This window comes from Amblyomma maculatum, chromosome 3 (genome assembly GCF_055883805.1).
Source record: "Amblyomma maculatum isolate TAMU_Amacu chromosome 3, ASM5588380v1, whole genome shotgun sequence".
NCBI classification, from domain to species: Eukaryota; Metazoa; Arthropoda; class Arachnida; order Ixodida; family Ixodidae; genus Amblyomma; species Amblyomma maculatum.
Window position 1 is genome coordinate 191,266,588 of NC_139346.1, and position 144,179 is coordinate 191,410,766.

At 45.6% G+C, this 144,179-nt stretch overlaps 4 protein-coding genes across 5 annotated transcripts in view; 3 read left to right on the plus strand and 1 right to left on the minus strand.

The window, feature by feature from the left end:
• Positions 1-28,753: 28,753 nt before the first annotated feature.
• On the minus strand, positions 28,754-63,473 carry spt4 (Transcription elongation factor subunit spt4). The gene is made up of 4 exons (XM_084599085.1): positions 63,315-63,473; positions 62,848-62,954; positions 55,795-55,850; positions 28,754-28,971 (listed from the first exon to the last, which is right to left on the minus strand). Exons 1-4 carry the CDS (start codon positions 63,387-63,389, stop codon positions 28,853-28,855), a joined length of 357 nt encoding a protein of 118 aa, XP_084455211.1. The 5' UTR covers positions 63,390-63,473; the 3' UTR covers positions 28,754-28,852.
• Positions 63,474-63,533: 60 nt separating this feature from the next.
• LOC146197279 (ATP-binding cassette sub-family C member 9-like) lies at positions 63,534-96,907 on the plus strand. Of its 2 annotated transcripts, none has more exons than XM_084599083.1 (32): positions 63,534-64,535; positions 64,879-65,076; positions 65,936-65,992; positions 66,217-66,405; positions 66,757-66,912; positions 72,665-72,802; positions 73,774-73,908; positions 76,224-76,386; positions 76,673-76,713; positions 77,321-77,458; positions 78,269-78,394; positions 78,969-79,158; positions 79,325-79,430; positions 80,187-80,282; positions 80,751-80,916; positions 81,981-82,118; positions 83,130-83,336; positions 83,705-84,086; positions 85,101-85,369; positions 86,571-86,731; positions 87,384-87,453; positions 88,023-88,180; positions 89,355-89,447; positions 89,561-89,663; positions 90,033-90,146; positions 90,883-91,006; positions 91,648-91,766; positions 92,166-92,353; positions 94,581-94,681; positions 94,764-94,813; positions 95,368-95,514; positions 96,136-96,907. In XM_084599083.1, exons 1-32 carry the CDS (start codon positions 63,990-63,992, stop codon positions 96,274-96,276), a joined length of 5,010 nt encoding a protein of 1,669 aa, XP_084455209.1. In that variant the 5' UTR covers positions 63,534-63,989; the 3' UTR covers positions 96,277-96,907. The 2 variants fall into 2 exon arrangements, with proteins under 2 accessions (XP_084455209.1, XP_084455210.1); XM_084599084.1 differs by having other exon boundaries at positions 64,894-65,076.
• A 2,467-nt stretch (positions 96,908-99,374) lies between these two features.
• On the plus strand, positions 99,375-104,905 carry RpLP2 (ribosomal protein LP2). The gene is made up of 4 exons (XM_084599086.1): positions 99,375-99,518; positions 101,197-101,368; positions 103,169-103,273; positions 104,771-104,905. The coding sequence occupies exons 2-4, from the start codon at positions 101,197-101,199 to the stop codon at positions 104,842-104,844; spliced, it is 351 nt and encodes a 116-aa protein (XP_084455212.1). The 5' UTR covers positions 99,375-99,518; the 3' UTR covers positions 104,845-104,905.
• Positions 104,906-134,822: 29,917 nt separating this feature from the next.
• The window catches only part of LOC146197281 (beta-hexosaminidase subunit alpha-like), a 21,311-nt gene continuing 11,954 nt past the window's right edge, over positions 134,823-144,179 (plus strand). The window contains exons 1-6 of the mRNA XM_084599087.1: positions 134,823-135,311; positions 138,311-138,629; positions 142,413-142,481; positions 142,575-142,624; positions 143,341-143,451; positions 144,177-144,179. The exon at positions 144,177-144,179 is cut by the window's right edge and continues 96 nt beyond it. Coding sequence (XP_084455213.1) covers positions 135,213-135,311; positions 138,311-138,629; positions 142,413-142,481; positions 142,575-142,624; positions 143,341-143,451; positions 144,177-144,179 — 651 coding nt within the window. The 5' untranslated portion in view covers positions 134,823-135,212. The remainder of the gene's footprint in view (positions 135,312-138,310; positions 138,630-142,412; positions 142,482-142,574; positions 142,625-143,340; positions 143,452-144,176) is intronic.

The window sequence follows — 144,179 nt, forward strand, 5'->3', positions numbered from 1 at the left end:
TGTAAATAGCACTGGGGATCGAGGTTCTGTCTGCTTGCCTAATACCTTGCTTAATTGAAATTTTATTACCTTCTTTAGGCAGAACTATGGTTGCTGTGCAGCCACTATATATATCATCCAGTACTCTCAAATATGGTTCACCTACACCGTGATCTCCCACCGTGAATACTCTATAAGCCGACCCGACGGGCACAAGTCTCGTGGGCCCAGGAAGTCAACCCCAACTGGGGGTAACGCGGGGCCACGGCTCCGTTACGCGTAGTCCACTTGCCCTAGCCACCTACGATTAATGCAATAGAGCTCTCTCTCTCTCTCTCTCTCTCTCTCTCTCTCTCTCTCTCTCTCTCTCTCTCTCTCTCTCTCTATCTATCTATCTAGCTATCTATCTATCTATCTCTCTCTCTCTCTCTCTCTATCTATCTATCTATCTCTCTCTCTATCTATCTATCTCTCTCTCTCTCTCTTTCTCTCTCCTCTCCCTCTTTCCTTCTTTCTTTCTTTCTCAGATAATCCCATACGTGTTGGTGGCCAATATTTGCTCACCACTGGCCGACCTTCATGTGGCACCAGTTGTACCAAATCTGTAATGCAATTGTCACATCATACAGCATTCTAGGTGCTGCCATAACATCTCTCGTAGCAAGTACATAAATGTGCCAGTGAAATTAGGGGCTAGATCGCGACATCGACTCGAGCCAACGACATATGCGCATATAAGTGTATCGGAAAGCCGGGAAGAGAGATGAAGTGCGCCGGCGCCGAGAAAGCACGCCGCAGCGCGAAAGGCGCAAGGACTGTCACAGAAAAGAAAAGGAGATCTACAAAACGTCACTCGATGCTTTCATGTACATGGGCAGTCTTAAATGCGCATGTCAACATTTTCCGCTATTTGGGGTTCCTTAGGCGAGCATTAATCCGTCACGCCGCACACAGGCGTTTTTTTTTTTTTTTTTAATTTCGCCTTTATGTTGGTGTACTTCAATAGAAGAATTTTGTGCATAGATGTCCAGGCTAATCTGAGGACAAAGGTAAGATGAGTGCGACAACGCACCTCGTGTCCGCTCTGTGTCTGCATCATTGGAATACATGGATGCAGTAGGCTTGCCTGTTAGCTGGCCGGTTTCTCAGGGATTGCCCATGTTTTAAGACTAACAAGTCATTAGTTTTAAACCAGACCACACTCGTGCAAACATTTTGCAATTACGTCGCGTTGCATGCCACTATCTCTAGCTGTTTGTACTAGCCAAGTGTGTTAAAGAGAGCGGTTTACTTTGAACACGGTCACTTACCTTTCTTGGAAATCCTCTTCTCGACGTCTGAGAATCAAACTTGCTTGCGTAATCAGTTCGTAGTTCTTTCTTTATTCGTGCGCGCTAAGCATGCAGTGTTCGCGTGTCTCGGGTATCCATGTGCCATCCGCGTTCCACGTACGACGTATACGCGCGGGATATTCGGCCAAGGGCGCGCTTTGCTCGCCCCACGGAGTGTGTGGCGTGTGACAGGACACGGCGCTGCAGGGGACGCGCAGTGCTTGGCACTGCTAACCCACATAAGCAGGTACACACTTGCGAATGAGGCCCCGCTCGCTTTCCCGCCAGCTTGATTTTGCGCTTGTTTCCACTGCGGCGTTACGTAGACGCCGGCACGTAGCATCACGTACGGGGAATGCCCATGACTCCGGCGTGGAAAAGTTTCTGCAACACCTGCAAAGCTTGAAGCAGGCCTCTTCGGCTGCACAGCCGAAGAGGCCAGCTCAATGTGACCGTGACAGCGCCGTCGGCGTTTATGACGACGGCCGGCGTGCACACTGCAAACAGGATGCACACGATTGCCGTTGTGATATTCAACGCCCCTACACGAACACTGCGGTTCTATGCACGCTGCAGGATTGTCTTTTGAACGTTGTATTTAAACAGAAAATAAACTAGGAGAAATCAGGGGTTGAAGTACAGGTGATTACAATGTGAAATTTTATTCTAAATCTTTAAATTTGATTTTCAGAAAATCATCTGCTACCTCGTGCGGACAGAAGAGAAAATAGAGAAGAAAGAAAAAATAAGAGTGGACACCTGACCCACGCCACAAGGAAAGGGGTAGAGAGAGAATAAACATTTATTTCATCTATAGAGTTTGTGGTGGTTAGATGTCTACCATCTTCCGTAGCGGTGGTCGTCCGCCCTTATTCCAGGGCCCCGCATGCAGCCGCCAGCTGGGCCCGTCGGATCAGACCCATAGTTAGATGTGAAAAGATAGAAAGACAAGCCACAGTGGAGAGGTGCGGAGCAATTTCCACTGCCTGCGCATCTCTAACGCGCACTGACATGAAGGAGGCAGAGATGGTGGTGGCAATCGATAGAGGGGGACATAATGTTGTTGCCGAAAAAATAACTAGGCCAATAAGTCATTTAGGTAAACAACGAGAATAACTGGTTCTCTAACCAAGCGTATATATGCTCAAACGCTACAGTTTAGCACATTAATAGGCCTTATGGAGCTTTTCTCCCAAAGACGCTCATGGATTTTGTCTATCTTCACGTTCCCAAATTTCATAATTGGAAACTTTAACGTGCGCTGACATAACTTTAATTTTAACGTACGCTGGCCACTTCCTCTCGCCTCCATCGAAACGCAGCCGTCGAACCCGACCACGGCCCCTTAACTCGAGAACAAAATTGACTCGCTGTTCTCACGCCTGGTTCATGAGCTCGACATAAGAACGACCAACATAGACCCCCGCATTCAAACCTTAGAGCACACACAAACCGTTATCCTGAAGCACATCAATCTCCAACTACCTCCTAAACAGATAATACAAAGCGTGTAATACGATTCAAATGAATAGTTTCATTTAGAAAAGAAAAAAATTGCTGACGATTATGTTACTTGCTAATGCGAAATTTCAGCGAGCTCATCAGCTGTTTTAGCTTTTTGGTAGATTGAACAAATAATTAGAGCAAGCCAGACATGTATGTACAATTACAGAGATATTCCATAACCAACTTGTTCCTCTTCCTCGCGTGACAGATACTGGGCCTTCCTTTTCCTGTCAACGACATAACTGGCTCTAATTAAGTTCCGATGGAGGTGAAACGAAAAGACGTCCGTTTGCTGTGTGATACGAGTGCATGCACGTTAAAGATTCCCAGGTAGTCGAAATTACTACGGAGCTCTCCACTACGGCACTCCTTTCACTCCCAGCTTTTCCCATTCCTTTTACGGCGCGGTAAGGGTGTCCACAGAACAGGTGTGACAAACATTAAGCATTTCCTTTTCTGTGAACCAATTATTATTGTTATTGGCTCTTTACATACATTTTATGTATCGGTATTAGGTATCGTGTGATGAAAATGAAAGTATCCGAGTATCGGTATTGAAAAAACATTTTCAAAGTATCGTGTATTTTGAAGATCCTCGATACTAAAGAAAACTTCAAATATTGAAACCGACGTGAGACTGGGTTGACGGCGCTCGCTCAGACGGTAATACAGGCCCTGAGACAGCTCGGTTTATAGTACCGCCTGAGTTCCCTACAAATGCCCGGCCCCTCAGCGTCAACCACATTTTCATATTCCCTTTTTTTAAAACTGAAGGAGGCAATTGTAAGTAGGTGCCAACGAGGCGCTTCCCTTTCGAGCACCGAGTGCGTACCACGAAGCTGCTCAGGCTTTAACAGACACACAGAGAGATATGAACAAATCGGAAACGCACTGCGAGCACGCAGTAGGGATCACGCACACTGCTGTACGCCTAGCCGCTCTTTCCACCCTTTGCCATCCGCACGCAGGTTGAACCTTTGTATTTGTATGTATAGCCAAGTGCTCACAGGTCGGTTCGCATGAAGAGCATTAGTTAAAGAATTCGCTAGACTCCTTGCGGAAGCAATTAATCGCTTAACTGTAACCATGGCTTCAATTCAATGTGACGTTCTGACAAGGACAGCCGCTCAAACAATAACTCCGCGTGCTGGCGCATTCATTTAAGCCCTTTCAGAAAAGCTACGTTATAGGAATGCTCTGGAGATTCCAGAAAGCACGGTAAAATTTCCTAACGCCGCTAATCGTATTAACACCTTTATTATGTTAGGATTTCAGTAATGTATTGAAGTATCGACGATATCGACGATCTGTATCGAAACTCGATTTCGATCCTGTATTTTGTATCGGCATGGGAAATTCTTTTTTCCGATATACCGACTAATTCCTCTTTTACAGCACCGACAAAATCATGCCCACACGAAACCCGCTTAGACTGCGAAGCTGGTTACGTGGGACAACGGCGACGCCGCGAAGCTCAGGAACAGGCACCAAACAGCTGCGCTCTAAAATTCCGAAAGCACTGTGGAATCTATACAATGCAGAAATGCGAAAGCTTAAGCTTTGCGCCGTGCATCACGTTTGCTCTCATTATTATTGTCTGCTAAATTCACCGTCATTATCATTGCTAATGTCATCATTGTCATTATCACTAACTGCAGCGTGACAGTCATCGCTAAAAAAAAACTGATTTATTTATAGGAAGGGAAAGGCGCGGTAAATGTCTCACTTGATTTCTGTGGACACCGCAACCGCGCCGTAAGAGAAGGGACGAAGAAGGGAGTGAAAGTGGAAAGAGAGAAAGAGGAGCCGTAGTGGAGGACTACGGAGTAATTTCGACCCCCTGGGGATCTTTAACGTGAGCTGACATCGCACAGCACACGACGCCTCTTCGTTTCGCCTCCATCGAAACGCAGCCGCCGAGGTCGGGTTCGAACCCGGGTACTCCGGCACAATAGTCGGGCGTCTTACCAGTGCACCACCCCGGCGGGGCACAGTCATCGCTACTATCTCTCTCACGGTAGACAAGAGAGAGAGACCCTTTAATGAAGAACAGAGATTTTAGCTGGCGTTTAAATTTCGCTGACATGCTACTCTGTGTAGGAAGGGGAATCGGGGGGGGGGGGGGGGGAAGATGGAAAAAGAATCGTGAGGAGATTAAAAGAAATAAAGGAGGAGATAAAATGCGGCCATTAAATAATTAAATTATGATGTGCGTCTTACGATCCCGAGCGCGACGCATGTTGGTTAAAGCGCTCGGCTGGGGATCTAGGGGATGGAGGTTCGATTCCCGGTGCCGACAGCATTTATTTGTTCGTTTATCTATATATTTATTTATTGAGCTGGTTACGAGGGACAACGGCGACGGCGAAGCCGTGAAATGTATAGGAACTGGCGCCAAAGAGTTGTGCTCTATAAGAGAGAAACACGTTCATCAATTGCTGCGCGAAGGGGTACAGATCGAGGAGGAAATCGGAGAGCTAACTGCAGCAAATTGCACACGATACGCAACGTGATGCTCCATTTCCGATATTTGTACTTAACGTAACGAGACCCAACCTACGGTAAAATATCATAACTTGCACAGTCATTTCAACGCGATAGCATTTAAGGCATCGTTCACCGTGAGATTCTAGCTTCAGCGTTGTGCGCGTTATGAGCAGCGAAAAATTACGTGCATGGCGCTGGCAGGTGGTAGCTGGCATGCTGACATGACCAGGCACCGAGCAAATTAGTTGTGGTTTAGCTCTGGTTAACCCTAGTTGAATTGCGATAGCAACGGCGAAAGCTTCTTTTGCCTGCTACATTATTCCCCTATCACGCCCTATCGGTGTAAGGTGCTACATTATTGGGGACACTTAAGCTCGTCCTTTAAGAGTATGACGCGAGAGCGTAAGCTACCAGCCCACATATAAATGAAAAGGGTTCAATGCTGCTGAACCGAATGTGGAGCGAAAGCATTAGCTGCCGGTGATGATGATGATGATGATGATGATGACCTCAGACAAAATGGCACATACCCACGGCGGGGGATTGGCCAGGGTGCATTGTAGATTTTAAATATTTATGTTCAAGGATGGTTGGTTGGTCCATAGGAAGGGAAAGGCGCAGTATCTGTCACACTTGCTCTGTGGACACCTGAACCGCGCCGTAAGGGAAGGGATGAAGGTGGGAGTGAAAGTGGATAGAGAGAAAGGGGGGTCGTAGTGGAGGGCTACGGAGTAATTTCGACCACCTGGGGATCTTTAACGTGCGCTGACATCGCACAGCACACGGACGCCACTTCGTTTCGCCTCCATCGAAACGCAGCCGCCGAGGCCGGGATTCGATCCCGGGAACTCCGGCACAGTAGTCGGGCGTCTTACCACTGCACCACCCCGGCGGGGCACTTCTTCGAATTTTTGGAAAAAGGGAGGCGCAGTATACTTCGGGTGGACACCACGGAATCGTGGACACCCACACTTTATTTGTCAAGGTCACTTGAAGGTCAACCGTGGCGACCGGCCGTGAGCAGCACAACGGCTCGAAACCTAGCGCAGTATTGCAAGTATTGGAGTCGCACCTTCTTCGCTGACTCAGTATGGGCGAAAAGAGGACCGCGCACTCCACCGCTGTAAAAGAGCTGAAATGTGATTGTTCCATTCGTTTCGTGCCTCTCGCACGATTTCGAGCTACCAACTTGCTTAATCGCCTGCCCAATGCTGTGGAACACCATGGCGGTTAATTACGGAATGAAACGATTAATGAAAAAAAAAAATGTTGCTGTAGCAGCTCTAGATTTCGTTTTTTATGATTGAGGTGAAAAGATAAAATATCATGAAGTGGTGCTATGCCAATTTAAGCGTTACGCAGCCTTGCCAGTTGTGACCGTACGAACTTTCGACCAGCATGAACCTGTTCATTTTAATTCTCGTCTATTTCAAGAAAATAGTTTATATTCTACGTGAATTTCAATTCTTGCTTAAGCGGCAATGCTGACGCACAAATGGGTTCAAAGGAAGGAGCGTCGTTCAGTTCCTTTCCACTATAAACACAATTCTATTGAGCTATGTCTTGACACCCCCCCACACACACACAAAAGCAAAGATGTGCAACGCCATTAAAATTCGCATCCTGGGGCGCTGGTGGCTCCACGTACAGGACGTGACCAGAGTATGCATGACTGGCGAGATGTATGCACGCGTGCGCATAGTCTAAAAATCCGGCCAGTGAATACCCGGTATTGAAGTATTGCATGAGCTCACTCATGCAAGAAACCGGTTTCAAGCTAACAACGGCTTCCTGGTCGTTGTAGTATATTTCTCAGAAGAAAAGAGGTGCGTGGTTCTTTTTTTGGCTCGCTTGTTGACGTGAAGGACGCAGAACGTGTAAGTATGCCTGATAGATCACCGTTATATGTATAGTATATTCATGTATACCTATATACGCATACATTTTATGTGAAGCTTATCAAGGCGTACAAAATTTATCGAAAATCGTCTGCATCTATGTTGCAGAAAATTCGAAGACCAGTGTACAAAAGTCATTTCCGTAAATGAGTTCCGCGGCCAGGTGGGTGCAAACTGAGGAACCTGTCATCGCAAACTCACAGATAAGTAAAATTCACTAGTTCACTTTTATTCATTCTAGTTAGCATGTCTGTTAATATCGCAAACTTTGAGGCATCATAGCATTCTAAGAGTGTTATATTCAATACAGTTTTAGTAACGCTCCTGTGCGCCTGTATCCTTGTGTACTCGCCCGAGCAACAACTTTCCGGACGCTATCGAAAGTAGAGGAAGAGGAGGTAGAAACACAGGGTGCCTGCGCGGCTTTGTACTCTTACACCTACATCACGCAAAATTGCTGTGCACAAAGAACACTTCACCCAACGCTCACCAAGGCCGAAGCTGTGGCACGGCTTCAGCTACAAACTCATACGTGTTCTTACTTAATCACAAACATTTGTTCTTTCCCACCATCTACCCAGCGAAATGTCCCCTCTGCCAACGATACAGAGCTGCACTATATTATTCAGTTTGGGCCTGTACAACACCCCCGGCAACGTTCCACCTATAAATCTCCCCACTTCTTCCTCCTGGGAACAAGCCTTAGCTAACACTGAGCCAACCAATCAGCGCCGATTGATCGGGCGGGCCGAGAAAATAGCGGTGGCTAACGGGACTCTGGATTGAGAACTCTTATATCTGTTCCCGAGACCGCTCTCACCAGCAGCAATCCGCAAAACCAGCGACAGCTGCTCTAGTGGGACTGCAGGACAGCGGCGGCAGACGGGGCCCTAAATGTTTTCCTCCTCCTCCTCCTCCTCGTAGCTGCGCAGTACGGTTAGGAAACACAGTTAGCTAACTTTGGATACTGAACAAAAACCAACATACGGGGTGGTGGTTGGCAGGCCGAGGGAAAGCCCTGCCCGCTGCCTAGGGAACGGTGGCGTAGCTGCGGAGTACGGTTAGGAAACGCAGCTAGCTGACTCTGTATGTTGGATCGAAAATTCCCCTCGTGCCTAAAGGCATTACCCAGCCGCAAATGCGATGGTTTCCGTTGCCGAAGAGAACGGGGCCTCGACGGAAGCCTGGAGGCTGGGGCGAACCTAGCTCAGGTTCTGGGGAACTCACCTTTGGCTTGAAAGAGTGGAAATGATGTTAAGAGTAGCTAAAAGCTAGTAGTACCGAAACTTGGGAAAAGACTGGTGGAAAACAGGTGGAAGCGCCTAGTACGGAAAGGCCTAGAGGCTGAGTACACACCCCGAAAGAGGTGGTCGTGAGTGATTAGGGGCACAGAACAGTGTTAAAGCACTTAGTAAGACCCTGAAAGCGACCGGAACAGGTATGGGGTGCTGGAACGGCGTGAAAGCCGACCTCGGAAACGGTTAGTATACATGTGAACAATCCGCCCAGTGCTCACGCGGGAAGTATCCTCTGTAGGATGCAAGGCCCTCCAGCACGAGGCGGACATAAACATGATGCAATGGATGGGATTAAAGCGTTACCCTCGCCCCCAGGGACGCCGATCAAATGTACCTTCCAGCATGCACTGCCGAGCGAAAACCAGGGAAGAGTATCCATCAGGGTGCGCCAGATTAAAGTCTGGTCACTTGCCGATCGAGTACCTTCAAGTAAGTATGAACGTTGCGAAATCTACCTCTCAGTACTTCAACTAGAGTCGGGGTGGGGGAACCGGGCTTGGGGGACGGGGAACCTCAAAAGCGGCTTCATGTAGGGAAACTGTCTCAGACGCCGGAGACCCGGCAAACAGATTGCGGTGATGGAATGATCCAAGGGCCGAGGGCCGCATATTCCGCTAAGAGCGAGTGCTCGCCCTCTACGGAGGCCCACATGGGAGCTCGACTCGAATTGTCTGTCAGTCAAAATCCTACGCTTCCCACATTCCCCTCCAACTTCCCATAACTCTATCCTTATTCCTATACTTCCCTTTACCTTACAACCCATCCCTCCCGCGACTTCGCGGGGGAGATACGTGGGGTCTCCCCGGGCCCGCTTCCTCGGCTGTGGGTCGCTTTAGTAACTCCCCCCTTTTATTTAATAACTTCCAATCAAAAAATTTTGTCCGGATGGACCTGTTCATTTATATCTCCAATTGCGGAACTTTCTCTACCCGCGATACATTAGTGGTGCGTGCGGAGTCTGTCTTTGGACTCCATTTTACATTCTGTATCCTGAGATATGCACGTCTAAAACTAGCTAAGACTAAAGGTCTGTAAGGCAAAATTACAATAGTACGCTGTTGTCTGTATACACATTAGCTGTAATTACACCTTCTTGCGCCTAATTAAGTTTGAATGAGCCTAACTAACCATATTTAGTGTAAAAGCTATTCTAGCTTTCCACGTAAAACTCGCGCTTTGCTATGGCTTAATCACTGTAATATTTTATTCAGTGCAGTTAGCGTGCATGTCTATATCGAAAACGTGAGAGTGGCATTAAAAGACTATTCCATTTTGAACAATTTTGGTGACGCTCATGTTCCGTGAGATATACAAGTCTCAATTTTCAGGCCAGTCTATCATTTAATTCGGTACGCGAGACCGCTGCACTCGATATGAAGCTTCACCGTGGCGTAATACAACTTGAGGATAACAGATGTACTTGGGTGTGAAGGAAGGAAGTGTATAGTTCCGTTGACAGTGTGCGTCTGTGTTGTGTTGTCTTTGCACTGTCTTCACTGCGACGCTGTACAACATAAACTACCGCACTGTGGGCCTAACAGTTCATTATCACGGTTGTATTTCCCACGCCACCAGATAGCCCAACAATCTCTCCTTCTCGTAATTTGGTTTTCAAGTTAAGCTTTTCCGACTAGCGTTGCTTAGTCGGTGTGGAATGCGAATTAAGGAGTTTAAGATCGCGAAGCTACACATGGGCTATTACGAAGGACGCCGCAGTTGGAGATTTCGGATTTATTAATATCACCTGGGGTTCCTTAACGAGGGCTGACATCGCACAGCACACGGGCGTTTTTGCATTTTGCCTCCATCGATATGAGGCTGAAGCGACGAGATTTTATCATTCGAGCTTGGTATTACAACGTTGGATGCCAAATCCACCAAGCCGTCACTGCAAGGGTTACCGGGGCTTAACGTCGGATCAACGACAGTATGACATTGAACAGAAATGTCAAAACACGCTACGGGCTTCACGGGAGCAATTACTATTCTCAGGGATGTCCAGCCAAATTTTGGTGGCCCTAGTTCAGCTCTCCAGAACAGCAGGGAGAAAATGCTGAGCGATAATAAGCCGACTGATTTACGCCGACCAAGAACACAGGAAACGGCGTCGTCACTTCGCGACCGAATTATGGAACAAGACGCCCGCTTGCCACATGGTTCCATTATAATTTACGTCGACGCAAGCATCAAAGCCTGTGAAGTGATAACAGCAGTTTACTGCCCTAGCAAATCTTCATTGAACAAGACGTCAACATTTCAATTACCGGAACCTCCATCTTCTTTTTGTGCGGAACTGCTTGCAGTGCAAGAGGCGCTTCGCTCTGTGACCGCCATTCCCATGCTTCCCACGGCCCGTATTATCATACGTACAGATGCCCTCCAGGTGACAAAGCTACTTAGACGAGTTAGTAGTAGCCCGGAAATCTGCCAGAACATACACAGTCTAGCGGCTCGCATACCAAATCCAATTCGTATTGAATGGACCCCGCGTGACCTTTTAAGTGCTCAAAGCCAAGTGGATGCTGCAACCCGCTATTCAAATTCGACATCGACATCGCCAAACCTCATAAAATTAGACAATGCCACCCTGCTTTTAACAAGAAAGGAGCACCTCCGGCGCCGTACACGTGCTCTTATACCTCCGTGTACGGTAAGCCTCCCCCGCGGTCTAACCCGTGCAGAGGAGGTGGCGCTTCGGAGGATTAGAGTTGGGGTGGCCCTAACACCAGCAGTGATCCGAAAGTGGCCACAATTTCGGTATTTATATCCACACCCTGGGTGCCCCATCTGCAAGTCTAAAAATATAGAAGCAGACATCCATCACCTACTGTGGGATTGCCCAGCGTTGAAGCCAACGCGGATCCGGCACCTGGTGGCAGCTGGCCTCTCCCCCCATAATCCGGAGTCATATGCTGTTTGGACACTGGGACCGCATCATCGTTCACTCCTCGATTTCATTGCATCAGCCAACCTTTTTTCATTTATTTGACCACACCCCTCATCCATCATGACATTCCTCTTATGCCCTGAGGCAATAAACTTCGCAACAAAAAAAATGCACGTCGGAAGGTACAGCGTTTGAGAATGCGCGCGTGCTTGAACAGGAAAGAAAACGATGGCATCAGAGGTATGACACTCGCACAAACGAGGTCAAAATGCTATATAACGATTCTTTGTTTACTGCTCGCACAGCTGCATTTCCACAGTAGTGCGGTATAAGAGTAAAAGAGGGTGGCGATGTCAAGCCTTATCATAAATGCTGTTACAAGGCAGGCCACTGTGGCGACGGTCACTGTCGGACTGGCACTGCCGCGCGGACCCCCTTCGAGTGACTGGGTCATGGCTGGCAGTTCCGGGAGGAGCCAGTCGGCTTGTCCGTCGACATCGGTTCTCACGGGACGTTCAACTCCACATGCTACCACGTCGCCGTGGTCGTCGTCCAGGAAGCAGCGCGCGCTCGCCGCCTTATCGTCGCGGCCGGCGCACTTTCTCCTCTTGGCCCCAGCGCGGAGTTAACGGAACGGGAAAGTGGCTGAGCCCCGAGGCAGAACGAGGGCCAATCGTGGACGCTGATGAGGGCGGCCAGATTCCGTCGCCGGCCGGTCGGTTCAATGCCACGGAACAGAATCTCCCTCCGGGAACCAACCGGTTGCGGCGGTGGCAGCGTCTTCTCTTCTTCCACGGCTATGCTCCATTGCCGACCCATGACTGTTTTCCGCACTCTCCTGGCTCCTTCTGCTGCTGCCTCCGCTGCTGCCAAGACCACCAACGTCAGCGCACGCAGAAAGAAGAGCAAGAAGGGATGGAAGTAAAGCGAAACAGAAAATTCAAAATAAAGAAGAAAAGAAGAAAAAAAAAAGCCACCGAATTACGTCTTGCCTCGTGCTTGGTGTAACCAAGGGATGTATATCGCCGGCGCTCGCTTCTTCATTATTAGCTTCTTATGGCGCCGTGGCTTCGGGCGAACGACGATAAAGAGCGGAGAGAAAGTTTCTGCGTTCGCCTCTGGGCTGCGCCGGTTGTTCCTCGGGCTTCTTTCGGGTTTCCGGGGTTATTTCAGAGAATGGCCTCGGCCAAGCTGTCGGGCAGGCTTCTTCATGCGTGCCGCCGAACGCGTGCTTCTGCAATGTACGCCTGGACAAGCGGCCTTGTGCAAGCGTCGGAAATGAGCCACGTACACACGAACACCGACGGCTCTGATGCTAGCACAGGGCGATGCTCCCATACGAGTACATCTGGCAGGAACCGTATCAAGTTGTCGCTAAATTCACTCCCTTTTTCAAAATATGTGCTGGGTAAGTGAGGTTCGTGATGGTTTTGAAAGCAAACCTCAAGTCATACTCCGGACCAAGTAAAGAGACATCCATCCGCTTTCTCGAATGTCCGAAGCGGTGGCCTTGTGGTAGAACATCCGCCTCGCATTCAAGGGGTACCAGGTTCGATCCCTGGTGCCGCAGGGTAGCCACCAGTTTTGTGGCGAGAGCAACACTCCGACAGCCCAAGCGAGACCTCGGGTTGCCGCAGCTACGCCGTGAAGAGGCGTAGCTATGGTCTCATCATAAAAAAAAAAAAAAATCTGCCTGCCATGATACTTGAATTCACGTTATCCTTATGACACGGACAGGAGCTGCCAACCCGGGTCGCTCATTCATATGGGAGGGTGATATCAGAATTAGCCTGCCAGAACCGTTTGCATTCTCGTTACCCCTACGACAAGCAGCCACGTCCACACGGCTTGGTTGAAGCGTGACCTTATATGTGGCCTGGTAGCTTACGCTCTCGCGTCAATACCCTTAAAGGATCAGCTTAAGTGTCCCAAATAATGTAGCACCTTACACTGATAGGGCGTAATAGGGGAATAATGTAGCAGGCAAAAGAAGCTTCCGCCGTTGCTTTTGCAATTCAACTAGGGTTAACCAGAGCTAAACCACAACTAGTTTTTTTTCTTTTTTTTTTTTCCATGGGTACAAGATTTCCCACGGCCTGGTGCTCGGCTCTTCTGGGGTGCCGGCGCTCTCTTCTTCGTAGCTTCTTATGGAGCGCCTACCAGCAGCTCTGTCGGCTACACAGGGTGATGCAGGGTAGATGCTCCCACGCGGGTACTCCTGGCAAGAACCATATCAAGTTGTCGCTAAATTTACCTCCTTTTTTAGATGTGTGCTGGGTAAGTGAGATTAGTGATAGTTTGAAAAGCAAAACTCAAGCCATAATTGGACCACGTGAACAGACATCCGTTTTCACGGCGAGTGTATTTGAAACGTTCGTGATAACAGTAAATTTTAACTGTAGCACCGTCAAGTGAGGATGCGAAGAAGGCTAAAGTGCATACTTTCACGCGGCGTACACTAACGTGGCCGCAAGGAACCTCTTCCTGATACTTCTCTCCTAGTCAGTGCTCAGCGCTCTACTTCATAAAGTTTGCACGAAAATATTTACAGCGACAACTTGGTATAAAGAATCACTGCCAAGACACTGCGCATGCACATGCCATGCAAACCTCCATTCTACCGACTTAGCTAATTTCTTTTTCCCTTATCCGCTTGGCCCCGCCGGGGTGGCGCAATGGTTAGGGCACTCGACTACTGTGCGCAAGAATGCGGGATCGAATCCCCGCCTCAGCGACCGCTTTTCGATGGAGGTGAAAAGCAAGGCGTCCGTGTGCTGTGCGATGTCAGTGCATGTTAAGGAACCCCAGGTGGTCAAAAGTTCCGTAGTCCTCCACTAGGGCGTTTCTCATAAACTGAGTTGCTTTGGTACGTTAAACCCCACAAAACAAGCAAAACTTTATGTGCTCGCGACCTTTTTGTTGAAGCTCCTCCATTAAGCTTCTCCATCCTCCTTCCTCTCTCTCAGTGCAACAGTCCTTTCGTCAACAACCTGTGCATGTTATACCTTAGGGCAGTTCTGCGACGATGCCGATTGGCATCGGGCTGGTTTCATGCACATGACATTCTTTTTCGTTCCGACGGTGGCCACTTGGCGTTCTCGTGGAGTCTAGCTCTATGCAGCTCATATGCAGTCGTTTATTCGTTGCCAGTGGAAAATTTTGGGAACAGAGCCTAAATGCATACCCTGCTCATGAAGGAGTCTGAAAGAAAGCGGATTTCCTCTCCCGGTCCTATTACGGGGCAAACTATACGCGTTCGTCATCTCGTCACCGCGCACTTATAAGCGGTTACTGTTACTTTTCTGTCTGCCAAAATTAGGCAATCAGGCCCAGAAAACGACCTGTGGGCATCACAATATTTGGCGCCAGCAGAGGGGAGAGAGAGAGAAAACGACGGCAAAATTTATCAGTACGCCCGAAAATTGGTGTCATTACTTGTGCCGCAGCTAATAAGCTGAGCTGTCGCAACTTGGCGCGGAAGAAGCAGGGCAAACGACGCCTTTTTCGGTTTGAGATCATGCCTTTCTTGTGGCGTAATTACACGCCATTAATTATGCATCTGGAGCACAGGAGCGATTAGTCATCCAGAATGGGTGCCATCATTTGAACAAGTGGTCCCTTCTTTTTTCTTTTTTTTTTCTTCTTGTCGGGCGACACAATTTCGCCTAAGGTGAGTTGATGCTGCTGCTGCCGTTCTTCCAAATCGGTCCAATGTCGGCGCTGCTGTAGAAGAGCCGCTTCGCTAGCCGTAAGTGAAGCCCCAGGGGGCCTGCTAGAAAAAAAAGCCACCGCCAGCAAGAAAAATTAGAGGGTAAGGGGAACTACCACTTTTGCTGGCCTTTGAAAGCCCTAATAAGGCACTATTTGGAGAAGAATATAAAAATAATGCTGATCAGTGCTGTTGCTAAGAGCTCCCTGACACGCTTTCTCTGGATCATATTGGTGAACAGAAGCTCAAGATGGCCCCAGTCACCTAAAGTGGCCCCAAGACCCGGCTTGCGATCACAATATGACTCCAGGTATGACAGCACATAGGCGTGTGATCGCAGACGCGAGAGTTCGAATACGCATCTGTACTTACCGTACACGTTTCCAAGCAGGTCGATCTAGAACTGTCTTAATTCTCCTTTGCCACCGCCGTCCAGGAGATGTTCATTTGTGATGAAGAATTCCGTGCCCGTTATCGTGGAAATGATCATGAATACACTCGAATACAGCGGATCTTGTTAGCTATGAAAAACCGAAAATTTAGTGAGCACAAGGGATAAAATAGAAGAAAACTTCACAGACGATGAAAGGGATTCATGTCGCATACACGCGTGATCTTTAATTTCCTACATGTCACATAATTTTGTGATCTCCTATGTAAAAAATTGCGGATATAATAAAGCTCGTTTGTGAGTCATGTATTGTATACGTGTTGTATCAATTTACTTTTAGATAAAACCATAAGAGATAAGTAGCTGACTTTTCTTTCAGGTAAACATTACGAGTTAAATGAAACCGTCATGAAGTCGTGATTTGATGGTTTGGTTTGTGGAGTTTAACGTCCCAAAGCAACTTAGGCTATGAGAGACGCCGTAGTGGAGGACTCCGGAAATTTAGACCACCTGGGGTTCTTTACCGTGCACTGACATCGCACAGCACACGGGCTCCTTGCTTTTCCCCTCCATCGAAAAGCGACCGCCGAGGCCGAGATTCGATCCCGCGTCCTTGGGAACAGTAGTCGAGCGCCGTAACCACTGCGCCACCCCGGCAGAAGTGGATACTGCCCTGCCACCTGCCAGATATAAGCTTGCGATTTTTCGAGACTGCGATACTTAGAACGAGGGTGCAAGGGTCCCGGTTTGTTCGACTCCTAGCTTACCCTTTCATATGGAAGGAGTTGGAAGGAACTGCTCATTTTGGCGGCTCCTTCCTACTCCTTCCATCCCGACAGCGCCATCTGGCCTCGTGACGTCATGCAACCTGCCAACCAATAAACGTCCGGAGACTTCCATGAGTGAAAGAGAAATGATGGCCGTCGCGCCGTTGCGCCTCCGTACATCAGCACCGGCCATGTCACATATGATAACTACCACAGGCCAGGTGCATGTTATTTTTCAAGGCCAAGGGGCTTCAAACGGGGAGTGTAAGGGTCCCGGTGTTTGTCACCTGCCATCTAACATCTGCCAGGGGCATATGCTCCTGATTTTGCGAGGCTTCACACGGTCGACTCCAAGCGCGCCGGACAGTATTTCGCAACATGAGGGTACCATACCGATGCTCAACCCGCCGGTGTGGTGCAGTGGCCGGCGCTCGACTACTTTGCCCAAGGATGCGGGATCGAATCCCAGCATCGGCGGTCGCTTTTTCGCTGGAGGCGAAAAGCTAGCGACCGTGTGCTGTACGATGTCAGTGCACGTTAAAGAACACCAGGAGGTCGAAATTTCGGAGCCCTCCACTACGGTGTTTCTCACAGCCTTAGTCACTTTGGGACGTTGAACCCGCAAACCAAACCAAATCAAACCAAACCGAAGCTCTGAAGTTGAAAGCTCAATCTGCGTAGTTGCCAGACCTCGAGAATACTCGTAATGCGCTTCTGATAAGCCCGTGGTATGTTAAGTCTACGACGATGTTTTTATGACATCGGACATTACTATTGGCTTGCTCCTTTTGCGGGTAGATGATTTCGCTGCACATGGAGTATAATCGCATATCCGGTTTTATTGGCTTGCTCCTGACAGAGTATCATCGCATATCTGGTTTTATTGGCTCGCTTTTGATTCGGTTGGTGGCTTCGTGATAAGTGCATCATCATCGCGTATCACTTTTCGAAAAAGTGAACCCGTTAATTCAGGCGCATAATAATTCCATCAAGTATCCATCATGCTGATAACTAACTGTAAAGACCATGGAATGTCGATCACCCCTGACAAAGTTTTGACTCGCACTTTGTAAGAAGAATGAGGAATAAATCTAAGATTGCATCTTATTTTCCCAACCATGTTTAACGGTGAAACCTTTGTGACACTCAATGTATGTACGTGATGGTAACGTGCAGAAAGATACTCTTATAGGGAACCATGCACTGCCTAGGCGGCGCTGCAATTGTTTCACAGCGTGCCTAAAAACTGCTGCTGTTAGCCGCTTGGTTCGCGATAAACGACCGACCATATTCTGCAGCATTATAGATACGCGTGTGGCAGATAACGTCCTTGCCCAGACGCTCTCCACGTAGCCCAGTTATCTTAGGCACGCCATGCAGGAGTTCGGCAGTACGTGCAACCTGATCCCTGTAAGCGTATGCAGGTGGCGTGAAAACGCCCTACGGGATCGCCTTAAAAGTATTTGCTCTTCTCGCTAGGCTATGCATTACGGCGCGGAAATCGATACAGCAAACTTCATTGAAGGTTCCCTATACACTGCATCTGACGTTGGCTGCTTCTGGTTTCCCACGCGCTATGTGGCAAAGCTTGCCGATGCAGTGCTCCTTGGGTGAAGCTTAAAAGGCGTCGATTATTTAAACTGGTGACAATGGTGAATAGGACAGCAATCAGGAGCCATCGATCCTCCCAGAGGCAGCGCTACGCAGCGCAGCTGGTTATCTAAGAACTAGTTGATAGTGTGCGCGTACTGATATGAGTGGAGCTTCGTTGTAACTATCATATACACAAGGACGATGGTTGGGCATTGATTTTCGGTGGCTTATCAACATTAATTGCACATTGAGCAAAGGAACTCGTACTTTCAGATTCTGCTGTGACATGTGGTGTTGAGCTGCGCTATTATTGGGGTGACATACTCTCGTTCGAGTCTAACACAACAGTGGCCCCAGCGTGCATCTCTCACATATCGCAGGCATCAATGAGAAAAACTGTTTCGAGATTGGCAAATAATAATAATAATAATAAACATATGACTTGTCCTACCCTTATAACGACCTATAACGCGCTTCCCAGTTTGACAGATAGTGTCGTACCCGTAAGAAGAGTAGAGGTAGTAAAAGCACGTCTAACTGAGGCAGAGGTGCTCGCATAGTACACCTGATTCATATCACACACACAACTTAGCTCGCATTTGGATGCCTTCTTTCGTCCTTATGCAGTGAAGGGGGCGACTTGTCCCACCCTTATAACGACCTATAACGCGCTTCCCAGTGTGACAGATAGTGTCGTACCCGTAAGGAGAGTAGAGGTAGTAAAAGCACGTCTAACTGAGGCAGAGGTGCTCGCATAGTAAACCTGATTCATATCACACACACAACTTAGCTCGCACTTGGATGCCTTCTTTCGTCCTTATACAGTGAAGGGGGGCGACCCTCTCCACGCATCACCGGGGAATACCACCTGTCAGCGCCTTCGTCCACCCTGTTCGGAAGGTGATGCCTGGCCGCGTCCCGTTCGCACCGTTTCTCGCTGACCTCTTGCTGGGCCGACGTCGTACCCCAAACTGGCGGGGTGCGCGCCCGTTCGCGTGGGTTGCACGGGGACGGCGGCACGTCGCACGCGTGGGGGGCCCGGTGGTGCAGCGGCGAAAGTGGTCCTGATGCCGCCGCGGCGATCAGTGGGGCGCGAGCGCTATTACGTAGGTGCGAGAAGGGCCCGCCCGTTTCCAGCTGGAAACCCATCTGCCGCAGCGCGCGTCCAGGGCGTTTCGGTCAGCGTGTGGAGACACACACACACACTCGGGGGTGGCCGAAACCAGTTCCCCAAAAAGAAAGAAAGCCCAAAGGGGGGGTCAACGACATAATAAATGCGGCCTTGGGACCAATGTGGGCCCGACACATCCCCAGACTCGCATTGGACGGCGCGCAGAAGGGGTGCCCCCCCGCTCGCAGTGAACACGATGGATGGACGCGCCAGCTGAGCGCACTGCGCGATGCACTGCTGCTGGTAGCACGCGTAATTACGCGACTCTACTGCTGCTGCTGCTGCCTGCCGCTGCACAGGTCCTCCTTCTCGCTCTCTTTGATTGTCCCGATGAGGCGCACGCATTCTTTCCGCGCGAGCACGCGCGACCACGCGCTTGCTTCATACATTTGTGTGCAGCGTGCCCAGACCACAGGCGAGCTCGCAGATGCATTACGTAGGCATGCCGGTTGCACGTGGCTAACAATGGTCAGCAGTTGTTACCCGAACGTGCAAGTCGTGCATCGTTCGCCGGTAAGCAAAAAGCGCCTTGTCTGAGCTCTCTGAGCACTGGCACTAACCTAACTAGTACGTGCTCAGACCGCCAGCGAGTCGGGCGTCTAGAGTCGACGGGAAGAACGAAGTGCCTTTGAAATATGGTCCATCTGGATGGAGGAGAGTAGGTTTGCGCAGGCCCAGCCGTGCGTGTTGCCTGAAGCAGTCTTCGCAGGTCCGTAACACAAAAACACCCTGCTGTTTACTAAACGAGTGCTTACAGATGGCTAGGCAAGATGGGAGTAAATAGCTAGCTCTGTGTACATCGGCTTATCAGCCAGCTACACGGTGCAATTTCTAAGCCCGATTTACGCCCGAAACTCCAGGAGCGTGCCGCGTGTATCTTTAACTGGCATCGGTACGTTTCGTCAAAATGTTCACATTGCCGCTGCCGGATTTGATAAACCGTCGATCGACGACGTAGGAGCGGAGGAGGACCATCTCGAACCGCACACTGCAGCTTCTGAGCGGCTGCACCCAACTGCCCCGAAGACGATCCGGCGGGGCCGAGCTGGCGGCGTGCACGCACCGCGGAGATCATTCCGGCGGATGCCCCTGAGCGTCCATTTATCTTTCGCGGCGCAAAAGAGTGAGGATGAGAAAGAGAAAGCCATGCGCGGCGCACCTTTTCGTCGCCCGGCAATTTGGCCAGCGGCGCTCTATAGGTCACCACACCGGCCGTTCGCTGCTCACGCTTGGGTGCGGCGCGAATCTCCGCCGACGTTTGGGTCAAGGACACGGCCACATGCTGATCTCTGAGTGACCCACAGCGGCGCGCCATGCATTGTCTCCCAAGCGCTGCCCTCGAGCACTCATTCGCTAGGGCGCCAGATACCCCCATCTTCTGAGGGCCGCAGAGAACCGGGTTGATTAGATGAAACTGTAGACACCGCTGCGCGCCAGGGAAGGCCTCGCTTCTTGAGCCAACTTCTGGACGGCCACTTGCAGCACTTCACCGTCAATTGAATGGTTCATGTGTAGCATGCGGGGTAATGTAGATATTTGAGCGTCACTCTAACATGGTGTCTATAAAGATCGGTATTAGTGCCCACACTACCTTTCCCTCTCCCGCGTATTTCCATATATTCTCCCATGCTACAACAGACCGTCTCAAATAGCATTTCGTCCACATCTAAGCAAAAACGCTATGACATTGTATTTGCATGAAGTCATAGGTAATTCGATCAAAAATCTATCTACTCTGGAAAGCTTCTATAGGTTCTTCAGCTTTCGATGTTTCGGGTCTATCCATCTCTACAGGGTTAAATGGATATTCGATCCACTGGAACCTAGCTTTAGAACAGGAACTGAACCATTAATATTACGGCAGTAGCGCTGCGTACCTGCAGTGGTAATCCCCATGCGAACCCGACAATTATGCGGCCGCTTATTACGGATCACCCCGCTGAGGTGGTGCAGTGATTAGAGCGCTCGACTACTGTTCCCAAGGATGCGGGATCGAATCCCGGTCTCGGCGGCCGCTTTTTCATGGTGGCCTTACAGCAAGACGCCGATATGCTGTGCGATGTCAGTGCGCGTTAAAGAACTCCTGATCGTAGAAATTTCCGGAGTCCTCCACTACGGCGTCTCTCATAACCCGAGTCGCTTTGGGACGTTAAACCCCACAAATCAAACCAACCAACCACATATTACGGATAGAGCCGTTCATATAGCTTTGCTGTTCTGTTCTCTCATTAAACATTGATGCTCACATCATCATCTCCTCATAGTCTTGCATGATCGCAACATACAATACTAAACATGGCAGTCTGAGAGAATGGGGCAGTCTGTCACAGATGCGAATCAAGCCGGTTTCTCCCAGCCTCATTTGTCATCTGGACCAGGTGACCGCGAAAATGAAATTCTGTGCGCCCTGTCGCCTTTGTAGCCGAAGAGTTGCTGCAGAAAAGGAGTTCAGACAAGCAGAGCTGAAGAGGAGCATTAACAAGCAAAGCTCTGCGACGCTGCCCGCGGAAGAAAGTACTAAGAGCAAAGAGGGAAGAAAAAAGTGAAGCAAGAAGAAAAGACGCTGAGATCCGGTGAAAACGTGCCGGAAAGTGAAAGGTCGCCCCAAATATCGCCGCCGGAGCAGCAGCGCGCCCACTGAAATCTGTGCACGAGACGCAGGAGGCAACTCTTTGCAGATACATCTTGCGACGGCGATCGAGATGGAAGGTGGCGGGATGGGGAGGAGGAGCGGGGTGCGGGGGAAGACAGCGGATATCGCGCCCTGAATCGGGCGCATAGTAGCCGTGCCGGACTATTCGGCTAAAGGAAAGAACAAGTAAATGGAATAAAAAAAAAAAATTATTTACGGCTTCTTATCTCAGTGTCCACGCGCCCACCAGTCTACCTACCGGATGTGGGACAAAAGCGGCGAGGGCCTTCCCGAAAAAGCCCGGGGAAAGTATGCTAGCGCACCAAAAACCGATTCAGAAACAGCCCGGGGGTACTACCCCGTTCAGGACCCTTCCAACACTCTCTACGCTGCTTCCAGCCGCCATTGGAGACGTGCGGTGAGCGTCAGCGCTAGAAAGTCTGGGTCGAAGACCCAGACGATGACCCTTCCTTCCTGCCTGCCTGCCTGCCTGCCTGCCCAGAAAGAGAGAAAGAGAAGAGGAAAGCTCGTGCTCTGGAAATAGAAAACTGCCCCACTGTTTGTGCGTGTAATATTTTATGCGGGCGCAACCTTTTGCTTTTCTTTTGCCAAGGAGTCGGCCCCCCATGGCATCTCCCCCCTACCTCTTTTCCTTGGTTTTCCATTCTCAAAGCGGCCGACGGGAGAAGAGGGAAGACGGCGTCTGCTGCTTTCGTCCGGTCTAGAAAAAGGATTGGAGGACCCCTGTGCTTACCTTCCCCGCCCCCCTCTTTTTTTTTCTCTTTCCCACCATTGTCCACCTTGTCTATGTGCATCGCTGTCCTGGATACGGATGGCGGAGGCCTACGGGTGCTGGCGACGGGGTGCCCCTCTTTGGCCACAAACAGGGGGAGAAAGGGGAGCACTGGCCGTGTAACCCTGCACGTGCGCTCCCTTCATATGGCCGCGAAACAAACAAGCAAGGCCGGTCAGAATGGTAAACACGGTGCAGAGTGAGACAGGGAGGAAAATAATAATAAAAAAAGAAAACTGCGAGCCGTCGCGATGTCTTCAACTCTGTTTGCTTGCAGACGAAGACCACCTCTGATGCCGTCTGCAAGACGACGACGTTCCCCGAAAGCAAGCGCGAAGGGGTACGATGGGGGAATACGAAGACGACAGTCCGAGCCGTCTGGCGGGGAAGGGATTTTCCTTTTTCTCTTGATCAAAATTTGCGTACGGTGCAGCTTGCGCGTGGAGGCCGTCAATGGAAACAGGACGCACGGATCGGAAGTGGTAGCGTGGCCGCGCCGCCTGGCGGAGCGAGTGGGTTTGTGGAGAAGGCCGATGTACGCGCGCGCCGCAAGGGAAAGGTGCAGACAAAAGGGGAGCGCGCGTTTCCCTTTCGTTCTGCATTGGGCGCCCGGGTGTCCCCATTGTCTTGCCTTGACCAGGTGCTGCGGTTGTCAAGGGGGACACCCGATGCCCACACGGCGTGCGCTCTTGAAAGTAGAGCGCTGCGCACGTGCCGCTTACGTGCGACCTCGCAGATGGCTCGCCGTGCCACCAGGCCAATGGCCATGACTCCCATGAGTAGGTCCCTGACGAAAACGTTTGCTTCGTAGCGTCGCAGTGGTTGACGCCCGTGGGGCTTGGACATCTTGAGATGGTTATTACCAATTGCTTGTCCTAAGCGGTTAAGTGCTCCCTGTGCCCTTCCTATATGCATGGTGCCGCTGCAAAGAGAATGCGAGGTCTATTTGAGTAGTGTTGGCAAGAAAAAATAATACAGCTGAATTCTGCAGTGACCACCACGTTGAATTCCTCCGTGACAAAGTTTAGCTAACTGTTAACGCTTGTCTCATTGCATAAACATGAAGCAATTCAACAGACGAAACTAAGACAGGTAATGAAGAGTGCCGCGGTTCGTATCTCATTACCAACATCTCTTTTTTTTTTTTTAATCTGTACCGTATACTATAGCCGCCTTTCCACCTCCAAGGGGGTTCTCTTGTCGGTTCACTCCATTGAAGAACGCTTCTTCCGGTAGCGATCTATATTAAAAGAAAAATGGCGGTTATGAGTACAAATGATGAAGCCTCATGCCGATAGTTCTAATTAGCCAGGAGATATGGCTAGGAGTGACTTTGAAGCCTAGTTCGAGTTATCGACAGTGATGCTTAGTAGAGTAGTGGAGTAGTGGCGCTTCCAGGGCTTTTCTGCCAAGAGCCTTTCCTTCCCCGTTCAGTCGAGAAACGTTCCATGATATTCTTTACTGGGTGGTACTTACTGGCTATGGAATATGAACGAAGCCAACCATCAGCACTGTCGAGAAAAGCGTAGGAGTTTTTCTCTTTTTTTTTTTTTCTTGTTGCGGCTACGGTATACGGCTGGCTAGCTACGCCAGCCAGCCGTATACCGTAGCCGCAAATGGCAGGAGCTACCAACTTCAGTCTCTCGTTTCACATTGGACGGTTATGTCAGAATCAGGCTGCCAGGGCCCTGGTATTCACGGTATGTAACCGGGGTGTATATATCTCCCCAAGTCAACGTTGAAACTGCGTTGGACGTTCTGGCTACCGGAATACCTAGTCGAACTGAAAAGGAGGTTGTCGTGACGGGGGACTTCTTTTAGTAAAGACAAGAACTCCGCCTTCGTTCAATTAAGCGGCAAAGGAGCTGTTTCTACTCGAGTTGAGCCAGCACCAACCTCAAAGCACCACAGATTGGGGAAGCAGTTTAGTCTTGGTTTTACACAGAGCCTCGGCAGATACAGAGCACGTTGTCCGCAGAGCGGAAACCAAGTCCTACTACTTCATTGATCACCGCAGCGTCATCATTGGTACAAAGAGTAAAAGCCTAGTCATTACCTGGACAATTTGTCTCGTCTATACAATAGAGATAAACCAAACGCTTAACCAGAAGCGTAGCCATGCAGCCGTTGCTTTCGCAATTCGGCTATATGGGTTGAACCAGAACTTAACTACAGTCATTGATCGAATATTTTAGGGGAAATCCCCAAGGTGGAGTAAATTTGTAATAAGGGAGTAATTACTCATTGGCATTGGAGGAAGCTGTGCCAATGAGTAATTACTGCCTTATTATAAAGTACAATCAACTTTTTTTTTTTTTTTTTTAAGGCGACAGCTGTCTTGGCTCATGGTGCAAATCTCGCATGTGCGAGATCTGTTTGCGAGATCTTTCCGCTACATGTGTTCTCCATGTCTAGCGTTCCCGCCGTCTCCATGTCAAGTTATCAACGTAGGGGGCGCGCGGCAACGAGCGACGCCGTTTCGCCAATCCCACACTTGCAGGAGCACTGCAACGAACGCGTGCCAAGGCACGACCGGTCTCGAGGGAGAGGCAATGGCCAAGGAAAGGAAATCTTCGTTGTGTGGCCACGAGCCCTGGCCTTGATATAGAAAAAAGCTATCGAGGGGCGCGCGATGTACCGTGTGCAGTAGCAACGGTCAGGCTTTCGAATTTCTCTATAGTGAAGATTCTGCAGTCAGATGATTTTTTGTTTCCTTGTCCTCGCTGACTGTCGGTTTTTCTGACATGCATATAATAACGAGTCCTTTATTTTCTCCCGTTTGTCTACTTGTGGAAGAAATTTGTAAGACAACAGGTCTTCAGAACATACGAAAAAAAATCAGAGAAAATTTATACGAGCCTATTGGGAAGCGCTTAATATATCCCCCAATCCACTGCGATAACAAATTATCATTTCCACTTCGTATTCATGAAGCTGATTTTGTGTCTAAATTCCAATGTTTGTCCTAAAATTTTAATCGCAATTTGGAAACTCTGGACTCAGTCACAGTCGTGCCGGCTTTCCAGTATGTAACAATCTGCCATTGCACAAGTTTTCACGCAGTGCAACGACTACTAAAATGACTACCAGAGTGTAGTTTAAATTTTCTTATCTGCTTCATAACTGTAACGCTACGGGAGCGGCGATTCATCCCGACACTTCTCTTAAAATTGTAACGAGCCTTTGATGCTGCTGGTCGAACGACCTCCCAACCGTAACCTCGTCAGGAGACTAATTACCTCATTTTGTCCTGCCCCACGGGCAGTACCATGTATTGCCCACACAATCACTGAATAAATAAAAATAAAAATATACACTGGCAAATGAATGTGCCGCTGACAACCCATGTTAAGTGTCCAGTATACGTGGATTTATACGGAAGCTCCCCTAAGAGCAGAGGAAAGCAGCAACTCTCATGAGAAACCTCTCCTGGCTGCATCTGGCGCTGAGAAGAGGCAGAGGAGGTTACGAGGAGAGGATGTGCGCATGCATTCTAGGTTCCGACGGGACCGGCCACCTTTCTTGCATCACCTTAATTCCCCACAAATAGCTTGATGTAGTAAGAGTGCGGATTTCCTCGAGATCAATTATGCACTGCAGTCCTCGATGTTCTCTTACCGCGGGGAAAATGCAGTTTATAGGTGTAGTGTGCGCAAAAAATTGTTCACTTTAAATTTAATCTTTTGTTTCTTCATATCAATCATAGTTCAACAGGGCTCTATTTTTAATGACCTATAGAAAAAAGCTGATTGCCAATCTCCAAGAAGAGTACAAATTTTGTCAGGCAACGAACAATTAAAAAATCCACAATAAAAGTGTTTACTATGTTAGGAACGAGTATTCAAAGTTGCAGAAGATACTTTGTTGGGCGATTTGGGTACTTATTCATTATTAATTTAAACAGCGCGAACACGAAGACAAAGGACAAGATAAAAGAAAGCCACAGTACAAGCGCTTGTACTGTGGCTTTCTTTTATCTTGTCCTTTGTCTTCGTGTTCGCGCTGTTTAAATTAGTAATTCAAAGTTGCAGAGTTGCAAAGTTGCAGAGTTGCAAAGTTGCAGAATACGCTTTGGTCTGTGCAGAGCTCTGCCAAGGTTGACCCTGGGCCGCAATGGGGAGAAAACTCGATCCGGTAAACTGCCGGCGACAAAACATAGTTCAGGAAATGCCCGGTGCATTCGCAGAGTGAGAGCGAATCTTCTCAGTAATCGATTAAAACAATACTTATAGGCTGATACCCGTCGGCAATACGGGCTCACAAGTCACCTCTGCCCGAACTAAAATCGGACATAAACGAACGTTTACTTTATCTTAAAAGCTGGCAGACTTCAAACGGCCAAAATCGTGACCACTTTCTCTTTCTCCATTATAACTCTCGATAAAACTTCTCCCCACTGTCACTTGTGTCTTAGCTCCAGAGCTGACTTTAGTCACATCTTTTTGAATTGACCCAACCCAAGCCCCCGTGGAAAGAATCACAACATAGGGAGTGGCGAGAGGCTGATCTGCGCAGCTCGCAGCTGGAGACAGCTTTTGGACGGTGGGCCGAGCCCGAAGGGTCGCCGAAATACAAATTTGCCCGGCTATCTAAGCGGCCTGGGGGTCCACCGTCGTCCTGCTCCATGAAATTTTTAAAATTATTTTAAGGGCCAATAAATAAGCAGCAGTTGCACCTTGAATTTAAGATAAAAACGTTGGGAGACGATTAGGCGACTGCTGGCGCGGTGCCAGGTGCAAAGGCGGCGTTTTGTGGAACGAGATACATTACCGCGTGAAGTTAGCCGGGGTTTAACTATACTTAAACTGACAAAACGTGCGAAAGCACTGTTTAGCATGATTTCGCCTCGTGGTCTTTAGCTGCTTTAGTTTTCGGGCAAAGGGAAGGCGCGTTGTCAGTCTTACTTTTCGGTGGACACCTATACTTATCATTCATCAGCCGGACTATACCCACTGCAGGGCGATGACCTCTCCCATCTTCTTCCACTTAACCCGGTCCTTTGCTAGCTGCGTTCCCCTTGACCCCCGCGAACTTAACCTCATCCGCCCACCTGACTTTCTACCGTCCCCTGCTACGTTTTCCTTCCATTGGAATCCAGTTTACCCTTAGCGACCACTGGTTACATTCGCTTCGAACTACATGTTCTGCTCATGCCCATTTATTTTTTTTTTATTTCGGCTAGAACTTCATTAACTAGTTATTTCTCTGACCTACTCTGCACGTTTCCTATCTCTTAATGTTAAACCTACCATTTTCGTTACATAACCCTCAGCGTTAGCCTCCATGTTTCAAGCCCAATAGGCGTGTACAAATAAGATAAAATTAGTATATATTTTCCTCTGGAGCGATACTGTTAAGTTACCATTCATAATCTCACGAGTTAGTTCCAAATGCGCTCCATCCCTATCTTATTCTCAAAGTTCCTTTTCGCGGTCCAGATCTGTGGTTACTACCTAAGTAGACATATTCGCCTATCACGTGTACACCTACAATTAGTGACATTCAATTGCCGATGCCAATGCCGTCGATAGGAATTTCTATCGCAAACTAGCGTCCAACTTAACTAGCACAGGGACGCTAAATGGCAAGACGCCAACCAGAACGCTGCATTTATAAAGAACAACGGCGTATCATTTCTGATAAAAATCACGTCCGTATTTTTTCCAGCACGCTTTTCTCAACTCTTGGATACGGCCCTCGCTCCAAGTGTTAGCGCTCTAACTGGCCAAATCAGCCTAGTGTACCAAAACAGATATTTTCCAGCCACGCTGATAACAGTACCACTCACACATGCATCACCGCACGGGTAGTTCAACATGAAGCATGATGGAGGCTAACGGTGATCACTGAAAAGCCCTTCAACTAACCACCCATAACCGAACACGTTATTCTAATCTCTCTCGAGTGCAAATATATATTATAATTGGTTCACGGGAAAGGAAAGGTGCAGTATCTACCACACTTGTTCCGTGAACACCTGACCGCGCCGTGAGGGAAGGCCGCCGGAGGCGAAACGAAGTGGCGTCCGTGTGCGTGTGCTGTGCGTTATCAGTGCACGTTAAAGATCCCCAAGTGGTCAAAATTACTCCGGAGCCCTCTACTACGGCTCCTCCTTCCTCTCTTTGCGCTTTCATTCGAGTGCAAATAGGGTTTACAATTGTATATAGAGGTGCCGTTTGATTGGAAGCAAAATCGGGAGGAATCACAGGCACCTCGTCCCAACCATTTTGGTCCATATGTCGCCCCCAACTCTCCGCTCGAGCCAACAAAGGAGCGGCGGAGTGCACGGAAGCAAAGAGAGAGAGAGAGAGTTAGAAAACCAAGACGAAAACTGATATGCACACTTTATTTACAGTAATTCGAGAGAAAGAAGAGAACAGCGGCATGGATAGATGGCGCCAGCTGCCGCTTCAGACTGTGCTGGTGTCCCGAGACTTGTAGGTGATACCCCTGCTCTTGAGCTCGCGCACCGTGGCCATTGGCAGCCGTCCGGACACCGAGATGGCGTAGATGCCCTTGGCCTTGCGACCTGCGTGACAAAAATGGGGAGCGAAAGAGGCTTTACATTTTTCCGCAGCACGTGCAGGACAAGCACAGACACTTCTGATATGCGACTTACTTTTCGCGGGCTGGATGGCTCGCGATTTCGAGCGAAACCACAGCACTGGAATATTTTGCGAAGCAGTAGCTATAGCCCCCTTAGCGTTCCCGCCACCCATTATTCAGGAACCAAGAAACGCAAGGTTATCGCTAAAAATATGTCGTTTAGAGCAAAGTTCGAAGACTTTGGTTGATGAAATATTGAAAAAGAAATTTTACTGAGAAGAAAGACCATTCTTCCAAACATTTCACGATATTTTTGGCCGCTAATGTCAAGACGTTTCGTCATGTGACATATTTCCTTCCCGTGACACGCTTCGAAATCCCATTTTTTTTTTTCAAAGTTTCACAATTCACTCTTCTATAGGCGGCTATGCATTACGCGACGTGAGCTTGGTAATGTCACAAGGCAAAATACGCGAGAAATAATCATGTGACTTCGGCAAATGGTTGCCATAGGATTCGTGTCGGATGATGAGGAGAGTATGTCGTCGTGTATTGTTTCGCAAGACGAAAGAGTTTCTCAAGCTGGATGCCTAAGTCTGACGTTTTTGGAATGTCGAAATTGTAGCCGCGAGCTTCTTATTTTTTTTTCTTTTTACTCTTTAGCGCTTCAGTCGAAATTTTCTCAAAGGCCGCGACGTTTGCCTCGCTGCCCATTTGTGCTTCAACGCAGAGACAGACAGAGTGAAGCAAATATACCTTCACAACGACCGATAAATAATATCCCTTTAAATCTTGAAAAAGGCTAGAAACTCGTGCCTAACAAATTTTACAGCCGAAGTCTGCGAACTCTTGGAATCTACTTCCCCCAGATACACACATAAAGCTTCCCTCTTCCGAATGTACAGTTAAACCGCGTGACGCGCGAGCGAACTGGAACAGCAGAGAACAGCAGAGAAAAATCAGCCAAGCTAACAACAGCGCGCCCATCACCCTTGAAGCAGATTTCGTTCGGTCACATGCGCAAAGATTAAATGGAGTATAGACACCAAACTTTTGGATTCGTGGTTTATAATTTGTAATGATCCGTGTGACATTACTGCACATGAATCCCACGCGTATACGCCTACGACCACCGAATAATTTATAACTGAATTTCTTTCCTCGCCTGCTCAGCTTCAACGGCCAAGCGATGGCTGTGACGTCAAAGTAAAGTCTAGGTCACGTGAGGAATGAGAAAAAGCGCGATATAATCGTTCCTCTGTCGTTCGAATTCACTACAACGCTAAAGCCAGCCAGCATAAAGAACAGGAATCACAACAAATGAAGAGTCAACTGCGAGTGACCTAAACTCGATTGTGACCTCACAAGCCATCGCTCGACTGCCGAAACTGTGAGAAAATTAAATTTTAAATTATTTAGCGGTCGTAGGCGAAAACCACGTAGTGACCCACATACAGCTATGGCGTATAGGCAACGATTATACTAGGGCCATTGGTTTAACCTACACCAGCTACACCAGTGTAGGAAATCTCCTATACCTACATTAGAGTTTTGCTGCACAGGTGTAGCTGGTGTAGATTAAACAAATGGCCCTACTGTCGCTCACCGAGGACGACTCCAGCTATGTCATGAGCTCTCTTTTTCTGCGATATACAAGTTTGACAAGATTTGGTAGTTCGGAACCTGCTCTCACTAGACAGAAAAATATTAAGCCCCTGCCTGCACCCCTTAGGCACAAGAACATGCGCAAGACCACAGTCCGACCGCTGGTGCGTTATGGATTAACTGTTGCAAGCGGCGGTACGTCTGCATTTGTAACAACTGTTTTCTACAATCTCGACGCCCAGCAGTCCACCGATCATACCGGAAAACAGACAGAACCTAAAGCTACTGTAGCAACCCTAGCTCTGAATTCTTACTTTAACTCTGCGCCTCTGCGTTTCCCTTAATGAAGACATTACTGTTTCTTTTCAGCATGTATCAGTGAAACCGAGCAAGACAGCCCTCAATGCGGCACCGGGCAAGCCCAGCCGCGGCGAACCAGTCATCATGAGCACACCAAACATTCTGCAGGGTTACACTGTTGGCACAGGCAGGCAACATGGCGTAATTGAATGCACGTTCGTCATCTGGCAGTGCGAATGATACACAATGCAGAGCGCTATAGAGAGGTGCAAATTGCGCTCGCGTGCTCCAATTCGGCTGTGAACACCTGAACAAACGTTTACTTGGCAAACATATTCCCTTCGGTCCACAGACGAACAGAATGGAGCTGCTTATCCCGGATGGATTCTGCGCTACCGCTGCAGAGCCATGCTTCGTCTTCGCGGGTTGTTGCCTTTCGTGTTGCTCGCACATATACCTGCGCGAGCGCGTTTCCAGAAGCAACCATGCCGCCGCCATCCACTTCCTGCAGAGCGCCAAACGTCGACACGCCGCAGCTTCCTCTTACGTAACACGCCCCCTGTTACGCTCCCACCCGTGCATCTCAATGTCGGATGTGCATCACGGAGGAGGGAGGGAGGGAGGGGGGGGGGGCGCGTCTGGCGGTACATAGAAGCGATGCAGCAACAGCGAGGGTGAGGAGGTGTGCGGGAGAAGGCATTAGGTAAGCGTGTGTGTGGGGGGGGGGGGGGAGGGGGGGGAAGGCATGACATGCACGGGACCAGGCTCGAGACGAGTCGTCTTTATGCGCGCGCACTTTCGAACGCTGCAAGTGCGAAGCAGAGTACAGATTATCAGGATCTTCCCCGCCCCAACCAGACTTCCCTCACCCTACCTGTGGCGGTTACGGCGTCTCCCGCGAACACGATCGACTTCCTCAAGGACGGCCGACCACCGGAGGGATCTCTACAGTGCTGTGCGGATACCGCCAGTGCAAAGCAGTACCACATGGCAACAACGCCTGCGATGAGAGCCGAGGAATGGTGCGTTACACGGAGGGGAAGCAAACGCGTTTTCACAGAGACGACATGTGGAACGCATGGAAGACAGCGTTAACGACGGCTGTTAAACGCGATGCCACTCGGCAGCGCTCGTCGAGTCGCAAAGAAACGTTTTCGTGTCTGGTTTTGGTTTAGTTTTGTGTGGTTTAACTTCCCAAAGCGACTCAGGCTATGAGACACGCCGTAGTGGAGGACTCCGGAAATTTCGACCACCTGGGGTACTTTAACGTGCACCGACATCGCACAGCACACGGGCGCCTTGCTTTTCGCCTCCATCGAAAAGCTGCCGCCGAGGCCGGGATTCGATCCCGCATCCTTGGGAACAGTAGTCGAACGCCATAACCACTGCGCCACCCCGCGTCATCACACAGGTTAATAAAAACATGCACAATTTACCCCCAAGAGTATCAAGTGAAAAAAAAAAAAGGGGGGACATTATTTAAATCTCCTTCGCGTCCACGCTCATCGAGGGAGTGTTCGGACAATATCCGCAACATACGGTGTACACCTACACTTACCATTTATCCTCATCATCCTCATCCCCACTATGCCCACTGCAGGGAGATGACCGCTTTCATATTCTTCAAATTAGCCCAGTCCTGTGCTAGCTGCGTCCATTTGACCTCCGCAAACTTCTTAAACCTCATCCGCCTACCTAAGGTTCTGCCGGCCCCTGCTATAAATGAATTCTCGACACACGATCCCGAGCTCAGGGAAAAGGGATACTTCCAGCCCACCGCCGCAACCGGAAAGCTCTCCTCCAGACGACGCCTACCGTCGTTTTTATTACTTCTTCGGGCTGGCGCAAGTTAAGAGGCGGAGGAAGGTCACGCAAAGCGGAAGGTAGCTTCCTTGTGACCCACTGGCCCCCTCTGCTCACAGCGAAACTGACCTTGGCAGTCGCCGCTCCCACTCACAACACGCATACACGCACACCTAGCTGGTGGAAGAAAGGAGCACAAGGAAGCCATTCCCTGACCACCGACAAAGGCAAAAAGGCGAAGGGGAGGGGGGGGGGGGGATGAAGAGCGCTGTGGGGGCGTCTTGGACACGGCATATAACAAGCAAGGAGGCGGAGGAGGCCGCAGCATGGCTTCTCAAGGTTCCGAAGAAGCAAAGCTACGGAAGGATCTACTCAGCAAACGCAGTGAGAGGAATCGGAACCATCCTTCGAGGAAAAAAAAATAAATTTCATATTTGCGAAGGAGCACATTCACAAGGCTTCCGTTGCGCGGTTACCGCGAAAAAGAAAAAAAAAAAAAGGGGGGGGGGGGGGGGCGGCGGCGAATCTGCTAAGACGATGCAAGCGGACCTGTCACCGTGCCAACGTAACCTTCGGGGAAAGTGAGGCCACATACTCGAAAGCTAAGCAACCTTGGGGTAGAACAGGGAGCGGTGTAGATGGCGCCGACCGGCGGCGGGAGCGCACAATGCAATCGTTTAGAGCAGCTCTGCTCTGCTGCATGTGCGCCCCACCCCGCTTCAAGCGTCTTCAGCGCAGCCTTCGATGGCCACTTTCACGGCCACGACGAGGTCCGGGTATAGTCAGGGATCTGTATGTGATCTGCGACGCACGCGCTGTCCGCACAGAGCTTGGCCAACGCAGTACACGGTAGCCTGTGCAATCTCGATCGATTATTCGGCCCATGTGTGCGGTCAGGCAGGTTGCGAAAGGGCGGATGCGGCCGGCAACACAAACCACAGCCATCGAACTGCAAAGGCTGAACGCATTGCGAGGTTAACCGAAAAATGTAATCGCCATATTATGCATATCGTGCTGGCGTGATAGCTCGTATACAACGCAGTTGCACCTGAACAGCTATCGCGCACGTAGGTTCTGGTTCATCGTTTCTACAATAACATCGAAAAGAGCGGTGCACTAACTCAACGCTATAGGGAACAAGCACACATATATTACAAATAAGACATCAAAACTGACAAAACTTATCCATTACTCTGCAACTCATGATGACGTGAAACACCTCGCTGTCCAAATTAACTGTACGCCACAAAGCTAACACAGCCATTATCTTGTCTTCTTTGACCCACAATCCCGCTTCATCCTGGAGTGACTGCCTTCTTCCAGACTAGGGAACGCCAACGGCATACAACGGAGAAGGTTCTCCTTATGACTACGCCATCCGCTCGGGGCCTGCAGTGAAGTTAATTGCCTATCTTCTCCTGCTTCTATTCTTCTCCTATTCTTCCGATATCTGACAGAGTGCGGCAAACTGCAGTGGCAAAAGCCCAGTGCTTGCGAATAATTTGCGGTCAGCACGACGAAGCCGAGCATCTATAGCTAAAGTGTTCTTATGAGAACAGTTCAAGTTCGTATATACTTCTCTTTCCTGGACGAAACCGAGGCTCAGATCCAACGTGCAATCCGCGCCTGAACAAAATAGATAAGCCTAGTGGGTTATTAGCAAGCTTAGCCTCGTGGGTTCTTTTTCGCACCAAGTGATACGGAATTGAAACACGATATTTTCAAACAAAAGTTTGAAATACCTTCTTTCTAATAAGCGCACAGCTTTCAAGGAAAAATGAAGGCGGCTATCGAAAGCAACTGTTCACATGCACAACGGCGTACACAAATCGCGCCGAAGTGCCTCGCAGCTCATCCACGCATGAAAACAGAGACGTGGTTACGGAAAAAAGTACACACACATTTTAAGGCGAAAACCTTTTATGGTTCACGACTCGCCGGCGTCTCCGTGCGTGCGTCCGCGGCAGCTGTCAATCATCTTTAGGAGGATTAGGACGGTTTCAGTACTGACAGTTAAACAATCAATGACGATGTAGTAGGTGTATGAACATTAGTTAGCGATAACTAGTCAATGATAACTAGTTATTCAGTCAAGGCTAATTAGATAGTTATATAATAATTAGTTAATTATTGCAAGGTAAATTTGTTAATTAGTAGGGTTTGAGACATCTTGAATGCACGCACAGCGCATGCGCAGTGTCCTCGTGCGCGAACCTCACAACACACCTAGTAGCCACCACAACTGCGCACGGGCAACGAAGTCACAATTGCGCAATGGGCATTTTCGGCTATGCGCATTTTAGATCGTCAAAGTGCCTCCTGAATTTTCCGTTGAATGTATTCAAGTTAGAGCGGTCTATACTCGGAGGCACTTTTTCTTGGCAATGGAGCCAAAGCTACAGAGCCGAAACGCATCATCTTCCTACGCAGCTGAATATAGTCCCTAGCTGCATGAGCCGTTTCTGCAAAAACAAATTGAAATTATAGCGCTAGTTATTTACGGTATATTTCTTATAACAGAACCGATTTTTCGAAATGAAGCTGTTATGCCTAAAACATTTGTCTTGGTTCCACCGGGTTTTCTCGTGTGATGTCTGTCGCGGGTTTTCGAGACGGGCCCGACTTTGCAAACAAGATGGCGACAGTCGCCTGTTCGAGTCGTTTCGGTTCTGGTTCGTCCACTCCGCAACGGTTGGAAGCGTTTTCACCAAACAAGATTCGATTCAAGTTCAAGAGACGCTGGCTGTCGAAGCAACCTAAGGAAATGATCTTGAACGTCTATGCAGGCCGAAAGCCGCGCGGTCGGACTACATGGCGGAGTGACACGTTTAAATACGCGCCGCCTCCCTACCTTTGCGCCCATTGCCAAGAAAACGTGTCCCCGAGTATAGCTACAGTCCAGCTACCGCACCGGCTCACTAAGCCGTTGGTATAGAGGACGAGGCCTTGCTGTGTGGCGCGCTCGCTGAAGACGAGGGCAGCAACGCCGGTCGTCACGAAAGGTCCAGCGGCGACCAGGGACAGCGGGAGAGCTTTCCGAAATTCGGGAGTCACGCAAACTTTAACTGAGCAGAGAACAAGGAGGAGGAGTGATCGCGATAGGAGAGTTGTGTTTAGGTAACGTAACAGCGCAAACGCATGCAACCGCAAGACACAAGAGAATTCACAACGTGACGCAAGCGGACAGTTGTGTCGTTTTGAGATTCGTGGCTCATCCGGAAGCGAAGAGGAACGCTGCCAAAGGGAGCGAACTCATTTCAAAGATTCTTTAATCGAGACCTTTTTAATCTAGAGCGGAAGAAACGACAGCGAGATGACAAAGTAATCAGCTATAGTGTAAAACCCTTCTCAGCCAGTCCTAGCGAATATTCAAGGCGCCGAGTAGGCACGGACCGAAAGACCATCGTTCCCTCCAGTTTAAGCACGGTAGCTGAAGGCGAAAAAAAAAAAAAAAAAAAAAAAAAAAAAAAAAAAAAAAAAAAAAAAAAACAAGAGCGGTTTTTAAAGAGCACCTTCTCAAAAGGACATCGCATTTAGTGCAAGCCCGGCGGTTATGGCGAGGAACCGAGGAACGTTCTTGAAGAGCATCGAGTCAGAAGACAGCCATTCCTCGCACACGGGCACGACGAGTATATGCCGATTAACCGTATCCATACTGCTAACTCTTCGGATAAAAAAGAAAAAAAAAATCTTATGCGAAGCGAAAAGGAAACGAGAAAAAAGAAAAAAAAAAAGCAAGTAAACGTGCGCACGCAACTTGACACAAGTAGTAAGGCAAAGCGTGGCAGAGATTGTAGATGAATCTCAGAGGGGAGGGACTACCAGCACCGTGCAGGTAGCGCGGGAAAGTAAGACGTCAACCCCTGAAGTTAAAATTTTAGGGCATTCGGAAGGTGGCAAGAGCCTTGCTTCGTACACACACTCTACCGCCAACTGTACGCGCAGACACAACAGCCAAGCTTGACCGGGTTCTGACTCGCATAAAAAAAAGAAAAGAAGAGCGGTAAACTTTTACTTTCCGGCCGCACGAAGACGCCCGACACGCTCCGGCAGCCAGCGTTTGTAAACGCCGGGGCTAAATTACGTAAGCACTAACGCGCCGCAAAGGCAGGAAACGGGCGCACACCGACGGCACCGCAGCTGTCGCGACTGTCACAAAAGGAGTTTCCCGATGTAGGCTATATACGCTCTCACACACATACACTGACGTATGCATGTCGCCAGTTCGGACGTTGCCACGTTACCGCGGCAGAACTCTCTGCGGTGTCGCACTCATGCGAACGGCTGGATCAAACTAAACGAATAAAGCGCAATCTGTCGCCGGCAAGGAGAAAGCGCTGCTTTGATTTATAAAGACAGGACCTGCGGACAAGACCAACAGGGACGACAAGAGTACCGGCCTATTCTCTGGAAGCCCCGGCACTGTCCGCTCGGACAGGGTGTCGCATAAACAACCGCTCAATGCACGAAGCGCCTTCCTTTTTCCCTGTTCTTGTCCAAGTGCTACGTATTTATGTAACACGAACACTGCCCGCTCAAAGCAACCCCGTAACAGCTACGCGTCAAATGCGACACGTCTCAGCACGCACGCACGAACACGTACACGCACATCGAAACTTGGCGTGTATTCGTGATTTTGCCAGCGCACGTCGACAATGTGCGATAACTAGGGAAGACTTGCGATCGGACGACTGCTGTACAAGGCAACGCCACGAAATCTTGAGCGAGCATCCGCACCGCGGTGCCGAAACAAAAAACAAGTAGCGCTGAAACCTACAGGTGGACATCAGGGGTGCGTAGTATGAAGGCTATACCATAACGGCCATGGGGAAGAAACGAAAGAATCAACTCCACGACGGATACAAGCCATGCATCAGACGCACACTGACCCGGGCGATGTCCCGTTCTAACACTTCCTTTCTTTTATCGCTTTTATCCGGAGCCCCCGAAATCCCCTCCTTCGAGGCCCAGTCGATATAAACCGCGCAGCGTGTGACACCGTGACCGTTTTGTTGCGCATCTTGTCCGCTGAAAGGAACGTCGTAAATTCCGACCCTGCCCTCTTCATACGAGCTTTCCTCCAGATGAATGCTGATAGACGCTCTATGAACGAGAGAAAAGCAGGAAGAAAGAAAGGTTGCTTTTTTTCTTTTTTATTTTCTGTTTCATAATGGCCTCTGTGAGAGAGGAAACGTAAAGAGCACCGTCGCGCCCAAGTCCCGGCGCTAAACTATCTCCGACCGCCGGACAGAACTGGCACGCCTCGCCTATATACCGAACTCTCGCCAAACTGCGCGCCGTTAAGGAACGGAAAAAAGAGCCAGGAAAAGCAAAGGAAGAATAAAAGACAAGCGAAACAGAAGCGGGTCTCATGCACGGGCCAGATCGCCGAAGGACTGGTGTCTGTGGCCGGTCTGCGGAAAGCACTGCGATGACCTTCGCGAATGTCGAACCGCGGGCGCGCACAAAACCCTGCGGGGAAAAGTTACGATTCCTGGAAGCGAGAGGGCTCGGGACCGGGGCGCTGGCCGACCGGCGAACGATGCCCGTTGGGTCGCGCGTAATTCTTCCTCCGAAACGAGGCAATGCTCACCGGGAACGCAGCGATACAGGGGTCGGGAGACGAGTGCGAAAGACACGACCCCCCCCCCCCCCCTCTCTACACACACAAATGCTATAGTATCATACAATTTAAAACAATAGCAGTTGCTAACCACGGACAATGATACGAGGCATTTATTATACCTCGCTGAGCACTTCCACCTTCAGCCCTTAAAGGTATGGCGCAATACAGTTACTTAAATAACTTGTTCCTTTATTTACAAATACTGGTAATCCCATTTGGGATAGTTATGACATAATACGGTCCACAGGATAACGGTATAAAATTAACAAAAACTTAACACAGAATAACAGTTAAGAATTAACAAGTACTACACTGAAACATATCAACATGTTAGCATACAGCAAAATATAGTAAAACGCGAATATAAGAAATAGAAGGTGAAGACCGTGATAAGAAGGGAATTCAAAATAAGGACCGCAAGGCCACCAATAGGATACCGAAATGTTGTACGCAGTAAAGATCATCAATGAACACAGAACAGATTTGAGAATTGTATTGATGGTTGATTATGTAACATGGCATAGGCGTAATAAAACTTTGGACATGCGTGATAATATACCCAAGAGAATAATAATAGCAAAACAGAATCACAGAAAATCAGGAAACGGCTGGTACGAAGGGTCACTATCAGCTGCAGCAACAGATTTCAAGTAAAGGATGAACTTGGGCTATCGGTAATGGTAAAAACGTAAATGTGTTTAAAGCAATCAGTATGAAAACGGTATTCACTTAGCGTATGCGAGTGTTTATAAAGAGTTATAGCATATCGCTACCGTGTCTACGCTACAGTTTACCGGGCTGCAGACATCTGCGCGTGCACGGCCGTTACCATGCTGCGAGCGCTTTAGAGGATCTGCTTTAAGTTGCGGAGAGAGTTAGCGGACCAAAATGGCGGTACGCTGCTCGCTCAAGTCGGGCTAAACACCGCATCGCCGCCGCATTATTCTGCGCGATATATAATTCTAAACGGCTGCATTCGCTTTAATTTCCCATGTTCTAGCTTATATCTCCAAATAAAGCGACCACTGACCAATTTTTCGAGATGATCGGCGATTTTCAAGCTGTTCAGCCTCACAGTACACCGTGAACATTCTCACGCCTATGACAAAGTTCAGGGTTTTGTCGGCTTCAACACTGGCCTCCAGCTTCATAACTTTAGTTACTCTAAAAAGGAAAGCTGGTAATGCATTCACCATTGGTAACAGCGAAAAATAGAAGGGTTTCTAAAGCCACAGTAGGAAAGCTTTGACTTGCTGTCAATAGATAGCGCCACTGCCCGCGATTGCGACTCTGTTTTGTTATGCACTCAGTGTTTTGCTCGCAAGCTTACTTCGTTCTACGTACTAAAAGGGTCTACTGGTCACAGTACCAGCAAGGTAGGTATGCAGCATGCAGCATCTTTCTGCGCAGATATTTTTTATGTATTTGCATACTTACGTTCTTACTACATGCGGAACCAGCTTCCATCATCGTCACTCTTTTTTCGTAACAATAACTGCGAAACTGCCAACGGTAACTATATATACAGGGAAAGCGGTATGATAAAACGTGTTTTGCCTTTTGCGGCGCTTAGTGGAAAGTTCACCGTTCGACAACACAGCAAGCGGTGATGTAAAGACGGTGGCGATATGCTATACCTAATGACACTCCCGACAGTCTTGTTCCAGGAAAGGCAATACATTTAGTTATAAGTACCCGGCCACAGCACCCGAAACCACTTTGCAAATCGCTGGAGCATGCTCCTGCATTTTTTTTTTTTTTCAATTTCGCGAATGTAAAACACGTGTGGCAAACATTTATTTCCAACATACCACTGGAAGTCCACAGACAGAAAAGTTGTTGAGAAACAAGAAGGCAGGTGCAGGTGGCGCCTCTAACGCTAAGAATACTCTCGCGTAGTAACCTCCGAGTCGGCATAGGAGCAATAATTCTTAACTCCACGTGAGAAGACAAAGCCTGCAACTAATTACCGAGCCGTAGAACGGTCAAGTTGACGCAACAGTTGCCCATCCTGTGACAGTCTGCGGCGATTCGTTGAGAGGAAGCGAACGGCAAGTAATGTATGTGCAGTTCGAGTAGAATTGACAGAGCAGGCTCAAATCTCGCAACTCTTCGCTTTGCGCTCAAAGACAATGATTGGGTTCTTCCAAGCTGTCCTCCCGCATGCTCACGCGGTCGGGCACGTAAATAAGATGCGAACGGTCAACAATCAAACCGAAATACGAAAGGCACAACAAAAGCGATGCATACGTGACACTTTTACCGTGTCAGAACACGCAGGCGCAGTCCGGGGACGAATAACGCATCGCGTCGACTTCGAGTTTCGCGCGCTCCCCAATCACTTATTTGCAACGAGCGATGCGGTGGCGCCATCTATCGCTAACGTCCGGAGTCAGTTCGAGCGTCTGGGGATGTACGGAAGTCGGATGAAAGGCGTCTCTGCGGCTCTCTCAAAGGGTCGTCGTCATCGATCCTGTGGGGATCGTGACGTCACCGCAACTGTATACGGCGACGACGACAACCACCCCGAGAACAATTGGCACGGAGTCAAACGATACCCCGTGTCTATCTCACAACCTCTTGTGTAGACAGCCAGAGGCGGGAAAAACCACGAAGCGTATCGCGCGTCGATTTTTCCCGTCACTTGACGCAATCGGCGTAATGGCTCAGGATCGAACGTCTTATTGTTTCTTCGAAGTAGGTCCCCCTCGGATTCAAGTCGCGCGCGCTCGGTGGCTACGGCAGGCCACGGAAAAACTTTTTCCGGAACTTACGAGCAACCCATGGCAGCGTAAGACGTAAGAGGTTGCAACGCCCTCGAGAGTGCAAGGTGACCGCGTCGCACATCTTTCACGATGAAAAGTGTGCGTTTTCTCTCACCTCGATTATCCTAACTCGAGGCTGGCCGGAAATTTGCTCCAATTATGAAGAGTATCGCTCCCTTTAACGTTCGGTGTTGAGGGGACTAAAGCGGCACTTCGAATACTAAACAAAAAGTCTGCGAATCAATGAATTCGAAAACCCGGCATTGCATTCACAAGTAGGTTTCAACGCCATCGGATAAATTATTTCGCGCAACAAGCTATTGATTGGGCTTCGAAATCGCCTGTAGATTTCGTCGGCCTTTTGCGAGGGGAACCGTACATTTCAGCAGGCTGACGTATTTGAACAAAATTTTACTCTGACGGATTCTGTCGCAGCATATCCAGGAAAAAGCGTAACGACGAGCTCAAGACCGTAAAATAGGCGGGTCTCGATGCGCCTCAGGAGACAGCAGGTATCCTAAGACTTGCAATAAACTATAATAAGTTCGTTCCGCTTACATTGTTTAGACATATTTCATGCTCACGAAGGTTAGACACCGCCGGGAGTGACCAATATACACACACATCTAAACAAGAAAGTGTTATATAGTAAATAATTCGTACCTTGCTGTTGCGATAAATGCACATGCATTTATCTGCTGCTTAATGGAACAAACTGCTCACTCCTTCGATATGATCTGCATGCAGAAAACAGCGAGCGCTTCACGAGAACAAAGTTTCCGATTCGGATTTCGAATGATAATGGGCCCCCGGTAACGCAGTCGGCAAGATGGCTAACAGCGACGGAAGCGAAGTCGAAATGCCGCGGAAGCAAGCTATTTTCTTGACGCCCGTGTATCGTTTTCATAGTTGACAACACCCTTTCAAAAAAAGAATAAAGAAAAAAAAACCGTTGTCAGTGTGCTTAAATGCCATGCGGGAACTAATTGACCAAGGAAGGCTCTGATAGCGTAACGAAAGTGCTCTGAGAGCGGAAGACGTTACGACGAAGTGGGAAGAGGCAGAGCAGCCTCTGGGTCTAGGGGAACTTTTGCCTGCGGCACGGAATACTAGTGAGCCTTGCAGAACACCCACCATTCAAGCTAAACGCCTGCAAGAGAGCAGAGAAGTGTGTCTCCTTCTCCTGGTTCAGTGACAGCTACAGAGCCAAAAGCCCCTCGAGGCGTGAATATAATCACCGGCTGAGCAAACGGGTTGAGGATAAACTGGAACTAAATAGGGGAGGAAAAAGCGGCTCTCACCAGCGCAACAGTCGTATGAAACTTTCTGGAACCTACAAATGACAGCAGATAATTTATTGCAGGAATAGCACACATGACATGAAGACCGCGCAACAACGATAAGAGCAACAATTCCAAGCCTTCGTAAATATAATGTAATTTTTTTTCTTCCTTTTATCCAAGCACGAGTATTAAACATAAAGCACTGAACAGAGCCGTTATCTGAAATGACTTAATAATTATATTCAGGACCAGATTTGCATAATGAGCGCAATTAGAATGCGCACACAGTCATCAGTCCGTAAGAAGGAACCCGGTGGGAGTCAGGCACACACAGGATTAGATGTCCAATAGAAGAACCCGGAACACCACTTTAGATAGGCACTGGAAAACCTAGGGTGAAATACATTGCAGCATAAGCACAAACCTGATAACGTAAGGATAGAGAGATAAAGCCCCACTATGCCGCTTAAAAAGGTACGCGGAACCTACAAACTGCCTGCGACGGCAACAAGGTAGAACGAAATCCAAGAAACAGGAACAACTCCGCAGTGCAGATCGAGCCTACACGCGCGTGACCAGCTCTGCGTGCCGCAAAATTCCACGAACGCATTTCTTCGCGCGAAGGTTGCTTGTTCGTCGGGTACAGATTCCACAACAGGAACTGCTGCAGTGCACATCCCTCTTGCCACAGGTGACCGCTCCGTGTCTCGCGCTCTGGGCCATATATAAGTGGACCAAGGCGTTCTATACAGCAAGGAAGCGCTACGCAGAAGGGGAAAAAATAAAATACCAAAGCTCGCTTCATAGTTCGTGAATGCTTTTATGAAAGAAAAGGTCATATGCTCAGTAGAGAAGAAAAAAAAAAAAAAAAAAAAGCTTATAGCCTGGCTATATACTCGCACACAACTAAGCATCACATATCTCTTCTGATCGTACAGGATGTGTTTTCGGTGCCCAGCGACACTACCAAAAATACTAAAAACACGAAAGAAACCCAAAAACTTAGCTTTATATTTATAGTTTTAGTGACAAAAACCAAGGTTAGACATTGCACAAATCCGGTCACAGGGTGCGGTGTGCGGCCATAAAACGCTTACAATGAAATCAATTAACGGAGTAATTGTTCATCATCATCCACCATATATTATGGCCGATCTACCAAGAAAAGCCTACGAAACCTCGTTATGCATCCAGGTCCGGAGATCGAACCCGGGGCCGCCGCCCGTTCGGGGCAGTCTCTATACCAACCAAGATATGCAGGACTATCACCGTCGTTTATCAATTCGGTCTCTCCGTGCGCTTCGTTTACTGCAATAAAGGTGTTGTTCTCTCTCTCTCTCTCTCTCTCTCTCTCTCTCTCTCTCTCTCTCTCTCTCTCTCTCTCTCTCTCTCTCTCTCTCTCTCTCTCTCTCTCTCTCTCTCTCTCTCTCTCTCCCCACGCTAGAGCGACTACCCCGAACATATACGGCGTCATGGTGGTTCCGGGTTTGATCCTCGGACAAACTTAAATGTTCTTCAAATTTACAGACTTCGTTTGTAGTCGTATACGGCTGCGTTGGGGTGGACGCAACAGGGAGTAATAACTCTCTTATATCACATTTACTCCACCTTGGGGGGATCTCCAAAACATCAATAGATTAACACGAATGCACACGACGGGCCTCTCGCAGGTGATTACAACGTCGACACGTACAAACCGGAAACACACTGGGCGGGCTGCTGCTGTCCCCTCCTGGGGATGCCATCGATTAAAGTGCACCGAAAACTGAGGACACAATGGCCCGCATTTTTCAAGCGTTCGCTATTATTCGCTTCTTCTCAGTTTCAAGCGTGTTCGGCGTCCGCAAGCCCGCCGGCAGGCAACCTCAGGTAAAAAATGCGCCTGCAATCTACGTGCCCAGCACCTCCGGATAACGGCGCGGATGCCCTAACCATGCTAATGCCAGATCACTGCAGCGGTCACCCATACTCTATTAGCGCATCCCTCTAATACATCAGCTCTCATAGGTCTCCATCCCTTTGCGATCACAAGCCGGTTAACACTGTAGCATTGGAGTTACAAACTCGTTACCGCCGGGCTTTTTTCTTTTTCTTTTTTTTTTTTTTTTTTTTTTTTGCATTTGGTCTCCTCATGCAAATCCAGCAATCGTGGTCGGGACCTAACCCACGAACTGACAACTGCCAAAAATGAGCAGGCCACCGTGTTTGCCACACCGGCCACCAAGTAGTGTGGAGTGATGCCACCGGTTCCCCTTGAAATCGAAATTCTAAGCGGTGCCCAGAACACCACATGATTGTTTGTAGACTGAAAATATTTCCATAAACGCAAAAAAAAAAAAAAAAAAAAAAAAAACAAGAAAAAGGATACCTGCCATATCACGCAGGCGCCCTTGCATAACTAAACAAATTGAATCGCTTGACTTAATTTCGTCACTACCAGACTGACTGCGGCCACTGCAAAATAAAGGGCCGGTCCATTCCCATATCCCTCCAATTTAACCATGTCATCTCCTTGCAACTTACACGCACGTTCGCCCAAATCATACGTCCACCTTGTTCGGAAGTTAGGTTTTTTTTTCTTTTAACTTCTTTTTTCTGTAGCTTACGTCGTACGCCTTCAAATGACCGACACACACATTAAATTCATTATTTCGTTTTTTTTTTTGTTTTTTTTTTAGCTTTTGAATTAAACCAGCTTGCCGCAAGCGAACCAGTTTTACAAAGACCCGTTGGCCATTCACCGCGCAGATGTCCGGGGGCGCTAATTGCAGCGTCGAGTCCCTCCAGCCCACGAGAAGCAGCGAAACGTTACTCTTTTGTGACCGGCGCCCCAATCCGCGGTTTATTCTTCATCGAACCTGCCCATTATTCGGACAAAAGGCGCTATTTTTGGTCCGGCCGAGGCTCACAGGATGCGAAACGGAGGGTCAGGAAAGAGAACAAGCAAGGAAAAAAGTGAAAAATGAATTTCAAAAAAAAAAAAAAAGAATTCCACGAATAGGTCCGCTGTCGACGCGCAACATCTGTTCCCGCTCCGGGAGGCTGGTATTACGCGGCACACCGAGCAAGCGAGCGTACACACTTACACAGAGGGAGCGGCATGCGCACAGCGGCACTTTTTTGACGTACTGTCGTCATTCTCGGAAAGATATAGAACCGCCGGTCATATAGGTTGCCGACCGGCAGTGTACCGACAGCAGCGGCGGACGGCTGCACAAGCTACTGCGATAGAGGCAAAGAACCCTCCCCTGACGCGCTCAGAAAACACACAGAAAAGAAACTGAAAGAGGAGCGAGCAAGCTGGTCGTATGTGTGCTCTCGGGATGGAAGGAGGCCCATCGGTCCACAGCAGCGTCCAAGAAGCAGCGGACGCAGGACGTCGACGGGACCGCGCGACAACCGTGCCTCAGCCGGGAGCTCGCACCCCGCCCTGGTGGCTTTTCATCTCCCCCCCCCTCCCCTCACCCCTCGACGGCAGTAAAGACAGAAAGGAGGCAGGCGACGGAAGAAGATACGATGACGGCGGAGGTACGTCCACATCCTTGCCCACTCTCCGGTTTGCGCTTACAGCTCTCCACACAATCTCCCCCTCCCTCCCTCCTACTTGTCCTCCTTCACCTTGATGTTCCTGCCCCTCATATCGCCCATCCCTTGATCCTTCAAAAAAAAAAAAAAATTGTAACCTGGCGCAACAAATGTGGACGTGGAGAGCGGTCTCCCATATAAAGCCAAATGAAACTAAGAAGTAAAAGAAGGGGGAAGTTTTTCTCCGTTCCTTTTTTTAGGGAAAGTGAAGGGAAAGAGACCCCACCGATTTTGGGGGATTCATTCCCAATTCTGAAATCTTTACTAACTCATTTATTTTTTCCGCTCAAAACTTTCACCGTGTGACGTAAAACACGGACAGGACGCGCGCGAGGGGGTAGAAAATTTGAAATAAATAAATAGAAGAACTGGAGGAAAGCGAAGGACTTAAAGCCCACTTTCTCCTCTCGTAACTTTCCCTATTTCTGATATAATATATGTCCCCCCTGGTTTTCACGTAACCTGGGAGCAAGGGGAAGGTGAAAGAACCGGAGGGCGGATGCGGTGCAAATGTGTCGTGGTGTCGGTGGTCGACGGTCAAAGCGTCAGTAGGAAAGTGAGGTAAAATTATAACGGTTCTTCGCTTTCATCCACACCCGCCTTCAAAGACCCGCAGCCGCCTCTCCTCCACCCTCCTCCCCTCGAAAAGCCCCATGGCCGCAGCTCTCCTTCTGGCGGTCCCACACCGCCACCACTCTTCCACGAAATTTCCCCTTCGCCACTCCTTGGGGACACCTGCCAGGTACATTAGGGACATCGGTTCCCCATAGTCCAGTTGCGCACCCCAATCGGCCTCACACGCGTGTGACTGTGGCCGCGGATGACCGCATTTTTATGGGACACAAAGGTCGCACACGTGATGGACGCGCATGCACCCTTAAAACGTTCACGGAAAGTAGTTCCAGAAAGAGTGGTCGTATCTTCCCTCGCTGGCGCAGTGCTTAAACAGCGTAGATTAGATGCGGAGCCAATTCTTCTATCATCTTAAGCCGAATAACACAGCTTTGGTCCCGGCCCTATCATTTCAACTGCACACTATACACTTGGTAACGACAACAGCTGTACAACTGAGGCTGCTTGTAGTTTCAGCAACCCTACATAATACCGTCACTGAATACAGACGGGCGCAATACGCCGAAGTTGGTCTAGTTTATTTGTCTCGGACGTACCCAGCATCCCGCGGCTTTCAGTTTCCTGCCCAATGTCGCCTCACGTGGCAACGATTTCTGCCATCGAATTCGATCAAAGAACACTCTGTTCTGTAAATGACCAAGCCGTGTGCAACGAATAGACCCTGACCACGTCAAATTTTGCACGCGACGCAAGACCACGCAAAACGAACGTCAACGTAAGTAGCTCGTTATCCTGGAAGTGAGGGTCACGCATGTAGACCGCACAAGTAATTAAGGAGAACAGACCACCGCGAAGAGGCAGATGCACAAGCGGGGGGAAAAAAATCCAAACACAACTAAAGATCAGGCAAGAAAAAAAAAAAAAGGGGGGGGGGGGGGGGGGGCGAAGCAGAATATCTGCGTAGCGTCAAGAACTTAACTTAAAGGGGTAAAGACCTATTTCTTGCATCGTGTTTTCTTGCTTATAGAATTGTGCTAAAGTTATCACTAAGGCGAAATAGCCTGTTCGCCGTAAGTAACTGCGGACTGAATTTTTACAGCGAAGGCACTCCCACGATCGTCAGAGCCGAGCAAAAATCTTACTTATGCCTCGCTGGTTGCCATTATAGCAACTTTGATGCTAGCCATTGTCGAGCCACCAGAGAGTGGGACGATAGCATGCACACGTGTCGTCGTCCTTTTCTGTTTCTGACCTCTGTCTGCGTGTCTAAGCGCTGTCAAGCTCAATTGATCAGCCCGACAGTATGCCCTATCCATGCACAACAGATACCCTTGCGGCAGGGCGCCTCCCACCTACCACCTCTGTCGAGCCATTTCTTTGTATATGGCATCACTGACGGACCACAACGTGGCGCTAGACTTCCAGTTTCCTATCGAAATTGTGACGCAATTGTTTTTCGCGCATCGTTCATGTGGTGCCCATTTAGCGTCCATCTGCAGTTTGCGATAGGCATTCAAACGGACGACATGTGTACGCCAGCCGTATGTCGTTCAATAGACTTGCACCAGCCTCTCGCTGCTAAAATACCCTAGCAAAACCAAGCCAAACCATGTGAAATAGTGCTTTCGCATGTCTTGATCGGTTTAAGCGGTGTTAAACCCAGGTATAGATGCTATAACGTCAGAGTAAAGTTAAGACAAGGCAAGAATAGAACGACGGCGGCAGCGGCGACCCGTGCTCTGCAGGGCCTGTGCATTCGGGTGTTACCTATTCACCACTGCACGATCGTGGCCCTGTCACCATACCGCTCCTCTACAGGCGGACAGGCCGCTCGCGCGCAGTGCGCTCTTACTGAGCGATCGCTTTTATTTATTTATTTTTGGCGTGGTGCAGGTTAAAATGAAAATACGCAGGGAGGCATGCAGTCCAGCATGAGGTCGAAGACCTGCACATAATCTATATCATTTATTCAGCTGTGATTTTAGTATGATCTGCGGGCAGGAATATGGCGAAGTGAAATTTGTTCTCGCTGACGACATGCACTGAACTAGCGGGACGCACGGATCACCCTGTGGTCATTTCTCCCGCAGTTCAAAGCCGCTCGTAAGAGCCTCACAAAATAATGGGCGCGCCGTAAGGCATCCTAGCAGCGTCGACCGCTGTTATTTTTTGCGAAGCAGCAGAAAAGAGGTCAAGAACTCCCGCGCAAAGTTACGGCCAATTTCCTCGAAAGAACAGTGGGCATGGCGGAATTCAAAACTGTAAAGACTCGAGACCGCAACTTCAGCCCCGAGCCCGTGCAGTGCAGCCTCGTCGTTGCCACTTTCGGTGACCCTAGCTAACAGCCCCCACTGCTAACATCTAATGAAAAAGCCACATGGCAGCAAAAAAAAAAAAAAAAAGACGGTTTTTCCCGCAAATCTGAAGTGGCTCCAGTTGACCCTATAGCAGCAAGCTGCTACCTGACTATGCGTACGATCAGGAAAAAAAAAAATTAGGAAGTGCGATTATTACACTGCAATATAAGTCAGCAGTTAATAATAATAATAATAATAATAATAATAAGAAGAAGAAGAAGAACAAGAAAAAAAATAATAATCAACTGTCCACTGATCGCCGTTTGAGTGCGTTTTACACATGTATAAACAAGATACATCGCTCACTTAATGGAAAACTGTTCAAATGCCTTAAATTGAATATACAGATGAGCTAAAGAAACGCTTTTCACATCTGCTTAAAGAACTGTAGAACCGACACTGCTCGTGGCGTTTAACTGCAATAGTATCTCCAGATAGTAGTGTCAGCGCACCTATCATCATCATCAGCCTGACTATACCCACTGCAGGGCGAAGGCCCCTCCCATATTTCTCCACTTAACCCGGTTCTGTGCTAGCTGCATCCACTTGACCCCTGCGAACTTATTAACCCCATCCGCCCACCTAACTTTCTGCCGCCCCCTGCTACGCTTTCCTTCCCTTGGAATCCAGTTTGTTACCCTAAGCGACCATCGGTTATCCGCTCTTCGCACTACATGTCCTGCCCATGCCCATTTATTCTTCTTAATTTCCACTAGAATGTCGGTAACCTGAGTTATTTCTCTGACCCACTCTGCACGCTTCCTATCTCTTAATATTACCCCTACCATCTTTCGTTCCATAGCCCTCTGGGTTGTCAACTTAAGTAGAACTCTCTTGGTTAGTCTCCACGTTTCAGCCCCACAGGTGAGTACAGGTAAGATGCAACTGTTATATACTTTCCTCTTTAGCGATACCGGTAAGCTGATAGTCATAATCTGTAAGTGCTTGCCAAATGCGCTCCATCCCAATCTTATTCTTCTTGTTATTTCCTTTTCATGGTCCGGATCTGCGGTTACTACCTGTCCTAAGTAGACATATTCGCCTACTAATTCCAGTACTTCGCTACCTAATGTAAACTGCTGTTCCTTTCCGAGGCTGTCGAACGTTACCTTAGTCTTCTGCATATTGATTTGCAAGCCTACCTTTCTACTTTTCCTGTCTAGGTCACCAATCATTATTTGCAGTTCATCCCCCGAGTTGCTTAGAAAGCGTAGCGCACCTATAACCTTCAGCAATTCGATATGAAATTCATCGTTAATATTATTCCTGGCTATCAATACGGCATAGTGTTCACAAAAATTGGGGCCTATATAATAACAAACGAGAGGATTCCATATACATCTTGCACCTGCTATACTTCACTCCTTGCCTCTGCGCGCTTACTTAAGGTCACTCTCAGCGCTTGTTATTCCGGCTTAAGCCATCAATGGCGGTTCGCCTACAATCACTGCTTGATATGAGGGGTCGGCATAGGGAATAATCGTCCCTTCCTAGCAGTTTAAAAACCGTACATGCCTCTTACCCTCATCTTTCAAGAGCATCTTGGACTTTGGGGAAGGCGAAAGTGCTCCCCTACACAACCGAGAAGCAAACCTCGCAGACAGTTTACTTTTTGCAAAGGCGGTATACGGTCCTAAAAAAAAGCTCTGGGTGCGTCACCACAATAACAACAGCCGGACGTGTGCGAGGCCAGAATGAGTCAAGTGGCATCGCGCGCATTCCGCGCGCGTTTCGACCCAAAACATGTAAACAACGGGGCAGTAGAGCACGGGTCCACAAAAGCTACTCCCACGTCAAGGCCCGGGCTATAAACTGCTGCGAAGCCCCCGTGTTTTGTTCCGCATCCGTTTCGGCCGAATAGCGAAGCCGCCCACGCGGCTTCTCTGCGGCCGAAAACATGCGCCCCACTGACGCAAGCCAGTGCGAGCGAGAGGCCGCAGAGCTCGCATCGATGTTCGCGCTGAGACGAGGAAGAGGGAGCAGATGCGCTCCACCTTCGCCTTGCTCCGCACCGTATACGTTCTCTAAGCGAACGCTGCGCCACTGGGAGATGACAGGACCGAATCCTCGCTGCTTCTGTCCAAGACATGCTGATTATTGCTGGGTAATCCCGCCGCGATTGCTTCAGAAGCTAGGGCGAAAACGTGCGGGTGCTGAGCAAGAGGTCCTGGGACAGTTACCCTGGCACGGCGGTCGCATTTCAGTAAAAGCAAGGTGTAAAAGGCGCCCGCGCGCTGTGCGATGCATGTACACGTTTAAAAAAAAAAAAAAAGTGAAGGAGGAGGTCGGCTGGGGGGGGGCACACACACACACTTAAGCACATCGCTAACGGCTCCCTTTAAGGATCCCCGTTCGCGTACACGCACTCTGCTGGTCGCTTAATCACTTAATGAAGCATATAAACACCAAATTTTCGCATTTTTCTTCTTCTAACAATACGTAAGAGATTACGGCACACGAATCATCACGCGCTGTAACTTATAACTGATCTTTTTTCCCCCAGTTTCGGTTTGGGTTTCAACGGTCGAGCAATGGGTATGGCGTCAAAGTTAAGCCTAGGCTACGTGATAGATGAAAAAAAAAAAAAAAGAAAGAAAGAAAACTGCGATATATTCGCAGCTTCTTCACTCGCTGTGATTACTGCTTTTAAAGCAGGCTGGGCTCTTCCACTAAGACCCAGGAAGACTACTCCCGACAATAAAGTTTTCTCTCTCTCTAAACGTTTTCTTTTTTTGCTCACTTGACCTAAAAACTTTGACGTCGAAGCCGTCGCTCGGCTGTTGATGCTGAAAAATAAACACTTGAACAAATCATATTATACATTATTTAGTTGTAAGTAAACAGATTGCAGAGATCAGTGTATAGTAACGCCTTGCGCATCATTACACAGAATGCAGCGCGCAGCCAAAAATTAATGAGCTTTTATTATCCCAAATACTCATTAGCATATAAGCCCATATTGAGCTACCACATTACGTAAAAGAAAACCCGACGTGGACATAAAGCTCCGCTTTAACCAAGCTGTAACATCGTAGCCTAATGAGCAGCCTTACTCGGTATCCCAGGATATATAATTGGTTTACAGGAAGGGAAAGGCGCAGTATCTGTCACACTTGCTTCTGTGGACACCTGAACAGAGTCGTAAGGGAAGGGAGGAAGGTGGGAGTGAAAGTGGATAGAGAGAAAGGGGTGCCGTAACTAATTTCGGCCACCTGGGGATCTTTAAGATGTGCTGACATCACACAGCATACAGACGCCTCTTCGTTTCGCCTCCATCGAAACGCAGCCGCCGCGGTCGGGTTCGAAACCGGGTACTCCGGCACAGTGGTCGGGCGTCTTACCACTGCACCACCCCGGCGGGGGATCCTAGGATCCCGGATTCGATTTCCCATCTCGCTATCCGATCAAAAATGAGCCGCCCGAGATGGTTCATCTGAGAACGAAAACTTAAAAACACGTTCGATTTGCTCAGCTAATCGAATAAGCGACTATTCGATTCGCTACTCGAACATTTCTAATCTTCGCATCACCTTGCTTCTTCCACTCCCTTCCCCCTACGCCGTGTCACGACTGAAGTGTCCACCGCGAGTTAACCAGTTTTAGGGCCTTTTCTTTCCTGAAAAAAACAATTTCCACCCCCCATAACTGTCTTGCCCTCCTTCCCAGCGGGGGTCGAAGTTGGCCCGGAGACCTTTACAGGCGTGCAGTGCTACTGTGCCAAACACACGGGCATATTTTGCACATCGAATCCTCCGTTGAAGTGGCGGCGCTGACTTCGCGCGGCAGCCGGTCGTCTCCGTTCGGAGTCCGTAACACATTCGAGACGAGCAGGGGTGAGGGGCAGCGGGCAGACTTCGGGCAAATCCTCCGGAAGTCCGTCCGACCGGGTCCGCTTTGTCGGACACAACGACATGATGTGATCGCACGCCGTTATCGGGGGTATATATAGCCGGAGGAGCGCCCCCCCCTCCCCCCCCCCCCCCCCCCCTTCCGTGCACACTACGCTTACGGCCAATGTGCCGGCTGTCTTCGCCCACCAAGACGCGCCTTCTTTCCTTCCACTCTTCAAGAGCCGCAGAAAGGAGGGAAACCTAAACTACAGACAACCTCCCAAGATGATAACTTTCTCGTACACAAAAAGGCGCCAGAGAGAGGAAGAAACAAAGTACGGGAATAAAAATATTAGGAGCAAGAGAAAGGCAAGAAAAAGAAGACCACCCATTTTCCGTCGCGTCAACAGTTTTCTTTCTTTCTTTTTTTTCCTTTTTTTTTTTTTTTTTCGTTTAGCGGGCAACACACAGTGCAGAGCTATGCGACGCGTGTGTGTGGTTCCGAACGGCCTGTCGCCCTCTCTGCGGGCACGTTTATTTTCGACCGGCTTTTTATTTCACGGTCAGGGACAGCAGCGGCGACGCCCTCAATTTCGACCGCTCGATCGTTGTGCTCATTCGAGAGGCCCAGGCGTACGGGATGGATGGACCGTTGTTCACGATCACGTAATGGCACGGGGGAAAACAGGGAGAGGCGGAGGACGACGGGAGGGAGGGGAGGCCTCAAAAGGACGGCCAAATAATGGCCGGTTTAAAAAATTCGAGGAAAAAAAAAAAAAGAAGAACAGCGGCGAGCGCGTATAGATTGAAGAGATGGTAGAAAAGCTGTGACAGCTTGGATGCTATTGAAATTGGGAGAAAATTCGTTTGCTGCACCCTGTGCGATATGCATACGCCCGACATCGTATTCGGTTTCCCGCCTTACTCCCCCCTCCTCCTCTTTTCCATTCATTTCTTAACCTTTGGTTTGTTTGGCAACGTTCACGGTCAGTTTGCGTATCTGTAGGCCCATTGTCGCTATCTAAAAAAACTTCAGAGTTCATTATTGCCTCTTCCTCCTCCTCCTCCTCCTCCCCCCCCCCCCCCCCCCCCCCCCCCCCGCCCTAGCGCCGTTCCTTTGCATTCGACAACGGTGCTTGAGCCAGGAAAGCAGTAGGGCATCAGTAGTTTGTATGTATCGCGACATTTTGCTTGTTCGCAGCTTTCTCGGCTGTATCCTTGCCTCGAATGCGGCTTATCTTGTAACGTAAACGGTTTTCAGGTAATTTGCTTTTCAGGAGGACTTTCTAAGCATCGTAACAAAACAAAGAAAAAAGTCATACCACTGCTCACCAAGCTGCAGTAAATTAGTACTTCGGAACGGTGAAGCAGATTATTGAAGTTCATCGGCACCGAATAGAAAAGCAATAGGAACCCAGAGGGAACAGAATACACACTTAAAAATAATCCTGAAAACATGACCACACCCGCAGCTGCGACGTAGTTTGCCACGGCGTTCTGCTACTGATGCACGAATTCGCGTGTTCGACTCCCACCCGTTACAGAACGTTCAGATGGTCGAGATTAATCCGATTTCTTTTAATTGACCAACTACTGCGTTTCCCACGCAGTACAGCACAAAACTGTCACGGCCTTAAGCTGGGAGAAAGAGGACAAAGTGCTGTACTGACGTGTGGTAGGCGAGGAAGGCGAAGTGCGTCGAACGCTGGCCTCGCACTATTTAGGCTCCTTGGCTGTCTCTCCCTGCCTATATCCTTAATCCTCTTTTGTAAATACATTTCTTCCCGTTACATTATTAAGTATGAGCATATCGCATTATCTCAAGTCAAGTTTCACTTTCCAGTAATAAGGCCAGAAAATGCAGCACAATCCGCCTTTTTCACAAAATGTGGCGCCCTCTGGGAGTGGTTGAAAATTCGTCTGCTACTGGCTGAAAACGTCTTTAAGAGATGCAGCCGCCAGCGAAATGACGGTGTGTGTTCTTGACAGCTACAGCCATCTATCGCATACGCCTGTCATTAACTATACATGGCCTCCGAGATCAGCTACAGCTGCGCCGATTGCGGAGGTTAAGAGCTGCGCATGCGCAGAGGGGCCTTGTGAAAAAGGCGGATTAGACCAGAGGCCTAGCATATTGCAACCAGCGCACTGCACGAGAGCGTTCCCAAGAATACGCACGAGAACGTACAAGAGGATGCCACAGAGCCCGAAGACGCGTCGATATGTTACTTCGGCTTTTAGTTAGCCCTTGCCCTCTTTGCGTATTTCTCCTCGTCGGTTAATCAGGCGGCCACTGCAACCTCTTTCAGGAGACAACACAACGTTCGTAAATTGCCAAAAATATTGAAACGGGGAAGAGTGTTTGCCCAGAGCTAACAACGCAAATGAAAAAAAGATACTGTGGGCACTGGGAAGCCCTCTCGAAAATTCGCAGCACGGATGGCCTGAACGAACCAAATATAACAGAGGGTGGAGAAAAAATGCAGAATGCTAAATGGCACCGAACAAAACTAGAGGAAATCCTCAGGAACAGGCAAGTTCGTTTATGGAGATAATTTACACATTCTACACAGTGCAATCACGCATACGCTAATAGATACATGTATATCATCGCAAACGTCCCGGTAGTATGAGCAGCTACTAAACCAGCGAGTTCATTTCTGTACAAAAAAAAAAAAAAAGAATGTTAAGGCCTCTGAAATTACACACGTACCAGTGGTACAAACTGCAATTAGTATATTCTGATTACTTCGGAACATTTGCTGCGAGCTTTGACCTCCATCGCTGTACTCGCACAAAGTGCGAATGCATTCGATGGGAGAGATAATAAAGCAGGAATACTTGTGTGCCAAGAAGGCTGTCCCTGAAGTCAATTTTTGCGAACACCTAGCTGAACCGAGGCTGAGTATCCCCCTGAATGACCAGGAATCCCCAGAGATCAGGCAAAGGTCACGGCTCCGTTCATGTCACGCCTCCGCTACTCAAGACAACACGCTCGGGTGAGGATCCGCAACCGCGATGGGACCCGCCTTCGGCGCACACCGACGGATGGGAGGAACACATGTGATTTGACACTCACTGATTCTCTGCCACTTGGCCACCCAGCTGTCCTCGGGGTTCATCAGGGCGATCATCCTGAAAGACAGGAAAAAAAAGAAAAAAAAAGGAAAACGTCAGTTAGAACAGTTTGCTCACGCAATGCGAAGCCCTGCATTCGCGCTCGGAATTCATTAATCGCCTCACTTCGTAGGTTTCGCTCGCGTCGGTTACCGCGGAATTTGCTTATGTCAGTTATGCTTATGTATGTATTCAGTAAAATTGGAAAGAAAAAAAATCAAGACTTCTGAAACTGTGCCCATTTAATGTACGCCCACTAAGCAGTTAAGACCTCGAACAGCCGGCAGTTTACAGAAGACGTCAGTCGTCTGGCGCGCGCTGTTATAACTCGGTTACAGTGAAAACACTGTGACGAGCACAAGGCGGGCCTATTGCCTTCAACGTCAACGACGTCGCAGCTTGAACGCTCTCAGTCCACAACATTTGCCCCGCCGCTGTGGTTCAGTAGTTAGAGCGAGCGGCGACTGAGCCGGCCGCGCGGCGGCCGCGTTTCAATGGAGGCGAAATGCAAGGCGCCCGTGTGCGATGTCAGTGCACGTCAAAGAACCCCGGATAGCCGAAATTATCCACAGCCCTCATAGCATCTCTCATAGCTTGAGTCGCTTTGGGACATTAAACCAAACCGAGACCCCTACATTTGTCGTTACTCTCCCCACCGCCTTCTGCAGTCTACCCAAAACTGCAGCGAATGAAAATCGGATGGAGGGTGGACTCAGGAGCAGCAGCCACCGTATAAAACTGTTGCCAAATGGTTATAGCTATGTTCGGTTATCGAGGACAAGGCATCGACATCGGACAGCGACGGTCTCGTTTCGATGGGAAGAAATGCAAGAGGCTGAGTGATATGCCAGTGTGCAGGTCATCCGAAGGCAGTCAAAATAAATCCGGTGCCCTACATTATGGCGCCTCTGAGAGGCACGTCCTTCCTCTCCGCACAGACTTTCAATTTACAAAAGTGCGCAGTACGAGGGCAGTCTAAGCCGCGTTCCTCTTTTCTCGCAGAGTGAGGTCTGGAACAAGGCAGCCCCTGCACGCTGAGGCCATTCCCAACATCCGACCAACAGCAGCCAGGTGCCGACCAGCGAGTCATGAATCGTTCTCACGCGCGGACGGTAAAGTGGTTTCGGCATTAGAGATTTATCTTACCGTGATCCGCCACCGTGACCCTCTACCACGCGTGGGCGGGGCGCACAAGCTGATTGATCCCGACGCAGCAGGTCTATGTGCCGACATCTAGTATGTGGCGCCATCTATCGGCGTCAAGGGGATCTGGGCATGCGCAATAAAACGCGCGGTGGCAAATCACGGTAGCGGATCACGGTAAGCTAAATCTCTCTATTGTGGAAGGCTGCGTCTTTCACAATACCGAACTGCTTTTTTGAGACTTAGGTACGAACCTCATGTGGTCGAACAGCCCACTCAGTATCGGTAACCATATGCATAGATCGTTTTTCGTTGTTAAGAGGGAGGATTCTTTTTTTTTTTTTTTGTGCAGACTGCTGGCTTATACTGGAGTCGCGACTAACAGCATTTTCTCGATGACTCAGGACAATCTAGACAAAGGTCTATATATTAAAATACTCAAGAAGTCTAGACGACTACACACTTGATGCTGTGTGCTTGATATTCATAGGCCAGCAGCCTACATAGAAAATTTTCAAATTAATCTAGCCGATAATGCAAGTGAATGATGGAGGGTTGAAACTCGGGCTATAGTCGGTCTAGATTATTAATTGCGATTGTTCTAATGTAGCACACACAAAACAAAACACAGGGGGAAGACAGTATACAAGCGCTGACACTGTCAATGAAAACACAGCTTCTTTTTGCTTCTCCTTCCCAAGTCAATAATCACGGGTTTTATCTTTTTTCTTGTTCTTCTTAACGCGATAAATAGCGGCAAAAACGGAAAAGTTAAGAACTACGAGAATTAAGTCGTCAGTTCTTTCTTTAAGAGCACAAATGAAGCCGAGCTAACACACTTCTGCCCCCTCATACGAATTAAAAATTATGGTGATAATGAAGCGCTTTGCAGGCGGGCGCCGAACAACCTCGCGCATTCAATCGTCGCCGCTCTCGAGATAGCGTAATGAGTAATCTAGTACACCAGCTGTTTTCGCGGACTTGGAGACACTAACTGGTCGGCGCCCAGCTACATAAAGGATGTACGGAGGATGTCTGCCTTGGGATCAATAACAATGCCGACATGATGCGGACTTCTTCACCATTCTAAAGCAGGGGTTCATTTAGCCACATCAATTATTTTGAGCGAAAAAAGCACTTTCGAGTCTAAATAGAGAGGAACAGGCACACAGGTACACCCGTAATGGCTAAATATGCGCAACCGCATTCTTGGCTACACTCGCCGCACTGCTTTCTTGGTATTTCGACAGTACTTGCCCACTGAGGCGGCAAAAAAAAAGTGCTCCACGAGAAATCTCGTAAATACGACATCCATGCCAGAGCGAACGAACGAATCTGAAAGTGGTACCACCACGGGTACTTCGCCTTTAGGCAATTTTCTAGGTCATAAAAGTGCTGTTTTTCGTTAAGAATCCAATGTTTGCTATCACACGGTGCTAACCAACCAGTCCAGCCTGACTTAGTAGTCCTCTTTAGTGTCTGTTTATATTTGAAGTGGAACAGCAGTCCTACAAACTATGTTCTGGTTGTGGCAATGAGAGCACTATATTTGTGCTCTATGCAGTACTGACATCTTCCTGCAACGGAGAGTAGGTCTTCCTGCATTCCTATCTTTTTTTTTTTAACAAAATAATCTGCAATTTCAACTGTGGCCACAAAAGAGCCAACTGACCTATTACTGCCATACAACAGCTTATGGCATGCGACAATGTCCCACTGCGCCCTCTACTTCTTTGTCCAACTCATACCAACTGCCCTGCATGCAAAACAGTGTCATATCCTGCCAACACACCCGCTGCTACGCCCAAAATTTGAGCGACCTAATGCACATAAATAGAACCTATTCTACATTCTAGAGTACTGCTTAGATCAGTGTAGCTTGAATGTAGGAACAATGAAAGGTTCGTTTACAAAAGGAGCAAACAGCCATGGTCAGCAAAGAAAGCACAGGGATATTTTTTTTTATGTTGATGAATGTAAAATAATAATGCGATTGTGGAGATGATCGATTAGAAAAGAGAAGAAAAAACCACCACATGCAGCCAATATGCCACATGGATCCCTTATGGAACCACATGGATTTCACCGGATCCATAGCAAAGGATGTGGAACGCCCTGTGTTACAGCAAGTGTCATGTGGAATGTGACCCAACGCGGAGAGTAGGAGCTGTGTGATAACCCTCATACACTACCTATGACATCAAGGCTGTCAGATTCAACAAGGTCCTTGTTAGGCTAAACAGATGCTTCTGATTGCATCAAGTTGTTTTTTCTTTTCCTCTCTCATCAATTATCTCCATTATTACATAATTATTTAACCCTGATCGACACAAATAATATCACCTATGCTTTCCCTGGCGCCAGTGGATGCTAGCTTCGTTTGTATAACGGTCATGACGAGCACTTAATTTTCAGTGCCAAAGTCAACAATGTTTTTTTTTTAGAACTTTCACACCCCAATCCTTTCGGTCATTTGGGACAGGGCTACCAGTATCCTAGTACCACCTCCTGAGCCGTTTGCAAACTTGTTCAGGCTACTCACGGACAAATGAATTTTACCATCTCACTCCACCCACTATTTCATAACTCCCAGACCTCCTTTAATTGTTAATTATACCGCTGTCACACGGGCACTTCGGATCGCGATCGGTAATAATCGTGATTGAAGTTTCAAGCGCTGTCGGGATGGATCGTGCTAGACGTACCCACTTAATTCCGACCAACAAGTTAGATTGCTACATGAGAGATGGCGCTGCGCGCGATGAACATTGTGATTTGTAACATATATAAAAACACAAGCTTAATTAAAACTTTGCTCTTTTTCTGACCGCAGCTTCCATGGACAAGTAGCAGTTGTCATCCATCGCACACGCAAGCAGAGCACCAAGCGACTAGCACAAGCAGAAACTGGCAAGCAAGGTCGAGCCTGCACGTGTTTTTACCACTGCCAAACCCCGCACGTGGTGTCGACAGTTTGAGCACAGCTTTGCAGTTCAAATCAAATAAATTTGAAGACAAAGTATTAGTTTTTAAACTGTGTTTTATAATAAATATTTTTAATAACCTTTACCTTTACTTGGAATATTTGATAATATCTGCGAACAAGGGTGGCAACGACAGCTCGACCATGGTCGAGACGGAAGAGCAGGCATGTGGGCGATCGTGTTTGAATTCACAGTGTAGCAATGCCGGATCCGCATCAAGTGCAATTTTGATCGCCTTGATCCTGATCAGAAGTGCCCATGTGACATGGGTATTAGTTGTACTCTCTCAAGCAGCCTAAGAAGACTTGGATTTGTGAGCACTCAAGAGTAGATAGATAGACACAGCCTCCTTTTCATCAAGTTTCTTCAGACAGACACATGTAGGTTGGTTAGGAAAAGGTATGAAGAAATGGCTGTAAGACATTAAACAAATGTGCAATTGTACAACCTAGTTCTTTTCACAGAGGCTGTGCTTATGGATGTGAGGTAAATAAGCTCAACAGCAATTGGTGAAGCCAGAATAGCAGCTCAGTTCATCCTTGCTGACTTCACACGATAATTCGTATGCACCTGGAAGATATGATCTGAACAATGCGCTTTTTTCCAGGTCTATATTTAGAGGATGGAATAGGGTACGAATAGAATTTTGGTCATTTTTGCTTAGTGATTTATATCCCCTATGCTTGATTTCAGTAGTGTTGAAATAAAGAAAACTGAATTTACGATGTGCCACATTTAGGAGAATGCTATACTACAGAGGCTATACTGTGCTCTACTAGTATAATTTTGTGGCTGCCTATTCCTGCATACAAACACACTTTTCTTTTCCACCCACTATAACACCCCTTTATGCTGCTGCAGTCACTATAAAGGTAGACAGGTAAATAGAGACAATATAGCAGCCATTTCTTATTTGCACCTCTAGCAAGGATGAGAAAATTAGGTGGCCGCTAAAACAAGCAGGGCATCACCTCATGTGCCATACGGCACCTGTTTAAAAGAGCTAACTGCAAAGTCAGACAGTGCGCTGTACCATCAACTGCCACTTAAAAGTGTCACCTACAATTTCAAAACAGAGTGCAATGCTACAAAAATGATGCATGTGATAAAAAGTATACTAGTCACTTCTGGAGCTAAGCAACAATGCAAGCTATAACAAAAGAGAATTCTTGCTCTTGTCTTTTTCATCTAGATGTTCAAAAAATAACAGGACAATAAAAAAATCAATGGAGCCAACTTGATTCACTGTCACCAAGCATGCATGTATGCAGATGATGCAACTAGGATCCTATCCCCTGCTCCTCACCAACAAAGAAATAAATTGTTCAGCTCATTATCAGAAAAAAAAAAAAAACTGTGCTACAATCAATAGCAATCTTTATGAAATGCAGACATCTATATGCATGGTAAAAACATTATGCAAAAGGAATGACAGCAACAACCCAGAAGCACTACACTAATTTTATTTTTATTTTTTTTGCCCCGCCAGGGTGGTGCAGTGGATAGGGCGCTCGAATACTGTGCCCAAAGATGCGAGATCGAATTCCGGCCTTTATGGCTGCTTTTCGATGTGGAAGCGAAAAGCAAGGCGCCTGTGTGCTGTGCGATGTCAATGCCCATTAAAGAACCCCCGGCGGTTGAAATTTCCGGAGTCCTCCACTACAATGTCTCTCATAGCCTGAGTAGCTATGGGACATTAAACACCACAAAATCAAATCAAAATTAATTTTATCTTTTGAATTGGGAAAAGCACTCCAGTATCTCACCAGGGCTGCAGTAGCATACTATGTGATCAATATGTACAGATACATGGTGAGAAAGGAAATTTAGTGTTTAAAACTGCATGAATAGGTAACATGGGCCAGCTATAAATTGCAGCCATCCAGGTGACAAAACAAAAAGAAAAATCATTGTGTGAAACTGTGAATGCACAGAAGCACAAGCTAGTGCTATGAAAGAGATTTGGTTCTCTGATCTAACCTGATATACATCAGCATTTGATTTACGTGTTCCCATCATATATCTCGTCAAATATCTTTCGCTACATCCTTCAACACTGGTCTGTCTATCTTCCTATAACTAAAATGTCATACAGTTGTGCATTACATATCCAGGCGAATACGTGGTCATAGTAAAAGAGCCATAGCTGCTATGCACTTCCTTTCTAAAAGATAGCAAAATGCTACACTGAACAGCCCGCCGAAAGGGAAAATATAAAAACCGATATGAAAAATAAGCAAATTTTTACCAGTAGTCCCCATGTCTACTTATTTTCTGCCGACTGTCTTTCCAACTTAAATAAGTAAAAATAATATTTCTCCCGCCGGGGTGGCGCAGTGGTTACGGCGCACGACTACTGTTCCCAAGGACGCGGGATCGTATCCCGGCCTCGGCGGCAGCTTTTCGATGGAGGCGAAAAGCAAGGCGCCCGTGTGCTGTGCGATGTCAGTGCACGTTAAAGAACCCCAGGTGGTCGAAATTTTCGGAGTCCTCCATTACGGCGTCTCTCATAGCCTGAGTCGCTTTGGGACGTTAAACCCCACAAACCAACCAACCAAACCAATATTTCTTTTTGGTGGTCCTGCTACAAACGGTACCACTTTCATAATGCACAAATATGTCTTATATTTTACCCCGCGTTTGTATTTTGGTGTGCAGCAAATAATTTCGCACTGTTTTACAACAATCCCTTACCGCATTCAATTTTTCCTTGCGGCATTAAGCACGGCGCACCAATGAAAGAAGGCGAACACGTTGCGCTGTGTAATGACATCGCTTGCACATGCGACGTGAAAGAATATAGCACAGCGCACAAAAGAGGAATATCGCAAGGTTCTTCAAAACAGCATAACACGCAGCGCCAACGAAATGAAATTGCTTCTACTTACCCGTCAAAGTTGGAGCTCGTGCAGTCATACACCATATCCCTGTTGTTCTTCATATGCAGATATTCATCACAGTTGTCGCATCCATCGAACTCAAACTGCTCGAATGTCTAAAGAAGAGAAAATAGATAAGGGAAAAGATTTTTACTGTACGAAATTGGTATGCGTACCCTAAGGCCGCCATTGAAGTTTTAGTGGTTTTATGGCTTCAAATTTTTTACGCAAGCGTACGGCAAGCTGGGCCAGCGTAATTTTGTTTAGAGCTAACGCGCAAGCACCAACAGACAGTAAATAGCCTTAAACAGTCACAGAGATGGCCCAATAACATCGATCATTGCTGCATGATGGCTCGTCCGCCACTAGGAAAATAAAAGATTTCGAATTTAGCACTAAGAGGTCGCCAACACAACGCACGTGAACTTTTTTTGTGATAGCGTTATACTCAATAAACGATAGCAGAACAAGATTACCTTGATCATAGAACACAAAAGACATGCTCTGAGATTTCGCAGATCTTTCGGGATGCTTTCCAAGGAGGCCGCCATATTTACGTTCGACGCTACAGCAGGCTCGCAGTCAGACAGTTGATGAAAGTCGGAAGACAGCCACGAAGCCACGATGAGTGTGAACAAGTGTCGCCATCTGACCCCTAATGCGAAAACTAAAAAGTTTCTCTCGCGCCTCTCGCGCGCCACGACCACTTCAAGTTGTTGGAGCGCTTGGAGCAGCAGTGGCTGAGAATGAGAGAAATGAGTTAATGCGTTTACGTGGGCGTGACGCTGTAGAGGACCGTAATGTTCATTGCGCGTCTCCATGAAACTGAGTCTCGATTGATAGCTGCTGAGGTGCGAGGAGAAATGCCAAGTGTTTTACGTCACCGACGCAAGGGAAACAAAGTTGCGGAGCGGCGCCTGAGTTCAGCAGAATCCCAGCTGTGCCTATCCGCGTGCTTCACTGCTAAGTTTAGCTCCCGATAGAACTTGTCTTTCGGAAAAACGCTGGCCGGGACGCCAAGAAAAAGAACTATGCGACTCTGTTTATGCATCGGTGCTCGTCCGGCCGTCCAGAACGGCACTTGCTCCACTTGATCCATCAGTGCGTGGGTGCGTTTCGCTGTCTCGTGCGTGCACTGACGAAAGTGAGAGATGTCAGTGTCGGATTTTTGCATCACACGTGACGACACCGTCGACAGAGAGTGCATTGCTAACCTGGGAACGTGCATTTTAAACTCTGCTTTAGTGGTGACAGTATGCGTAGCCACGTTCCTTCTCTGCTCCGACCATTCACGCGGTGTGCGAAGAGCTCTCTTCGAAGAGCACAACTCGCGATGGATCCTCACCTTTGTCATAATCGTTGTCCACCTGTTCGAGTTGGCCGATGGCGTTTTAATCCTGCTCAGGCGCGAGCAGATGAAACGAAATGTTCACGCTGTGCTGTCCGCTGTTACATCAGTAGTGGCCGTCGTTCTGGCTATCTACTATTTCCACAAGGTCGAAAAATACAACAAGCTCAGAAGACTGTCTGTTCTGTTGTTCTTCTGGCCCTGTGTTGTTGCCCTGAAGATGTCGAAGCTAGTGATCCTGTACGGAAAAGGACTCTCCATCAAGCATGCCACTTTACAAGGAACTTGGCTTGGGCTCGTCTTTTACCTTACAATGTTCGTCGTTGAGCTGTTAACGTTCACGCATGGGGTAAGTGCTTAAGCTCGTCTAACGTGCAAGAAATTGACCATGAGTAAAATGGCAGTACATGCAATATGAATGTTTGTTGTGTGTCTGTCAGTTGGTGTAATTAGCTTTAACCTTGTATAATGTGAAAAAATATTGCACTCAATCTTTATATATGTAAGATGGTGAATTCATGTGATGGGTACATCTCCCAGTGTTTTTTCTTTAAACACTCTGTCTTCAGTTCCAGAATACTGCTCGACCCTAGTCTTGCTGATCTTAATTGCATAAGTGGACTTCTGCATATATCCTCATGGTGCAGCATTATGTAAAGCAGTGCAGTATTGCTAATGGTGGTGCTTGACAGTTCTGCATTTTACAGGCATACCACTGCAAGTCAGAGTTCAAGGAGGGCCCCAGAGATGTGTCCGACAATGACCAAGTCACGTATAAGTACAGTTCTGCATCACTGCTCTCCAAGTGCACATTCCACTGGCTTGTGCCTCTGCTACGGCTCGGCTACCGCCGTCCATTAGAGCTCGCCGACCTTGGCTCCCTGCCAGAAGTAAAGACGCATTCCCTTTTGTCATATGCTGTTCCTGGTTTGAGGCTATTGTTTACGCTTACTGAAGCGCACCTTGCTAATTTTAGTTTGACCATGGTCTTATTTTGACAGCGTTTAAAATATTTGGTTGCCAGTACTAAAAGGTGTGTTGAGAAACAAGGTGGTGCTGTGCATATGTTAATTTGATTTCGTGATAATTTCCCTTCTCCCAAGATGTCTCAGTCCTGTTAGATTACAGTAACTCGAGCTGAGGGTGTATGTTGTCTCCAGGTGATTGAAATCTTCTTTACCTGTTATCAATCTTTCTACCACATATAGAATTCATGTCATTTGGTTTGCAGTACCACTACCACAATGTCTATGCTAAAAGGTAACTTGTTCATCAGCCAGTGGCTGTCAGATGAACACAATACATTTTCAAAGAAAATATGTCCATTATGGGCATTCATTGACCAGATGAACTTCACTATTTGCCTTCTTCCTTCCTTATAACTTTATCCTTTTCACCAGCGAGAATTGTTGACAGAATAAGTGCATTAGAGAAGATTCATCAGTGTTATAGGTGGGCACCTAGACATAACTGCACTTAAATGATAAAATGTTTAAGGCTGCTTAAGTATAAGGGGAAGCTTTAAAATAATATTGTTATATTTATAGCTAGTCATTCAGGAGCGGTGATTTTGTTTGACACACTATTGAATTAAATTTGAAATAACTTGGCCTTCTGCTAATTGAAGCTCAATTTGTGGCCTTGATAAGCTTGAATGAATGTATATGACCTTGGCATGTACTGGGCTCTCATGCTGCTGTCTAATGCACTTGTGGTTTCTTCACTGAGCAGTATTTCTTTCCTTTTCAGAAACATACAAACGAAAACCAGTATAGACGGTTTAACGAAGTGTACTCAAAGGAAAAGGTAAAATATCATTGACTGGACGTTTTATTCATGCTGGTCACTACCAAGCTTCTTTCAAATCCCTTTAAAATTTATTTTAAGTAAAAACATAACATTGCTTTTAGTTAGCAGCAGGCCAGATGACGTTTTGTTCATTTTAAGTGGCTAATACACCTGTATGTTGTTTTCCAGAATGAGCTAAAAGAATATTTTTTTCATTTTAATCACCCCCACACCCTACTTAGGCCAAGGCTGAAGCAAAGGGCACGAGAGTATCACTGTGGTGCTGTTTCTTGAAAACCTACTGGCGGACCGCACTGGCAGGTGGTTTCATTAAAGTTTTAGGGGACGTAGTTGGCCTAGTGGGCCCAATTTCTATCAGCCTGATTCTTCAGTATGTGGATGATGTGACTACAGGCAGTGGCCCCACTGTGGTGAGTATGCATCTGTATAGAAGTATTTAAAAGGGGATGTGTTTGCCAAATTGCTCATAACAAGCTGTACTTTAAGGTCTTTTAATATAGTTTTATTAAGCTTCCCATTGTTTTTAAGCTGTACTGATGGGTACTCCTTTGTAAAATTTGGAGGATAATCTGCTTGTAACTACAAAGTTTCGATGATGCAATTCTCCCTACATATGTTCAGCTGTTTGTACCTCTGCCTATCAACACTCCCTTTAACTACATAAAATAAATGAAATGTTTGTTGCTAAAACAAGTAAACACAAAAAGCCTCGTGTCATCGTTATGGTTTTGCATTTCATGTGAACGTATGCTTTGTTGCAGAGTGCAGACTCGTATCCAACTACATATGAAGTCCTGGGGAATGGTTACATATTGTCTGTCGTCATCCTCTTAGCCACCTTCTTACAGAGTACATTTTCAAATAATTTCAACCACATGGCTATTATGGAAAGTGTGCACGTACGGTCTGCACTCCAGGCAAGTAAAGACTGGTTTGACCTTTGTCTTTAGAATATACGGCAGTCTAGAATGGTCCTGAGCAGCAAAGAGGTGGCGGAAGTAAGCAAGAAACTTTCTTTGCGTGAGGGAACTCAAAACAAAAGTGACATTAGTGGCAAGTGCTTTGTATCTGGCCACCAATATGACACCAATTCATATGTCGGACATATATCCTTCACCTCATTCCATGCAGCACATGCTGTCCGAAAGAATATCAATTGCCATAGTTAGCACTCTAATGTCTTTTGTAAACTTTCCTGCATGTAAACAATATAGAAAGATAACACGGCTACTGATGCAGTGCATATAAAAAAGCGAAACATAAAAAGTATGTAGACTATGGTTCTGACACTACTTCCATGCTGTCTAAATTGCATTTTACTTGCTTTAGAAATGACTGTGATTTAAAAGCTTCCTGTGAGATGATGTAACCATTGCAAAAAAGAACAGAACTAAACATTTTCCAAAATCAGTTGAAAACACTGTTATTTCTCTATTTTGTTTGCTCAGAAGATTTTTTTGGCTTCCTTGAGGCGTACACTCCAGGAGCCCATACCTGCTCTAATCTCTATGAACTGTTCTAGTGCCATGGTGGGTGAATGTAGAGGAAAATATGCTCTGCTCACAAACTATGCCTGATCAGTGCCCACTTATCTCTGAATAATGCCAGGAGCCACTTGCACAAGGCAGTTATTCTCTTATCACACATTCCATCTGAGCTGCTCTGGCATGTTTTGGCTGCATGGCACTCTTCTTCTGAGGCAGTTATGCTTGGCATCAGAAGTTGTATTTTGCTGCACTTTAGGCAAAATAGCCAGCTTTATGATAGCAGCAGAATAAAAAAAAAGATAGCATTCACTTTTTAGAGCATATGAAACCATGCTGAAATATTGCATGTGAAATAAAGGAGCTAAGAGGGAGTTATCTCTTATAGGCTTTCCTTTCTGTGAATGAAGGTTGCTACCCGCCACGTATATAGAGGGATAAGGTTTATCAGCCTGTAGTGCTGGTTGTCACTGTCACGCGTCTGTGGCTCTTATCTTAAGTGGTGGGCTGGAATCCGTTGCCCACTTCTGGGAGACACCTGTCCTTATTATTCTGCACAGTAGGCTGCAGTTGCTCCTGTTGCTCAATACTGCCCATTACTCTTATGTAGATAGCCTTTCTTCTTCCTTATCTGAAGGGTCAGCTTGCCTTCATGACTCAGATCATTTTGTGTGTAAGACACTGAATTACTCTTAAAAATTTAAAAGCTGTCCCCATATTGTCAAGGGAGTTTTTTTTTTTTTTTTCTCACCGCAGAAAAGCATAATTAATGCAAGTGTTTATTGGTCAAACTGCATGTTTAACATGTATGTGTCTTTCCTAACGAACTTCCTTAGATCACAGCACGGCAACGCATTTTTTTATTATTATTTATTCGAGAAGTTTGCCATCAGGCATAGTGAAAAAGGGAGCTGGAAGTAGAAGAAAGTTTGAAGCAGTTTAAATTGGTCTTTTTTTTAAATATTCGCAGAGATTCCCGATAAATTTATTTTCTGGTGTCCACTTGCGGTAGTCACGTTCAAGGTCCCACCGCAGCCTTACTTGGGTAGCACTGTCTGACGCGCGGATACCGTAGCTACCGTAGCTGGGCAGGTCCACAGCAGGTGTTTAATATCGCACAGTTCCGGCGAAGCACCACAATGCGGGCATTTGTCGGTGACTTGAAGCCGTTTGTCACGCCACCGATGATGACCCACAAAATGGGTCAGAGTGGTCAGAGCCGCTCCTGCCCGAGTGAGATTACGGGTACCCTTCTAGCCACCATATTACGGGGGAGAGGGTGCGCGCCACTCTTGCGCCTGTTCGCGTCTAGCGTGGAGAACTCTATGGCGTGGAGGAAGGAAAGTCTAGCAACGCGCACGGCGAGTGAGTTTCGGATTCGGTGTTTTCGCGATCATCATCGTCCAGTATAGTGTCCGCCAAGGGTCCTTTGCTAAATACACCCTTCCGTAGAAACTCTTCATCGATACCTCTAAATAAATTCGTTATCCCGTATTTCTCGAAAGCGCGACTCCGGGAATGCTAGTCAAGCGTCCGCGATTCGGCTGCAGGTCTTGGCCAGCATGGCTGGAGAGATCCGTGCAAAATGCCTAGTGCTGCTTTCGCCATCCCTACATCGTGCGAGATGCGATCGAACTGCGTCCTGTCGCGTGTGCGTCGCGAGCACCGTGGTCATTCTGTGGCCGCCGGGGGTGCGGGATCAGCTTGGGGAAACCGAAACCATCGCCTCCTCTTGCTGTAAGCCTGATGCTGATAGCGCTCAATAATAACAAGACTAGAACTGCAAATTTAAGCCGAAATTTAATCTGACATGGTAAAATCGCGGAAAGTCCCTCGTATTATACGCGGGTTTTTACGGTACTGCAGTCGGGAATTTTCGGTTATATAAAAGGTTATTATAAAACATTTGCACTGAGCTGGGTTTAATTAATGAATTTGTTTTAAATTTCTTGTGTGTTTTTACTTGCAATGGCACCGGATGAAAAAGAAAATAAAACACATGGTGCCAGAAACATTGAAGTTGATTTAAGTTAAAAACTCACCTCGTAGTTACGACTTCTTGTGTCCTATAGTAATGCTGGTAATGCTAACATGCATTCGAACTCAGTTAATTTGAAATCCCGGATAATTTCTTTGCGTAAATTTGAACAGATAAATCGAAGCGGCGGCCTGGACCTACTCGGTTAATTCGAATGTTTGGGTTGCTATACGGCAGTGCGCCCGGTTCCTATTTCGCCGCAAACCAGTGAATCGACGGCCCCTAGGAGCGCGTGAACCGACGGCGAAAGGCGATGCCGATGCTTGACATGGCGTAGCTTCCCAGCCCCACAATTCCCTGCGCAAACACACTGTAAAGGCCATTATTTCTCCCATGTGCCATATACGCCGAAGCGCGCGCCTGCAGAGACGTGGTTCACTGCAGTGCAGACGCTCTCGGCACGTCAAAGCACCTTCCACCCATAGCAGCGACAGGGCGTGACCCCTGACGCGGCCATTCTTGTTCCTTACCTACGATACAGACGTTCGCCTTTTCTTTCACTGGTGTGCTGCGGCTACATGATTAGTTTACCGGCATCTCGGTTGTTACGTGTTTTGTCCCGTAAAGTTGAGATATCTTCAGAAAAACGACCATCCAAAATTTGGCCGTCCTGGCCATTTCGGAGTGTCTGGTAGCATTTGGACGGGCGGACACGCTCCGACGGCGCCCGTCTCCGGCAATGCGCATATGATGTGTTTCATGCATCAAAATACGTAGTTAGCAGATCAGATGCACTGTGATCTGAAACTATCTGAATCCGAAACTACACGTTCGTGCAGGTATTTGATGCGGTCCATTCGGGCCGCACTCGAGTGTGTAAGGAAAGTGGATGGTCGTTTTGCTTTTGAAGCGAGAACTTCACTGTGCTAGCAGCGGCGAGTTTCGCGTACGCTGGAGTTGGACCTTCAGCCGCGTGCCTAGCTGCTCGCCGCCCGCTTCTCCGCACGTGTGGTACACGGAGCGTGCGGCCATGCGTGCGGCGCTCCATTCTTCTTCTGCTACTGCTTCGCTTCTTTTACTTCTCCCATCTGCTTCTTCTTCTTCACACACCTGGCAAACTTAATTCATTTGTACCACCGGTCTCCCCGGAGCGCCATGCATGACATAGGTATGCGCCTCACTGCTCACGCGCGGTGCTCTTCAGCTGCTGCGCCGTAGGTGGGGGTATAAGCCGAAGATCAGCCGTTCGCTTGCGGTCGCTACGCTCGCCTGTAAAGCCGAATTTACACTTCCTGCCGACATCGTTCCCCATGAAGAAGCTGCACATAAGAAAAATGAAGCTGAGAGAGCTCTACGAGCGATGGAAACTCCCGAAGAGTGAGAAGAGATATACTAACTTGCAAAGTGACGACGCGAGGCGGCGGAGAACAAGGTGCGGCAAGAACAGCAACAGAGAAAGGATTCGGTGTCATCCATGACTACTATACTGATTTCGCGTTGTGTATCCTAGGTTAGCCGAGTTACGCTACTACCAATTTTTGATCTTAGCTGGCATCGTAACGTCCTTATAATTTATTCCCTTAAGTTACGCGAGCGCCGCGATGCCAGCCCGCGAAAACAAAACAAAACAAAAAAAAAACAAAGTTCGACAATAGGACTAAGCTTTCGTTTTTTTTTGTTTTTTTTTGGTGTGGGGGGGGGGGGGGGGGGGGCTGGGTGTATTAATTTTTACTTTTTCTTTTGCCTGTGTCTGATTTTATGCTGCATTTGCTCGATTCAAAACCTGCTTAATTTGAACAATTCTTGTGGTCTCAATGACTTAGAATTGACAAGGTTTTGCTTTTGTATTCTACTTTTATTTAGTCTTACTGATATGCAGGTTCCTACAGGAGAGTGTTGAAGAATAATTTTATAGAGTTTTTAAATCAACCTTTGTGTTTTGTAGTTTATAGTAGCATGTTCCTCGTGTTCAATCCTCCATTTTAATTTGTCTTTGAGATCAATTAAGTGATATTCTCTATAACATGGTGCTTGTCTACTTTCTTCACATTATGCTGCTTATATTTTTGCCATGCTAGCTCCTACCGGTAGCTCCTCCTAAAATAATGTGCATAATTACCTGCATGAATTTAGCATAGCAAATTGTATGATGCAGTGATGTGCATATTTTCAGCCCTTTACCTACGAAATTATTTTTCCACAAGCAACAAAGAAAATGCATGTTTTTTTCGGAGCAGTAGCGCAAAAAGACAACGGACCAAGAACGAGTAGACACACACAGCGCTAACGTCCAACAACTTTATTGGAAGCAAATGCACAACAATTTTTACAGGAATCATTGCCGTGTCATCCAAAAGCATGCGATAATCAGCGGGAATGTAGGTAGGCAATCTCTATTTTTGAGCCTTATTTGTTGTCTTTTTGCGCTATTGCTCAGAAGTATGAACCAACAAGCCCAAATTTCAACATTGCACAGGTTTTTTGCTTATTTTGATCCTACAAAGAAAATAGATGACAAAAAAGTGAAAGGCTTGGCCTTTACATGCATGAAGCACTAAAATAAATGATTGAAAATGCAACAAACCGTACAGCTTCCCTGCAAACTGTTTGCAGCAGTTCGACTTCTCCGCTTATTTTTCTCAGCAGTTTATGTTGTGTGTAAAAATGTCATCCTAAAAGCTTGCTCTCATGTGTTGTTATAATAAAAAAAAAGTGATCTGAAGTAACGACTTCTATGAAGGAGACAGTCTAACAGCTAAAGGATTGAATTGGCTTGGCAGTCTCAAATCGGTACCACGGTCAGGGCCATTATCGTTTTCTTCACGTCACATCTGCATTTATTTTTGAGTGCCTGTCCTTTTTCTGCCCGCTGTCTGGTTGAAGCGAATGATGCAGTGATGTGAAGGTAGTACAGAAAGGGACAAACAGTGAGACCTGGCGCTGACACCATTCCTTTCTTATTTTTGTTGCGAGGCTAGAGGTTTTCAGCCATCAGGCTTGCATTTTTTTTCCTCTAGGTTCATATGTTGATGGCAGCGAATGCTACAAGCGCTGAGGTAATGGAGCTCATTATCACTGCAGGGTCGGAACCTGTGTGAGTGACGACATATCCAGCTAATCTTCAGGGGTAGCAGTGGAAATTGTGGAGACGAACCCAGCTGGTCTTTGATAGCAAAAGAGTTAACAGTCTTTCTTCATTTGTTTCAGAGCTTGGTGTACCTGAAATCTTTGGCCATTGCCAGTGATGTGGATGTGGGCATGGCTGTGAACCACATGTCTGTGGATTCTTTTAATGTAATGCTTTTCTTCTCTATGGGTCACTACATCTGGGCCGTGCCTGTCAAGGTCAGTCCAAATTGCTGTATTCGTTGAAAAGAACAAAAAGTTGCACTAGTATATCACCTACTGTATGACCATACTAAACAGTAATATGGTGAATTTTTTTCTGAATGTTACATCAAGTGAGCCAGTATACTATACAGTTCCCTGGCCTTGTTTTTGCTACTGTGGAAGTGCATCAGAAGGAAAAAAAGGGTTCGAAAATAGTTAATAGTGAACTCCTTCCATAATAACAGTCACACTTTCTGTTGCTTCTAGAATTATTTATCCACTAGTTTGCTAAACTGGCTGTCAACTTGTGAGGTTGTTATCAAAGGCCAGTAGTCGTGGTGATAAATGAGTATGTTTTAAGTAATTGAACAATGTCAGAATTAAGTTAATATCTGTAAGTGTAATTTTTCTCCTGGGTGTAGGAGAGCTCATATTGGTGCAAGCTAAAAGGGACATTGAAGGCAAATGGAAGTTGGCCAACAGTAGTTCACTATCATATTCCTCGTGATCATTTGAAAGGAGGTTTTTTATTTATATGTGAATAGGGCCCGGAAAATTAAATACAAGTATCACTGCTGCAGGCCTCTTTGACAAGAAAAGTGTAGGGACATCAAGTATGTTTTTCTGCGGCACTCTAGGCACCACCATCCACTTTAATAAGCGATCACAGAGTCCGTAGTTTCTTCGATGTCAGTGTCGACCTCAGAAGGTAAGCGTCGGAGAAAATGCAATATTTTAAGGTCCAAATTTCTCAGCGTGGGGTGCGTCTTTTGCTGCTAAACAGATACTACAATGGAGTCTCAAAAAACCAAACAATTTAATTTTATCAACAACAAGACTTGTGTGGAATCTGGTGGAATGCTTTAAAGCACTCCACCAGACGGTAAGCACTGAACTGAATCTGTGCCCTGTGACATCAACTGTGGCATGTAATGCTTGCAATGCTGAGACTTAAGGACGTCCTCCCATATGCCTTGTGTACGCAGCTCATCATTCTTCTGGCATTGCTGTACAAGCAGTTGGGATACAGCGCTCTCGTCGGAGCAGCCACCATCTACGTCCTAGCACCGCTGCAGTACTGGGTCTGCACCAAGCTGTCTGAACTGCAGAAGGAGTCTTTGGTACTGTGAACCATCATTCTGATCATTTGAGCAAGGATTTTTTTTTTTTTATTAGGCAGCTTTTGTTAATGTCATATACTGTGAGGAGCAAAAGTGGGGAACACAATTCGAGCTTTAGTTATGCTTCTTTGCTTCATCACTTTGCAGCAGCATCTGCTGTCGAGGTAGGCAAGGGAAGGCTATTTTTGTGTCACTCCTCTCTGGTAAAAACAATGAAAAGTTTTGATTTAGCCAGCTAGCAGAACGTGGTATGGACACCTTTTTTCTTTCAAGAGTATGTGTATGTTTGTGCATGTGTAGTTGCAGTCAGCAGCAAAAGTTCATGGAATGCATTTACTTTGGAACAAAATGATTGTAATACTTTATGCTCTCCTGCTACTGATACCAGCACATGAAGCATGCGTGCCCCTGTGATACTTGTAAGCATTTGAGGTAATTGATTGGCATGTATGAGTTCAATGAAATAAACATTAAATGTTTTTTTTCTTTTCTGTACACCTGCATTTTATAAGCATTATAAGTGTTTTATGCATGCATGCACGTATGCAATGTTTCTCCCATAACTTGAACCAGGCTTCCAAAAGGATTGGTACCTCTTTTCAAGAATACAACTTCAGCCACTACTGTCATTATTATCGTATGCTGGAACTTCAGAAAGCACACTTCAAAAGAGTCAGAATAATGTGTGTTTATTTTGGAAGCACTGCATATATATTTCAGTGCATGTACTAGGCATAGATAAGCCGGCAAAGTGTACTTCACCCCTGTTGGGTTTATTTTCCTGCACTATTCAGCTCCTATGAAATGGTCCGCTTTCATTTGATGCTGGCTGATAATGATGCTGATTGATGCTGATAATAATTGCTGCTGTCAGTATTTTTCTTTAGAACTCACAGAGCTTAGACTGATACCAACTCGCAGTATGTGGACCAAGAACTTACCTAGACAGGGGAAATCCAGAAGACGTAGCTGCTGCCTTTTAAGCTGGCTTATCTTTGGCACTCAAGGCTTGATCTGGGTTAAGAGTGCCTTGGAGTGTGAACACGTACGGGTGTCCAGATAGGTCAAGTGGCACTAAATGGGCTACGGACACCTGTAGCTTTGTTTTCACCAACATGCAACTTGATAAGCAGCTGCAAAGAGCTCTAAATTGATGGCCTGGAGATATTTGCAGCTTAGCATTGGCCAAAAGCTATCTCTCACATGACTTTTTGATACCTGCCTTTTTCTGCTTTCGTCACTGGTTTTTCTTGTGGCTCTTCTCACTCTGGAATTAGTACTTGATAAAAACATAACCGGAACTCAACAAATAAACAAGCTTTTGATATTATCAGAGGAAGAACGTTAGTGGACAATGGACAAGGATGAGGCGGACACGCACGTTTTTGAGCGCTTGTGTGTGTCTATCTCATCGTTGTCCGTCATCTGCTAGCATTCTTCCTCTGACAATGTTTAACCAACTCACCCTGCAACATACCTTGCTCAAGTTCTGATATTAGTTTATTCTAGGTGCTTGGCTGGACTCCAGGCAGTACTCCAAATTTCTAAAGTAGCAGTGGTCGAATTAACAGTGTTTTACTGTTTTGCATAGCATTGTAATTGTGACGTGATCAGCATTCCACAGCTACTGCAGGTTATTCCTTTTGGATCCAGTGCTTCCATAACTAAGTGCTTGGTATTGTAGGAACGGTTATGATTGACAACTCTAAACTATGTCTTGTGTTCATGGAGGCTACTCGGAGAACTTAGGGGCAAATATTTCGATCTATTTTACAAATAACACATCCCTTTCTTTTCACACTATACTGCTCTTAGCTGAAAATCCACTTGTTGATTTGCGTGTTTGTGAGTGCGTAAAGCAGGAAAATGTCTTAAACTGTAAATTTGAGAAACTCTTGTATGTTGAGCACAATAGACACACTTTAGCTCTGTGTTTGATGCATGATAGTCTGAGTTTCTTATGAACAATAAAACACAACACAATGTGAGTGGTAACTACACTCATTAAAGGGACATCTGTTGCACAAATGTAGGATACGAGGTTTTATTGGCCTCAATGGAGTGGAAATGTGCTGATGAACTTTTCACACAGATATTAATTCAGAAATAACTGCATTTTATGTTCTTGGCACAGTATAGATCACAATCAGTGAAACTTTATTTGAACATTTAAAGTAGATAAAAAATGCTGCGTGCTATTTTATGTGAAATGCAATTATTTAAATACATGAACGACACAGTGTATTTCAAGTAACGTTGACCTGTAGGAGCGTAGAATGTCAGTAACATTTTGCGATGCGTGCTTTCTTTTCTAGACCATTTCAGATAAACGAATAAAACACACAAGTGAATTACTCCAAGGCATCAAGCTACTGAAGCTTCATGGCTGGGAGAAAGTGTATGCCAACATGGTCAAGCAGATTCGGAAAGAGGAACTCGCAGTTCTCAGAAAGGACGCAATATTTGTTGCCCTTAACAGTATGTCAACATTTGAGTCTTGTATTTTATGCAAATATAGTTTACATCTTCTTCTGTATTAGACTTTTTCATGGCTGTTATCAGTGACATTGTTTTCTAAATACGCATCTTTTTTCTTGAAACTTGTTAGTCTTTGTAACTAGAGAAAGCCATCTAATGTTACCAAGCATGTCGTTTCTTTTTATTGTATTTTCACAACGTGTGTTCCCATGTCTTGCTTAATCGAGCAGTTCTTGTATTAAGGCTTTTTCATTTTGGTATTCAGGCTATTACTTTTTTTTTCCAGCTTTCATCACACAGGGTTCGGCCATCTTGCTCACGCTTGTGGTATGTATAAATATGACATCATGCCAAGGAGACATACAAAGGGAGATAGTAGCCACTAATACCAATGAAAAGATTGGGGTTATTGGCTCCCTTCTTGTATATCTCGTAACGAGCCCCTCACTTCTGTTATTTTTTTGCTGATCGTGCAAGGAAGTCATTACTTGTACTCTGAACTGTCTGATTGTGCTGCAAGTTCACAGGTTTTCCAGAAGTTTCAGCAGTTTTTAGTAATCTTTCAGTACATTACATAGCAACGATAACATTATTTCATTAAGTCGTTTTGGCGCTCAAAATTGACATTGTTTTAATGCTTTAGCCATGATGATTGCTCGAGTGCTGTCATGAGGTAGCCAGAAAGGGGCTCACATTCTGCGTAAATGAAGGATGCTAGTCATGCTTCATGTCCACATTGTCTTCTTTCCTTCTTGACCTTGCTTGACCTTGCACGGCACACTCATCAACATTTTCATTGTCATGCTGTTGTTGTGTGCCATTGTTTGTAGAAAGAAGTTATGCTGTCAGAAATGTAACTGGCTGTTCTTTGCCTCATACTGAATGCAGGTTGTTGTGTCAGCGCATGCTTGCATATTCTTGGCTTCTTTTTCAGACATTCTCACTCTATTCGGTTATCGAAGGAAGACCACTCACACCATCGCAAGTGTTCTCCGGCCTAGCATTGTTCAATCAGCTCACTGTTCCACTGTACATCATTCCAGTTGTCATTCCTATTGTCATCAATGCCGTCGTGAGTAGTTTTTATTTTTATCGTTGTCATGTCCTCTTTGATATGTTCTGGCAAGGAAGTCATATAGTAGGAAAGAATGCAGGCTTTTTTCATGGCTGCTCCTAGGGGAATGCTGATAAGTAATTACTCCCTTATTACAAAACTCCACCTTGGAGGATACTCCTAAACTTTGGACCGATGTTTTGAGTTGTTGATGAATTCGCTCTTGCCCTAACCTTTGATTTGCTGGCAGTCCTGGTTGACTGAGTTGCTAGAGCGACTGTCCCGGACAAGTGGTGTTCTCAGGCTCAAACTTCAAACCTTCACAGATACCTCTTCCACTACGAAGTTTCTGAGAACTAACTGTATGGCTCCTCTTGGGTGATGGCTTCTCTTGGGTGGATGTGTATGAGTACATAATTACTCTATTAATATAAAGTTTCATTGAATCCCAGGCTTGCCCTCATGTAAAGGAGGGATGGTGTAATTAACTCATTTTAGCAACTATTTAACAGCCAAAGTACGCAGAGAAACTTAAAGTCTTGCTTTGGAATATCTGTATCTCCAATCTTGCTATGCATCACATATTATTGATTCATTAAAAACAGCAGCCTTTGCTTGTTTTTGTCTGAAATTAGGGCAAAAGGTTACTCTTTTCTTTGTTGTCAATTAGTTGCAACAGTCATTCAAATGTCACAATCTCTCAAAGTCTTTTGAGGAGGCATAGGTCAACTTCCTATGAACTCCAAAGATTTTAATTTAATGTTAAGGCTTCATTTTGAAAATTGGCAATGCAATTCATTTTCTAAGTATGCACAAACATTGTTTCAGGTGAGCACAAAGAGGCTGTCAGAATTTTTGAACCAACCTGAAGTTGGCTCCGATGCACCATGGCGAAAGAAGGAGGACGAACCCAGGGCTACGGTTGAATTCATCCCAGAGAGTGGGAGTGTTCTGGTAAGTCCATCTGTTGACTGCCATATTTTTCCTTCAGTGTTTTTGCCATAGGGCTTATTTTTTAAGTATTACCCTTTGGTCTTGAGGAAAGGGAGGATGTGTTGAGTTTTTGTGCAAAATTTTGCATCGTTACGAATGTGTGTGGTTATATAGCAAGTGTTCATAAACTATGTTGACTTTTCCACTTGCTAATTTAAAGCATCTCTTTATATTTGAAAACTAGGTTTCTTATTTTATGACTTTCTAATCCTCATTTCAGCATTCCAGTAAATACGTATCAAATTTCGAATTTAGTTATTCTGAAATTATACGTGTTCTGTAACCGAATACTGTATGGGCCTGTCAAGGCTTACAGTATTTATAAATATTAACCAAAGAGATTTGATACACAGGTGACCGTTATGCATTGGAGCCACATTCAAGGCCACAAATGCCGCATACATTTGCTTTTGGCTTCTGTCACTTCTTTAGTTTCATAACTTAAAAATGTACATTAAACCAGTATACTGGTTTGATTTGTTTACAAATAGCTGAGAATGCAACCAGCACTGAGTTTCACTCTCATCCTTTTCAGCTCAACATCAGGGACAGTGAACTACTGGAAAAGTTCTTGGGATCTGCAGAAGAGTCGGATGTTTTCCTGTCGGAAGCCTATTCTCCTATTGACAGCCCTGCTGTGATCAACATGAACCATGCTTATTTCACGTATGATATGAACACCAAGATACCAATCCTCCAGGATATGAACTTCACAGTCCCCACCGGTAAGAAGCTGTTAAAGGCGAATCTGCATGCCTGTCTCTTTTTTTTTGTAACAGTGTAAGCGCAACAGATAGCAAGCGCGTATCTGTTGCACAGTTGCTAAAAGTGATAAGATCTCAAGTGTGCATGTGTTGCTGCTTTTATAGAATTGTTCTGCATACTTTCTAGGGAAGCTCACAATTATAATTGGACCGGTTGGCAGTGGGAAGACGACTCTCTTGTCTGGCATGCTGGGAGAACTGACTCCCTACAAAGGAACAGTGCAGTGGGCCAAGTGAGTAGCTTTTGGTTCATTGTTAGTGTTTATGAAAAGCAGTTTAATTTCATGTTTTCGTTGTATCTTTTTTTTGCACCATCTGATACGTCGTTTGTTGCGGTACTCTATTTAGAAATTGTACATGTCATAATCTATGTAAACAAAGCACTTCAGCTCCAGCTCTGACATAGGTTACATATAGAAAATGAAGCCACTGGGTTGCCAATGTGTCGTGAATGTTAGTTTTGTTGCTGAAAACATTTATGTTAGTGTAATTAAATCAGGCTAGCACTAAGTGATATACTGTTCGGGCTTTCCTGGTAATGCTGCCAAAAAAAAAAATGACTGCGGACCTGGTCTGGCATTGTTTAGCTAATGTATTTTCAGTCATCTTAAGCTTTAATTCGGGCAGATTTGTATTTTAACTACATGCGAGACATTGAATACAGCAAAATTAGGCTCACACATCTTTATTTTTTTTGTCAGGCATGAACCTAAAATAGAATTTCATGCTTAAAAAATATTTCGGAATTGTATTTCAGTGCTAACCTGAAGTGAAAATTTAGTGTTTAAAGCTTACTCACTAAACTGCCACCTGAAGCTTTTACTTGCGGCCTTATATTACGTCAGTGAATGCTAATAATAATTATTAAATTTAAGTGTTTCCTTGAGAAAGAAACGAAGTTGAAACAGCTCTGTACTGCAATAACTAATATGCATGCTAAGATGAAAAACTGAAAACATATTTCTTTTTTTTTTCTTTCTCTCTTCTAGCACCAGTTGCATTGCCTATGTACCACAGAAGCCATGGCTGTTGAATGCTACCTTGAAAGAGAACATTCTGTTTGGGCAGCAGTATGACGGTCGAAGGTGCGTCACTGGTGCCGATGTACACACCAAGGGAGCTGGTGTAGTATTCTATCATTCTGCACTGCTCAAATCATACTTTCATGCTAGCCTTGGTGTGTGAATCAGGCATGCTTTCCATAGCCATAAAGAAAACTGCAGATAAATAAATTCTTCAGGTGCCTCCTCTAGCTAGCCCATTGCCTCAACATTAGGTACATGCATAACCTCATTGCATGCATAATACACATTACTGTTTACACTTTATATTCTATATATACAGCGCGATAAACGGGACAAGGGAAGAAACGCAACGACAAACACAGCGCTGACTCTTGTCACTCAGCGCTGTGTTTGTCGTTATATGTTTCTTCTCTTTTCCCGTTTATCATGCTGTAGATATGAAAAGTCATCACCAACTGGCCCAGCAATATACCTCGTCGAACTGCATTTTATATGTCGGATCTTACAGCAGAGCTCACTGGACTGCAGGTACCACCAAGTCATTCAAGCTTGTGCATTGCAGCCAGACATAGACCTGTTGCCAGCACGTGACATGACAGAAATTGGTGAACGTGGCTTCAACCTAAGCGGCGGGCAGCGTCAGAGGATTGCTCTTGCTCGAGCCTTTTACTCGTCAGCAAAGACTGTTATTCTGGTAAGTGCATGTAACTGCTCACTGTAGGTTAAGGGCTTACAGATCTTTAAATGCCAAAGCAGTGTAATGGGCTACGTAGCACACTGAGAGAAAAATTCTGGACTAATTTCAGCACATGGTTCTCAACATCTGCCAAAATGTTGGCACATGAGCATATTTGCATTTCTCCTCCATCCAATTTCCTTTAATGAGGGGAGGAATTATGTTTCCTCATTCTTTAACCGTGCAGTTTAATATGCCTGTTCCTTGTACCCCTGTGCTATATTATTGAGGCTATCACGAGAAAGAAAAGATTTATATTGCTTACTGATTACTTAGCTGTTGTTTCTGCTGCAGTCAGCCATAGCGAAATAGTAGGCCTGGCCAGGTGAAAAGTAAAGGAGAAAATGACAAACGATTTAGCACTTCAGTTTTGATTCAAGGCTAAGTTTTCAAGGTCAAGCAAGCCTCAGACAAAAAATCTGTTTTTGAAATTGGTGAGCAATTTACTCGTTTCCCGAGCAATTTTATAGTGTGCCTTACTGATACCGCACTATAAAATTTTGAAGCTGCTTAACACACTCTAAAAGAGAGCGACATGCATGGAAGTTGGTGAGGACAGTGACATGCAAAGTGCAGTGTGACAGAGTTGCAGTTAAACACTGGTAATTTTCGGCTGCTGCGATGGAGTGGTCTAATGCTGTGGCCAGCGAAGCTTACCTGTTCGCACAGCCATAGGTTTGTAAACCACTAGCAGCCACAGAGTATGTTATTCTAGTTATTTTAGCTTCAACTGCTGCCTGCCAACTACCGCATATGAGAGGCCAAGAACCAGGCAAACTTCGATGAAATCAGTGAATGCGGTTCCTAACTGCGTTCCAAGCAAGGGTCATACAAACAGACGTTGGCGAAATCATCGAATGCGGGCTCTGCTGCTTGTATAGCACTGAAAACGTGCAGATGGTTCATAAATGACACAATAGCAGGAAAGGTCGACACACACATGTTCATAGAGGATTAAGTCCGCAAGGCTTTATGACTAAGCGTGTAATTACATACATTTCTTTTTTTGTTTTTTTTTTCAGGATGACCCCTTGTCTGCACTCGATACCCACGTTGGTATGCATGTGTTTGAACAGGGCATCAGGAACCTCCTGCTTAGAAGGCATCGCACTGTTGTTCTTGTCACCCACAAGCAAGAGCTGCTGATTCACGCTTCAAAGGTGATGGCTCTTTTCTCTCATTGCATGTTGTGGGACATATGCTATGGTCCTCTAGAAATGCCATTACTACCTTACTGTCAGTACTTGTCTTGAGCTGTTGGCAAAGCCTTGTCAAAAAAAATCTTATAAGCTATTGCGGTTTAGTTAACAGCACACGCAGCACAAAATTTTGTCTGTATATTCGCTGCACAATTATTGTACACTTATTTCACATGCCCGTGCTTACATTTCATATGTTTTGCATTTAGCGCCTTGTTTGGGCTTAATTTTATGATCACTTCATATCATCAGTCACATCCAAGTATTACTTATTTAGATGCCTGTATCTTGTGATCTTGTGATCACATGATACAGAAGAAGAAGATCTTGTGATGCCTGTATGCTCTGTTAAAGAAGCCTTTGTAACACATTTTGAATTAATCTAGGGTATGCTATCATACACTCTTTTTATGCAGTGGCAGTTTACATCTGTGATCATAACACGTATTGATACTAAATTTTGTAATGGTGTTCTCTCTCTCTTAAAATTATAACCTGTAATTCTACCCTTAGTGATGCAGTATTAGCTACTGCTTTTGAGCCTGAAGTGTGCAAGGATGGCAAAAAATGAAATGGAATTCATAGAAGGGATACAAGGGTGTTTTAACACAATTGTGTTAAAGGTCCCATTATTCAGCATTGTGAGCGAAAAATCACGGGCATGGCGCTGGCAAATGGTAGCCGGCAGCTGGCATGGCCGGGCACTGATTCTTCAATGGTTCTTGCATTTCAATGAGACCACATGATATCAGAAAGTGTGGAGGAACTGCCAACTTAGGTCGCTCATTTGAGGTGGGAAAGTGGAATAAGAATTAACCTTTCACCACTCTTGGATGCCAAATCAGGCACACCACACCTAGGCTACGCAGGCTCAGTTAAAACAGGACCCTATATGTCGGGTGGTCCCCTACGCTACGGAATCATACCCTTAAAGGCGGAGTTTAAGCTCTCCAACAATTTTTTTGCTTGCAGGTGGTGATTCTGGAGGGGGGAAAGATTAGGTGTCAGGGAAACCTGGTAGAGATTGAAAAGCTGGAGCCAGACTTGGCGACTGTGCTGAGTCGTTCCACCAAGAAGGAGGCTCCGTCTGCCAGGGACAACACCACCAAGGAGCGCCACAAGCTCATGCGCATGATTACCAAGCAGTCCCTCTACTTGGCCAACTCTGGTTCTACACAGGTAAGCCTTCATGACATTTTAAATGACATCGTTCACCTGAACAAAGTCATATTTCTGAAAATGGAGACTTTGCTGCACTCTTGAAATTTTGATAAAAAAAAAATCTTTTTCTGGAGCTCAAACTGAGAGTAGTAGGTTAAGAATGATGTTGTGAACCCAAATTTATCGAGGAGCAAGATTATCAAAGCTAAACTTATTAAAACAGCATTGCTTTCCGCATTTAGTGCTAATTGTAGTACTTGTTTTGGATGCATACTAGGCTCACCCTTGAAGGTTTTCCTTCACACACAGTGCTTCAAATATTTTTTCGACAAAGCTAGAAATAGCACTTCTCATGGTGTTCTCATAGTTAATCCTGTCATCTTCAGGATGTTCGATCACAGCCACGCCCCGTGACCCTGAGTCGTCAGCTGTCACACGACCCATCAAGCCCACTGCCACTGCACGACCTGAGCAATGATGAAGCCAGTGCAGTGCCACGCGGTGCCCTTACGCCAAGGCCCACTTCGGTGGGCTTCAGGTTTGGGACCAGTACTTCCACAGACAGCATGCACTCAACGTCAACTGCTGGCTCCAACACTCCATCACTCATTCGTGGTGCGTGGATGCGGAGCCCTCCATCACGACTGAGCTCACGAGTTTCGAACACAGCGGAAAATTTCATTGAGGAAGAGGACGAGGACGAGGATCACGAAGGGAAGAAAAATGAAATGCTTCTTGCAAATGGCACTGATCAGCCTAGAGAGGATGGTGAGCATGAAATGAATAAGCAATAATTCTGGCTTTTTACAGCACAGAATCCGGCTCACAGTGCTTCGCGTCCTTTTGTAGTCAACAGATGTATTCACTAATTTTACCACCTTTTAGCTGGTGTACTGTTTCTGCATTGTTTCTCGTGCTCTCAGTTGAAAGCACCTGGAGTGGATTTGAGCAGTTTACATGTACTTACTCTTACACCATAGCAATGGCAATGAATCTCATTTCCAGAATCATTAAGGCAGCACTTGCAGTTAGCATAAAGGTGTCTGCTGAAATGTTGGCAAAGGAGTGGAATATGACCTTTTCATTATTTGTCCTTATCAAGGTCATTGTGCTGCTTGTCATGTGTGGCTGATCATGATTAATTATTATGGCGATGAATGGACCTTGGTAGATAATATGCCCATCCGAATTTTACTCGAATTATTGGCATTAGTCATTCGGCCCACTTCGAAAGGAACCTTGTCACTAGTAGTGTTTGTTGTTTAAATATCATTCTCGTTTCCGGACCTGCTGTTCTTATTTGAATAGAAAGGGAATTGGTGCCGTTGGCATGACGGTATATTCACCTTAGAAAATTAATGCAATTGTGGTGCTTGAAGTTCATACAACTTGGCTAAAGAGACCCCCATCGTTTTCATTTGCCACACTGAGTTGTTTAGGTTAGAGCAGAAGAGTGGCAAATAATATTATAAAAGTACTTATGTAAAAAAACAAACTAGCAAAGCATTCAAAAGTTTCTACATATTTAGTATGTGAAACATTAACTATGTGTACTTTGCACCTGATGTTTGCTAGGGCTATTTCAGTTTGAACAGTCGAGGGGCTAATATGTTGCAATGCATCATTGTATGATGAATACCTAAAATGCCCTTGCATGCTTCCTAATGATGCTGTCTCTCCATTCTAAACAATTACGTGCTATTCATGTCATTCTTAGGCCTGCAGTGTTTTTGTTCAACTGAATATGAACTGGCATCCTATTATGTGACTTTGGGAACCCAGGTGCAACTGGTCCTCTTCTGAATGGGCCTGACTCGCTTGCTCTTGTTGAAGAGGCCGAGTGGAAGGTGATCGAAGAGGAAGACCGGGAGCAGGGGAAGATACCATGCTCGGTCTACATCGCATACATGCGTTCTTGCCGTTTTGTGCTGGCGGCATTGGTGTGCGTTCTGTTTGCGGCAAACCAGGGGGCCAGGCTCGGATCTGACTTCTGGCTCACCGGCTGGTCGGAAGCGTCCAGAGACATCAATGCCACTGTACCAGCAGCTCAGGTTGGTCTGTGCTGTGTCTCATTTACATGGCAGGTTAATGCGCATTTCTTATTGGGGGCATTGAAGCACTGCTTGCTGGAGCTGTTATATATATTATCTTTGTGCATCTCTAAAACCTTTCCGTCTTGTCTTGGCATTGCTGCATGCTAAAGGTCCGTGATGTACATGGTGCGGTGTGTTCCATGCATTCCGAAATGTACAGTATCTTCACATTCAAAAATGGGCCACTTGTTTCATCCTTAACCTCCCTCTGGATTATGCAATAGAAGCATCAGGAAAGAAATGAAGCACAGCTGTCGCTATCCCTGGCCGATTTTGCGAGTGAACTGCTTCTAATGACGCAGTTTTTGCTACAGATCTTCGAGGATAGACTACACACTGCTGTTGATGGCAATCACAGAGTCCCTTTAGACCTGTATTTTGCCGCCAGACAAACTTCAGCAAACTCAGGAAGAGCCGTAGAGTCAAATATTGCTGAGAGCAGAAATCTTATGAAGTTGTTCTCTGTTGTCCTTTTGAAGTTCTCAGACCACCAAATCTGTTTTTGAGCCTTGTAGCGAAACTCTTTCCTCAACCCTAAAACTCAGTCTGCAAAAGGATATTAAATGAGAAAGTCCTATTCTCACTTGTGGACAAAATGAAAATTGGTTATGTAGAAATGAAATGCATGTGCAGTTGTGTCATTTCTTGGTGGACACCTCAACTGCCTGGTGAGGGAAGGGAGGAAAGGAACATATAAGTGGAAGTAGAATGTTGAAGTCTTTAACATGCATCGACATCACACACACAGGTGCTTTTGCATTTCGCCTTTACCAAAATGTGGCCGCCATAGCCGGGCCACTTACGAAAACCTTAATTGTTAGCACTTTAGGCGCTGTAGGTGTTCAGTTATACTAATGAAAACCAGACCTCGTGGCCTGCAGACTTTTGACTGGCTCCTCATGCATACTTCAGATAGTGATTCGGTGTCTCGCAAAAATTTGATTTATCAAAAGCACAGAAAGTACGCAAGGATAGGTGCCGTTCTCTTCACCAGATGATGTCATGTCATTGTGAAGCCTACTGCGTCTAACCTGTTTGAAAGATCTTAAATAGTGGGACACCATGCGGAGAGCTGTTTTCCATGTTTCTTATTCTTGTTTCATGGCCAGAGGCACTGAGTAACGTGGTGAAAATTGCAAACACTTTATATAAAATGCAGGACGAACTGGCATGGAGCTACCTGATGGGCTACCTGGGCCTGTCCCTCTTCTGCATCCTTCTCTCACTGGTGACGAACATGTCTGCTCAGCTTGTTTCCCTTCGGTCGGTCAAGGTTTTCCACAACACCATGATTGACAATATTGTCCAATGCCCTATGAGGTACGTACTGTGCTGAATTTTGCTCAAACAGCTCCCTAAGCTGCTTCATTATGTTTTGGCATAACCTTTACAAATTAACATATAGATCGGGTCAACAGAAGTTATTGCGTTTGTTCGTCGTCATGATTAGTAACAAACAAAAATGCTAGGTGTGTCTAGAAGCAGCATCCCATAGCGGTCTTGGGTGAGCCAACCTCTCCACAAATTGGCTGTCATTTCTGGTTCCTGACAAGTCCGGTTAGTTGTGTGCACCACTTCCAATTTGCAATGATTAGGGCTTTTTCAACAAAAATTTTTGTTCAGTTTAAAATTTTGGTTCCATGTAATAAAAGACCATTTTGTCTCATATTTCGTTTTTAAGAAATGTTTGTTAGTGGTTAACTATTTTCTGTGAAAAGGGGGGGAGAAACATGCTAAGTATATTTGTAAGGCTTTTTTGATTTTGAATCATTTTGAGTCGCGTTGAAAGTGTATGTATCAGCATAACCGCTATATTTTGATTCCCATGGGAAACTGCTGACACTTCCACCAGATTGGATATGGTAAATATTTTTTATATTTGACACAACAATGTGTCAAAGCAGTTATATTCTCAAATATGCGCCCATTTCCAAATAACTTCTTGATGTAATGCTTTTTTTTTTCCTTGCAGATTCTTCGATTCCAATCCCATCGGAAGAATCATAAATAGATTTTCAAGTGACATGGGAGTTATTGACAAGGTATGGAGTGTTACAGTATGAATTGCATTCACTGAGTGCATTACATGTCTTTGGCTTTGTGACCTGTTCGTTCAAATTTATCATTTCTTACTTATGTCTGGTGGTATATCTTTGTGGACTTATTAGATAGCAAGGTCTTGCTTTTCTGCATGTGAAATTCATTGTAGCATACAGTCAGTTTCTTGTTTTGTATATTTTTTTCCTGAACTGAAATGTACAATTGGCAACAAAAGTTTATGGAATGTGCTGTACGCAATCGAATCGCTTAAAATGGCTGAAAGAAAGGCATTTTCTTATATAGTATTTACATGCTCCATGTATCTACTAGTATCAGTACGAGGCAATATGCGTTAATACAGTAAATTTCTCAGGCACGTACATATCACGCACTTTTGCTGTAGGCTGTATAAATAGCATAGATATGTGAATTAGTGTCATTCAGACTTTCGTGGTGCGATCAGCCCTTTCTTGCCCAGGTTTTCATTTCATTTATTTTGCTTGTCACTTCAGAATACCAGCCCACCCACATTTTCATTCTGTGCTCCGTTCTTGTGCGTGCTCCCTTGCAGAAGCTGCCGGTCACCTTGCCCGTTCTGCTGCGGTTCCTAATGCTGTGCATCTCGGCCATCTTGGTGGATGTCTTTGTGACACCCTACTTCCTGCTGGTGGTAGTGTTTGTTGTGGCAGCCTACTATTACATTCAGTCATTCTTCCGGCACTCTTCAAGGTGAGCCTCTCGTACATCCATTTCCACTACTGTTAACAGTCACGTTTTAGTGTTTAGTAGAAGGAACAAAATGTTCCTGGAATTCAGATATCCGCAGAGATCATTACTATATATGTGACTCATTAAGCATTCCAAAAGATACCCGGTGAAGTTGGCCTGCGCAAATGCTTAAATATTTCTTTAGAAGTTGAACTTGGGATGGCTTCAAATTACTTGTGAGTATGATACGGGATGTGCCTCTAAGGAAAAGAGAAAAAGTGTCTTTTGACTTTGCTAATCTTCTCTTTCGCACTCTAGCTGAAATAATGCAGCAATGCAGAGTTGGGAAAATACTGCACTTATCTTTTATGAAGAAAGGATGCAACATCCTGAAATGAGCATTACCCCTTCATTCACCTCACACTAATTATTCAAGGCTCTCAACTACTGTGCTACATCGTAATTCCGAAAATATAGAAAATATGGCCCTACACCTTCATAACATTCGATGTCAAGCAGAAGCAAAGCATGAGCGCAAAGATGTCACATGCGTAACTATATTAAACGCCAAAACTCTGACGTCAACATCCATGCTGATCAAAGAAGTGATTCAAAACATACAACGTCGACTACTACTGGAAGCTAAACCGCATCGCATTATGGTACAATCCCTCAATTACAATCTAAACATTACAGTCTGCTTGCACTGGATACTTGTCACATTGGAATCAAGAGAAACGAGTAAGTTTATTAATATGTCAGTGAAATTAATGTCTGGGCACCCTCGATTTTCCAACCCAAATGTAGCATAAAGGGAAGACGCCATAACATACAAACAGTAAATAGCTGAACACTACCAGATCATCAGTGAAACCCACACAATATTGTCACGCCCATTACGTGACCACGCAGACCTTTTGAAGAGCTTGACAAGTGAGGTTCGCACAGCCAGCGGACAGTGACACAAGCACCACCAGCCAAGGTCCTGCGGAGTGTGCACACTTCGATCTCTTCTTCCTTTGCCTGGCTCTCCTGAACACTTCTCCGTAACAATATTGCCTCAAATGAATGCATCACTGAACACAGAACACGTTTTTTTTTCCTCCTCCTCCTTCTTTTCTGTTGCATTTCTCGTAGGAAAGTTGAAAGAATTATTGGTCTCATTCTCCTTTCCATGTTTTTCTTCACATTTTAGGGAACTGCAACGCCTTGACAGTATTACAAAAAGTCCAATATTTTCCCACTTCTCAGAAACATTAGCCGGACTGAGCACGATCAGAGCCTTCAGGTAATCTTCAGCACCGTAAAAAATGCTTCACGCTTTTTTTCTTTACGCTCAGAGGCATATTTCGCCCTTTAGTTTCTCACGTTGCTAACTTTTCCTTTTTTCTGTGCACTCAGGGAAGAGCACAGGTTTGTGGAGAAAATGAACGAGCACATCAACGACAACAATTTAGCCTTCATCATGGTCAACTGTGCCAACTGCTGGCTCGGGATCTCATTGGTGAGGCTGGTTTATATTTTTTTTTTCTCCCTTTTTTCATTTCTTTTTATTGTAGTATCTCAGAGAAATTAGCCCAGTTTTCCATGCCCACATGCTGCTGCTGCTTATCATAGTGAGCTTTTTAAAGTAAGTGCTATCTGGCAGATTTCATCAGTGTAAACCATTTACCTAATACTGATATGTAGCTTATAATTCAGGCAAATTTCATGGTTTAGAACGAGGTGTCACTGACCTATCCACAATGGCAGTATCAGTCTTACTCCCACTATTAGCATCCAGAATACACCAGCATCTCTTTTCTCTTTTATATGATGCATGCTCTTTGTCCTTTTTATTTCTTTCACTTCATTCATGCATTATCAATTTCAGGACTACTTAGGTGGTGTCATCCTTTTTCTGGCAACTGTTTCTTCTGTAACGGCTGCAATTACAGGAACAGCCAGCTCATCGTTTGTTGGTATTGCGATGACATACACTCTGCTCGTAAGTGCACCCTTCTTGGAACCTGTGTTGTTACCTGGCTGTACTGTACACATTCGCTTAACATTAATTGTTCACGGGCTTTTATCTCGAGGCATTTCAGTGTGGTAGGCCTGCTGTAGTTTTAAATTTGTTGTTTCCTCTTAGGCAGCACAGAATGCTTTTTGCCAATAAAGTGCGATTTTAAACTCCTGAATTCTGCGTGCTTCCCACAGCGACATATGTTGTTGGCCTCTGTCAGGCGTGTGCTGAACACCGGCTGCCTTGATTAAAGCACTTTTCAGAACTCTCACCAACATGCATAGCATATGTTGTTATGTAGTAAATTTGGGTAGGTGTGCTACTTAGCTTTTTTTTATGATTTATTAGCCCCTGCTCTCCTTCAGCACACTTTACCTAATTTGTTGCTTTCTATCTTTTTCTGTATTAATATATATATATATATATATATTTATTTATTTATTTATTTTTATACACAGATGGTCTTTTCATTGATACCTTACATTCGGTCATATGCCTCCTGCACACCTCAGCACATTACAGTCCACTGATTAATTCCAAATATTTGCAAACCCCTGTTAAGTGAACTGAAATTGATCATGTTCAAACTTAGTGTGGACCAAGTTCACTCCTAGTCATATAAAATATAAATCTAGACATTTACTAAAGAATTTTTTTCACCTGTAATTTCATTATACTATTACGTGCGAAACTGATGCTTTTATAATATGTTGTGCAGGTACCCATCTACCTGAATTGGCTTGTGAGGCAAGTTTCAAATGTGGAAATGTACATGAGTTCGGTAGAGCGAGTCACCAAGTACTGTCAGCTTCCCATTGAACGCATCCCTTCACCGGTTGATGGTGAGCATTTTTTTCTTTGCATGCTGTTCTGTTGTATCATAGGTCACAGAAAATAACAGCCACTATTAACGCTAATAAGAATGGTTCCATGGCCGTTTTATATATGGTTGGCACACAATGGGTTCTTCTTTATTCCTTTTTTTTGTCACACATGCACTATCTTGTATATGTCTGGCTTTCTATGCAAGTTTGGAGCTGCTAATGACACAGCTATCTTCTAAGTCCGTGTAGTCATGGGATTCTACATTTTTCAAGTGTATTAATTGAAAGGAAACTCTTCTTTTCTTCTGCAGATGAATGAGGTCAAAGCAGTGCAATGCTTCACTTTCTTCACTATGGCGTTATAGGATTTGATATTAGCATGACCTAAATAGTGTTGAGAAAAAGCACACGTCAGATGTTTTGCAAATGTTTCCAAACCCGGTCACCATTGATCATGAACCTAGTGAATGTAGAAAAGATTGCATTCTGAATTTCTCAGCTGTGAGCCCTTTCTGTCTTGATTCTTGGGTGCACGCTTTTGGTTGGTATATCTTTACACACAGTCATGCACACTTCACTCTCTCTCTCTCTTTCTCAATGAGAAGTAAAATTCAAAGTTTTAGAGTGTTTTGTAATTGTGGCTTGCATTCTCTGCTTAGTGCCTGTCGACTGGCCCAGCAAAGGGGAAGTGCGTTTTGAAAAAGTCACCATGACCTACGAGGCAGGACTGGACCCCATACTGCGGAACATCTCAGTCACTTTCGCACCCGGAGAAAAGGTGAGGCTTTGAAAAATATGCATTTCATTGGTCCCTCTTTTTTTATTACTCATGTTTTTGTTAAATAAGAACACAGGATCTGAGGTCACTGCTACACTGTCACGCATTCTTTGCATTCTGAGATCAGTAAGGTCGCAGTTTTGGTTTCAGAAAAGTATACGCCTCTGTGTAGCTTCCAAAACAAAATGTTCCGACTTAACAAGCCCTTGAATTTAATTTTGTTTCTTTTCGTTGTGGCAAGAGTGGATCAGTTATACTGGCTGATTCATGTATGTATTCCATGCCTTGCCACCATGCAAGATGTATCTTTGGCTTAACCTGTAGTAGTGCATGAAATAAATGAGCTGCTTGGTAATTAATTGCACGGGGCAACTCTTTTGTTGGCATTTCTTTCCCAAGGTTGGTATCTGTGGAAGAACTGGCAGTGGCAAGTCGTCTCTGGTCATGGGTCTTTTCAAGATGGTTCCCATCTCAGAAGGGAAGATTTTCATTGACAACATTGACATTTCCCTGGTGCCCTATGATGTGCTGCGCTCTTGCCTCTCCATCATTCCTCAGGAGCCTGTTCTCTTTTCTGGAACAGTAAGGTTTGTGCGATTGCATTTAATAAAGTGCTGCCGATTCTGTAATCTTCATTAAATAGCGGTGTTTATGGATAGGAAATATTTATCGCCACTAGTTTTAGTTACAGATTGAGCCATGTTGCATAGATATACAATGGGGCTACTCAGTGTAGTTTGCTTTACATATGTTAATCACCATGAGTGAATAGTCATATCGGGAGCTTTTTTATGTACTCATGAGCTCGGTTCAGAAGTACTCGGACAGTGTTGCGCAAATGGGTCATTTCAGGATAACATTAACAAGCAATGCTAGAGTCGTTAACGTGGGAAGACGGGCTAGTTGGTCTTTGTACGACGAATGCATACTGAGTGTTCGTCCTGCGTTTTTCGCGCTGAAAAGAATGCTAGGTTCACAACAGCTGGTGTCAACCACGTAGAGTATCTCTCATTCAACAAATTTTTGTTCGCTTTGGCTTGCCCCTCTTCTTTCTGTTCTTCATCTCTTCATCGTTTTCTCTTGTTTTCTTCCTCCTCCTCCTCCCCCTCTTCTTCCTTTTGCCCCTGTCTACTGGGAGCAGGATGAAATAATTGTAAGCACTCTCGCAATCTTCATACTTCAGTTTGGTGTGCTAGCATGTGTGGTATCTTGTTTGCAATTAGTGTGCATATCTTTGAAAATATTTTCTTCATTAGAATTTATCTCTGTACTTTGGTACTTTTAGAAGGTTCCACTACATTGATCTAGTGTTTTGCTAGCAGTCTGAACGGTGCTGCTATTGTTCATTATCAGTCAACACATTTTAGTGAAAATTATTCTGATCCTCACAGGTATAAAGAATTTTCTCTAGAACAGGACAATCGTGTAGCTTTTGCAGACAGATGTTTCTCCAATTTCTTTTTATCACATAATAACTTATTAAGGTCCATGGATTGTTACAGAACAAAGGCACTCATTAACTTTTTTTGGCATTTCTATGCTTTTTGTAACTTTTTCTGCTTGATGCAAACATTTGTTGTGACTTCATCCTTAAATCATTTCACGGCTCTGCAGGTCTAATGTATCTACAGGTTGAAAAGAAAACCCAATTTCAGTTTCTTTTAATGAAACATTTAGGAAACGTAAAGGCTACACTGCAGGAGTCTCTAAAGGAAAACTAATTTCGCTCACAGACAGAGTGCTGCACAAACATTTAGTTAATTAGTTAATATTTAGTTCAGTTAGTTAGTCTAGTTAATTTAGTGCACGAGGGCCCCAGTTATGTGTGTGACCACTGCAGTGCTCATTCCAGTCCTGTGTTGTGCAAGAGCAAGATTACTTTGCTTGTTTAGCCAAATGCACGTTTTCACTACCATGTCATGTTTTGCTTCACTTTGGGTTTGAGGCTAGTATTTCAAGGTTAGGCTTCAGGTGAAAAGATTGATAAAATCAGCGATTGGGTACCTTACTGGTAGTGCATTATAAAATTTTGGGGCTGCTTAATGCCCTTTAGGAAGGCAGTGCAATAACGGTGTGGTCCGGACCAATTTTGCATGGATAGAAGTTAAACAGATGAGGTGATCAGTTGCGCTGATACTCAGTTGTGACCGGTGATCAGTTGTGGTGATAACATAGTGCTCGCATGCAGTGGCCAGTGAAGCTGATCTGTCTGTGACACTATGACATTAAAACTCAATTGTGACCATTTTTATTTTATTTCTTTCAAGTTCAGATGCTTCAAACACTCAAACAGGCAATGGAGTTTTTTCCTTGAGGGGTATGGGAAGCCTTAGTGACACCGAAAAAAAATTATGTATACATATACATATATTTAAATGGCTCTTTTTTTTTTTTTTGCTAGCTTTTGCATTTATATACTATGCCTTCCAAGCCTGCTCCCTCTAAGGTTTTTCTTTGCCACTTTTGAACATGCAAACATTTTCACATTTGCATTTTATCACTTAATATGCTGGTTTTTCTTGTGTGTGTGTGCGTTATTCTTTACGCAGTAAAATAATTTCAGCTCAGATAAGGTTCTTATCATCCTATTATTTATTCACCTTCTGAATTTCTTGCTTGGCAAGATAAAACTTCATGAACTGTGTCATTAAAATTGCATCTTCATGATTGTATTATTTGTACCATACATATTTGACTATGGCATCCAGTAGCTGTTTTAAGGCACCTTTAACCATTCATATAAGTGTGTGCGCACTGATTCATGTAGGATATATGTCTGTTGTTCAAGCTTCTTTTGTATCTACTATGTTGCAGACAAAACTTGGACCCAAAAAGGGTTCACACAGATGAGCAGCTCTGGAATGTGCTAGAGAAGGCACACCTCAAGGAGATTGTTATTCTTGCTGGCGGGCTAGGTAAGCACACACACCTCTTCGGGCACTGTATCTCATTGTTCGTCCTTTGCTTTATTTGTTTATTTGTTTTTTTCCTTTCCAGATGGTGAGGTATCTGAAGAAGGAGCAAACTTCAGCATTGGCCAGAAACAGGTTTGATGTTGCAATTTGCATAATTGCACCAACTGCCATACATCTTTTTTTTCTTTCCGACACTCACGAGTATGTCCAGTCAGCACTGTCATTTCGGCTATCAGCTTATGACATTCTACAGCTGAAGTTGATGTAACAATGCTGATACCAAAAAAATGCAGCCTCGATTCAGCAGAAATGGAAATGCAGAAAGTCTCCTGTACTGACATAAATTCCTTGAGATATCTAATTTTAGATACTCAATTTCCAAATGATCAAAATTTTGATGTTATTACCATGGCATTCCTGGGAACATATTTGTAGGTTTGTGACATGAAATTTCATTTGCAAAAAATAATATGCTAGTGATCCTTACGAAGACTATGGAGTCATGTCAAGTAAAGCATTCTGCTTAACTTTCGCAAGGTTCAGCTCTGAATGCAATTTCCCCTCTCTTTTTTTATTGCTTATTTGAGGCCGACAATAATATTACAGTGACTTCAAGTTCAACCTTGAGGCTTTTTGAGGCCGAGTGCCTTGTGGCTTGTTAATCTTTTCCTGTGCCTTCCGTGCAGCTATTTTGCTTCGCCAGGGCACTGTTGCAACCCTCCAAGGTGCTGGTGCTGGATGAAGCGACGTCATCTTTGGATGCAAACCTGGACAGTCTCATACAGGAAACTGTCCTCAATGAATGGGCTGACTCCACTGTTCTGGCCATCGCTGTGAGTGCTCGAATCAGGCCACGCAATGCGCAGATGCGGTCTTTAAGCACTTCTTGCTCAAATCTTTTCTTGAGAGCCACGTCTGGATGCTGCATCTGCACCTTGCCCGTGCTAATACCATCTTCGCTGTTGCCACACTCAACCAATAGCAGTGTTAAAGAAGATGGCCACATAGATGTTAAGTGTGTTCCTGCACTTAATCTCCTGCATTTGCAGTTAGACAGCAAAAATCTAATCCCAGTCAGGCCTCTTGATTACTGGCAAAGAGGGTGTGATAATGCTATCCTGCTCCCTCCTTTGCCTCGGAAAGTGAGCAAAGTCTCACGAGTTTTTTCGGTGTATCCACAGCTGCAGTTTTGTGTGCAGTCTCCATCACTAGTTGTTTGATGGGCTTCTCAAGGAATAATGCCATTTGTTGTAAGCATTGTTTGTTTAGAAAAGTTTTTCATTCGCACGCTTTTGAAATACAGTGCAGGTCAGCCTGGGGCTGAGTGCAGTAGTCAGAAATGAGAGAAGATTTATGAAAAGATGGAAGTTTAGGGCTTTCTTTCCCTCTTTCTATTTACTTTGCCAGCTTACATGTGTGCATTTAATAACGACAACATTTTTCTTCCCTCCCAGCACCGAGTGACTGGCCTGCTCAACTTCGACAGGATCATCGTTCTTGAAGCTGGCCAAATTGTTGAGTCTGGCTCTCCGGCAGAGCTGAAACAGAAACGAGGGAGCATATTCATGTCCCTTCTGAAGGAAGCCGAACAATAGGCATCTTTGTCTTAAGGAACAGCTTCCAAGTGTGGTATCTCAGGCTGCTTTGTTACGCACTAAAACTGGCGCGTTTAGGAAGTACAGAAGCTAAATGTTCTAGTTTCGTTCAAGAGCAACTTTCTTGGCTACTGAAGCTGTGAAATCCACTTTGTCTTCATTATGAGCTAGCACTGTGTGTGTTGATGATGCCTCAAGTTTTATTCAAGGGTCACCTCTAAGTGCCAAGTATAGTAACAGCTTCATTCCAACTAGCGTCTAAGATTATTATTTTACTGGGTCTTCATTCCCGAGGCTTTTCTTTTTTTTTTTTTTTTTTTTTTTTTTCATCATATGCACACTGCTTGCTTGTGTATAAACATGCAGACTTTTACACTTGTTTTGCGGTTTTTATGTCCCAGGGTCCACTGATAGTGCTTTTTCATCAGTGTTGTGGCTTGTACTGAGCAGGTTTTATGATTATTTATTTGTTTTTACTGTTTCTGTTCTTTCTTTCTCAATACTGTGCACCACCTGAATGTGTTGTCAAAGAGTATGAAGAGAAACAGCTATTTATTTTACACACGGAATACTCTATTTTGCTGACATTGTACACACTGTTCAAAAGCTATTTAATAAACATTTCTTTTTCCATTGGGAAAGGTTATTATTATCAATTAGGCATGCACTTCTGCATGTGTGAAATCATCTCTTCAGTACTGCTCACTTTGCCTGTCAGTACAGATGGTAGATTGCATAATGGCTGTGAGTAGAAAAGATAGTAACCATGAAAGGCCAACTGTCTGCTAGCCAGCAAGAACTTAAGTAGGCTGTCTCAGGAAAAATGTCTCATGGATCACAATATCAGTGTGCCACTGCATACCATTGCCTTGCATATTGTTATTTTGTGCGTGTGGGTTAAGAGGGGGGGGGGGGGGGGGGGGGGGGGGGGGCTGTGAAAAAAAAAATGCAGCACAACTAAAGATGGGCTAGTGAAATAGACAAACAGCACAAGCGCTAGGACAACCTGTCGCCGGAAATAAAAAAGTGTGTTTCATTCAGTCCGTTGTCTTATGTTGTGGTGCAGTTTTCTCTTATGAATTATGCACCAACTACTCCACAAGTCGTAAATCTACTGCATTTATTCACAGTTTTGTATTCTGTGATGATGGGTTTTATGACGTATTCTGAAAGTTAACTGTTCTGCTTATTTCGGTGGAACTATGCTTGACTGAAAAATGAATTCTTGGTAATGACCTGCCTTGTTGCATGAGGTTCATGAATTTTGCAGTACCTTTCTATATATTGGTACACTGATGATGAACCAAGCCTAACAGTGTAAGCCCATGGCAACAGCTCTGTCTCTTGACACATTGGTTTTATACTTGCAAGAACAACTGCAACTGCCAGCAAGCATTTGCACCATTTATTTGTTGTTTTTTTGCATGCTTGCTTACCTTTAGCATTACAACTGCTCTAGTATAACACAGGTGCTTGATGGAAGCAATGTTCGTTTAATTTAGTTGATGTATTATTTTTACTCGTCAAAGTAACACAATTATGAGGCATGCCTTCATGAAGGGCTCTTTATTAGATTTTACGAGAATGTCAAATAGACCCTTCCTGCTGTCAACACTCGTTATAACCCAAAACCAGCACATATGCATTGAGGCACCCTAGTTCGTTGTCTACTTAGTCTTTCTCAACCAAGTGTAGCAAGGTCTCCTTGTGGTCTAACATTTCTGATACATTTCTGCTATTGCTGGTTTGGTTTGGTTTGTGGGGTTTAACGTCCCAAAGCGACTGAGGCTATGAGAGACTCCGTAGTGGAGGACTCCGGAAATTTCTACCATCTGGGGATCGTTAACGTGCGCTGACATCGCTTAGCACACGGACACATTGCAATTTACAGACCAAACTAAAAGCCTCAATGCACTTTTGCACATCACTTCTCGTTCTGCCTCTTCAATGTTCTTGCACAGATTTGAAGCCGCAGAGTCTTGATATTTATAACACTGGCTGAGACCAGCAGGTTCTTTACACAAAAGTAAACAGAACCTTAGAGCGTTTTGCTTAGGCCAAAAGGTGATGCAGAATATATGGATGTGTCTTGTGACAATAATGGCCTCATCCACCATTTCCGGCAGCTCTCTGCCTTGCATTACTGTCACGATTACAGCGCCTCTGCCTCCCAGGTGCCATTCATAACCCCCCTCACCTCCAGCTTTTCAGCAGGGATGGAATTTTTCTATGCCCATTTTGGAATAATTTATTGCACGGTGCCTTTCCATTTAGAAAACCTCCAACCACTCAGTGTCCAGCCATGTCACTTGCCAACAATCATCAGCCAGTTACATGCTAGTGATTTTTTAAGGCTGCGAAGTTTCAACGAAGGGCGCGAGTCTTCAATTCACATCTCACCCTTCCATATGAAAGGATGTTGGTAGCTCTTCCAACTCACCTCATGACGTCACACAATCCGCCGACCAATCAATGCCCGGCATCACCTGCCAGCTACCACCTGCCAGAACATCATCGTCGTAGTGGAGGCGCTTGCCAGATGTTTGCTCGTAATTCTTTTGAGGCTATGAAGCACGGTATTATGAAGGTTAAAATGGGGAGGGAGTGCAAAAGTTACAGTGTGTTCGATTCCTGCCTCACCCTTGAACATAAAACCAAAGGGAGCTGCCCAGTTTGGAGATCAACTCGACTGTGTCATCGGGTCTCGCACACTCATTGCCCAGTCGAGCATGCTTGTGACATCGTCGACGCCGCCGGACAATGTTTTCCGACTAATTAATGCCCTAGAATTCTAGCATTAAAGCGGAATGCTGATCGTGGCTAGATCAGAAGCATAGCTCTGGCGTTTATTTATTATTCTTGCCTTAGGGTAAGCCTTACTTAGTTGAGCGAAATATTAAAGAAAAAAAAAAGTGTGCGAAATATTTTCTCTGCCTTTTCAATTTCATGGTTTTCAGTTGCAAAAGCCAGCATGTCACTAGCGCCAAAATTACGTCGGTTTTATATGTATGTGTAATAGTTTAAAAATTAAGTTCAATTTAAAAAAAAACAGTTTCTACACATCTGTACTTTTTTGTATTTGAGATATTGTTATTTGAACAATTCCTTTTCCTAGCAGCTTTTGCGACACCTGGCGTTGAAATGAGAACCGGCGTTTTGCGATTGCGAAGTCCCTCTTCTCTCCCTTTCGACGTTTTTGTGTTGCGGTGTTGAAGACGTTTCGTGTCCACGAGACTTAAAAAGTGAGTCAAGAGCCTTTAATTTTTGCTTAACCGATTATAAGATGTCGCACTAGAGAAAGGCTTTATCTTCATTCTGCTGACAGCGCGGAAATTTAACGATGAACTGCTTATTTTATAAAAGGAATGAATGTGCATCCACTAAGCCTAAGTCGATCAACACGTGTACTGCGCGCGCGTACTGCGAGCGTGCTGCACGCGCTCTGAAAAGCCAGAAAATAAACTATGCTTTGTCATTTTCCGGTGATCTTATCACCGTGCTGACCACTAGTTGTTTATTGGTCACGAACAGGGGTTAATCATTGATTTCTTGGCTGTCGGCGTTGCTTCCGAGCGCGAGTGTGGTCGCGGCCAACTCTTCCAAGGATGCACTGCATCGTTACATTGCCAAATGATAAATCAGATTCCACTTGCCTTACACGCTTACTGCTTCTAACGGTGATATTTTTAACTGCCTATTATGCTGGTTACGTTTAATGGCAGGTCATGCCGCTTGATGAGAAACAGCTGTGAAGATCGTATGATGAGCTTTTTTTTTTTTTTTTTTCCCTCTTCAAATGAGCTTAAGGTTGAGCTTATTCTAGAACGAGAGTGTGAGCGCACCCAACATATGGCAGTCGGCCAGCACGTGTTCTGCCACTGTCGTCACCACGGTGCTTCGGCCAGTATGTGCGCTCATAAAGGCGTTATTGCGCTCGGAAAATCACAACTAACGATACACGGGGAAATGGAAGACGCCTCGGTGTGTGCAGTGTTGGTTATTAAGGCGAAAGTCTTTAATGGCTCATACTGCCGTGGACAAAGTGTGTCCCGCTTCTGCGGCGGCTGTCGCGTGGATGGCAGGAACGCTAGACAATATGAGACTTCTCAGGCTTTCGCCTTTCGCTACTTTAGTCGCTAAAATCCTTCGTAATTACTTTTTCTTTATGCGAGTTTTATGCGAAAGTTTTACCTGTCCGACTAGCACGAAAAGTGGCACAAAAGTCTCTATTATGCGTCTGGCATGTGATGTGTGGCCTGTGACTTGGATTGCAGACATGCTTTTCAGGATGACCCGATGGACAAAAGTTTTTTGCAGGGTGGGTTGTGGCCACAATGGAGTCATTCTAATGTAGAACTGTTGGAAGCCCCACTAGGAGGGAAACTGAGTCACTTGAAAATCACAAGCATGCCTCTGGCAGGCAACATCCCAACCACTGATTAGTTGACGGTTTGTGTGATGTCATGCAACCACATGTCATGGCCGAATATGCAGGAGTGGCCAACTTGGATAGCACATTTTAAATGGAAATTGAACCAAACTGGACCCTTGAATCCAGAGTTGCGACAGGCTACTTTTTAAGTCATGCAGGCACTTTGATACAGCTTGGTTAAAGTGGGACTTCATATCTGTTGCTCCTACCAGCTTGGCAGCATACATTGTGGCCCTCACAAGCGTGCGTCTGGCAGGTGGTAGTCTCTTTGGGACGTTAAACCACAAACCAAACCAACTTTACATAGTAACACATTATGCTTTGGCATTGTCGCACTTAAAGAATTAAGTGTCTCTGCTGATCTTTTTGTTTCCTGTGATGTTTTAACAAAAGTTTTCTACTGACTGTCAGGTAATCCAAACTATAATTATCTACTTCATATGTTTGCCTGGCTCGTGCTTGATCGAATGTGTGTTGTCACGTTTCAGATGCGTTACGTCGCCGCTTACTTGCTGGCCTCCATGGGCGGAAACAAAGACCCCTCCGCCGCCGACATTGAGAAGATTCTGGGCAGTGTCGGTATTGAGTCCGACTCCGAAAGACTCAACAAAGTTATCAGCGAGCTGAAAGGAAAGACCGTCGACGAAGTAATCGCGAAGGGTAAGCTTGCTTCCTCATTACAAATGTATTTTGAGACTCCACTTTGTTCGTGCTGTTGGTGCACTTGGCGTTAGTCTTTTAGTAGTTCGCGAATTTACACACCAGTGATGTTATCTAAGATGGTGACCTAAGTTGCAGTCTAGATGGAGAAGTCTGCTAATTAGCCGCAATTCGTCCTTAGTGTGCGTGTGCTTGGGCTTATTTTTCCTAGCAGTAGTTGATTGCAGGACTGGCCTCGCCTAGCGTGTGCAGAGTTGCAGCAGTAATCTGCGGACACACCATGACCCATCCTTTGTGTTAATTCATGCCAACAGAGAATGGAGAATACGGTGTATGCATTTCCGAGATGCTAGCACTGCACGCAATTATTGTGCAGCAGTTTGTTACATCAATGAAGTGAGAATTTCATTCGTGGAAAACTATCTGCGGTGAACTCGTCCTTCCATTTTCGCCAAACATCCCAGCAAAAATGGCGACCGAGGAGGCTTCGCGCATGTGCAGTAGTAGTATTAGACCACGTCATGCTGGTGCAGGGGTTAAGACGCCCGACTACTGTGCCGGATTACCTGTGTTTGAACCCGACGCCGGCGGCTGCGTTTCGATGGAGGCAAAACGGAGTGGCGTTTGTGTGCTGTGCGATGTCGGTGCACGATAAAGAACCCCAGGTGGTCGAAGTTTCCGAAGTCCTCCACTACGGCGTCTCTCATAGCCTTAGTTGCTTTGGGAAGTTAAATCATACAAACCAGCAGTGGTACTGGGAAAAGGTGTCTATTCATGACTGGTTCTAGTATAAAGGATTGGACAGGCAGTGTGAAGAGTAGGTGCACAAGCAGCAAGTTGGCTGTGCATTCTTAACTTGGAAAAATATATTTTGCAGCACATATTGATTGGTAAGCACTTATGTTTAAATAGTGCCTAAATCGCTTTCAGTAACATAAAAAAATGAGAAGAATTCGTGGCGGCAACATACCTACTGCATCATTTTCTTAGCATGCTAGACTATTCAAAGCTACAACCAAGCAGCGCAAATTGCACTGCTCCCATTCTGTAGCACATCATGTATGAATGCATAAATCTATTTCTTTGTATTGACTCTGCTCTTGTGCACAAATTCTGTTATCCTTGGGCTGTCTAAGAGTAGCTATGGCATTAAATTGCTGTGCCTAAGGCTGGAATACTGGATCTGAGCCATAGCACTCGCATTAGACGTGAAGACCCGTTGTGGCTGTGCTGTGTAATGCCTGCGTGTCAAGAATCTAAGGTGTCAATTGATCTAGAGCTCTTCACTTAGGCATGTCTCATAGTTCATGGCCATCTTGAGAATGTTTGCATGCACTACTATTAATGCTTGAAGCTTAAAGGTCAAATTCTTAAGAATATTTGGCATTGTCGGTACTGTGAGGGGGGGGGGGGGGGGGGGGCTGAATGTGAAAAAAGCCCACCAACACCTAAAGGTCAAACATAAACAATGGCTGGGGGCTAGATGACGGTCTTCAATGTCCCAATTGATCTAAAGGCCAACTCGGGCATTTTGGCAATTTTTGAGAGCACTCGGGGAAATTTTGCTTCTCAGCCAAGGGGATCCTGCTTGAGGAATTGAATTTCGTAACTGTGCCTGAGGCAGTGCGTCTTCCTCATCATGCTGCGAAGCGAATGAAGTTTGTCACATAAGGTGCCGTTCGTGGTATTTTTGTGCCCTTGAGAGCCTTCTTCCGTGCAGAGAACTACTCTGTTGTGGTTCTTGACAGCAGGTAAGACTGTCATTGTCTCTCATGAACTTTTCTCACTTTTTCCTTCCAGGCAAGGAAAAGCTGGCTACCATGCCCTCTGGTGGTGGTGCAGCTGCTGCCGCAGCGCCCGCTCCTGCGGCGGCTGCCGGTGGTGGTGGCGCAGCAGCTCCAAAGGGTGAGTGCTCGAATCTGGGTCGAACTGAAAGCCTTAATTTCAAATTTTGATTGCTCTGTTACCAGTGCCTTTTGCTGAATAGCGCCGCGCATGCTTTTACCTGAGCAAGCTGGTTGCACTACTAGCCGAGGTCATAGTTTAACTTTGTTACAGCATTGTAATGACATCAGTTGTGTAATCTGACTGCATGAGCTGAAACATTTGGCTGTTTTGTGCTTGCACCATATTGGTGCTCTACTGCATTACACTACTAGCAGAGGTCAGTTTCTTTGTTACAGCATTGTAATGACATCAATTGTGTAATCTGACTGCATGAGCTGAAACATTTGGCTGTTATGTGCTGGCACCATATTGGTGCTCTACCGCATACTTATTTTTTTGCTAGTGTAATGCTTCAATAACAGTATTAACAAGTTGTGCTAGCAGGATGTCTAGTAGCTGGGAATCGTCAAGGAAAATTTATGGACGGGGAAAATTGATGAAATGTCAGGGAAACCATCAAAAGTTTCTCTAAGTCGGGGAAAATGGCATGATATATTCTGCAGTGCATTTTCACACAGCAAGTATGTTATTCAGGTTGGGTTTTTGCTGTCTCGCCATCGTGTGGCCGCGCTGCAAGGCGAGGTACGATACAGTCCCGACCGTCTTTTTGGACTTGGCGGGACCTGAGAAATGGTCCGAATATTTGAACAGTCCGAAAAATCTGCGAATTTGAAAAAAAAAAAAAAAGTTTTCTGCAAAAAGTCAGCTTTACAAATAATGGACTTCGCTGCTTTCCATGTTCCGTTTATATGCTGATAATGGAGCGATCGCAGCCGTATTGGATTGGATTAGCTTCACTTTTTGCGGGGCGGGCGACTAACATGCTCTGAGGCTATCATCAGTGTGCTTTTTATTTTTCAGTAAACTTTTGAAATTGTTAGTTACCATTCACACTAATGACAGCTTTCTCGAAGTGCCTCTTTGCCCCCTGAAGCTTATTTTACTACAGTTAGGGTCTTTTCCTAGATTGTGTACACTGATACTTTATGCAGCTGACATACTCAGTGTTCTGCCATTTGAGTGAAAACCATTGTAAACATCCATTGACAACTCTTCCATAAAAGTAAAAACTGTCTATTCACAGTTGTACTTCAATATTTATCGCATTAGATATTCCTTGGTTAGCTTTGTGTGTGTGTGTGTGCCATGTTTTTTATGTATATTTACCATTTGTCACTAAGCTATTCCATAGTGCACTGTAACTTTGGTGCCACTTAGGTGCACAGTGAGGAGCCCCTAAGAGTGTGTACTATTATTTTTGTAATCTGTTTCATTAAATTCTTTGTTCAGCGTTGGGCACAGACAGATGTATGACAGTTTCTGTAGAATGTTCATCATTCACTAGTGAAGAATACTGCATTTTGTGCCTTGTTCTCTCAAAATTTTCACTTCTTTCAAAACACTATTTGTTTGAAAGCCTTCAATCTTTATCTTTTTTTTTATCTGCTCTTGCAGAAGCAGCCAAGAAAGAGGAAAAGAAGGAAGAGTCTGAGGAGGACGACGACATGGGTTTCGGCCTGTTTGACTAATGTCGCAACATTAAAACGAGTCATTTCATTGTAAATGAAACTCATGGTTGAACTCATGAAATCTGGTCTTTGTTTTGAGTCAGTGATTAGGATGCTATGCTTAATATCCCTTTGTAGCAAGCTCCTTTGCTTCATTAAGAACACTGGTTAAGCCTGGTGTTTGGAACTTTAAATGCATGACAGTGACACAGCTCTTAGCTTAGCTCGCCTTACTTTATAAGTGGAGGCATGAAATCGGTGTGCAGATTTAATGCTATGCAGCTTAATGTCAGTACAGTCGTGCCTCGTTAATATGGACACTTTGGTTTCCAACCAAAACTGTCCATAATGCGAGTCATCCATAATGAGTCATGAATAAAAACAAAGGATTTTATTGAGAAAAAAAGAATTTTAATTAATGACTGCTTTTGTACATAATGGTGTGCACTGGACTGAAAATTTCACAAGAGCACTGGCAATTTTGAGTGCATTATTTTTGTCATTGTTGTCTTCGAAAAATTGTAGTGCAGTCTAAAGCGTCTCGCGTACCATGACACCCGTGATGGTGGGCTTTGTGTTGGTCAAACTTTCGAGCACGAACTCCTCACTGGCCGATTAATCGGGGTCCAATTCTCTACTCACCGCCACTTCCAAAATGGCCTCGTCACTGAACAAAGTAGCCGCTAAGTAGCTGCTTGAGATTCTCCTGAGGTGAGGAAACAGCTGAGCTGTAGTCCCTCACTGCTTGGATTGACTGAGATGGCTTTTGCCGCTTGTATTCACAGATTTCTTCGTGCCTACGTACAGCTCTGTTCTTTTGCGTTTAACTCCCACCATGCCAAAAGCCAGACTCAAGTTGAGGGTTACAGGCTCCTGATGCTTTGCACTTTTTTGCCTAGTTAACCTTTCTGCCTTTCCCTTCTGACTTTTTTTTTTGCCTTGTACTATTTCCGTAAGGAGGCAAGGGAGTCAAGTTGGCAAGCTGCTATGCAGAGGGCTATCGAACATCCCATCTTCTTGGCGCCGTTTCTGTGTGTTCCTATAAAACAAACACTGCAAGCCGAAGTACAGTTTAAAACGACTGCTAGCCGACTACGAAGAGCTCAGACCTTGTCAAGGCCGCATCGTTGACTCAAAGCGAAGCCAACATGCGGACCCTGGTGTGAAAAATGAGTCAGTTCGGCAGCGCAACAGGGACAAAAACCAGGAGCATGAGAAGGAAGCGCTTCCAGGATGGGACGCCCGGTTGCGTGCAGTGTTGCCAAATGTTGACGAGCAAAAGTAGCTAGATGGCAGCGTGAAAGTAGCTAAAAGTAGCTAAAAAATCAAGCAAGGAGCTAAAAGTAGCTAGATTTTTTTTTAAGAAATTTTATTTTATATTTTGCATATATAACGCATTTATAGGCAGCTCTATTATTGTAAAAATTAAACACAGCTATCAAGATATGGTTCCCTGCAGGCGACTACGCATGACAAGTGCTAACTAACGAATAACGAATGATGAATGTGCTCAGGTTTCGATTCCGATAATTTAGGCAGACGATTTCGCAAAGCGTTAAGGTTTGCGCGCTAAGAAAAGACGAGGTGCGAATGCATCACTGCTCTGTAAACATGTAAAGAATGGACTTTTATCTACTTTTTGCACGTACACAGAAGCCTATGAACGGAGAGCTATGAAAGGTTTAATGACTGTCTAGGCGATACCTTCCGTCCGCGACTCGGCGTAACTCGGACCGGTGGGCCTCTTGGCCTCTTTTATCCGCTCGGTGCTGACCGCGCATGATCCGCAGAGAGAGTCGAATCAGACAGTCGATTCCAGGCGCCTTATGGTAGCCGTGCAAAGAACGTTAAGAGTTTAAATGATAGGAATGCGTACACACATGCACAATAGTGTACCGCGAGCACGACTTCGATGCTCATCGGAGCCCCAGCGCTGCGCGATAGACGACACCCGTCAGAAGCTGCGCCGCCGCATCAGCCGCATCGCCACGCCTCTTTACATTGTGAGCTATGGTTTTCTTTTTCCCATTGAGGCAGACATGAAGGAAGCTCGTGGAGGCAGAGGCGGCGAGGCATACCAACACCCTTTAAGTGGCGCCTTGTATTGCATCCTCCTCTCTCTTTTCAAGTGTTTCCTTCTTTCTTGCAAGATATCTTTGTCTGGTTTGCGTCTTGTTTAAAAACTACCAGATGACGCTTTGTGCCTGACGTCAGTTTCATCATGTGTAGCATGATGTGTAGTGTCTGTGGGAAGATTTTTCACGCCAGAATAGTAATTTTCCGAAATGTAGCCAGATTTAAGCTAGATTTCACCAAAATAGCTAGATTTGTAGCTAGATTTTGAAGAAAAGAGCTAGAACAGCTACTCGTAGCTAAACTACCTTTCTTGGTAGCTAGTTGAGTCCAAAAGTGGCTAAATCTAGCTACAAAGTAGCTAAATTGGCAACACTGTTCGTGCGTCGCCTTTCTTTTTGTCGCTCTACTTTGTGTCTTAACTCTCACTGAAAAGCGTTAACGGCTTCATGGAACACACATTGTGCTTCGGGAAAGAAAGCCAGTTCCCACCGCCACTGTAGGCACTTGCCATTCTTCGTGTGATTTCTTGCACTTTTACCGGCCTCTCTATTCACGTTCAGCAGAATTCATTGCAACGACTTGTTGCTGTTTTCCCGACTGCGGCGGCACTTCTGCTGCACCCAGAAATATCCTGGTTCCCCCCTTTCAGGGTCTTTCTTACGCTGACCTTCGGTTTGCTGTGTACGTTCCTCTCTCCGTTCTTGCGCTCCCCCCCCCCCCCCCCCCCCCCCCTAAAACCGCGACACTCCCGCTTTGGTTCTTTTCAACCCCACAGGACTCTCTCAGGCAGCGCGGCCTTCTTTAACTTGCGTTCGGACTCCTCTTTTTTTTCAAGCACTGTCCATATTAACGAGACAAAAATACATGAGCCCAAGTGGGCCGTGTGCATTCTTCCCCTGTCCATTGTCCAGACAGCGAGTTTCCATATTAACGAGGCATAAATACATTGAAAAGGTTTCGTCCCCAGAAAAACAATTCGGGTCGTCCATATTAACGGGGCACACCTTTATTGGAAGGCAGAGAATCAAAATTGGTCTGTTCCGTAAATGTACGCGCAAGTTGTACCAACCGTGGAATTTTGGCAGTTATGCACGCTTTGGCCCGTATTTGCGGAGTAAGTGAAAACAGTTTCAGAAGTGCCAGCTTATGTTTTGCGTCAAATGATATACTGGGGCTGGCAGGAGCGACCTGCTCACTGTGGTACTTTCCTTCTGATGCTGTACTGTTTTATGTGGAGAAGAGGGAAACGAATTTTCAGTTTGCAATCTGCTTCGCCGTGCACTTAATCAGTGTATTGCTCGACTCTTTAATCAACATTTTTTGGGAAAGTTCAGGATGGCTCTTTGCCAAGCTAATTTTCTGAAACATGGAGGCCTTTTCTATTTCCGTGTGCCTGAAAATGGGTCCAAGCAAGACATTGAACGCACATTTCAACAGTATGCATGTAACACTTCAGGGTCTTTCATGTTTCAATCACTCTTGTTTAGCATGAAATTTATTTCAGAATGGCTCTAGGAATTCAATGGTGTTGCCTCCAAGCCACTAGTTTTGTAGGAAAACGGGGCAGACATTTGCTTTGCTGTTGTAATGGCACTTCATGTGCGGTGCATATGCATAGAGCTGTTTTTTTTTTTTTTCATCGTATGATTAGCATTAAAACAAAATTCCACCATTAACTACTGGGAATGGTTGAGTAGCTGAGGTTTCAATTTTTTAAAGCTGAAGCCTTTAATGGCTCATACTTTCATTAGCAAGTGCTGCACGCATTCCAAATATGGGCATACACAGCCTTATGATACCTAATAGGTAAGACGCAGTATCTCATACTTGTTCTGTGGACACCTGAACCGTGCCATAGGAGGAAGGTGGGAGTGAATGCGGGAAGAAGTGCTGTATGAACAAGTCTGACAGATACTGTGCCTTTCCTTTCTTATGAAGAAACAGTGAGAGTGAATAAACTTTATTGTCCAGCAGAAAAGGGCTCTTTCCTACCCCAGGCCCTCCCCTCTTGAGGGGAGAAGCCTTAGGGCAGGTTAGAATCTACTTCAGATGTTGGCCAAAATCCCTCGAGTCTCAGTGGCCTCTTCAGCCAGTCGACGTTCCGAGGTTGGGCTTTAGCTTTCCAGTAAAGCCTCCCAAGCTTCTCTACTGTCAATGTTTGCCGTGCCTGGGGAATGCAAACACTCCCATACTACGTGGTTCAGGGTACCCCTCTGCCTGCAAACCCTGCAGCTCTCCAATATCTGGGAATATTTTAAGACCGGATTTAGATGAACATCTGCTTGCAGACGCCTCCATGTCTATCTGTTTTCTATTCACGTCTTGTCTACAGGGGGCAGTTTCAGACGCCGCCTTCTATAATATTGCGTCGCATCATAATACGACAGCAGACGCCTTTCTCTATTGTAGCCTTCCTCAGCTTGCTCATTCCGACCTGCTCGACAGTAGAAATGTCGAGCCAGGTTCCGAGCAGCCTCGTCACTTAACAGATTCTTGCGCCGGGGTCCAAATCAGATGAATTGTCCTATACAATTCTTTTTGTCAGAATCTTGAGTGCCATGGGAGATATCTTCCCTTTACCAAAATTTTGAATTGCCGTTTTACTGTCGCTCAACACATAGGTGGCCTTTGTGCCGACGCAAGCAAGAACTATTGAAACCTCTGCAACATCAGTATCATCGCTCTTAACCGATAGTGCCGAGATCGAGCGCCCTACCCCATCAACCAATACTGCTAAGGCGCCTTTACCCCTTTTTCCGCCCGTTGCATACAAATGCGACCTGCTCCCGCGGCTTTTTGAATATATGCGTTCCAGAGCCTCAGTACCTTTTTTAGAGCGCAGCTCTTTGGTGCCCGTTCCTGGGTTTCGCGTCGTCGTCGTTGTCCCTCGTAACCAGCTCCACTTTCACACCCACCTTCCTTCCCTTACGGCGCGATTCAGGTGTCCACAGAAACAAATGTGGCAGATATTGCGCCTGCTTCAGAGCTCAAGTGGAACACGTGACCACATATGGTACACACGACCACACATGGTACTCACTGCAAAGAGATCGGGGGTTGGAGGTGAGGTAGGGAAGGGTGGCTCATCCTGGCCCTGATGGGGCTGGGACAGGTAGGTCAACGCCGCTTACGGCGGGAGCTAGCCTGCCACCGAATTTTATCTGTTGTAGGCCGTCATTGCACCCGCCACTGCTTCGGTGGTGGACGACGGCTATTGCGGCGCGCTTCTTTCTCTCCTCTCCGCATGAGGCAGCGGAGGTGGCTCAGCTACAGAGCCAGTAACAGGCCCATGCATTTTATTTTCCTTCTTCCCACAGCCACAACAACAACAAAGAGATCCGGACTATTAAACTAGCTGTATATACATCAAACTACATCAAAATATGATGCTGTTCTCTGTGTCTGAATTCTCGATTATTGCACATGCTATCTTGCAGTTAGGTGTGGGCGATATTTTGATGTAGTTAGCGTATATACAGCTAGTTTGATAGTCTGGACCTCTAGCCGATCGTCCCTTGGATTTCGAGGAAGGACTGGCCAGGATCTAGCCCGCCCTCATTTTTCTTTAAAACACTGCTAGAAATTTCATGAGATTCTTGCTAACTGTGGCTACAGCGTTTTCAAGTCAGTTTAAGATATTTGCGATGGTTATTTCTCCTCGTCTGCGGTTTGTGGCATTAGTCACTACACCGCACAACGTTCCTACGGCCCCACGCGCTGCCTCCCACAACATTCCGATAACTTAAATGCTCTCTACATTTCTCCGACTACAAAGTTTCCTTCATGACACTCAAGAACTGTTAGTGGAGTGTTTCTGTAGGAAGAAAAAAAAGAAAATGCATGGGCCTGCTACTGGCTCTGTAGCTGAGCCAAAAACTGATTTATTTATAGGAAGGGAAAGGCAAGGTAACTGTCTCACTTGTTTTCTGTGGACACCGCAACCGCGCCGTAAGGGAAGGGAGGATGGTGGGAATGAAATTGGATAGAGAGAAAGAGGAGCCGTAGTGGAGGGCTACGGAGTAATTTCGACCACCTGGGGATCTTTGACGTGCGCTGACATCGCACAGCACACGACGCCTCTTCGTTTCGCCTCCATCGAAACGCAGCCGCCGAGGTCGGGTTCGAACCCGAGTACTCCGGCACAGTAGTCGGGCGTCTTACCACTGCACCACCCCCGGCGGGGCAGCTGAGCCAGCTCCGCTGCCTCGTGCGGACAGAAGAGAAAATAGAGAAGAAAAAGAGGAGGGAGAGAAAGATGCGCGCCGCAACAGCCGTCGTCCACCACCGAAGCGGTAGCGGGTGCAATTACGGCCTACAACTGATAAAAAATCGGTGGCAGGCTAGCCCCCGCCGCAAGCGGCGGTGACCTACCTGTCCCAGCCCCATCAGGGCCAGGAGCAGCCACCCTCCGTCCTGCAAGAGCGAAAATTCCGCGAGATGTGTTCTTGCCTAGTGTTCCTGCCATCTGCAATCCCACACTTGAACGTGCACCAAGGAACGCCACATGACAGACGCGATGGTGTACTGTCCACACTTGCCGGATAAAGTGTGACAGATACGGCGCATTTCCTTTACTGTAAACCAATTAATACTATATGTAGCACTGCAACGAACGCCGATGAGAGGCAAATGATAGGCCCTCTAATTTTTGTGTGGTATTATGTGCTGCGTTCAACTGAACAGTTGTGAAGCCACCAGAGATGCCTATTATTAGGTTTGTTGGTAAACATTTATTAAAACAGTCAAGGGGCCGAATGCCCAGATCTAGGGGTCGGCCAAGACTCCTTGGAATCTGGCAGCCTCTAGAGCGAGACCGATGAGCGCTCGCTGGTCGTCCAGGGTAGAGCTGCATAGACGAGCCTCATAATAGGTGTGTTGTGTGGGTGTTGGCATGTGTTGTCGTGGTCAAGTCCGGACCATATGAAGGAGGTCTGCTGGTATATTGCAGTGTTTACACGTCGGCATTATACCGTTCAGGAAATATGGAATCTTTTGGGATTGGGGAATGTGTCCGTCTGGAGTTGGCGCCACATGACGGCCTCTGTCTTTGCAAGTTCTTGGTGCGGACCCTGATAGAGTTGGCGAGAAAGACGATAGTGTTGGAGCAGGTCGCGTGAAGTGATTACGGTGTCCTTCCTGACCAAGGCAGGCATTTTGGGGGCGGGATTATAAGCTGTTCGGAAAGTGAGCCCTCGAGCTAGCTCATGTGCTCTCTCACTACCCTTGAAACCCATGAGGGCCGGAGCCCATAGCAGGAGGGTCAGGTGTTTAGGAGGATTCGATATGAGTACGCGAAACGCTTCGACTGAAATGCGGCCATGAGTAAAATTAAGAACGGCGCTCTGTAAGTCACTTATGATTACTTTAGCTTTAGAAGTGGAGAGCACGAGAGCAATAGCTACTTCCTCTGCTATAGTGATATGTGAAGTACGAACGGAGCAGGAGGCATGAAGAGTCATGTTCTCGTCTGTGGAAACCGCTGTTGCAGCAGTCCGAGTAGGATGGTTTGCCGCGTCTGTAAAGTACGTCAAGTCGGCCAGTATATCGCCGCTGGAGTGACACGGCCCGAGCTTCTCTGCAATCTTGATGATGAGTTGGATACATGCTGCGGGGGAGAGGGAGAGTATGGCAGGTGGGAGATTGACCACCGAGGATGGGACGGAGGGGAGTGATGTGAAGTTGTTCGAGGATAGAGCGGCCTGCGGAAGTTAGTGAGAAGCGTTGGCGCGTGGCTAGGAGGGCCGCCTCAATGAGCTCGTCAGCCGTGTTGGAGACACCAAGGGCGATGAGCTTGCCGTTGGGAGTAGAGAGAGGAAGACCAAGGGCTGTTACGCCGCTGCGGATAAGGCAATCCAGGCGGTGCTTCTTCGTGTGCCTGAGACGTAAATATGGAGCAGTGTAAGCAATACGACTCACGACAAGTGCTTGAAAGAGATGAAGGAGATTGGCCTCCTTCATGCCTGCCCGCTTGTTGGTAACGCGCCGTATGAGACGGGCTGTCTGCTGTGTGTATCGATGCAAGCGTTGTATTGTGTTAGTGTTGGCTCCGTTTGCTTGGAGGGGGAGGCCGAAAAATCGTATGGTGTCGACCGTAGGCACGGGAAGGTTGTTATAGTGAGGCGGATATCTGGAGATGTGGATGCCTATTAGTATTAGCACGCATTGTTTATTATATAATTTGGTAGTTTTCGAAATCTTGGTGCACAGGTACAATGTCTGTTTGCTGGCACTTGAAGTAGTGGTGCTGTCCTTCAAACGGTTAAGGGTAATTTACAAACTTTCGCACGTTAACACAAACAAAAAATCGCTAGGTCATAATTCCTGCCTGTTGCAATATAATGATTTATCACAACGTAGTATCCATTATGTTAGAGTTCTAAGACGCCGTTTCGCTGACTTGCAAGCTCGCAACCCTCCGTTTTGATACCGCTTTATTCGTGAAGAAAAAATAGTGCATGCACCACTCATGTTTTCAACATAGCGCCTGCTTTCAAACTCGTCCTAATCTGTCGTGCTGTTATGCGATTAATTGCAGTCCAGATCAACCTGAAACGAAAATTATGCGGTCGAAAATTTCCGACTCGAACGATTATCGAATTTCGCTACGTCGCCGTGATGCATCCTGGGAGTTGATACTCCGGCCAGCGGTCGTGCGTCGTGTAAGCGTCTAGCAGCGCTGTTCACATCGTCAATACAGCTACACGTGAGCGAAAAAAAAAAAAGAGCGGCGCGGCGAAAACGATCATCGCTCTCTCGCCTACTAGGGAAGATGCATGCTTGGGACAGCACGAACCAACGGCAACGCCAAACGGCGACGACGCTTTTCTCTGTTCTTTCTTCCTATCGCTCCCGCTCCCCTACGCACTCCCCTCGCTATCCTCTCCCTATCCCCTTTTTTGTCCCACCGGCCGCCGCTCAGGTGCTTCAGTTTTTATATAGCAATTGCCGCGACCGGTCAACAATCTTTTTCTTCTTTTTGATTATTTATTGATAAACCACTACCACGACGCTCTGTGTAGCTGACATAGTACATCGCAACAACTATTTGCAACTACAGCAACACTCATAAAAATTGCAAGAATTGAATGATCTTGCGACAACATTTAAATTAAAATGCATTTACAACACACTGTATTGAATTTGAAGCGTTTAACATGTGTCAACTTCGCTATACAAGTAGTCAGCTAGGTGACCTTTTATTTTTTGGCTTCTTTGTTCGGTGCTTCCCTGGCCTTCACCATTGTTCGTACAAAGCGCGATATTTACGCGGCAATGCATAATCATAATCCAGTATTAAAAAGAAAATACGTGCGAAATGAGCGGCAGTGACGTATGCTGAGCGGTCATGATGTTAGCGCGGATCGCGCATGCATTTTCGGTGAACGAGCCAGTCATTCGATTCAACAAGGTTGACGACTGGGCAAGTTGGTGTTTTTCGGAAGGAGTCTTCGTTGTTTTCTTCTGTTCAATAAACATTCAGTTGCTAGTCCAGCCTTGTCCTGTCCTCTTCTTTCCTGTGTCTCGTCCTTTGGCTGGTAAAGTATGAGTCATTCGATTCTTGGCTGTACGCATTAGGATTTTGCAGGACTGGTGCATTTAATCTGATCGCCGCCATATTGGCCATATGCTGTAACGGCGCAGAAGAGCACTACGGAATTTCTTTGTGACAGAAAGTAGTTCGCGTTTCTGTTGCCTCAAAAAGTTAAACATCAGATCAGATTATTCTAACCCGACCACGGCGGCTGCGTTTCGATTGAGGCGAAACGAAGTGGCGTCCGTGTGCTGTGCGATGTCGGCGCACGGTAAAGATCCTCAGGTGGTTGAAATTACTCCAAAGCCCTCCACTACGGCTCCCCTTTCTATCTTTCCACTTTCATTCCCACCTTCCTCCCTTCCCTTACGGAGTGGTTCAGGTGTCCACAGAGCAAGTGTGACAGATACTGCGCCTTTCCCTTCCTATGAACCAATTATTATTATTATAGATCAGATTACCACCAAGATATGGTGAATGTTTGCTATCGCCATGACTGGGTATCATTCGACCACTATATATTGCTACGAAGATGAAGCGGGCAGTGACGCGGAGCGGAGCGCTCGCGCCAGGCCCGCTGGCCATTAAAGCATATTTCATCGTCATGTCATTACGTCGTTCTGTTTCTGTTGTGTCGCCGTGTTCCATCGCTTGTCATGCTACCACGTAACATTTGGTTGGAGGTGCGGTTCATCCCCATCCTCGCCTTGCACCGTCGAAGCCAAACGTACGCCGGGTCCACCTGCCGAAAGCCCGTGGAGATCACCGTCCAGCTCTGCCCCAGCCCTTTTTGCTCAGACTCGACCAGCCGCTGTCCCCAGCCTCGTCCCCAGCCCTGACCACAACACATGACGACCAGGAAGAGCCCAAAGCCGACCCTACCGACCCCACGACGAAGCGACCTCACAACGAAGCGACCTCACGACCACTCGAGCGAAGACGGCACCCCCGCCCAAGCCGTTCAGCGCATCCATGAGTATTGGCCTTCGGCAAACGGTGAAGATTGGACTTGATGCTCCGGTTAAAGCATTCTTCCCATCTTCGCATTCATTGTGGTGTCCAGCGTTTCATGTCCCAATCCTGTGTCTGTGTTCATCGTCACGTCATGCATTGGATTTCTAGCAATCGATTGGGACGATCGCTCGGTGGCCTCGGGTAATGCTACGAAGATGCGAAGCGGGCAGTGACGCGGGGCGGAGCGCTCGCGCCAGGCCCGCTGGCCATTAAAGCATATTTCATCGTAATGTCATTACGTCGTTCTGTTTCTGTTGTGTCGCCGTGTTCCATCGCTTGTCATGCCACCACGTAACAATATTACGCCCTGAAAGTTCATTAGGGTTGTTATACTTGCAGGATATTCTGACTCCTTATATTTCGTTCAATTTTGGCTTGGTTCCTTAAATTTTTGTGTCACAAAACTAAAAGAAGCTAGCAAAAGACAGGATATGGGGGAAATATCCCTAAGAGTGCTTGCTTAAGACATGGCCTTTTTGCCTCTAACATTCTACGCTGATCACCACGCCGAAACACAGTTCGGTTGAAAACTATTCAAAAATTGTTCTCATTCTCTAGAAAAACTTGAGTGATCACTTCTGCATAAAGCGTCATGAATAGACCTGCAACCACACGGTTGGAACTGGCATTAGCTATCATACAGTTAATCGTTCTTCAGGTCTCCCCGATTGCAGAAGCGCTTACTTTTTATTCATTCACTCAGGTGCTGCAGACCATAATTATTGGTAATTAAACATTAAATTCACGATCACAAAACAAATGGGGTCGTCCAGTCTCCTGCGCTTGTCGAGAGTCCTACGTCTATGTAACCTTCTGGCTCTAACAATTTCGTCACGTTTTCATTAATGTATAGAATCAAACGCAAAATTTCGTAAAATGTTTTCGCGCAAAGCGTTGAGCTGCGTTAATTACGTAATATAAGATATATCAATTGACGTTTATTGCGGCAAACAAGGAGGTCATATGCACTTTGCGAGCTTATTTATTTTATAGCTTTAAATTTTATATAGACGGCCTAATCGTACCCAAACAACGTGAAGTTGACATCCAAGATGTAATTTAAAGAGTGCATAACAAAAACAGGGACTAGTTGACGGCAGCTTTTAGCATTAGCATGGTGTTGCAGGGTCATTTCTTCTCTCGACCCTTACCCACCACTTAGTCATAACGTAAATCTTCTTTTTTTTCTTGTCCATAATAATTCATGCTGGGTTCAGCGCTGTGCCTTTCGAACCTTTAGTGTGCTTTGGCTCAAATAGAATCTGCTTCGTTTCGTGTATATATCTTTTGCGCACCTTTTACCCCTTCCATCGGTGCCCTGCAGACGCCGCGCAACAGCCCCGCGGGCTCGAAGAACCAGTTTGCTCGTTGTTGTCCCTCCCTTGTTGGTTCCAGCCTCCGTCTTTTCGCTTTCTCCCTAAAGCCTAGACTGAGTGAATTCCATTATCTACAGACACAGGGTGACGCAGTTCCTGCGATGCCGCCATTTCTTTCAGGGTTAACGTTCTTCGGGCGTTACCCCTGCCCATTTTAACCGGTTGTCCGATAAGACAGTTGTGAACTCAAATCTCGGCATTGTATACGTTTTCGCTCGTAGAGGCTGCGCGGTCTGGCCGCGGCTGGCATTGAGACCCCGCAGCCGGCACAGCCGAAGACCAAGGTCAGAATTCCAGGACGTCTTTTAATTCTGAAAGAAGTATACTGTTATGTGTGTGTTTGTCGAACGGTCTAAGCTTCCTATGTGAGACTGAAATTTGATTTTAATGTATTTTCTGCGCACGCAACGAGAAACTAAGTCTGCCATAAAAAAAAAAAAAAAAAAAAAAAAAAACCTATGGGCTGTGTTTTTGAAAATAATTATGAGGCAACTGTGGAATATTGGAAGATACTTTTTAAGAACTATTGAAAGAAATGGTCTAAGCTTCTAATGAGTAGTAAAAGTTTGCTTCTGAAGATTTTCCTGCGTTCAAAACGAGTAATTAACGAACTAACGGGTTGCGTTTTCAAATAATTGTGAAGCAAGTGTAGATTACTGTAAGATACTCTAGTGATGACATTGAGAGAAATCTTGTAAACAATTTTGGTTTTGAAAATTGTCTAACGCTCGTAGCAGCTATGTCAGACTCCCACTGAAAACCGGTGTGGGAGGTTTGAAAATTAATGGTGAACTCCTAGGAGCCTACGAGGGAAGGTCTGCGGTTATATTGATTGTAATCGTGAAGTTGTACAATATGCGAAAAAAAGTTATGGTAAAAACTCTTCCCAGCAAATGTCCAAAATATCCGAGTACAGACAAAATTACACAAGCCATGGCCCCAACTGTCCCCGTGCTGGGTAGAAAAAATGCAGTATTAAGGCGAAAGCCTTTAATGACTTATACTGTAGTTCGTAGAAGGCGTCATACTTTGCGGCCACCCTAGGTCACGCCATGCCACCCAAGATGACGGCCACCATAGGTCAAGGTGGACCACCCTGGGTCCATGCCCCTATGGGGGACGTATTGGTTACGTGGGAGGCTGTAGCTGTGAGCTGACATAGGTGAGCACTAACTGGATGTAGGGCTTCCTGACATTACGTTTGGCAGGCGCTGCCAACACATGCCTCTCCTTTCATATGGGAGGGTAATGTCAATATCAGCCTGCCAAAACCCTTGCATTCACGTTATCCCTAGGCTACGCAGACACGTTCATATACGGCTCGGTTAAAGCGGGGCTTTATATGTTGGCTGGTAGCTTACGCTATCGCGTTATACCAATCCAGGCGCCCGTGAGGCGCCTTTCATTTGGCTCTTCCTCAAACACCTCACCACACATCCTACAGAAGCAAAGCAGTATAAAACCAGGAATCAACGATGTTTCAAACAAATGCTTTCGCCTTATCGCACTTTAGGGGTCAAAAGTGCCACACAAATTTTTTGATGCGGTCAGGTTGAATCTAGAGACAATACACGTATTTCAAGACATATGCTAATAAGCCTGCTTGCTGAAGACTGCTGAGATAAAAATAATGTTGTTGCGACGCAACGCTCGAAACTCTCCGTACCTTTGCTGGCCCGTCCTGAAAATTCTCAATGCCGTTCAGCTACGTGGTTTCCCCAATGGTCCTCAATATAATTCTGATACCTGCCAGCTCCTTTCTCCATTGCCCTGCATATATACCGGTCTGGAACGTTCCCTTTTCTTCCGCTGAGTGGAATTAGCAACCATAATGTGTAACAAGTGTAAACGATTTTCTTTCAAGGGTGTGTGACTTTATCTAGAAGAAATTATTATTTTTTTAAAGAGCAACAACGTTCAATTCTTTTTTTTTTTTTGCGTATGCATGTGCAGTTTTCTTTATAAAGAATCAGTGGTACTGTATGGAAAATAACTGATTTGTTTAATTTTTTAGGTTGGGTGATTTTCATGGCTTAGAGTAGACACTATTCTTGATACTAGCCTGCCAGTTCTAAAGGGAAGAACAATTCCACCATCTCTCCAAACACCACTGCCACTATAATCATCATGGCACTGTCAGCCTTGGTATACATTTTGTTCGTTTTCTGAAATTTTGCGGTAAACTTGCGCTTGTTGTTTTCGATAGTGGCAATTTCACGTTAGCCGAAAAGTATTTCGCTTCTCGAATATTTAAAAGAATACACGGGGGAATTAATCAACTGTTTTAAGGCTTTTGAAAGCGTCCTGCAAAGGCAGACGGAATACATGAATGACAAACAACAAACGCATATATATATATATATATATATATATATATATATATATATATATATATATAGGGGGGAAATGAGGGTGCTCGTTATATAATACATGAAGGAAAGAAGCCAACAGTCGGCGAGGCCAAGGAAAGCGTTGGGGATGGTACTTTACGTCTTATTATTTGTTTTTAATGTTTACTTGGATAATTACAGAGATTAGTAATGTAATCTGTTTAGGGGAAAGATAATTAAACACAAAGTAGAAGAAAAAACAACGTGCCGATGGTGGGAACCGAACCCACGACCTCCGAATAACGCGTCCGGTGCTCTTCCAACTGAGCTACATCGGCCGCTGTCCCCCCTGCTACTTTCTTGGGTATTTTATGTTGTCTGTATACGAACCTTGAGAGTGTTCACCAGCGCCACCCTCAGCCAAGGCGGCGGACGTGGAACGTCCTTTGTTACCGCCAGCGTCACGTAGAACGTGATCAAGAGCGAGGGCGAAAGCTGTGCTAGAACCCTCTTACGCTACCTATGGCTTCAAGACTGCCAGAACCGAGACCCCCGTAAGCTACAAGCAGATCAATTAAGGGGAAATGAGGGTGCTCGTTTTAATACATGAAGGAAAGAAGCCAACAGTCGGCGAGGCCAAGGAAAGCGTTGGGGATGGTACTTTACGTCTTATTATTTTTTTTTTAAATATTTACTTGGATAATTACTGAGATTAGTAATGTAATCTGTTTAGGGGAAAGATAATTAAACACAAAGTAAAAGAAAAAACAACGTGCCGATGGTGGAAACCGAACCCACGACCTTCCGAAGGTCGTGGGTTCGGTTTCCACCATCGGCACGTTTTTTCTTCTACTTTGTGTTTAATTATCTTTCCCCTAAACAGATTACATTACTAATCTCTGTTATCCAAGTAAATATTAAAAAAAAATAATAAGACGTAAAGTACCATCCCCAACGCTTTCCTTGGCCTCGCCGACTGTTGGCTTCTTTCCTTCATATATATATATATATATATATATATATATATATATATATATATATATATATATATATATATATATATATATATATATATATATATATATATATTAATAACTGCTCGTACATAACATACATCCAGAGATTGTAGTGCTGCTCGCGCAGAAGGCTATATAAAAAAGTTCACCATGGAATGCCATTCACCTCAATTTCACTTTTATTCGCGCTCATAAAATCTATTACTTATGGGCTACCTTAAATGTACGTATAGGTTTCTAATCGACTGCACACGTAGAAAGTGAGATAAACGAGGACATCTTTCTGCGCGCTGTGTGGCGGTAGAGCTTGCAATGGATGCTGCCTATATGATAGAATTTCTTGCGTTCGATTATATTCTTTTCTTACCGTCCGTCCACCGGACACAATGAGGCCGTGGGTCAACAACGAGCTGTAAAAACACTAAGAAGATCGTTATACCCTCCACACCACGGTTAACAAGGCACCATATCACCATGCACGTGTGCTGTAATGAGACGCTTTACTCACGGTCACCATGCCCAAACTGTCCGCGCGGTAAGTCTCGACCATTAGTCACGCGTGCTTAGTGATCTTGGTTAGGATACAGTACCCTATCCCTGCATTTACATAGACATTTCTAGTTTAAGCAAATCATATCTTCGGTAACACGGGTTGGACACCAGAAAAGAACAGCGCTATCTTAGTGAGGACAAGTGTAAAATTAATTTTTGTTTTCTTGAAGAACGTTGAGGCTAAGACTATGCCTTAGCCGGAAGCTCCAGTTTAACGCAGTGCTCATATGCTTTTTTAGCTCGCAGCGAAATATGAGTACACGATAGTTGTCATACCTATCATATAGTTGCAGTCTGTGGTCGAAACCAAACCTGCTATCTTGTACCACCACAACGTGGCAGTCTTTTCTTCCCAAAGCTCTCTTTGCTTGAATTGCATTAGATAATTCATGCAGTAACACGTAGCGGCTCTTTAATCTCGCTGCCGAGCAAGCATATATTCCAGAAAGTGCGTGAGATATAATGTAAGGTGAAACTATGACAACAGCATCTGGATGTATCTGTGAGCTGCCCACATAATGGAACAAACGACGCGGCATCCCGCATTCCGCTCTTCCGATTATGATGATAATGAAGATAACGACCTAAAACATTTAACCATCTCTCTCAGTGAGCATGATTTGCTCAAACTTCTAATCTCAACTCTGCAGTATGAAATTATAAGAAACTGTAATCACCGCCTGGTCATGGCCAATCCTCCTTGTGGGTATGCGCCATTTTTATGAGGGCAACGACAACAATTTCGGCAGTGAGAAGCTTGCCCCCCACCAAGGGCTCTTCAGTGAGTTTCACAAGCGTGGCCTGGTTTACCTGCTTGTGCTTCCCATCCGCGTTTCACCTCCATTGGGTAGAGGTGGTAATAGGGAAGCTTTTGGGGTAAAGTGGCACGCTATAAAGGTGGTGGGGTATAAAGTGGAGTGTTCTTTACAAAGCGGGTATACGTTTGGATGCAGTTCCTACAGGGAACTCGAATGGGTGTGTATTTGTAGCTGTTGTCACACGACGGCTTGATCTCTCGCGTGAGTCTTCTGCTTGGTGATAGATATCTCTGCCTGCCCAAGCGTTGATGCTGGAGCAGACTTGCGTACTTGGGTGCTGGCTCCGGTGCATGATTGTTTACGACGGTTTCTACTGTTTGGGTGACAGCGGGTGTGCGTTGGTTTCCAGGAAGGGACTTATGGCCATAGCTCCATACAGTGTGGCGTTGAATGAGGTGGTGAATTAAGGTCTTGAAACTCTTGCCGCGGGCAAAATACAAGGCCCTTACTGTATATTTTCGACATGCTGCCTGTGGGTTTGTAATGACGCATGAGGTATTAATAGCGGGACTGGAGATTTTATTTATTTATTTAGGCATACTGAGAGGCAATACACTGGCCGAAGACGGAGGAGCTCTGGACAATATAAAAAGAGAGGAGAAAGGCATATGCATAAAAAACAACAACTTCAAACATAAAAATAAAAGACAACAAATACTCGCGAAATATGATAATCAGACGAACTCACATTCCAGCATATTATAAAAATAACCGGAACGGACAGCGCTGCTCGGACGAGTTTTACATTCTTTATTTTTCATGCAAATAAATTGTACTTGCAAGAAGTCTCAGTAAATATTGGAGTTAACGAATGGTGCTAGTCGGCTTAAGGGAAACTGGTCTAAATACGTTGAGTTTTTTAAATATGTATTTATGAAGTAGTGTTAAACTGCTAATTTTTCTGTGCGTTTCTGGTGGTTGAATATTATTTCATAACATTAAAGTAGCCATCCAGGGAATCTTCTCTTTTACACTCCCCATAAATAAAGTGAACAAACCGCACATCTTTTCTCTGAACGCGCTTGGTATATTTGATATCCTTAATATAATACGGGTCCCATACCGCAAATACATATTCAAGCTTAGATCTCATACAGGTATTGTAGGCACCGATCTTCGTACTGATAGGTGCATATTTCAGCTTTGTTTTAATGACCCATAACTTTCTTAAATCTGAAGCTGTTGTCAAGAACTGCATTAGAGTAACGCCTAGATACTTAATTAAAACTGATTGCTGGTCTAGTTGGTGCATAGTCACAAAAGGAAAGGTTAATAGCGCAACAAAAATATACTCACAAATAGACAAACAGGACGGAATACCTTTCCTTTATGTGCCTAGATACTTATACATCTCGACTTCTTTAATGTCAGCGTTTGCTGATATGCAAGTAAATTTGGCACTAGACGTTACTTTAGGTTTATTGTGCATGGGTACTGTTTTTTTCTTGTTATTCTCCCTCCCCCGGGGTACACATCAGTAGGCAATATCCACAAGAGATTTCTACAGAATAATATGGTCACTTTCAGATTACATTTCTTGAAACACAACTCAATCGTCTACGAACAATCTTACAGCAGCTACCTCTCGGTCAAGTACATCAATCAAACCATCTTCATCAAAAACAACTGATGGCCCAACACTGTCCTGGGAACGCCCGAACTGCAGACAGGAGCATATCCGAAGCACAATTGTTAATATAAACATAGTGGCGTCTGTCCTTAAGGTATGCGCTGATCCACTGAATAATACTAGACGGAAGACCTATGTGTCCCAATTTATACAAGTTGTCGTGAGGTACCTTGCCAAATGATTTACTGAAGAGCAAGAACAACACAATCATCTGACCTGTACGGCATCAATCAACCGAGAAATTGCACTGTCGACGCATGCTACAGGATAGAGAACATGCCCTTCCTGAAGCCACATTGGAGACCCGACAAAATGCTGTCAAAAAGTGTTGTATATAACACGCAATGGCATGTTCAAACAATTTATAGCAGATGTACGTAATAGAAACGGGTCGATAATTGGAAACATATGTACGGTCACATGACTTAAGAACTGGAGTTCGCCGAGCTGTACGTCAGTCGTTTGGAACGTTATTAGTTTATAACAACAAGCTAAAACTATCGGTTAGAAACCGAGAAAAATGCTCGACATACCGCTTCAAAAAAGCGTTCGGAATACCGTCTGGTCCGACAGACTTCCTGGTATCAAGGCTACGTAGCAAGATTCTATATCCTCTCGTGTCGCTAATTGGTCGCTTATCAGAAGAGGAGGAGTATTTTGTGGATGATTAATCTCAGACCTCGTAAGTACGAGGAGCTTTCGTTAGATTCGTATTATTGGCAAGAAGAAAACACGATAAAAGAACGACCCTTGGGCGGGAATTTAATCCTTTTCTACGGATTCTCCTCTCATGGCCACGCACTTCTTTCTGCTAACAATGGAGGAGGTGCCTCGTCATCTCTGTACAACTCCTTTTCCGAATTCAGGAAGAGTTCCACTTCAGCAACAACTTACTCTTCGTTCGCAAATGTTTTCCGCGCAGTGGGCTCTTGATACGAGGGAAGAGGAAGAAGTCACTAGGTGCGAGGTCGGGTGAATATGGGGATGGGGAAAAATTTCGTAGCTTAAGGAAGCCGCATGTGTCACCCTCTCCTGTGCTGAATGAGGCGGTGCTTTGTCATGGAGCAGACGGACGCCTTTCGTGAACGCTCCTCTGCGCGTCGTCTTGATAGCGCCCCCCAACTTGTTGAGAAGCTCGCATTAGCGCTTCTCTGTAATAATTCGGCCTTTGCGGGCATATTCTGTGAGAAGATGTTCACGGCAGTCCAAGAACACTCTCATTATGGCCTTGTTCGATGACGGGACAGCCTTGGCCTTTCTTGGCGCTGGTGAGTTTGTATACTTTCATTCTTTGATTTGCATCTTGGTTTGCGGATCATAATAGTGCGCCCTCATTCAACAAGCCTGTCGTTCAGTTACCCTTCTTCGTATCCGGTTTTCGGGCAAAAGGCGACACGAGGCGACATTGAGGAGAGGTCGGTGTTTCCCGGATCCCCGTGCAACCCGTATTCCAAGTTCCGGCACAGGCAATTTAGCCATCACACAGCTAGTGTCGCTCTCACATTATTGCTTCAACATTTTTGCAGCTGCCTTCTTTCCGCAAGTTGTTTTGCACTGGAGTCAGAAACCGTGGAAACAAGCGTGCGGCGCTCTTTGTCATGTGCAGGTTGCTAGAAAGATGGGCACTGAATGTAGACTCACGTTGACCTGTTTCTTTTTTTTTTTATTCGAAGGCTTGCCTTGCGGCATATAATGAGGCTGTCTCTTAACTTAAAGGAAGTCATGCAGCCTATTTTCTTCAAGGAACCGGAGCTTAATATTGTCCATTATTCACAAGTGTAAATGTTCCTCCATTGTAGCGGACAGTCCAACTTCTTGTAGCCGTCTTATTCTTGACGACTGTATTCCTAGGCATGTCCACAAAAGCTGGCGAAGATTCACCTCAGCAGCTGGTCTTGGACACTTAGGGCATGTTCTTTGCACTGCATCCTCTTCAGACCTGTTTCACTATTTCTTCAACAGTTATCCACCGGTCAGCGAGCACTAGAGTTCCCACTCGCGCAGCTGTCATTTGTGCACCATCGAGGGCCTTGTGAATTTTCGTCGCCCAGGCTTGTTTCACCGCACTTAAATTGTCTGCGCCATTTGATGCCAAATGGAATAAACTGGGGCATTGTCACCGTACACTGACACCAGCTCAGCTCGAATCTTTTTTTTGCATCGTGTCTCTTCAAATACAAAAAGCGGATCACTGCACTCGCTTCAACTGCTTCGACTTTCTCGGTGGATGCCGACATGTTTGTTTTGTTCCCCTAGGGGCGTTGCGTGGTACTATACCTATATAAAATCATGCCCGGTTAATATGGACGGTTTGGTTCCCAAATAAAACTTTTCATAAAGAGAGCCGTCCGTACTAACGAATTGCGCAGAACAAAATATGTAAAACACATCATTTGAGTCACCTTTTCTGCGTTGGGGTGGCCAGTGAAATTGAAATTAAACTTTTGGACAACAAGCCCATTACTCCAGATCCCAGAATGGTTGAAAGAAAAAATTCTGGTTAAGCTTGACACGTCTATTGGTATGGTAGTTTGATGGCGGAATTAACTTCTGCAACAACTGGTTACATAAGTGACATCAGCACTTAGTCGAACGAAAGCGGCTGACTACAGCTTTCTACTTTGCAGAAGTTAAAGAAAAAGTTCTCTTCACCGTAGTTCATATAGTACAAAAAATGGTTAGATGATCGGCTCACAAACTTCGCACTGTAAAGCATGAAACCTCACAAGAAAAAGGTCACCGATTAATTGTCATCTACGCTTTTTGATTGCGTCCCTCAACTGACCTGCATTCAAAGTTCAGGAAAATAGACGTATGAGTGTGACAATAGAGGATTTGCTCTCATCAGTGTTCATATTAACACAAGAAAAATGGATGGGCTCCATAGGCCTTTGTGCATTTTCTCCTTGTCTATTGTTCGGACCGCCAGTTACCACATTAACGATTCGCGCAAATGCACTGGAAAAGTTTGGGCCCAGAAAAACTGTCTATAATTCGAGTCGTTCATATTGACAGGGCCATATTAACGAGGAATGACTTAGAACACTGTTTTTATATTCCGCTAAATCTAGAGAGACGGGCATTTAGTTTTATGCCTATCGTGTACATCTGTTCTAATGGTACTGATAATACGAAAACGCTCCTCGTACACTTTAAAATAATTATTAGAGCTCGCGTTAGTTATACCTAACAAAACCATTGACCTTTATTCTCGTTAGCTCCTGTTTGGTTTTCCTTAATTGACATCAGAAGTTTTGAGGTTGCACTTTCAACAAACGCCTCTGTTTTCTGCGAAAATGAAAACAAAAAAAAAAAACGTTTCTAGATTTCTCTATTTTGTTTTTAGTAGCTGCTTTAGCCCTACAAACCGTGGTTTAGATGTCTTGCGCTGCTTACGGAGTTGCGTAATTTTACTTTTATTATGAATTATGTCGCGAATTATCCAGCGATTCGGGCGGAATTTATGATTTTTTTTCTTTTTTTTTTTATCGGTACAAAGTTATCAACGAAAAACTTCGTGACACCACAGAGCAGTTGCCATGAACTTTATGTGTAATCAGTGTTGGCACGGTGTAAGCTAGTCTAAATAATCGATTATTGAAACCTCATCTGCGTTGTTGTGATATGCCGAACCTCGATCAGTTTCAAAAGTCATGATGTTTTCCCTCTGCCTTGCGTGACCCAGTGCCTTGGCTCGCGCTTTCCTTCGTTCAGTGTGGTAGACGGGGTGCATAAAATTTCTGCGAAAGGAACAATTTGTATGTGGTCCTTGATGACTGGTAAGAGTGCAGTCGGACGTTATGGTGGCGAGTAGTGGATGTTCGCCAGTGACGTCCAGTGGTGCTTTTAGCCAGGCGCTTAACTTGGCTTGCATTGTGGGGTTGTATTAGTTCCTTGGCCGGAATATAAAATCCTAGGGCGCGAACGTTCTCGGTGAATGTAGATAACAGCAGACGGAGTACGTGCCTATATAGGCTTTGTGAATCAGAATGCCGACTGCTTTAGCTTTCTAGATTTGAGTATTTTGTATTGGGCGGAGTATGCGATACGGCTTGATGACGAAAATTTGAGCCAGTAAGATGATGTTTCATTTCGTCCCCCATGTCTTTTTAACACCGTTGTAATCATGCGATAGGTTATGTGCTCGGCCGTCGTTGAGAATATGCAAAGCATGGGTAGCACCGTCATTTTCTGCATGCGGAGGCCAAGGCTGTGTAGACGTGGTACCGTTTGAATTAAACTGCTATCAAAGGATAGTTGGACTTCCTGTATAGTTCCCTAGAGCACTACACTTCCGGCGCCAGGAGAGGGTGGCTCCGTCTTTTGGCCACAGTAAAAGCAGCTCTGACTTGTCTGCGAAACGCCTGATGTCCCTTTGGCTACGTGCTCCTCGACAGTACCGGCTGCAGTTTTTAGGGCATCTTGCATGGTGCCGTCAGAGCCTGACGTGGCCCTGATGATGATAATATCTGCGTACAACGCATGTTTGACGCATGGGATCGCTTCAAGCTTGGTGGGGAGCTTGCTCATGGCAATGTTGAATAGGTTTAGGGAGTGTACTGACCCCTTTGGCGTCCCTCTTTTCAGAATGATAAGTGTCCTCCTCCAGGACTATGTAGTTCGTGGCGCTGCCGGAACGTGGCGTCGATTGTGCAAATCGCCCAAACACAAAGCCTCTTTTCGTGCATCCACCCAAAATTTGAGGTGATTTCAACGCAAAAGAAAATTAAACTCAGTGAGTACACGTTTGTAAGCAGCGCGGATATCAACTTTGTAATAGTGACGTCGCTGAAGGCCTGAAATGATAATAAAAAATGTATGGTGCGGCATTATACACCTTACCTAATGTGGCTTATTTAGAAATAACAATAACAACAAAATACTCGGTATACAATGGAATCATATCTCCTATAAGAGGTAGTTGTGCGAATCAAGTTTTCGTTGTGACTTCCTGACAGCGCTTCACCCTTGTATGACGTCAGTCTGCCTCTGTGTCCACCAGCTTCAGCATGTAAGTCGAGGGATGTCAAGGGGTCGCATTGCAGCCTAAGGGCTTGGTGTATATCGAGGGAAGGCAAGCAGGAAAAACGAAAGCGGCCGCAGTCGCAAGCGTAGCAGCTCAGAAACGAACAAAGTTCTCGTCGCTCCGTGTATCGAGTTTCCTCGCTAAAGTTGGGGCCTGAGTCAGCCCGTTAAGATATCGCAGCTATCTGTCTGAGCGTCATCTCGCTGATGCGTGCTGACATGGCGACGTGTAGCCCAAGGATCCGTTCTCCTTTTCGCTAATGTTGTAAATATTTCCCAAGGATGAAAGTCCCGTTATTAAAATCATTAGACCCCCTCCTCTCTCCCTCTCTCTCTCACACACACACACACACACACACACACACACACACACACACACACACACACACACACACACACACACACACACACACACACACACACACACACACACACACACACACACACACACACACACACACACACACACACACACACACACACACACACACACACACACGCACGCACGCACGCACGCACGCACGCACGCACGCACGCACACACACACACACACACACACACACACACACACACACACACACACACACACACACACACACACACACACACACACACACACACACACACACACACACACACACACACACACACACACACACACACACACACACACACACACACACACACACACACACACACACACACACACACATATATATATATATATATATATATATATATATATATATATATTCTGGCCGCTAAAGAAGTCCCTAATTGTTTAGATATTGAAGAAAAAACTCGTGACTGTATATTAAGCTGTGTAGAGTAAAAGCTGCGTCAGAGCATATGCCTTTATGCAACGCTTCGCGCTTTCGCGCTATATTGCATACTTCTTGAGCTGCATAATATGTTTCTCAAGAAAGTATACTCTATTAATTCCATGTCATTGCGCAATATCTCCGCCACCGTGAGAGACGAAATTTCCTGATTGGTTGATGCAGTGGTGATGTAATAGAGATCATGTGACCACGAGCGGCCAGTCACAGAACATCATAAGCAGGAAGTCAAATTTTAAATGGCCCCTTGGCCCACCCATAAATTTTTGGGCACCGCTTCAACCACCGTTGAATGTTGGGTGACGTGCTTACGAATGCAGCAACGAAACAGACGAAAACACAGAATGAAAATGCAGCTCAGGATTCGAAGGCTGTCGAATCCCCTCTTAAGGAGTCTTTGCTTTCTTTTTTCATTTTGCCACCGGACAAGTTTATTGGATCAATACAAGGCGGGGCCGGTGACTGATGTCGAACAGCGGATTTTAGTTTGCCAGAGTAGAACATGTGCGCCATTCAAGTCACTGTAACTACGACATGGCAACACAAAATCGTACCGTCCTGCTGTGACTTGAATGACCAGCTCAATATGGAATACCAAGCGAGGCTGACAACATACGGTGCAGGACCCTGGACTCAGGGTTCCTCTGGGGACGGGAAATCAGGAATCGAACTCGTGCTCTACATCACCGTCACCATCGTCATCATCGTCGATTACCTGATCCGACATCGGCAAGCTCGAGCAGTCTTTATTTTTTTCTTCCTCAGTGTCCATGGAAACTGAGAAAAACGAGAAGGCAGAGAGAAAGGGACCTCTTTGGAAATCATAATTTGCATGATCCATGGCTGCCTACCATGTTATTGTGCACTGGAGAAGGACGAAAAGGGAGAGAAAGATGTCTATGACTGATGAAGATGTGTCGAGAGGTTGCATAAATATTTTACGCCTGCGCATGGAAGCTGGCTTGATTAGAGCCACATGTCGAGACGTGCGTTGCGCACGAAACAATGTAAAGCCCCAACGACCTGATGAATATTTTCAAAATGGGCGTAAGTCCTCAGTGCGACGTTCTCCAACAATGGCCTCTATTGAAATTCCACAAGAAAGAGGTGAATGCGTGGGGCAGATATGTAATCAGTGGCTCTGCGGTCCCTATATTTTTTCAAGCATATAAACTCAGATGTATTGGCGGTGATACATAATTCACAAAATGGTCGAAAAGAGCACGCATATCAATATTATTTTCCAATAGTATCTTGGGCTACTTCACTAATAAAGGAGGATTGCTGGAAGCAGTAGGTGAAACGTGCGCACGGCAAATTACTCGGTGGTATCAGTCACTTGAAAGTCTCTCTTGTCTGAGTCGAACTGCAGAAAGTATCGTATAAAAACCCTGTCAATATCCAACCTTCGAGGAGGGCTGTTTCCAGCGTACGGTTGAACGCCACGGATACCTGTTGCACGGCACGCCTGCGGCCAGAGAAAGCAGGTGGCCTGCGATCTAGAAAACGGAATTAGTTGAGTTATCTCTGAGAGTGTTCTCAGTGTCTTCATCAGCACGTTCATTCGCAAGCAACCAGCAGTGACCAGGAATCACGGTAAGGTGCTTTTTGTCACACCTCCCCGACGTAGGGCGCCAACTAGTAGTACGTTGTTGTTGTTGTGACTGTAGGAAGAAGGAAAAGAAAATGCACGGGCCTGCTACTGGTTCTGTAGCTGAGCCACCTCCGCTGCCTCGTGCGGACAGAAGAGAGAAAGTATAGAAGAAAGAAAAAGAAGAGGGAGAGAAAGACGCGCGCCGCAACAGCCGTCGTCCACCACCTAATCGGTGGTGTGTGCAATGACGGCCTACAACAGATAAAAACTCAGTGGCTGGCTAGGCCCCGCCGCAAGAGGCGCTGACCTACCGTCCCAGCCCCGTAGGGCCAGGAACCACCATTCACCACCTCCCAACTAGTTCACCACGCATTTGAGAACGCAGAATACGCGCCTCGCTTGAGGGTACTTTCCATCTCTATTTGAAGCGACCTAGCTCTCGAGTTGTCGCGAACTCAGCAGTCGTTGAAGCTTCGTTGTCTATATCGCATACAACTCTGCTTGAATCTAAGTCATTTGACTTGAATTAGGTGCAAAGTTTAGGTTGCTTGTAATTAAATACATTATTCATAATTTTGCGATCACTTGATGACTTCCTTTTCAAAGAGTGACGCTTTGGGTAATTAAGTTATTTTTTCTGCAATTGATTACCGGTAATTAAAAGATGATTGGGGGTCAGAGAAATAACTCGAGTTAATGGCATTCTAGTGGAAATCAAGGAGAAGAAATGGGTATGGGCAGGACGTGTAGTGTGAAGAGAGGATAACCGATACTCGCTTAGGGTAATAAATTGTATTCTAAGGGAAGGAAAACGTAGCAGGGGGCGGCAGAAAGTTAGGTGGGCGGATGAAGTTAAGAAGGTTGCAGGGGCCAAGTGGATGCAGCCAGTGCGAGAATTGGAGGATTCGCCATGCTGTGGATATAGTCCGGGTGATGATGATCAATTAACTACATTTTTTTTTGCAAGAAAGGTTATAAGGGCGAAACGTCCGTGTGATGTGGTTGCATCAGATAGTTCGGCCGCACAACGATGCGCACGGCGTCAGGATGTCCACCAGCTTTTCGGTCGAAGAATTGAATCTCTTTGCTAGGGTTCCACATCAGAAGCCGCATCTGATGTTGCCAAGAGAACTACAGACAATTTTTCAGCTTCTCAGTGCCCTCGGTTGTCAGTTCTATATTTTCAGTAAGATGTACACGACCGCTTAGGCTCCTGCATATGCACGGGTACTACATGTGCGTCTACCTTCTATACACTAGCCAAATGCGCAAAGAAATAGGGAGCCATACAGCTCTTTCTGCCGCCGATAATACCGCCAACTCCTTTCATTTTTTTTTTAATTTTAAAAATAAGTTGATCATCGAACGTTGAGACATCACTTATGAGGGCTTGTTGTAAGTGTAACAACACGTGATTACATTCGAGAACAGTAGCATCTGGTACCGCTGTTCAAAAGCTGTTGCCTAGGCAATGGTAGAGAGGTATAAATGGTGTGAAACTGATAGCACTTCAACAGTGGAGAACAGCTGAAGTATTTCGCAAGGATAAACAAACATCGATAAGTTGAGTTTTTTTTTTTTTTTTTTTTTTTTACCCATGGTGTTTGCTGAAAGTAATCCTTGGTAAGGGCAATCATATGCTCATACCATTTGCCTACACACCTCCCGACATTGGTAAGCAAGAAAGGTTCGTTCTATAGCTCGTACTGGCTGGCTAGCCAGCCTGCATCGCGAAGAAAGCACCTGAGTGGTATACACTGAAGAAGCGTTGCCAGATTGGAAAGTGGACGTGACAACAGAACTACGCCGGAATTTCTCGATGTTCCCAGGGTCTAAACTTGCTATAAATGAATAAAAATCTGAAGAATCAGAATTCATAAAACACGTGTTTTATTAAAACAAAAACAAAACAAGCATGACTTTCAGCCTCTAAGTATCATATTGTGCATCACATGTCTGATCGCTACTCGGGTAACATATCGTCAATGATAATGAATCTCACGCAACGGATCTGCCTGGAGGTCAGTGTTGTGTGAATCTGTACAATGACACATAAGGTGTACAGCGACTTAGTGTCTCTGCACTTCGTCTCCAAACACCTGACTTGACTGAATACCCGCTCCACAACTGCTTTTCGCACTGTGTATGAAAGGCAAGCCAGTGCATACAACGCCACTCTTGCAGGGCTTTTCATCCATGGCGTCTTCATACTTAAAAACTGCGACCCAGAATGTGGCAGCATCCCCTTGATGTTCGTCTTTAACAGTCTCCTCACTATAAATATGCATAACAATTCCTTTGCATTGCACTTCGTTAACGTTCTGGTTTCCTCTAATGGAAATTGTAAAATAGAAAATCTTGCAGTCTGAGGCAAAACTCTGGAAGGGTGGAGCAAAGTCATGCCTTGAAAAAATTGGTTGACTGGCAGGAAGATGCTATTCTATTTTATTTAAGAAGTCAGTGGCAACGTTCCTTCAACCTTTGCATGGTATATTCATGAAGATTTGACTCCTGGTGCTTGCAATAGAATTCACTCATAAGCTGAGCTCCCAATGGAAAGCCTATGCTTGATGAAACTTCTTGACTTCAGCATTCGATGAAACAAATCAAGCTCATAGAATATCTTTTATTAAATGAATGTTTAATGAATGGAAGTGCTAAATTTTCCAATAAGCTGCGCAGGTAAGCGGTGATTTCAGCATGAGTTAGTTTTTACCAGAAACCACGAGACTTTTTTCTGGTGTAGTACGTTCGTGTACCTGGGCACCAGGAGCTCTAACATTTACCCAGATTTCCGAAATCTGGAGGCCGATTTCACCAGTTGACAGCGCTGACTACTGAAATGTGTAGCGCAGATCTGCAACATTTTTTGTCTTATTAATGTGGGACGCATTAGGAACAATTCAAAAGTAAAGCATCTCGGCCAGTGCCACGCAAGTTTGTGTCCAAAGATGGTCAGCCATATCTGAAAGGGCCCCTGAAATGCTACTTGCTGTAATTTTCTAATGCAAGGAATCCACAGAGGTGGTCCTTATGAATATTCGGGTTAAATTTGAAAGCTTTTCGTGGAGCCTAAATTTACAAATGATAATTAAAAAGTGCTCCTGGTCACCGCTCGGGATTGATGGGGGCGACGCATACTCGCGCTTACCGCGTGCAAACCTCCCATCTGACGTTGCATGGGCTTGCTCCAGCAAGCCCATGCGACGTCAGATGGGAGGTATGGTATGGTATGGTATGGTATGGTATGGTCAGATGGGAGGTATGGTATTGGGAGCTCCTAATACGGGGCTTGATGGTGCGCCATCGCTACTTGTCAATTTCGTTTTTTTTTTCTTTTGCGCGCCGGCGTAGGTTGAGTTGAGGGAAGAGAGGAGGAGCATCATTTTTGATCGCCCATATATTCAGTGGTAATAAAGCTAATGATGGGAACGTATTTATACAAAAAAAGGCTATAATGAGAAAATAGGAGACAGGACGGGACGAGCACAATTGCGCTCGTCACGTCCTGTCTTTTCTTCTCCCGTGATCGTCTTTTTTGCGCACATACCTTCCCATCGTCACGAACCAACTCTCCCAACAACGTATCCTGCCGTAATAAAGCTAGCTTAAAATGTTTTGCTTTGTGGCGACGATTGATGCGAGAGCTATTGCTCGAGCACGCTTCATAATTTTAGTAAATAGCTTCTCGTGGGCCCTTTACTATCGCGATGTGTCTATACCTCAACTATTAAATTAATTTGGATTTGATAAATTCCTGCAAAACGGCCAACACTCTTTTATCAGGCTCATTTTATTCTACCTTTATATATCCACTCGTTTTCCTTCCACCTTCCTTCCTTCCTTCCTTCCTTCCTTCCTTCCTTCCTTCCTTCCTTCCTTCCTTCCTTCCTTCCTTCCTTCCTTCCTTCCTTCCTTCCTTCCTTCCTTCCTTCCTTCCTTCCTTCCTTCCTTCCTTCCTTCCTTCCTTCCTTCATTCATTCATTCATTCATTCATTCATTCATTCATTCATTCATTCAGTGCTGGTCTTAAGAGCAGCATGGAAACAAGCCAAAAGCATCGGCGTCGCGAGGATCACTTTAGCCTGACCGTCCAAGCCATGCGTTATCAGGAGCGGCGGTGTCGCGATACCCGTCTAGGTTTGCGGCTTGCGATTTTTTTTTTTTTTTTATGCGTCTTGCTAGGGTAGATCCAGGGAGTCCTGCTCCAAGTGAAGCCAACTTTATTGCAAGGAGTCGTTTCGTCGTCGGGCCGCCGCACTGCCGGCAAAGGAGGGAGGTCGGAAAGCCCAAACTGGTTTACACAATCGGCGTCTCTACGCGAGTCGCAACAACCAGACGACGCGGACCGACGCCACCGGACAGATCGGTTCGCCTTGCGGGTAGCGTAACAGCTCACGACCGCCCGTGTGACACACACACGAGCTCGCACCACTGAGAGCGACTCCAGTAGGAGGCCAGCAGCCGACGCGTGCAGGGCTCTCCGCTCTCACAGTCTGCTACCGGCGCTACGTCTGTCCTTGCTTTCATTTCTGTACTCGTTTGTTTAGTCCCGCATTCGACGTCCAGGGAAGACGCGGCTCGGACCATGACGTCAGGTTCGGTGCTGAAGATCCTGCTGGTCCTCGCGCCAGTACTACTGGCCTATGCTTTTATAACGTACATCGAAGTCCGCCTGCCACTCCCGGTGAGTTGAGCCTGTCTGTTGGGGAATGAGAAATGAGGGCTGGGTGTCGAATGCTTTCAGCTGTCGAGATGTACTGGTTTGAACAAATAGAACGAGGAACAATAGGTCATTGTCCAATCTGAAAGGTTGTGTTGTGTTGTCAATAGGGATCGCATCCTGCGTTTTACTTCAATTGCCTTCGCTCACGCAACGTATGACGTAATATTTACCGTCAGACATTTTAATGTTATGCTTCTATGTTAGGTTTTTGTGTGAATACATATATTGTATAATCATGACGACGGTAACCTCGATGCGCCGTACCCTAAGCAACCGTACACTTTGTCCAAACATGTACATACATACACACATTCCTTTTGTTTCTGCAGTTTGCCCGTTCAGAACAAGCAAGACCTGTGAAACTTCATTCCTCCATTTTCGGCGGATGCAAACCGATGATGCAGCGGTAACGCGAAACTGCAGCAGTTGGTAGGAAAGTTAGCTTAATACACGACTCTGCCTCTCGTCACGGGGACACGGCAGCGGATCGTCTCGCGAAGGATGTGGAACTGAGCAGTATAAGTATAGGAAATAAAATAATATCGAAATACCGCTCAAAGCCTTCAGCGCGTGGTCAGTGCAGGTCCGTCACCAGTGCCGTAATAACTCCGCAAAGCCGGCAAATAATACTTACTCTGGTCGAGTTCGAATATTATTTGAGAGTAGTAGTAGTGAAAAAATAGGCCTGTGTTTATTCTTTTTTTTTTCTGCCGTCGAAGTAATACATATGATCTTAGCTGCTGAGCGGTACCACAAGTCTTGCGTAGTATTTTGATCCATTTTTCTTTAGAAGTGTATATTTTGATCCATATTAAAAACATCTGGCTAAGTAAAAGTACGTTTTATTTGCCCATCTAAGTAATTTGTACTACAGTATTAGATGATAATGATGATTCCATTAACGTCTTAAGTATATTGTTTTGATATAAAAATATAGGCGCACAAGTTTACTACAACCACCATTGATCGCAGGACTGCAATTGCTTGATACTGCACACCCGAGTGCAGGTTATTTGTATGTATACTTACAACATGCATGGGCTCAATCTAATAAAACAATAAGCAGGCCACGTGAATTTGTCATTCAGTTTTTCTATGCATATGCTGCAAAAAGAAAATACCTATTATTCTCATGTACTTGAAACGACATCCCCTAGAGCGACCCTGCCCGGATTTCCTGTTGCCGATCGAGTGCCCCACATTGCCAAATAGCGGGGCAAAGTCGCTCGCGATCGACCCTGTACGTGTTTGCCCGCTGAGCAGTTGCGTGCTTCAGTCGCTGCCCCGATTCAGCGTCCTGGTGTAATTACCGTAATCGGCCTCGCAGGAATGTCAACCGCTGATATCCCTCCGCACCGGTTATGCAGTGAGAGTGGTGGAAAGTGACTTTTTTCGGCGTAGATACTATGTATCAGCGAAAGCCTCTTTCGGCAACGAGTGTTGCAACAAGTAGCATTCTTGATGAAGGCCGCCTACTTCTAGCCAGGGATGCTCGTTAAGACGACTGCGTGCGACTCTGTAATCAAAATTTATGAGATAAAACGTGCACGGCAGGGTGGCATATGGTCTTGCATCGGAGCAACGATTGTACCAAAATGTAAATTTCCAATAAAGGCTTATATTTGCCTCGCAGATTCGCACTGTATACCAGCGTGTTCCGTTTAAAGCTCTCCAGACTGTTGTGCTTCATAAAATTTGAAACGAAAAACTGATCGAATGAGGCGAACTGCATGCACGTCGTTTCATTGTTTCGTTGACCGATAGATATAGAGGGGGTTCGGCGAAATACAACTTCGAAGATGTCATAAGTGAGGATGCAACACTGCATTCCCAGTGAATTACAATAGCGATCGCTCAGGTATATGGACACTTTGCTGCAGCGTTATAAAAAGAACAAATGTAACCTTTATACTGCAGAACGCGTAGTTCCCTTCCTTTATTTGTTGATTTCTTACTGTAAAAAAAGTACTCCAAGAGGTTTTCCTTATGCTGTAAATAGATGGGAAGAGTGTCGCCTTAACAGTATACAAGCACATCATTACGGTTCCATTTTATTTACCAATATAGCATTTACGTGTCATTTATTTCATAGCATGCTATCGTTGAAACGCATCCTGCTTCGTTGAGACTCGAAGCCGATGAAAACACATTCGATCATGATTATAAGCGCGAATGTGTTTTAATGTCCCAAATGTCACGCAGCACGCTTTTGCACTTGGAATTTCTCTTCGACATGATGGTTCCATGGAATTTCTCTTCGACATGAGGGCGACATGATGGTTCCATGGGTTCATGCGCGAGCGCACTGACGACACGTGCTAGCTCATGTATATAGTACTTCCTAACTTTTGTAGGTATAATTTGTCACTAACGTTTGATCGCCAAATTGTGCTCCGTGATATTAAGGCCAGGACTGTACGCGAAAAGGTGCTGTCTTCGAGTAACCGCGAAACGGGGTTCGTTTCTTACCCACGTAACGGAACAGTTACTACACCCATTGCGCTTTCTATCTGTACAAGGTAAGGGGAAGCAATGTCCTCGCATTCAAGACCTCCTGCTCGCTAGGGCTGCCGTAAGGGCTCCGTTATTGTACGACAGAGGCCTTCACGATGTGGCGAATTTCGAGTGAGGGCGACCGGTTCCATCTGACTGGACCTCATACTTTCAAATTTTTTTGAATTTTAATGCTCTTACTGCCAATGCCGATGTCTGCTCCAAAGGTTTTGTGCGCACGTGCACATTCTTTTAGTACGGAAACATTCTTTTAGTACGGGCAGCGGCTGCCGCATTTGGGGCCCTTGGTCAAGGGCACCATCGCTTTTTCCACTTTTTTCCACCCTTTCACCAAATAAATCAATGGTGCGGGCTGCAACAACAATCTATTATCTTTTTCAAATCTCACCGCGTAGTTACATTTTCTTCCTGCTCCTCCTAATCCTAAACATGGCTCCCTCGCTCAGGGCAAGCGTGCTCCACCTGGATCTCCTTGGCCTCAGCCCCAGCGCTGGCAGTCCTGGCCGCTGCAGAGGAGCCTGGACCCGGACACGTTCGCCCTCAGCTCTGCCGCCGCAGAATCATGTGACGTGGTGGCCAAGGCGCTGTTGCGGTACCGCAAGCTTGCCTTCCTCGGAGACACGACCGGGAGGGGAGGAGGAGGAGTCGATGGAGGCCTCTCGGCCGTCGTCGACCACGGACTCCTGCCCGCGCTCAGGGTGGAGGTGGCCCAGTACCAGGGAGAGCAGCACTGCGGGTATCCCCAGCACAAGGATGATGAGAGCTGTAAGTCAGCGGGGGGAAAATGACTCGTTGTATAAATCCAAAGTGCTAAAGCTTTATAGAAAGCTTTGTTTGAAATGCTGCTGTCAAAAGCTTTTCAATTTTCTTTGCTCGCTCTCAACGTAGGCTCGCTGGAGCATTTGCTTCGTGGGCCTTGCCAAGGTGGCCTATGGGAACGCTGCAGTAGTCATTTGTGGTATAGGAACGGATGACATTGCCAGTGCCGGGATCGCATGTACAATGTAGGATCATTTACATCCAGTGCTCTTTGTTCTCGAATTTTATTCTTTCGAAATCGATGCATTAAAAACGGGAATACGATTTGGTTGTTAAATACCATTGTGTGTGTGCGTGTGTGTGTGTGTGTGTGTGTGTGTGTGTGTGTGTGTGTGTGTGTGTGTGTGTGTGTGTGTGTGTGTGTGTGTGTGTGTGTGTGTGTGTGTGTGTGTGTGTGTGTGTGTGTGTGTGTGTGTGTGTGTGTGTGTGTGTGTGTGTGTGTGTGTGTGTGTGTGTGTGTGTGTGTGTGTGTGTGTGTGTTCAAATTAGACTACATATTTTGTTATCCAGCAAAATAAGCCCTATAATTCGCTACTTTCTCGGGCCAGTTTTGCAGCAAAACATAACTTTGCGACATGCGCTAATTATTATGTGGAATGTAAAATACCCTGATTCTTGTTCATTATTGTGTAACAGTATCGAAATGGGAGGTCTCATTCAGAAACCAGTTACTAAGGTAAACATTTCTTTTTAAATGTTTTTAATGTGAGAACATTAGAGTTCCCATTTTGAAAAAAGGCCGAGGGCTGCTAACCTGCAGCTGCTAATTAAGACCTGTTCTGAGGAACAACGCATAATGTTCATACGTAAATGTTTTTTGCGTCAACTCTCAGGTGTGCCTAAGTGTCCGCTATGTTTCTGTTTCGCACTTATTGCAGTTATTTCGTCGCATATATCATATCATCTGCGCAGCGCTTTAACTTACATACAAGACTTGCATGCCTTTGTTTGCATACACTTTGAAAACATTATTTGAAAATCAGCGTGGCAATTTTAAACACTAGAGGGTATTGGAGAAAGACGCCGATAGTGTGCATGGTTGATTGATGTAAGTAGGGCATATATCAAGTATCTTTGGCTTTGCATCTTGATTCTGAAACTCACGAAATTAATCACTGCCATAAATAACAAGTATTTAAAGTTTTAAATTAGCATTTCACTCCGAAGAAACCTCTAGAATAAATGCAAGATAACCGCTAGTTTTCGCGCGGTGTTCTCAGTTTCGTGCACTGGAAAACTACGTTATCGAAAAGTCGTGTTTTCGCATAGAAATCGAGTTCAACCTGATTTTAAAGAAGTACGTTAAAGGTGCAAGACAAGGGTAAACATCGGTTTTACCATTTTCCCGCCTAAATGTAATCAGGGTTTTAATTAAGAAAGGTGTCCCATTGCACTGAAACAGAAGGCTAGTAGCGTGGCCTATAGTCTGTACAGTTTGAAAACTTTTTTAATCAGTTCGAGGAACAAAATCAGAAGTATTAGATAGATTTGAAAAATAGCTGATTTGAAAACATCTGCACAAATATTTTATTTACGCAGCTTTGTGTACCGTCCTTAAATATTAAGGCACCATGTGTCCAGATGCTTGAAAATATCTCTCGCCTAATGCACACACGAACCCCCTTCGGGGACAGCGTTCCAGAAAAAAATGAATTTTATCCTCCGAGAGGCGTTTAGAACACTAAAGCAATGCCACTGTGTCTTGAGAGATTTTCTAGTGTGCACTTTATCTTAATAGGGGTAACAAAAATAGATACTTCATGTAACGATTCCTTGCTGCAAGAATTTCATTGGTATGCTTTTCATGACGATCAGCTTCTGCGTTCACGCTTTGCTGTTGAAGCCAATAATGAAAAAAGTTAGGCAACTAGTAGTTATTGATAAATTAAGTTTGGAGAACTAAAAATATATCAGAAACTAGGCCACGCGACTCTCAACAGCAGTCTACTCTGTTTTAATGCCGCAGATTTTACATTGTCGTCCTGAAAAAAAAAAAAAAAAGTGTTGTTTCTCTGTAACGGAATTTCTCAGAAATGTCTTCTGGCGGGCTAGTTGGTGTAAATCATTCCTTTTTCAGAACTGCGCGAATAAAACAAGGACAAAGCGAGAAACACAGGAACATACACAAGCGCAGAACGCGGGACTTGCACGTGCAGGCTGCTTCTCGCTGTGTCCTTGTTTTATTCGCGCAGTTTTAAAAATGAAAGAATTTCCCAACTGGTCGAGACGGTATTGAGGTCGCCAGGGTCACGTGACCCCAAGGAACCAAACAGTGGAGAGCGCCGACTTTGGAAACATTCAGAAACATCCAGCAGGGGTAGGGCTAACGGCTGCATTATACTAACCGGACTCACTAATCTAACTTATTCCGCTCCAATACACCTGGATGTACTATGAATTATAGACGTGAATAAGGTGGATTAGAGTAGATATTAAAGGAGTTTAGAATATTAGAATATTTTGGTACGCTGATCCGATTGATGGAAGTCACTACTCGGACATTCAGAAGGGGGTGACTGATGTGTACCATATAGAGAATGCGGAACCTACCTGCAAATTGGTGGGTAAAGTGATGCATGCTACATGTGGCCCTGATTCGGAAGGGCTGAAAACATCGTGGGGTCGAAAAGTGTCTGAGGAGTGTACCTGGAATACCGTGCAACCTCACAAAAACAAAGTTGAAGATAAGAGGTAATTTAATATAAGCAAGTATAATAGGTGCTCAATGCTAATACCTAAGCCGAACCCCTAAATGCTGTCGCATTCCCGTCGTTATGATGTGGTTACAAAGAACTCCAAAAAATTATTTTTAGGCTTAGTTAATTTTAGCTTGGACGCTCCGTAAACTGTACCTGTGCTGAAATCGAACGCCATGCTATTCGGTGCAATATAAAAACGGACGCAGTGAAGCAAAAGAAAAAAAACAAAAAACGAACGAGTTTATTTTATACATTTCGACCAGGTGACAAGGTGTTGACAAATGGGTGGACTCAATGCGTTCGTTCGTTATGAAGCGAATATATTGAAAAATTGGGGAATTCGATATTACGATGCGCTGATTGCGGATTCGCTGCATAGGTATGACCTTGTTGAGAATGTGGCGTCATATTTTATTTGGTGCGTTGTCTTGCGGTTGTATTAAACGAATAATTTGCATCTTTCAAGAATCACTTCAGCAGCTTCCTCAGCTTCCTTGCTACACTCGAAAAGTATAAAAATGGTGCAGAATACAAATGCTATAAGAGGTATTTTGTTCTTTCTTTTTTATTTGTGCGCTGTCTATATCCTTGACTACGTAAGTCTACTTAAATAGAACTGAAATCTGAGACAGTTGATATGAATTTAAAAACGTTCTATATATAGAGCGTTTTTGGGTGAAATATATACAATAAAAGACGTTATCTAGGAGTTATTGTCTAGAAGTATTACATTACTATCCCGCATTATCTAGAAGTAGGCAGATAAAAAAGAGAGGGCAAGCGAAAAGAGGTGGTCACTTTACATGTTTCAGACGCCTTAAGCCGATCACAACAGCTGAGAAGACTTCACCTATCATTATAAGGTCCTGCTTAGAATTCTCTGCCACTTTTTGCTCATTACAACATATTTTGACCAAGGACAGATCTCACTTGAAAATAATCATGCATAATTTATAGGCGTTCGTTACAAGCACTCTGCATGCCGTCGACCTTACCTGAGTGTATACGGTATCCTTTTGTTTTATTTCAGACACGCTCAACATACCTGAGCAGGGAGACGCTATGCTAACATCGACAACTGTCTGGGGAGCACTTAGAGGTAAGTTATTATGTATACTGAAATTCTAAGAATATGCGCAGATGCTGTGATCACTAGAAAGCGCTAGAAAATGTCTGCATTTTCTACTTTCAGGACTCGAAACATTCAGCCAGCTTGTTCACCAAGATCCCGTTAGCAAAGCGGTAAGAGCTACAAGGAAGTTTGGAGCAATGCATGATTTCTTACAATTGCCGATGTTTAGGTTCCACTGACACTTATGAGGTGAGTATAGGTAACTACCAGTCATGAGTGAGGTGCAACCAAAGTAGTGGGACGGGGTAGTTGGAAACGCAAATATATACGACTAACGGATAAATACAAATTTGTTTTTACATAGGAAGGAATAATATTTAAGTGGCGCAGGCATATACCGCATTGGTTTCTATGTTTCTATGTTCTATGTTTCTATATACCTCATTGGTTTCTATGAGGTCCCCCGGACAGTTTATACTTCGGGACCTCCTTCTGTAATACTAATAATCCATGTACATGTACCTCACAGTGTAAAATAAAGATGATGATGATAAAGATGTTTCTCAATTTCTTAGTTCATTTATGCGTTCTTTCTAATAAATTACTGGGTTTTATACTGGTTGCATTTATGATCAGTTTTAATGCAGTAGAATTAAGCTCAAGATATTAAATGGCAGTAAATGCATTCTCGGCAAACGATATGAGAAAATAAAACGAAATGGAGAGACCGCCGTATTTAAGGAAGTTTCCGTTTTCATTATGTTCACGGGATAACTAGGCCATCTGAGCGTTGTACTTATGGCTAACTGGTTTTTGGTACATCTTTGTTCCCCAATGTGGAATAAAAGCAAGTTCTCACTGAGCTCTCTTTTTCGTTTCCTCGCAGTTCCTCGTCAACGTTACGGTTATAGATGACTTCCCCAGGTTCGCGTACAGGGGCCTGCTGATAGATTCGTCGAGGCACTTCCAACCAATAAAAGTTCTCAAACAGAACTTGGTGAGTCAGAACAAAAATTATAAAATAAATCATTGTTCGTTACAACATCTTCCGAAATAATCACAAGTCCGTTTTTGCAACTTGCGTAGTAAGTGGGACACGAGGGTTTGCAAAAAGAAATCTAATCGGCAGCATGCCTCTCTCGTTTTGCAATGGCGTTACCCGCCTCTATAAATGCCCTTACTGGGAGCCATATATAGTCCCACGAATGGCTCGTAACAGCGGCTAATAGCTACATTTTATGCTCTTCACTTTGTTCTCTGCCAATCTTAGAACGTATGCTGTCACAACTTCCAAGGTTGCCGTCGAGGTGGAGTTCGCTTGCCATCTGCGTCACTCCTCATTTCAGTGGAGTGACGCAGAATATCAGGGTATCAAGCCAATGCTTTTTTTTTTTTTTTTTTTTTTGTGGCAATGAGTTCAGCGCCATCTGAAACTTAGAACTGGAGTTTCAGGGCGCTCGTAGAAACGTGTACACTCCACGGACGTGGGCAGCATGTTTGACAAAGCCTGAATGAGCGTCTTGTTGCGACATCTTAATGAAATCTTATTTATCATTAGCAAATGATCACGATCACTTCACAATCTAACATGGAACATTAGGATATCTGTGGCTTATTTTTCACTGATAATCCCTCGCCTCATACGTCTTACAAAGTTTGTAGCAGGTGAGCCGATCTTAAGCTCTAGACGATGCTTTTTGTGTTCTTTCTTTCTTCTACCAGGAC

Coding starts and splice junctions, on each gene's coding strand:
- spt4 (XM_084599085.1), bottom strand. CDS start 63,389: ATGGCGGCCTCCTTGGAAAGCATCCCGAAAGATCTGCGAAATCTCAGA. Junction 62,955..63,314: donor TTTTGTGTTCTATGATCAAG/GTAATCTTGTTC, acceptor TCTCTTCTTTAG/ACATTCGAGCAGTTTGAGTT. Junction 55,851..62,847: donor ACGAGCTCCAACTTTGACGG/GTAAGTAGAAGC, acceptor CCTGTCTTTCAG/GATGATCGCCCTGATGAACC.
- LOC146197279 (XM_084599083.1), top strand. CDS start 63,990: ATGTCAGTGTCGGATTTTTGCATCACACGTGACGACACCGTCGACAGA. Junction 66,913..72,664: donor ACGTACGGTCTGCACTCCAG/GCAAGTAAAGAC, acceptor CATTTGTTTCAG/AGCTTGGTGTACCTGAAATC. Junction 76,714..77,320: donor CCATCTTGCTCACGCTTGTG/GTATGTATAAAT, acceptor CTTCTTTTTCAG/ACATTCTCACTCTATTCGGT.
- RpLP2 (XM_084599086.1), top strand. CDS start 101,197: ATGCGTTACGTCGCCGCTTACTTGCTGGCCTCCATGGGCGGAAACAAA. Junction 101,369..103,168: donor CGACGAAGTAATCGCGAAGG/GTAAGCTTGCTT, acceptor TTTTCCTTCCAG/GCAAGGAAAAGCTGGCTACC. Junction 103,274..104,770: donor TGGCGCAGCAGCTCCAAAGG/GTGAGTGCTCGA, acceptor CTGCTCTTGCAG/AAGCAGCCAAGAAAGAGGAA.